The 144,179-nt window shown below is 33.0% G+C and overlaps 1 protein-coding gene across 1 annotated transcript; it reads left to right on the top strand.

Annotated features, from left to right (window-relative positions):
• The first annotated feature begins 34,463 nt into the window (after positions 1 to 34,463).
• Positions 34,464 to 140,535, top strand: LOC142327291 (uncharacterized). Its single transcript, XM_075370192.1, has 14 exons — positions 34,464 to 34,774; positions 42,126 to 42,316; positions 49,554 to 49,867; positions 57,219 to 57,409; positions 64,651 to 64,964; positions 72,874 to 73,064; positions 80,313 to 80,626; positions 87,988 to 88,178; positions 95,435 to 95,748; positions 103,100 to 103,290; positions 118,751 to 118,941; positions 137,751 to 137,895; positions 139,412 to 139,579; positions 140,364 to 140,535. Exons 11-14 carry the CDS (start codon positions 118,751 to 118,753, stop codon positions 140,493 to 140,495), a joined length of 636 nt encoding a protein of 211 aa, XP_075226307.1. The 5' UTR covers positions 34,464 to 34,774; positions 42,126 to 42,316; positions 49,554 to 49,867; positions 57,219 to 57,409; positions 64,651 to 64,964; positions 72,874 to 73,064; positions 80,313 to 80,626; positions 87,988 to 88,178; positions 95,435 to 95,748; positions 103,100 to 103,290; the 3' UTR covers positions 140,496 to 140,535.
• The last annotated feature ends 3,644 nt before the right edge of the window (positions 140,536 to 144,179 follow it).

Here is a 144,179-nt window from a genome sequence, read left to right as displayed (position 1 = left end):
TCTTGGGACACTTCAATGTTGTTTCCGCTGGTCTGACTACAATTTTGGAATGAATTTTGTGAACACTTGACACATATTCAAATCTTAATTTAAAATTCACTGAACCACATAGAAACTTAAATTCAGTTCATCAGCTATCTCCCTAATTGAAAGTCTGTGGTCAGACGTGTGCTACATTGTGAACTTTTACAATGTTTTCATTGTTTTTTGAAGTGGAAGGACAGTTGGACCAGTATCATCTTCGACCATAAAAATGACTACACTATCATCTAACACTATATCTGATTGTTAGTTGTATGACTTTTAAAAAATATCCAAGGTCATATGTGTGACTATATATTCAATGTAGAATTTTCTGCTCTTTTCAGTGATGGGTTCAAAAATAGGTAATTCCATTTGAAAAAATTGTGCTTTCCTTGAAATAAAGTCAAGGTCACCATGAGATGTCGCCCCTCCAATCTGAGTAACTTTTATTTAGGTAATTTTTTTGTATTGTGTGTAGTTTACGAGAAAATTTACTGGGGTAATTAAGATGAAACACCCTGAAAAAAGGTACAAGGTATGAACTTGTACCTTGTGACCAGATATTTCAATATAAAATTTTCTACTCTTTTCATTTCTGGAGTCAAAAATATGTCATTCTATTTGAAAAAATCATGTTAACTTTGAAATAATAGTCAAGGTCACCATGAGATGTCCCCCTTCAATCTGAGGAACTTTTGATGAAGCCATTTTTTGTATTGTGTGTATTTTATGAGAAAATCACCTGGGGCAATGAAAATTAAACACTGTGTATGTGTGTGTGTGTGTGGTCAGTTTTGACTCAATTAACTATTTCTTGGGACACTTCAATGTTGTTTCCGCTGGTCTGACTACAATTTTGGAATGAATTTTGTGAACACTTGACACGTATTCAAATCTTAATTTAAAATTCACTGAACCACATAGAAACTTAAATTCAGTTCATCAGCTATCTCCCTAATTGAAAGTCTGTGGTCAGACGTGCTAAATTGTGAACTTTTACAATGTTTTCATTGTTTTTTGAAGTGGAAGGACAGTTGGACCAGTATCATCTTCGACCATAAAAATGACTACACTATCATCTAACACTATATCTGATTGTTAGTTGTATGACTTTTAAAAAATATCCAAGGTCATATGTGTGACTATATATTCAATGTAGAATTTTCTGCTCTTTTCAGTGATGGGTTCAAAAATAGGTAATTCCATTTGAAAAAATTGTGCTTTCCTTGAAATAAAGTCAAGGTCACCATGAGATGTCGCCCCTCCAATCTGAGTAACTTTTATTTAGGTAATTTTTTTGTATTGTGTGTAGTTTACGAGAAAATTTACTGGGGTAATTAAGATGAAACACCCTGAAAAAAGGTACAAGGTATGACCTTGTACCTTGTGACCAGATATTTCAATATAAAATTTTCTACTCTTTTCATTTCTGGAGTCAAAAATATGTCATTCTATTTGAAAAAATCATGTTAACTTTGAAATAATAGTCAAGGTCACCATGAGATGTCCCCCTTCAATCTGAGGAACTTTTGATGAAGCCATTTTTTGTATTGTGTGTATTTTATGAGAAAATCACCTGGGGCAATGAAAATTAAACACTGTGTATGTGTGTGTGTGTGTGGTCAGTTTTGACTCAATTAACTATTTCTTGGGACACTTCAATGTTGTTTCCGCTGGTCTGACTACAATTTTGGAATGAATTTTGTGAACACTTGACACGTATTCACATCTTAATTTAAAATTCACTGAACCACATAGAAACTTAAATTCAGTTCATCAGCTATCTCCCTAATTGAAAGTCTGTGGTCAGACGTGCTAAATTGTGAACTTTTACAATGTTTTCATTGTTTTTTGAAGTGGAAGGACAGTTGGACCAGTATCATCTTCGACCATAAAAATGACTACACTATCATCTAACACTATATCTGATTGTTAGTTGTATGACTTTTAAAAAATATCCAAGGTCATATGTGTGACTATATATTCAATGTAGAATTTTCTGCTCTTTTCAGTGATGGGTTCAAAAATAGGTAATTCCATTTGAAAAAATTGTGCTTTCCTTGAAATAAAGTCAAGGTCACCATGAGATGTCGCCCCTCCAATCTGAGTAAGTTTTATTTAGGTAATTTTTTTGTATTGTGTGTAGTTTACGAGAAAATTTACTGGGGTAATTAAGATGAAACACACAGAAACCACATTTCACTGAACCACATAGAAACTTAAATTCAGTTCATCAGCTATCTCCCTAATTGAAAGTCTGTGGTCAGACGTGCTACATTGTGAACTTTTACAATGTTTTCATTGTTTTTTGAAGTGGAAGGACAGTTGGACCAGTATCATCTTCGACCATAAAAAGAACATAAAAATGACTACACTATCATCTAACACTATATCTGATTGTTAGTTGTATGACTTTTAAAAAATATCCAAGGTCATATGTGTGACTATATATTCAATGTAGAATTTTCTGCTCTTTTCAGTGATGGGTTCAAAAATAGGTAATTCCATTTGAAAAAATTGTGCTTTCCTTGAAATAAAGTCAAGGTCACCATGAGATGTCGCCCCTCCAATCTGAGTAAGTTTTATTTAGGTAATTTTTTTGTATTGTGTGTAGTTTACGAGAAAATTTACTGGGGTAATTAAGATGAAACACACAGAAACCACATTTCACTGAACCACATAGAAACTTAAATTCAGTTCATCAGCTATCTCCCTAATTGAAAGTCTGTGGTCAGACGTGTGCTACATTGTGAACTTTTACAATGTTTTCATTGTTTTTTGAAGTGGAAGGACAGTTGGACCAGTATCATCTTCGACCATAAAAAGAACATAAAAATGACTACACTATCATCTAACACTATATCTGATTGTTAGTTGTATGACTTTTAAAAAATATCCAAGGTCATATGTGTGACTATATATTCAGTGTAGAATTTTCTGCTCTTTTCAGTGATGGGTTCAAAAATAGGTAATTCCATTTGAAAAAATTGTGCTTTCCTTGAAATAAAGTCAAGGTCACCATGAGATGTCGCCCCTCCAATCTGAGTAAGTTTTATTTAGGTAATTTTTTTGTATTGTGTGTAGTTTACGAGAAAATTTACTGGGGTAATTAAGATGAAACACACAGAAACCACATTTCACTGAACCACATAGAAACTTAAATTCAGTTCATCAGCTATCTCCCTAATTGAAAGTCTGTGGTCAGACGTGCTACATTGTGAACTTTTACAATGTTTTCATTGTTTTTTGAAGTGGAAGGACAGTTGGACCAGTATCATCTTCGACCATAAAAAGAACATAAAAATGACTACACTATCATCTAACACTATATCTGATTGTTAGTTGTATGACTTTTAAAAAATATCCAAGGTCATATGTGTGACTATATATTCAATGTAGAATTTTCTGCTCTTTTCAGTGATGGGTTCAAAAATAGGTAATTCCATTTGAAAAAATTGTGCTTTCCTTGAAATAAAGTCAAGGTCACCATGAGATGTCGCCCCTCCAATCTGAGTAAGTTTTATTTAGGTAATTTTTTTGTATTGTGTGTAGTTTACGAGAAAATTTACTGGGGTAATTAAGATGAAACACCCTGAAAAAAGGTACAAGGTATGACCTTGTACCTTGTGACCAGATATTTCAATATAAAATTTTCTACTCTTTTCATTTCTGGAGTCAAAAATATGTCATTCTATTTGAAAAAATCATGTTAACTTTGAAATAATAGTCAAGGTCACCATGAGATGTCCCCCTTCAATCTGAGGAACTTTTGATGAAGCCATTTTTTGTATTGTGTGTATTTTATGAGAAAATCACCTGGGGCAATGAAAATTAAACACTGTGTATGTGTGTGTGTGTGGTCAGTTTTGGCTCAATTAACTATTTCTTGGGACACTTCAATGTTGTTTCCGCTGGTCTGACTACAATTTTGGAATGAATTTTGTGAACACTTGACACATATTCAAATCTTAATTTAAAATTCACTGAACCACATAGAAACTTAAATTCAGTTCATCAGCTATCTCCCTAATTGAAAGTCTGTGGTCAGACGTGTGCTACATTGTGAACTTTTACAATGTTTTCATTGTTTTTTGAAGTGGAAGGACAGTTGGACCAGTATCATCTTCGACCATAAAAATGACTACACTATCATCTAACACTATATCTGATTGTTAGTTGTATGACTTTTAAAAAATATCCAAGGTCATATGTGTGACTATATATTCAATGTAGAATTTTCTGCTCTTTTCAGTGATGGGTTCAAAAATAGGTAATTCCATTTGAAAAAATTGTGCTTTCCTTGAAATAAAGTCAAGGTCACCATGAGATGTCGCCCCTCCAATCTGAGTAACTTTTATTTAGGTACTTTTTTTGTATTGTGTGTAGTTTACGAGAAAATTTACTGGGGTAATTAAGATGAAACACCCTGAAAAAAGGTACAAGGTATGAACTTGTACCTTGTGACCAGATATTTCAATATAAAATTTTCTACTCTTTTCATTTCTGGAGTCAAAAATATGTCATTCTATTTGAAAAAATCATGTTAACTTTGAAATAATAGTCAAGGTCACCATGAGATGTCCCCCTTCAATCTGAGGAACTTTTGATGAAGCCATTTTTTGTATTGTGTGTATTTTATGAGAAAATCACCTGGGGCAATGAAAATTAAACACTGTGTATGTGTGTGTGTGTGTGGTCAGTTTTGACTCAATTAACTATTTCTTGGGACACTTCAATGTTGTTTCCGCTGGTCTGACTACAATTTTGGAATGAATTTTGTGAACACTTGACACGTATTCAAATCTTAATTTAAAATTCACTGAACCACATAGAAACTTAAATTCAGTTCATCAGCTATCTCCCTAATTGAAAGTCTGTGGTCAGACGTGCTAAATTGTGAACTTTTACAATGTTTTCATTGTTTTTTGAAGTGGAAGGACAGTTGGACCAGTATCATCTTCGACCATAAAAATGACTACACTATCATCTAACACTATATCTGATTGTTAGTTGTATGACTTTTAAAAAATATCCAAGGTCATATGTGTGACTATATATTCAATGTAGAATTTTCTGCTCTTTTCAGTGATGGGTTCAAAAATAGGTAATTCCATTTGAAAAAATTGTGCTTTCCTTGAAATAAAGTCAAGGTCACCATGAGATGTCGCCCCTCCAATCTGAGTAAGTTTTATTTAGGTAATTTTTTTGTATTGTGTGTAGTTTACGAGAAAATTTACTGGGGTAATTAAGATGAAACACCCTGAAAAAAGGTACAAGGTATGACCTTGTACCTTGTGACCAGATATTTCAATATAAAATTTTCTACTCTTTTCATTTCTGGAGTCAAAAATATGTCATTCTATTTGAAAAAATCATGTTAACTTTGAAATAATAGTCAAGGTCACCATGAGATGTCCCCCTTCAATCTGAGGAACTTTTGATGAAGCCATTTTTTGTATTGTGTGTATTTTATGAGAAAATCACCTGGGGCAATGAAAATTAAACACTGTGTATGTGTGTGTGTGTGGTCAGTTTTGGCTCAATTAACTATTTCTTGGGACACTTCAATGTTGTTTCCGCTGGTCTGACTACAATTTTGGAATGAATTTTGTGAACACTTGACACATATTCAAATCTTAATTTAAAATTCACTGAACCACATAGAAACTTAAATTCAGTTCATCAGCTATCTCCCTAATTGAAAGTCTGTGGTCAGACGTGTGCTACATTGTGAACTTTTACAATGTTTTCATTGTTTTTTGAAGTGGAAGGACAGTTGGACCAGTATCATCTTCGACCATAAAAATGACTACACTATCATCTAACACTATATCTGATTGTTAGTTGTATGACTTTTAAAAAATATCCAAGGTCATATGTGTGACTATATATTCAATGTAGAATTTTCTGCTCTTTTCAGTGATGGGTTCAAAAATAGGTAATTCCATTTGAAAAAATTGTGCTTTCCTTGAAATAAAGTCAAGGTCACCATGAGATGTCGCCCCTCCAATCTGAGTAAGTTTTATTTAGGTAATTTTTTTGTATTGTGTGTAGTTTACGAGAAAATTTACTGGGGTAATTAAGATGAAACACACAGAAACCACATTTCACTGAACCACATAGAAACTTAAATTCAGTTCATCAGCTATCTCCCTAATTGAAAGTCTGTGGTCAGACGTGCTACATTGTGAACTTTTACAATGTTTTCATTGTTTTTTGAAGTGGAAGGACAGTTGGACCAGTATCATCTTCGACCATAAAAAGAACATAAAAATGACTACACTATCATCTAACACTATATCTGATTGTTAGTTGTATGACTTTTAAAAAATATCCAAGGTCATATGTGTGTGACTATATATTCAATGTAGAATTTTCTGCTCTTTTCAGTGATGGGTTCAAAAATAGGTAATTCCATTTGAAAAAATTGTGCTTTCCTTGAAATAAAGTCAAGGTCACCATGAGATGTCGCCCCTCCAATCTGAGTAACTTTTATTTAGGTAATTTTTTTGTATTGTGTGTAGTTTACGAGAAAATTTACTGGGGTAATTAAGATGAAACACCCTGAAAAAAGGTACAAGGTATGACCTTGTACCTTGTGACCAGATATTTCAATATAAAATTTTCTACTCTTTTCATTTCTGGAGTCAAAAATATGTCATTCTATTTGAAAAAATCATGTTAACTTTGAAATAATAGTCAAGGTCAGCATGAGATGTCCCCCTTCAATCTGAGGAACTTTTGATGAAGCCATTTTTTGTATTGTGTGTATTTTATGAGAAAATCACCTGGGGCAATGAAAATTAAACACTGTGTATGTGTGTGTGTGTGGTCAGTTTTGGCTCAATTAACTATTTCTTGGGACACTTCAATGTTGTTTCCGCTGGTCTGACTACAATTTTGGAATGAATTTTGTGAACACTTGACACATATTCAAATCTTAATTTAAAATTCACTGAACCACATAGAAACTTAAATTCAGTTCATCAGCTATCTCCCTAATTGAAAGTCTGTGGTCAGACGTGTGCTACATTGTGAACTTTTACAATGTTTTCATTGTTTTTTGAAGTGGAAGGACAGTTGGACCAGTATCATCTTCGACCATAAAAATGACTACACTATCATCTAACACTATATCTGATTGTTAGTTGTATGACTTTTAAAAAATATCCAAGGTCATATGTGTGACTATATATTCAATGTAGAATTTTCTGCTCTTTTCAGTGATGGGTTCAAAAATAGGTAATTCCATTTGAAAAAATTGTGCTTTCCTTGAAATAAAGTCAAGGTCACCATGAGATGTCGCCCCTCCAATCTGAGTAAGTTTTATGTAGGTAATTTTTTTGTATTGTGTGTAGTTTACGAGAAAATTTACTGGGGTAATTAAGATGAAACACACAGAAACCACATTTCACTGAACCACATAGAAACTTAAATTCAGTTCATCAGCTATCTCCCTAATTGAAAGTCTGTGGTCAGACGTGCTACATTGTGAACTTTTACAATGTTTTCATTGTTTTTTGAAGTGGAAGGACAGTTGGACCAGTATCATCTTCGACCATAAAAAGAACATAAAAATGACTACACTATCATCTAACACTATATCTGATTGTTAGTTGTATGACTTTTAAAAAATATCCAAGGTCATATGTGTGACTATATATTCAATGTAGAATTTTCTGCTCTTTTCAGTGATGGGTTCAAAAATAGGTAATTCCATTTGAAAAAATTGTGCTTTCCTTGAAATAAAGTCAAGGTCACCATGAGATGTCGCCCCTCCAATCTGAGTAACTTTTATTTAGGTAATTTTTTTGTATTGTGTGTAGTTTACGAGAAAATTTACTGGGGTAATTAAGATGAAACACCCTGAAAAAAGGTACAAGGTATGACCTTGTACCTTGTGACCAGATATTTCAATATAAAATTTTCTACTCTTTTCATTTCTGGAGTCAAAAATATGTCATTCTATTTGAAAAAATCATGTTAACTTTGAAATAATAGTCAAGGTCACCATGAGATGTCCCCCTTCAATCTGAGGAACTTTTGATGAAGCCATTTTTTGTATTGTGTGTATTTTATGAGAAAATCACCTGGGGCAATGAAAATTAAACACTGTGTATGTGTGTGTGTGTGTGTGGTCAGTTTTGGCTCAATTAACTATTTCTTGGGACACTTCAATGTTGTTTCCGCTGGTCTGACTACAATTTTGGAATGAATTTTGTGAACACTTGACACATATTCAAATCTTAATTTAAAATTCACTGAACCACATAGAAACTTAAATTCAGTTCATCAGCTATCTCCCTAATTGAAAGTCTGTGGTCAGACGTGTGCTACATTGTGAACTTTTACAATGTTTTCATTGTTTTTTGAAGTGGAAGGACAGTTGGACCAGTATCATCTTCGACCATAAAAATGACTACACTATCATCTAACACTATATCTGATTGTTAGTTGTATGACTTTTAAAAAATATCCAAGGTCATATGTGTGACTATATATTCAATGTAGAATTTTCTGCTCTTTTCAGTGATGGGTTCAAAAATAGGTAATTCCATTTGAAAAAATTGTGCTTTCCTTGAAATAAAGTCAAGGTCACCATGAGATGTCGCCCCTCCAATCTGAGTAAGTTTTATTTAGGTAATTTTTTTGTATTGTGTGTAGTTTACGAGAAAATTTACTGGGGTAATTAAGATGAAACACACAGAAACCACATTTCACTGAACCACATAGAAACTTAAATTCAGTTCATCAGCTATCTCCCTAATTGAAAGTCTGTGGTCAGACGTGCTACATTGTGAACTTTTACAATGTTTTCATTGTTTTTTGAAGTGGAAGGACAGTTGGACCAGTATCATCTTCGACCATAAAAAGAACATAAAAATGACTACACTATCATCTAACACTATATCTGATTGTTAGTTGTATGACTTTTAAAAAATATCCAAGGTCATATGTGTGACTATATATTCAATGTAGAATTTTCTGCTCTTTTCAGTGATGGGTTCAAAAATAGGTAATTCCATTTGAAAAAATTGTGCTTTCCTTGAAATAAAGTCAAGGTCACCATGAGATGTCGCCCCTCCAATCTGAGTAAGTTTTATTTAGGTAATTTTTTTGTATTGTGTGTAGTTTACGAGAAAATTTACTGGGGTAATTAAGATGAAACACACAGAAACCACATTTCACTGAACCACATAGAAACTTAAATTCAGTTCATCAGCTATCTCCCTAATTGAAAGTCTGTGGTCAGACGTGTGCTACATTGTGAACTTTTACAATGTTTTCATTGTTTTTTGAAGTGGAAGGACAGTTGGACCAGTATCATCTTCGACCATAAAAAGAACATAAAAATGACTACACTATCATCTAACACTATATCTGATTGTTAGTTGTATGACTTTTAAAAAATATCCAAGGTCATATGTGTGACTATATATTCAGTGTAGAATTTTCTGCTCTTTTCAGTGATGGGTTCAAAAATAGGTAATTCCATTTGAAAAAATTGTGCTTTCCTTGAAATAAAGTCAAGGTCACCATGAGATGTCGCCCCTCCAATCTGAGTAAGTTTTATTTAGGTAATTTTTTTGTATTGTGTGTAGTTTACGAGAAAATTTACTGGGGTAATTAAGATGAAACACACAGAAACCACATTTCACTGAACCACATAGAAACTTAAATTCAGTTCATCAGCTATCTCCCTAATTGAAAGTCTGTGGTCAGACGTGCTACATTGTGAACTTTTACAATGTTTTCATTGTTTTTTGAAGTGGAAGGACAGTTGGACCAGTATCATCTTCGACCATAAAAAGAACATAAAAATGACTACACTATCATCTAACACTATATCTGATTGTTAGTTGTATGACTTTTAAAAAATATCCAAGGTCATATGTGTGACTATATATTCAATGTAGAATTTTCTGCTCTTTTCAGTGATGGGTTCAAAAATAGGTAATTCCATTTGAAAAAATTGTGCTTTCCTTGAAATAAAGTCAAGGTCACCATGAGATGTCGCCCCTCCAATCTGAGTAAGTTTTATTTAGGTAATTTTTTTGTATTGTGTGTAGTTTACGAGAAAATTTACTGGGGTAATTAAGATGAAACACCCTGAAAAAAGGTACAAGGTATGACCTTGTACCTTGTGACCAGATATTTCAATATAAAATTTTCTACTCTTTTCATTTCTGGAGTCAAAAATATGTCATTCTATTTGAAAAAATCATGTTAACTTTGAAATAATAGTCAAGGTCACCATGAGATGTCCCCCTTCAATCTGAGGAACTTTTGATGAAGCCATTTTTTGTATTGTGTGTATTTTATGAGAAAATCACCTGGGGCAATGAAAATTAAACACTGTGTATGTGTGTGTGTGTGGTCAGTTTTGGCTCAATTAACTATTTCTTGGGACACTTCAATGTTGTTTCCGCTGGTCTGACTACAATTTTGGAATGAATTTTGTGAACACTTGACACATATTCAAATCTTAATTTAAAATTCACTGAACCACATAGAAACTTAAATTCAGTTCATCAGCTATCTCCCTAATTGAAAGTCTGTGGTCAGACGTGTGCTACATTGTGAACTTTTACAATGTTTTCATTGTTTTTTGAAGTGGAAGGACAGTTGGACCAGTATCATCTTCGACCATAAAAATGACTACACTATCATCTAACACTATATCTGATTGTTAGTTGTATGACTTTTAAAAAATATCCAAGGTCATATGTGTGACTATATATTCAATGTAGAATTTTCTGCTCTTTTCAGTGATGGGTTCAAAAATAGGTAATTCCATTTGAAAAAATTGTGCTTTCCTTGAAATAAAGTCAAGGTCACCATGAGATGTCGCCCCTCCAATCTGAGTAACTTTTATTTAGGTACTTTTTTTGTATTGTGTGTAGTTTACGAGAAAATTTACTGGGGTAATTAAGATGAAACACCCTGAAAAAAGGTACAAGGTATGAACTTGTACCTTGTGACCAGATATTTCAATATAAAATTTTCTACTCTTTTCATTTCTGGAGTCAAAAATATGTCATTCTATTTGAAAAAATCATGTTAACTTTGAAATAATAGTCAAGGTCACCATGAGATGTCCCCCTTCAATCTGAGGAACTTTTGATGAAGCCATTTTTTGTATTGTGTGTATTTTATGAGAAAATCACCTGGGGCAATGAAAATTAAACACTGTGTATGTGTGTGTGTGTGTGGTCAGTTTTGACTCAATTAACTATTTCTTGGGACACTTCAATGTTGTTTCCGCTGGTCTGACTACAATTTTGGAATGAATTTTGTGAACACTTGACACGTATTCAAATCTTAATTTAAAATTCACTGAACCACATAGAAACTTAAATTCAGTTCATCAGCTATCTCCCTAATTGAAAGTCTGTGGTCAGACGTGCTAAATTGTGAACTTTTACAATGTTTTCATTGTTTTTTGAAGTGGAAGGACAGTTGGACCAGTATCATCTTCGACCATAAAAATGACTACACTATCATCTAACACTATATCTGATTGTTAGTTGTATGACTTTTAAAAAATATCCAAGGTCATATGTGTGACTATATATTCAATGTAGAATTTTCTGCTCTTTTCAGTGATGGGTTCAAAAATAGGTAATTCCATTTGAAAAAATTGTGCTTTCCTTGAAATAAAGTCAAGGTCACCATGAGATGTCGCCCCTCCAATCTGAGTAAGTTTTATTTAGGTAATTTTTTTGTATTGTGTGTAGTTTACGAGAAAATTTACTGGGGTAATTAAGATGAAACACCCTGAAAAAAGGTACAAGGTATGACCTTGTACCTTGTGACCAGATATTTCAATATAAAATTTTCTACTCTTTTCATTTCTGGAGTCAAAAATATGTCATTCTATTTGAAAAAATCATGTTAACTTTGAAATAATAGTCAAGGTCACCATGAGATGTCCCCCTTCAATCTGAGGAACTTTTGATGAAGCCATTTTTTGTATTGTGTGTATTTTATGAGAAAATCACCTGGGGCAATGAAAATTAAACACTGTGTATGTGTGTGTGTGTGGTCAGTTTTGGCTCAATTAACTATTTCTTGGGACACTTCAATGTTGTTTCCGCTGGTCTGACTACAATTTTGGAATGAATTTTGTGAACACTTGACACATATTCAAATCTTAATTTAAAATTCACTGAACCACATAGAAACTTAAATTCAGTTCATCAGCTATCTCCCTAATTGAAAGTCTGTGGTCAGACGTGTGCTACATTGTGAACTTTTACAATGTTTTCATTGTTTTTTGAAGTGGAAGGACAGTTGGACCAGTATCATCTTCGACCATAAAAATGACTACACTATCATCTAACACTATATCTGATTGTTAGTTGTATGACTTTTAAAAAATATCCAAGGTCATATGTGTGACTATATATTCAATGTAGAATTTTCTGCTCTTTTCAGTGATGGGTTCAAAAATAGGTAATTCCATTTGAAAAAATTGTGCTTTCCTTGAAATAAAGTCAAGGTCACCATGAGATGTCGCCCCTCCAATCTGAGTAAGTTTTATTTAGGTAATTTTTTTGTATTGTGTGTAGTTTACGAGAAAATTTACTGGGGTAATTAAGATGAAACACACAGAAACCACATTTCACTGAACCACATAGAAACTTAAATTCAGTTCATCAGCTATCTCCCTAATTGAAAGTCTGTGGTCAGACGTGCTACATTGTGAACTTTTACAATGTTTTCATTGTTTTTTGAAGTGGAAGGACAGTTGGACCAGTATCATCTTCGACCATAAAAAGAACATAAAAATGACTACACTATCATCTAACACTATATCTGATTGTTAGTTGTATGACTTTTAAAAAATATCCAAGGTCATATGTGTGTGACTATATATTCAATGTAGAATTTTCTGCTCTTTTCAGTGATGGGTTCAAAAATAGGTAATTCCATTTGAAAAAATTGTGCTTTCCTTGAAATAAAGTCAAGGTCACCATGAGATGTCGCCCCTCCAATCTGAGTAACTTTTATTTAGGTAATTTTTTTGTATTGTGTGTAGTTTACGAGAAAATTTACTGGGGTAATTAAGATGAAACACCCTGAAAAAAGGTACAAGGTATGACCTTGTACCTTGTGACCAGATATTTCAATATAAAATTTTCTACTCTTTTCATTTCTGGAGTCAAAAATATGTCATTCTATTTGAAAAAATCATGTTAACTTTGAAATAATAGTCAAGGTCAGCATGAGATGTCCCCCTTCAATCTGAGGAACTTTTGATGAAGCCATTTTTTGTATTGTGTGTATTTTATGAGAAAATCACCTGGGGCAATGAAAATTAAACACTGTGTATGTGTGTGTGTGTGGTCAGTTTTGGCTCAATTAACTATTTCTTGGGACACTTCAATGTTGTTTCCGCTGGTCTGACTACAATTTTGGAATGAATTTTGTGAACACTTGACACATATTCAAATCTTAATTTAAAATTCACTGAACCACATAGAAACTTAAATTCAGTTCATCAGCTATCTCCCTAATTGAAAGTCTGTGGTCAGACGTGTGCTACATTGTGAACTTTTACAATGTTTTCATTGTTTTTTGAAGTGGAAGGACAGTTGGACCAGTATCATCTTCGACCATAAAAATGACTACACTATCATCTAACACTATATCTGATTGTTAGTTGTATGACTTTTAAAAAATATCCAAGGTCATATGTGTGACTATATATTCAATGTAGAATTTTCTGCTCTTTTCAGTGATGGGTTCAAAAATAGGTAATTCCATTTGAAAAAATTGTGCTTTCCTTGAAATAAAGTCAAGGTCACCATGAGATGTCGCCCCTCCAATCTGAGTAAGTTTTATGTAGGTAATTTTTTTGTATTGTGTGTAGTTTACGAGAAAATTTACTGGGGTAATTAAGATGAAACACACAGAAACCACATTTCACTGAACCACATAGAAACTTAAATTCAGTTCATCAGCTATCTCCCTAATTGAAAGTCTGTGGTCAGACGTGCTACATTGTGAACTTTTACAATGTTTTCATTGTTTTTTGAAGTGGAAGGACAGTTGGACCAGTATCATCTTCGACCATAAAAAGAACATAAAAATGACTACACTATCATCTAACACTATATCTGATTGTTAGTTGTATGACTTTTAAAAAATATCCAAGGTCATATGTGTGACTATATATTCAATGTAGAATTTTCTGCTCTTTTCAGTGATGGGTTCAAAAATAGGTAATTCCATTTGAAAAAATTGTGCTTTCCTTGAAATAAAGTCAAGGTCACCATGAGATGTCGCCCCTCCAATCTGAGTAACTTTTATTTAGGTAATTTTTTTGTATTGTGTGTAGTTTACGAGAAAATTTACTGGGGTAATTAAGATGAAACACCCTGAAAAAAGGTACAAGGTATGACCTTGTACCTTGTGACCAGATATTTCAATATAAAATTTTCTACTCTTTTCATTTCTGGAGTCAAAAATATGTCATTCTATTTGAAAAAATCATGTTAACTTTGAAATAATAGTCAAGGTCACCATGAGATGTCCCCCTTCAATCTGAGGAACTTTTGATGAAGCCATTTTTTGTATTGTGTGTATTTTATGAGAAAATCACCTGGGGCAATGAAAATTAAACACTGTGTATGTGTGTGTGTGTGTGTGGTCAGTTTTGGCTCAATTAACTATTTCTTGGGACACTTCAATGTTGTTTCCGCTGGTCTGACTACAATTTTGGAATGAATTTTGTGAACACTTGACACATATTCAAATCTTAATTTAAAATTCACTGAACCACATAGAAACTTAAATTCAGTTCATCAGCTATCTCCCTAATTGAAAGTCTGTGGTCAGACGTGTGCTACATTGTGAACTTTTACAATGTTTTCATTGTTTTTTGAAGTGGAAGGACAGTTGGACCAGTATCATCTTCGACCATAAAAATGACTACACTATCATCTAACACTATATCTGATTGTTAGTTGTATGACTTTTAAAAAATATCCAAGGTCATATGTGTGACTATATATTCAATGTAGAATTTTCTGCTCTTTTCAGTGATGGGTTCAAAAATAGGTAATTCCATTTGAAAAAATTGTGCTTTCCTTGAAATAAAGTCAAGGTCACCATGAGATGTCGCCCCTCCAATCTGAGTAACTTTTATTTAGGTAATTTTTTTGTATTGTGTGTAGTTTACGAGAAAATTTACTGGGGTAATTAAGATGAAACACCCTGAAAAAAGGTACAAGGTATGAACTTGTACCTTGTGACCAGATATTTCAATATAAAATTTTCTACTCTTTTCATTTCTGGAGTCAAAAATATGTCATTCTATTTGAAAAAATCATGTTAACTTTGAAATAATAGTCAAGGTCACCATGAGATGTCCCCCTTCAATCTGAGGAACTTTTGATGAAGCCATTTTTTGTATTGTGTGTATTTTATGAGAAAATCACCTGGGGCAATGAAAATTAAACACTGTGTATGTGTGTGTGTGTGTGGTCAGTTTTGACTCAATTAACTATTTCTTGGGACACTTCAATGTTGTTTCCGCTGGTCTGACTACAATTTTGGAATGAATTTTGTGAACACTTGACACGTATTCAAATCTTAATTTAAAATTCACTGAACCACATAGAAACTTAAATTCAGTTCATCAGCTATCTCCCTAATTGAAAGTCTGTGGTCAGACGTGCTAAATTGTGAACTTTTACAATGTTTTCATTGTTTTTTGAAGTGGAAGGACAGTTGGACCAGTATCATCTTCGACCATAAAAATGACTACACTATCATCTAACACTATATCTGATTGTTAGTTGTATGACTTTTAAAAAATATCCAAGGTCATATGTGTGACTATATATTCAATGTAGAATTTTCTGCTCTTTTCAGTGATGGGTTCAAAAATAGGTAATTCCATTTGAAAAAATTGTGCTTTCCTTGAAATAAAGTCAAGGTCACCATGAGATGTCGCCCCTCCAATCTGAGTAACTTTTATTTAGGTAATTTTTTTGTATTGTGTGTAGTTTACGAGAAAATTTACTGGGGTAATTAAGATGAAACACCCTGAAAAAAGGTACAAGGTATGACCTTGTACCTTGTGACCAGATATTTCAATATAAAATTTTCTACTCTTTTCATTTCTGGAGTCAAAAATATGTCATTCTATTTGAAAAAATCATGTTAACTTTGAAATAATAGTCAAGGTCACCATGAGATGTCCCCCTTCAATCTGAGGAACTTTTGATGAAGCCATTTTTTGTATTGTGTGTATTTTATGAGAAAATCACCTGGGGCAATGAAAATTAAACACTGTGTATGTGTGTGTGTGTGGTCAGTTTTGGCTCAATTAACTATTTCTTGGGACACTTCAATGTTGTTTCCGCTGGTCTGACTACAATTTTGGAATGAATTTTGTGAACACTTGACACATATTCAAATCTTAATTTAAAATTCACTGAACCACATAGAAACTTAAATTCAGTTCATCAGCTATCTCCCTAATTGAAAGTCTGTGGTCAGACGTGTGCTACATTGTGAACTTTTACAATGTTTTCATTGTTTTTTGAAGTGGAAGGACAGTTGGACCAGTATCATCTTCGACCATAAAAATGACTACACTATCATCTAACACTATATCTGATTGTTAGTTGTATGACTTTTAAAAAATATCCAAGGTCATATGTGTGACTATATATTCAATGTAGAAGTTTCTGCTCTTTTCAGTGATGGGTTCAAAAATAGGTAATTCCATTTGAAAAAATTGTGCTTTCCTTGAAATAAAGTCAAGGTCACCATGAGATGTCCCCCTTCAATCTGAGGAACTTTTGATGAAGCCATTTTTTGTATTGTGTGTATTTTATGAGAAAATCACCTGGGGCAATGAAAATTAAACACTGTGTATGTGTGTGTGTGTGTGGTCAGTTTTGACTCAATTAACTATTTCTTGGGACACTTCAATGTTGTTTCCGCTGGTCTGACTACAATTTTGGAATGAATTTTGTGAACACTTGACACGTATTCAAATCTTAATTTAAAATTCACTGAACCACATAGAAACTTAAATTCAGTTCATCAGCTATCTCCCTAATTGAAAGTCTGTGGTCAGACGTGCTAAATTGTGAACTTTTACAATGTTTTCATTGTTTTTTGAAGTGGAAGGACAGTTGGACCAGTATCATCTTCGACCATAAAAATGACTACACTATCATCTAACACTATATCTGATTGTTAGTTGTATGACTTTTAAAAAATATCCAAGGTCATATGTGTGACTATATATTCAATGTAGAATTTTCTGCTCTTTTCAGTGATGGGTTCAAAAATAGGTAATTCCATTTGAAAAAATTGTGCTTTCCTTGAAATAAAGTCAAGGTCACCATGAGATGTCGCCCCTCCAATCTGAGTAAGTTTTATTTAGGTAATTTTTTTGTATTGTGTGTAGTTTACGAGAAAATTTACTGGGGTAATTAAGATGAAACACACAGAAACCACATTTCACTGAACCACATAGAAACTTAAATTCAGTTCATCAGCTATCTCCCTAATTGAAAGTCTGTGGTCAGACGTGCTACATTGTGAACTTTTACAATGTTTTCATTGTTTTTTGAAGTGGAAGGACAGTTGGACCAGTATCATCTTCGACCATAAAAAGAACATAAAAATGACTACACTATCATCTAACACTATATCTGATTGTTAGTTGTATGACTTTTAAAAAATATCCAAGGTCATATGTGTGACTATATATTCAATGTAGAATTTTCTGCTCTTTTCAGTGATGGGTTCAAAAATAGGTAATTCCATTTGAAAAAATTGTGCTTTCCTTGAAATAAAGTCAAGGTCACCATGAGATGTCGCCCCTCCAATCTGAGTAACTTTTATTTAGGTAATTTTTTTGTATTGTGTGTAGTTTACGAGAAAATTTACTGGGGTAATTAAGATGAAACACCCTGAAAAAAGGTACAAGGTATGACCTTGTACCTTGTGACCAGATATTTCAATATAAAATTTTCTACTCTTTTCATTTCTGGAGTCAAAAATATGTCATTCTATTTGAAAAAATCATGTTAACTTTGAAATAATAGTCAAGGTCACCATGAGATGTCCCCCTTCAATCTGAGGAACTTTTGATGAAGCCATTTTTTGTATTGTGTGTATTTTATGAGAAAATCACCTGGGGCAATGAAAATTAAACACTGTGTATGTGTGTGTGTGTGGTCAGTTTTGGCTCAATTAACTATTTCTTGGGACACTTCAATGTTGTTTCCGCTGGTCTGACTACAATTTTGGAATGAATTTTGTGAACACTTGACACATATTCAGATCTTAATTTAAAATTCACTGAACCACATAGAAACTTAAATTCAGTTCATCAGCTATCTCCCTAATTGAAAGTCTGTGGTCAGACGTGTGCTACATTGTGAACTTTTACAATGTTTTCATTGTTTTTTGAAGTGGAAGGACAGTTGGACCAGTATCATCTTCGACCATAAAAATGACTACACTATCATCTAACACTATATCTGATTGTTAGTTGTATGACTTTTAAAAAATATCCAAGGTCATATGTGTGACTATATATTCAATGTAGAATTTTCTGCTCTTTTCAGTGATGGGTTCAAAAATAGGTAATTCCATTTGAAAAAATTGTGCTTTCCTTGAAATAAAGTCAAGGTCACCATGAGATGTCGCCCCTCCAATCTGAGTAACTTTTATTTAGGTAATTTTTTTGTATTGTGTGTAGTTTACGAGAAAATTTACTGGGGTAATTAAGATGAAACACCCTGAAAAAAGGTACAAGGTATGAACTTGTACCTTGTGACCAGATATTTCAATATAAAATTTTCTACTCTTTTCATTTCTGGAGTCAAAAATATGTCATTCTATTTGAAAAAATCATGTTAACTTTGAAATAATAGTCAAGGTCACCATGAGATGTCCCCCTTCAATCTGAGGAACTTTTGATGAAGCCATTTTTTGTATTGTGTGTATTTTATGAGAAAATCACCTGGGGCAATGAAAATTAAACACTGTGTATGTGTGTGTGTGTGTGGTCAGTTTTGACTCAATTAACTATTTCTTGGGACACTTCAATGTTGTTTCCGCTGGTCTGACTACAATTTTGGAATGAATTTTGTGAACACTTGACACGTATTCAAATCTTAATTTAAAATTCACTGAACCACATAGAAACTTAAATTCAGTTCATCAGCTATCTCCCTAATTGAAAGTCTGTGGTCAGACATGCTAAATTGTGAACTTTTACAATGTTTTCATTGTTTTTTGAAGTGGAAGGACAGTTGGACCAGTATCATCTTCGACCATAAAAATGACTACACTATCATCTAACACTATATCTGATTGTTAGTTGTATGACTTTTAAAAAATATCCAAGGTCATATGTGTGACTATATATTCAATGTAGAATTTTCTGCTCTTTTCAGTGATGGGTTCAAAAATAGGTAATTCCATTTGAAAAAATTGTGCTTTCCTTGAAATAAAGTCAAGGTCACCATGAGATGTCGCCCCTCCAATCTGAGTAACTTTTATTTAGGTAATTTTTTTGTATTGTGTGTAGTTTACGAGAAAATTTACTGGGGTAATTAAGATGAAACACCCTGAAAAAAGGTACAAGGTATGACCTTGTACCTTGTGACCAGATATTTCAATATAAAATTTTCTACTCTTTTCATTTCTGGAGTCAAAAATATGTCATTCTATTTGAAAAAATCATGTTAACTTTGAAATAATAGTCAAGGTCACCATGAGATGTCCCCCTTCAATCTGAGGAACTTTTGATGAAGCCATTTTTTGTATTGTGTGTATTTTATGAGAAAATCACCTGGGGCAATGAAAATTAAACACTGTGTATGTGTGTGTGTGTGGTCAGTTTTGGCTCAATTAACTATTTCTTGGGACACTTCAATGTTGTTTCCGCTGGTCTGACTACAATTTTGGAATGAATTTTGTGAACACTTGACACATATTCAAATCTTAATTTAAAATTCACTGAACCACATAGAAACTTAAATTCAGTTCATCAGCTATCTCCCTAATTGAAAGTCTGTGGTCAGACGTGTGCTACATTGTGAACTTTTACAATGTTTTCATTGTTTTTTGAAGTGGAAGGACAGTTGGACCAGTATCATCTTCGACCATAAAAATGACTACACTATCATCTAACACTATATCTGATTGTTAGTTGTATGACTTTTAAAAAATATCCAAGGTCATATGTGTGACTATATATTCAATGTAGAAGTTTCTGCTCTTTTCAGTGATGGGTTCAAAAATAGGTAATTCCATTTGAAAAAATTGTGCTTTCCTTGAAATAAAGTCAAGGTCACCATGAGATGTCGCCCCTCCAATCTGAGTAAGTTTTATTTAGGTAATTTTTTTGTATTGTGTGTAGTTTACGAGAAAATTTACTGGGGTAATTAAGATGAAACACACAGAAACCACATTTCACTGAACCACATAGAAACTTAAATTCAGTTCATCAGCTATCTCCCTAATTGAAAGTCTGTGGTCAGACGTGCTACATTGTGAACTTTTACAATGTTTTCATTGTTTTTTGAAGTGGAAGGACAGTTGGACCAGTATCAGCTTCGACCATAAAAAGAACATAAAAATGACTACACTATCATCTAACACTATATCTGATTGTTAGTTGTATGACTTTTCAAAAATATCCAAGGTCATATGTGTGACTATATATTCAATGTAGAATTTTCTGCTCTTTTCAGTGATGGGTTCAAAAATAGGTAATTCCATTTGAAAAAATTGTGCTTTCCTTGAAATAAAGTCAAGGTCACCATGAGATGTCGCCCCTCCAATCTGAGTAAGTTTTATTTAGGTAATTTTTTTGTATTGTGTGTAGTTTACGAGAAAATTTACTGGGGTAATTAAGATGAAACACACAGAAACCACATTTCACTGAACCACATAGAAACTTAAATTCAGTTCATCAGCTATCTCCCTAATTGAAAGTCTGTGGTCAGACGTGCTACATTGTGAACTTTTACAATGTTTTCATTGTTTTTTGAAGTGGAAGGACAGTTGGACCAGTATCATCTTCGACCATAAAAAGAACATAAAAATGACTACACTATCATCTAACACTATATCTGATTGTTAGTTGTATGACTTTTAAAAAATATCCAAGGTCATATGTGTGACTATATATTCAATGTAGAATTTTCTGCTCTTTTCAGTGATGGGTTCAAAAATAGGTAATTCCATTTGAAAAAATTGTGCTTTCCTTGAAATAAAGTCAAGGTCACCATGAGATGTCGCCCCTCCAATCTGAGTAAGTATTATTTAGGTAATTTTTTTGTATTGTGTGTAGTTTACGAGAAAATTTACTGGGGTAATTAAGATGAAACACACAGAAACCACATTTCACTGAACCACATAGAAACTTAAATTCAGTTCATCAGCTATCTCCCTAATTGAAAGTCTGTGGTCAGACGTGCTACATTGTGAACTTTTACAATGTTTTCATTGTTTTTTGAAGTGGAAGGACAGTTGGACCAGTATCATCTTCGACCATAAAAAGAACATAAAAATGACTACACTATCATCTAACACTATATCTGATTGTTAGTTGTATGACTTTTAAAAAATATCCAAGGTCATATGTGTGTGACTATATATTCAATGTAGAATTTTCTGCTCTTTTCAGTGATGGGTTCAAAAATAGGTAATTCCATTTGAAAAAATTGTGCTTTCCTTGAAATAAAGTCAAGGTCACCATGAGATGTCGCCCCTCCAATCTGAGTAACTTTTATTTAGGTAATTTTTTTGTATTGTGTGTAGTTTACGAGAAAATTTACTGGGGTAATTAAGATGAAACACCCTGAAAAAAGGTACAAGGTATGACCTTGTACCTTGTGACCAGATATTTCAATATAAAATTTTCTACTCTTTTCATTTCTGGAGTCAAAAATATGTCATTCTATTTGAAAAAATCATGTTAACTTTGAAATAATAGTCAAGGTCACCATGAGATGTCCCCCTTCAATCTGAGGAACTTTTGATGAAGCCATTTTTTGTATTGTGTGTATTTTATGAGAAAATCACCTGGGGCAATGAAAATTAAACACTGTGTATGTGTGTGTGTGTGGTCAGTTTTGGCTCAATTAACTATTTCTTGGGACACTTCAATGTTGTTTCCGCTGGTCTGTATACAATTTTGGAATGAATTTTGTGAACACTTGACACATATTCAAATCTTAATTTAAAATTCACTGAACCACATAGAAACTTAAATTCAGTTCATCAGCTATCTCCCTAATAGAAAGTCTGTGGTCAGACGTGTGCTACATTGTGAACTTTTACAATGTTTTCATTGTTTTTTGAAGTGGAAGGACAGTTGGACCAGTATCATCTTCGACCATAAAAATGACTACACTATCATCTAACACTATATCTGATTGTTAGTTGTATGACTTTTAAAAAATATCCAAGGTCATATGTGTGACTATATATTCAATGTAGAATTTTCTGCTCTTTTCAGTGATGGGTTCAAAAATAGGTAATTCCATTTGAAAAAATTGTGCTTTCCTTGAAATAAAGTCAAGGTCACCATGAGATGTCGCCCCTCCAATCTGAGTAAGTTTTATTTAGGTAATTTTTTTGTATTGTGTGTAGTTTACGAGAAAATTTACTGGGGTAATTAAGATGAAACACACAGAAACCACATTTCACTGAACCACATAGAAACTTAAATTCAGTTCATCAGCTATCTCCCTAATTGAAAGTCTGTGGTCAGACGTGCTACATTGTGAACTTTTACAATGTTTTCATTGTTTTTTGAAGTGGAAGGACAGTTGGACCAGTATCATCTTCGACCATAAAAAGAACATAAAAATGACTACACTATCATCTAACACTATATCTGATTGTTAGTTGTATGACTTTTAAAAAATATCCAAGGTCATATGTGTGACTATATATTCAATGTAGAATTTTCTGCTCTTTTCAGTGATGGGTTCAAAAATAGGTAATTCCATTTGAAAAAATTGTGCTTTCCTTGAAATAAAGTCAAGGTCACCATGAGATGTCGCCCCTCCAATCTGAGTAACTTTTATTTAGGTAATTTTTTTGTATTGTGTGTAGTTTACGAGAAAATTTACTGGGGTAATTAAGATGAAACACCCTGAAAAAAGGTACAAGGTATGACCTTGTACCTTGTGACCAGATATTTCAATATAAAATTTTCTACTCTTTTCATTTCTGGAGTCAAAAATATGTCATTCTATTTGAAAAAAATCATGTTAACTTTGAAATAATAGTCAAGGTCACCATGAGATGTCCCCCTTCAATCTGAGGAACTTTTGATGAAGCCATTTTTTGTATTGTGTGTATTTTATGAGAAAATCACCTGGGGCAATGAAAATTAAACACTGTGTATGTGTGTGTGTGTGTGGTCAGTTTTGGCTCAATTAACTATTTCTTGGGACACTTCAATGTTGTTTCCGCTGGTCTGACTACAATTTTGGAATGAATTTTGTGAACACTTGACACATATTCAAATCTTAATTTAAAATTCACTGAACCACATAGAAACTTAAATTCAGTTCATCAGCTATCTCCCTAATTGAAAGTCTGTGGTCAGACGTGTGCTACATTGTGAACTTTTACAATGTTTTCATTGTTTTTTGAAGTGGAAGGACAGTTGGACCAGTATCATCTTCGACCATAAAAATGACTACACTATCATCTAACACTATATCTGATTGTTAGTTGTATGACTTTTAAAAAATATCCAAGGTCATATGTGTGACTATATATTCAATGTAGAATTTTCTGCTCTTTTCAGTGATGGGTTCAAAAATAGGTAATTCCATTTGAAAAAATTGTGCTTTCCTTGAAATAAAGTCAAGGTCACCATGAGATGTCGCCCCTCCAATCTGAGTAAGTTTTATTTAGGTAATTTTTTTGTATTGTGTGTAGTTTACGAGAAAATTTACTGGGGTAATTAAGATGAAACACACAGAAACCACATTTCACTGAACCACATAGAAACTTAAATTCAGTTCATCAGCTATCTCCCTAATTGAAAGTCTGTGGTCAGACGTGCTACATTGTGAACTTTTACAATGTTTTCATTGTTTTTTGAAGTGGAAGGACAGTTGGACCAGTATCATCTTCGACCATAAAAAGAACATAAAAATGACTACACTATCATCTAACACTATATCTGATTGTTAGTTGTATGACTTTTAAAAAATATCCAAGGTCATATGTGTGACTATATATTCAATGTAGAATTTTCTGCTCTTTTCAGTGATGGGTTCAAAAATAGGTAATTCCATTTGAAAAAATTGTGCTTTCCTTGAAATAAAGTCAAGGTCACCATGAGATGTCGCCCCTCCAATCTGAGTAACTTTTATTTAGGTAATTTTTTTGTATTGTGTGTAGTTTACGAGAAAATTTACTGGGGTAATTAAGATGAAACACCCTGAAAAAAGGTACAAGGTATGACCTTGTACCTTGTGACCAGATATTTCAATATAAAATTTTCTACTCTTTTCATTTCTGGAGTCAAAAATATGTCATTCTATTTGAAAAAATCATGTTAACTTTGAAATAATAGTCAAGGTCACCATGAGATGTCCCCCTTCAATCTGAGGAACTTTTGATGAAGCCATTTTTTGTATTGTGTGTATTTTATGAGAAAATCACCTGGGGCAATGAAAATTAAACACTGTGTATGTGTGTGTGTGTGTGTGGTCAGTTTTGGCTCAATTAACTATTTCTTGGGACACTTCAATGTTGTTTCCGCTGGTCTGACTACAATTTTGGAATGAATTTTGTGAACACTTGACACATATTCAAATCTTAATTTAAAATTCACTGAACCACATAGAAACTTAAATTCAGTTCATCAGCTATCTCCCTAATTGAAAGTCTGTGGTCAGACGTGCTAAATTGTGAACTTTTACAATGTTTTCATTGTTTTTTGAAGTGGAAGGACAGTTGGACCAGTATCATCTTCGACCGATTTGTGGCCATCTTTTAAGCTGTTTTTAAAAGTTCATAAGTATCAGAAGCTGATTTTCCAGTTTTCAAATAAAATTTGACACAAAGTCGTTCCATTTTTTATCCATTTTGCAAAATCAATAAATCACCAAAAATCGAAACATGTCTGCACTCACTCTCTACTAAACAAAAATACTGTGGTAATCTTTTAAGGGTGTTTCAAGGACAAATAAGCTTCCCTCTCCCACCTGTGGGCAAACCTACCCCCTCCTACTGAGCAGTGTTGGCACCCATACCTCATATCAAAATGTTCAAAATTATTCTTTCACTAATATCATTGGTCGACAATGATTTTGTTACACGGTCAATTTGCTGAAGCTTATTTATTTTTGGGTGCTAATTCTGAATATAAAGTCAGAATTCTCTTATCAGCCTCAGATTTTTTTTGCAATTGCCCTTCCTATTTTCCAGCAATGTACATTATATTATAAGAGGTTACTTCTCTTCTCGGCCTCTGGCCCCGTGCTGTAAAACTTGTGTTTTTTGCAACCGGTGCATAATTTGATTCTGCTAGTACAGCGTTCTACGTTCTCGTCGTCGGGGTTGACAACGATCAGCAGCGGTCAGTCAACCTGCGTTGCTGTGGAGTTTTGACAAAGCGGCGACGTAGTGTGTTGCAGTAGTGCTGCTGTCGGCCAAATAAGGACGTTTCCTTTGTAACATCGTGTCCCCATACGTAGTTGGTGAGGCCTAAATATATTTAGATCCTCTGGCAGGTTCGAGAAGCGGTTTCCGCTCCGACCTAGCCGGTGGAAGGAGCTTTTAGCTTTTTGACTCCTCGGGTGGACTGCGGAACAGACGGTCCGTTCGGGGTGTGAGAGGTTAGACGCTCACTTGGTATTGTGGTAGGTGTTAGATTCGTTCAAGCTGTGAATTGTAGTTCCTGGCAACACAGCTGGTGTATTGCTAAATTGTTCAGCGATGGAGCAACCCGGGGGAGGTTGTTTGGAGGACTTGGTCGGTTTGGCCAAGGACCTGGTTTCCGGTGACCCCTTCATGCCGAGGAGGTCAATCGGTAGGTCGCCGCCGCGGCCCCGGTCTTCCGATAAGGAAGACACGGAAGCCCCTCGGGTAGTGTAGCACCCGAGTGTTGCGGCTTGCACACAAATCCTGCGGGACACCTCTGTCTCGAGCGGTGCGGAAAAGGCGAAAGCTGGATCCGTACAGTGAGGACACGGCATAGGAGGGGGCCCCAAGTCCGAAGGACGCCTCGCTGTGAAGTCGGGAAGGACTGAAAGCAGCAAAGCCGATTCTGTCCCTGAGCGGGATGTTTCTGGGGGGAAACCTGCGTCAAAGAAGGTGACCTCCGGAGCGGATAGCTTGGGGCGGATTGAGGAGATGAGGGCCGAATGGGCCAAAATTTCCTCAAAGAAGGGATCTAGAATCATATTTGAGCCAATGTAGTTTGATGGTTTCTGGGCTGGCTTTAAAATGTAAAGGCCTCCAGGGTGCAAACCTTGCGCTTGACTCGGTCGTAACTCGACTATCAGGCAAGGTAGACCATGTAGTGGAGGGAGTTCGGGGCTTCAAACCCGTAACGGGTGAAGCTTTGGGCGAGCTCCACAAATCAATTAAGAGAGTGGAGGAGAAGGTTAAGAAACCTGTCTCCTTTGCCTCTATAACTGCCGCGCCTGCACCTAAGCGGGTAGGTCCGCCGCCGCCAGCGCAGGCGCCGGCCAAAAGTAAGCGGGCCACTGTAAAAGTGGTCCCTGTTAAGCCTGGTCAGGGGGCTTCGTCTGCTATGACGGAGCTAACCCTAAAGAAGATCCTGGACCCGCGGAAAGAAAGGTTCCAAGTTTCCCGGGTCACTAAAACCAGGGATCATGGCATTGTTCTGGAGGTCGTTAACGAGCAGCAGGCAAGACGACTGCTGGAGGCCGATGTTCTGGCCAAGAACGGGCTGAAGGCTCAGCTGCTAGCCGAGCGTAAGCTTCAGATATTGGTTTATGATATGCCGAGGGCAACGCGGGTAGAGGAGCCCGAAATACTCAAAGCGATCCACGGCCAAAATCCTGTGTTGGATATGGCCGTCAAGGACTTCCTTAGGGAAACTAAGGTGATTCGACAGTTGGGGAGGAAGGAATCCCTAAAGAGTCACTAGGTTCTCGAGACCTCGCCAAAGATCCGGCAGGTCTTAGTGGCCGGGGGAAGATTGTTCTTTGGGTATTATTAGTTATTTTCTCCAAACAGAAATTTTTAATATTTATTTACACTTGTGTGTACATATATATTTAAGTATGTGTATGTAATATATATATATATATATATATATATAGTGTGTGTGTGTGTGTGTGTATGAGGGGGGGGGTGGTGTCTGTGTGTGTTACATATATTTATAAAAACATAAAATGTTATGAAATTATTAAAAAAGAACAAATATGGATAGCATAATTTTTCATGGGCATTATGATAAAAATATGCACTGCCATAAAAAAGGATATACATTTAACTTCCAAATTTAAACTGCACGTAGTGCTATTTAAAATAGCATTTGGAACCTGTTTTCTAAATGTGATAATCGCACATTGTAGCCTTATTTCACACCTTTTTTTTATTTTTAAGATGCATTTCCGTCAGATGTTCATGGTATTATGAAACAAATTTAGAAGGGATGTAATTTAATACCTTGCTTGCTTATTACTAAAAAATTAAAAATGGTTGACTGAAATTATGCTTGAAATCTTAATATTTTTTATCTGTAATCTTTTATTTAATTTGTTTTTTCTGTTTAATGTAATCTTCAGTAATATAAGTGAAACATTTAGTGATAATTAAAAAAACAAAAAACTACTTCTTTTTTTATGCCAATTTATGTTATTTTATGAACCACAGAAAAAAAATAACATAATTCGTTTAATTAAATAAAAACTATTGTATATGAAGTTAAGGGAGAAATATCTCCTTAATTATTAGGCAAGATAGAAAACATACATTTTTTAAAGATATTTCAATTCTTGGTCTTAATTCTTTTACCTATAATATCTAGATAAAAATATTGTACAAAACTTTATACCTTGTTCAAATTCACAAAATGTTTAGAGTAGTTTTTTCTTCATCAGTTTTATTCATCTTTTTGTCTGCGTTCTTTGGCAGTTCATTTCTTGACTCCTGCAGCTGGCTTTATGTGATCTATTCATTTTAATAAATATTTTTATTAATGTAAACTATTTTAAATGTTGTTTTAAATGATGAATGAGAAATTTGCAACATAAATCTATTTAAATTATAATGTGTGCTGATAAGTATATTTGAGTGTACTCAATTTAATGTAATATTGACATTGAATTTACTACTATAAATACTAAACGTTCCTGAGTTTAATCATTATTAGCTCTCTTTCCTTAACTTATAGTTGTGACATTAAAATTTAATTTATTACTTGCTTTTCTTCAACTTGCAATGCTTTTTTTTCATGTTTGTCCTCAAATCTTGTATCCTTAATTTAACATATTTCTTGAACTTGCCAGTTGATGAAATTTTTCACAATTACTAAGGTCGGGTGACAATACAATATTCTACCATTACTTTTACAAACATCCCTTCGTACGGGGGTAAATTAAGGGTGCAGGTGTAATAATTTAACATACTTCACTATAAAACTTCATTATGCAAAAACTTTACTATTTTGTTACTTTGTGTAGTAAATGTTTGATTGAAAATTTATTTGATATTTTTTAAATATATTAGAAATTTCAATAGATTATGTTATCTTTTGAAATCCAAATTAACCTACTAATTAAACTCGTGTAATATATGATAATAATTTGATGTATGTCTAAAAAGTATAAAGTAAATTTTTAAAAATTTTTGTACTATATGAACAGTAACTGCCAATCACATTTAAGAAAAGCAGTATATTAAAATATAGGAAAGAAATTTTTAATAAAAAGTAGGAGCTAGTACATGTTACCCAAATATACTAATAGACATTTGAAGAAACCAAAAATTTATTTATTCATTTAACATCAAATTATATATTTTTTGATATGAGTAGTTTGTATGTTTACTTTAATAATGATGTGTAAAATATGATTATTTATTTTAGTTGAAACTTGTGGATCTTGCAATTTAAGTAACAGTGAAACAAGCAAAGCTGTGTATTATTAGTGAAAAAATATTTATAATCGAAAGAAAACAGAGGATTTTCTTTAAAAAAGTCTTTTTTAAGTTGTGCTGTTGAATTAAACAAAGGGTTTTGACCTGAACTAGATATTAGTGCAGAAAATTGGCGGTTACTTATAAGGAAGGTTTTTATTCTTGGTATTACGGTAGTGTAGATGCAAAGCTTGCATAAAGTTGTATCAGTAAATTTCACAGATATACTGTTTAGTTGTTATTGAGCCTTGTAAAGACAGATGTTCTCTAATTAGCAAAAGGAGTTCTCTATTTAAAAATAAGAAATGCAGTTATAGATCTAAACTTGTTGAACCCGGGATTATCTTCAATATTCAGAATTTATAGTCCTGGAACTAGTGCACTTTTTCATGACTAATTTACATCAGGCTGGTAATGTGTTAAAATTTTAGTTTAGTAAGCAACAGACAGAAAATATGAGTAGATTGTGCAGTTGCTTTTATTCATAAGATGATAGTCTTGTAATGGTTTGTGTGATTTTTTTATTCATTTATAACACCTACTTTTATTTTTATATAAATTGTTGGCCACAACTAACACAGAACCAATGAGCAGACATTTTTGTCAACTCAGGATCATGGTAGATGTCCTGATACTAAAGTTTTTGTGAGCTGTTTCTAATTAAATAACCATCTGCTGATTGTTTTTAATGCTTTATATGATAAAATCATGGGAAGTAACAATACCAAATGAAAATAAAGTTATTGTCTGATTTCTTATGTTTTATTTATTATTTTTGTTAAAAAAATATTTAAATAGTTTTATTAAATATGTTTTTGTTATTTTTTAATCTATTTCAAAAATAACAATGTTTATAAGGTTACTTATTTTTACATTGAAATGAAGATATTGTAGTGGACGCTGAGAGAACCTCCAAATGGACCATTGTGGCGAGATGGAATTGCATTGTAAAGATCACTCGTAAATCACCTGACCTGTGATATTAAACCAATAAAAATGTCTGCTGACTGTTTATGTGGTGTTTATTTTAGGTCAATTATAAATTGATAAAATTAAGCCAAGAAAATTATGCTAAGTCTAAAAATAAGCAAAACTCTACAGGAACATGATGCTACAAAGTAATCATGAACTAACCAAAATATCTGCCGATTGGTTCTTTGTTTTTGTGTTGGACTGATATTTTGAGTAAAAAAAAGAATAGCTTGTTATAAATACATAAAAAATCACACAAAACATTAGAGGTTTATCATTTTATTATCAATAAACGCAGTTGCAAAACAGAATTTTTTACTTATCTTTTCTGTCTCCTATTTACTAAACTAAATATTTAACGCACTTCTGCTATTGTGAATTAGTTATAAAAATGTGTGCTAGCTATAGGACTATTACAGTCGAGAGATGAAATTAATAAATAAATAATGTTTTAGTTGTAAATGGCAATGTTAATAATAGTTGTATGAAAACATACACTTAATTAATTTGCTCTGGTATTGTTTTCTTTTTGCTTTAACAAAATTTTTAATTATAAATATTATTATAATAATTATTTTGATATACTAACCTAGAAAAATTGAAGTATCTTCATTTTTAAGATTTTAAATACTTTTAATTATAAGTTGACCTCTTGATTTTTTTTTATTTTAAGTTCCAAAATGTTACATATGCCACAATTTATGGCATTTTATTTATTTGTTTTTATAAGAACATTTTCCAATCACTAATGTATATTTTTTAATGGAATTTCAGAGAAAAATTAGGTTTGGATGTGGATGAAGTATTCACTTAACTAATTATATGACTTTGTTGTAACTACATCAGTATTATTTAGAATTTAAAAGATTCTCAAATCATGAAAATCTTCCCATAGAATTTGACAGTTATCCATAATCATATTTTTGGAAATCTAATTTTTTAGGCACTACAAAAAAAATCATTTGTGGGTGAAATTTTTGATTAGAAAAACAATAAACCCACTGGGTTAGTCTTAGTGGTTAAAATTGTAATCACAAAATCAGCTGATTTTTGAAATTGAGAGTTGTAAGGTTAGAGTCCTTATAAAGACAGTTGCATTTATATGGATTTGAAAGCTAGGACTGTGATTACTGATGGTTTTTGGTGGTTGGGTTTCAATTAACCGCATGTCTCAGGAGTGGTCAGTCTGATTCTGTTCAAGACTATATATATTTACTCTTACACACCAGACTGTGTACAGATGCCTTGGCATCTCTGCAGAATACTGTTGACATCATGTCACTGTGCTGTTACTTTGTTCTGGTATGCATAAAATAAAATAAATAAAATTGATGTAAGATCATTTTCGTTTCTTGTATTATGTGTGCTTCTGAAAAATGTAAGTTGTGTAAGTGATATTAAAAACTATTTAGTACATTATTAGTATTATTAGAATTTTTTTCATTTTTAATAACTTACTAACTTTAACATTGGCCAGGTTGGTAACTATTTCACACACATTTCAAAAAAAAAACAAACACACTTAAATGTTCCAACACACAACCAAATTATTTTACATATTTAATAACAGATTATACAATTTACTTTTCTAGGAAAAAATCTATACATTAAAAAATGTTTAATTATACTAAACAGCTAACAATACAGCTAACTTAATGATAAACTGTTTTCAGTTCACTCACCCTATTTGATAATATGACAAAATCAGAATTTAAGAGTAAGGCCCTTTAAATTCTATCTATATCATTAAGAATGTTTAATATTAAAGAAAACGTTCATATTTAAGAAATCTTGAAGTAAAAGTTCTTGCAAAATTAACATAAAAGTTTCAATTTTGTTACTTCAAGTTTTGGAATTAACAATACAGAATAAAGGCAATTGATTATATCTTTAAATATAAATACTATATCTCTATAATTTTTCACAGACTGGGAAAACTTGCTTCAGACAATGAAATTTTAGACAGAAAAGTCAAATCAGTATTGGATATGGAAGTGGATCAGAGAAATATTGAATGATGAGAAATAAACCATAAAGCTTGGAAATAAAGAATCAATCTTGGGATAGACAATACCATCCAAAGAATATCTTGAGTCCACCCCAAAATGTAGAGTGAATCTTCTTTTACCTACTGTTCTGCAGAACATTAGCACATTTTTACCCAAAATGGGAGATGGATACTACTAATCAATGATTTTGTGTTAACTAGGTTAAAACAAGTTCAGGTTTCTAAAAGAGACAACATTGTCAATCCTTGGTTTTTTATTTAAAAGAAACCAGGTGAATTATGAACTACTCAGCCAGATCTCTGCTGGAGAGTCTTTGTGAATTTATTTTAGGCTTTAAATGAGATGTTGAGTGCAGAATGCTACCTTTAAAATTAATCTGGATTGTAACTTTTCACTAACTGCAAGCTACAACTCTTGACAGAGGAGTGACAGATTAAAAAAAGAAAACTTTTTTACCAAGGAGCAGATTTATGTCACTCTTAGTCAAGTTAAAACTTTAGAGGACATCGCCTTGTCTAATTTGGACCCAAATATGTTATTAAATAGACCACATAATGAGAAAGCTGTAACAGAAATGGTGAGGTTATGTATCTATCCAATTTATAGGTTTCGTTATTGCAATTAGACATTTGGACAATATTTGTGAGTACCCAGTTAAAAAAAGTGTTTACAATAATTATAGAATATTATTTATTGCAAAATTATAATATTTAACTCGATTCATACACGGTAATGTCAGCTGAGAGCTTGTTGTATGACTACTTAATAATATTACAAAATTAGAATTTATTATTGCATGCATAATATAAATATTTATATTGTAATTTTGCTATTAAGGATATATATATTTTATTAAAATGTACTACTGAAATTTTAATAAAGAAAAACATACTAACAGCAGAATGTATTTTTAGTTTTAGTTTCAACAACTATTCCATGTCGATCCTAAATGTACTAATTAATAATATTAACACTGAACTTATCAAATGGCATGCTGTTTACACATCATCCTGATCCCTTGGGGAAAGATACCCTCATCACCCCCTCTGTTCCAAGACCTTATGGGCTTTACCAGAGGTCATCTTCGAAACCTCGGCTTTTGACATATTCCTGTCTGCTTCAGCCAGGATGTCACCGATGCAAATGCCACAAGTGACATTCCCATCGATGTACTACTATTTAATGAACTCAAAGCAAAACACATCTCACTGAGTTTTAAGCAAGACTGACAATACCTAACTAAACAAAAGAATTGAACTCCTCAAGCTTCTCTAAATTCCACCGATTCATCTGACACCTTTTCTTCAGGTTTTTAAACCCCAATCTACATTTCATTATCACCAAATTATGGTCGCTATCAATGTCTGCTCCAGGGTAAGTTTTGCAGTCAACGAGTTGATTTCTAAATCTTTGCTTAACCATTATATAATCTATCTGATATGTTGCAGTATCGCCTGGCTTTTTCCAAGTGTACATTCTTCTATTATGATTTTTAAATTGGGTGTTGGCAATTACTAAATTATACTTCATGCAAAACTCTATAAGTCGGTCCCCTCTTTCATTCCTTTTGCCCAGCCCGTATTCACCCACTATATTTTTCCTTCCTTGCCTTTTCCAATGCTTGCATTTCAATCTCCAACTATTATTAAATTTTCATCTCCTTTTACATGTTTAATTGCTTCATCAATCTCTTCGTATACACACTCTACCTCATCATCATCATGGGCGCTTGTAGGCATATAGACGTTAACAATCGTTGTCGGTTTTGATTTTATCCTTATTACAATGATTCTATCGCTATGCCTTTTGAAATACTCTACTCCATTCCCTATCTTCTTGTTCATGATGAAACGTACTCCTGCCTGCCCATAATTTGAAGCTGAGTTAATTATTCTAAAATCACCTGACCAAAAGTCGCCTTCCTCTTCAAGAAATATAATAATATCTTTCATACTTATAAAAAATAAAGAAAAATGTGACTTCTGTATCCTAATTTAAATTTGAATAATACGACTAGGTTCTGTGAAGAATTCAAACTTAATTATTCAGTTAACCCTTAATTAATTAAGAACTTTCTAATAGCAAAACTCTTGTCTTTTTGTACCGTAAAGTAATCAAATTAATTGTGTATTTTCATACTTTTGCATGCTAAATTATTGAAAGTGTATATAATTTAATATAAATTTCCCTTTCATCTAATCAAAACAATCTTCAGTTATACAATTGTACTACGAATACCATTCCAGATGTTTGTAGTATTAAGTATAGCTACTTTATTGTATTTGGCGTGAATAAAAATATATTTAATGTTACATGTTGCAGGCACATTTTCATTTTCTGGTGGCCAGTAATTTTTCATTACATCTAATACCGAGTTGGATTAATGGCTTTCATAATCTGCCGTCATGTGAATTCACTTAAATATACTATGATGCAATATGATGCCCATAGTAGTACTAGGATCATTAATGAAATGAAAATTAAAATTTTTATAATTTATAAATGAAACATAATATCTATTATGTTTTTCTATATATGCAAATTTAGTGTGTTTTAATTTTACAATGTTGCATATTTAACTGCTGTATTTACTCACGGATTTTCATCCTCATCATTGAAAAGAACATTTTCAACAGGTAAACTTTAAAAAGAGGTCTGTACAATTAAAAATACCTCAATACTTTTAATAGATGTTTTTAAAGAATATTTAAAATGACTCTTGGTTTAACAAGTAGTAATATTTTTGAATGACCACAAGGTAAAAATTGAGATGGTTTTAATAACAGAAATGTGAATAATTCTTATTACTTTGGATGTCTATTAATTTAAGCGCTGATATTTTGAAGCAGACTATAGTGTGCAGAAATTATCATAAATTAGAATATTTTATTAAAATACTTATTTTAAAAAGAAAATACATTATAAGGAAAATCATACGGTTCTTCAAGGGAAAAGTGTCTGTGTGCATATGTAGAATTGTGTGCTAGTATTATATTCTAATAACCTAATAAACTATTGTATTTTATTGTATTCTCTTAATGAAAATGGTAATGCAAAGACTAAAAAATAATACCGATCATTTCATGTTAAATGTTCTATGTTTAGATATAATGCTTCTACATTTGTCAGTTTAATTTTGTTAATTTTTTCAAATTATAAAAATGCAGGATAAAAATAATAAGAAATTTAAATCAGGATAAAGTAAACATCTTATTAATGTAATTGTAGCTAATATTAAATCTATTAACATCTGGAGAAAATTTGTTATATAGAGTATAAATCCTACCGTAAACTGGCTTCTGTACATTTTTTTACTATAATAAATTATAAACTAGCAATTTTTTAAATTTCTTATTTGTACTGTGAAGTTTAAAATTCTGTGAATTAATTTTTTGTGAAAAATCTTTTATTTCTTTGTCGAATTTCACATTTCTTTTTTTTTAATGCTGTACACATTCATTAATATCCGTGAATCAGATTTCTATGATTAGAGAACCGTATAAATATATTACCCTTTAAATAAATTGTTGTATTTGAATCAAAATGTTCGGTCAATTTTATTTTTTTTTGCATTACATGTATTAAACAGTATATTTTCTAAACCACAGTTACTAATTGTACAGAATAAGCTACTTCACAACTCATGAATTGTATTCATAATCTTGTGTTATAATATTTTTTTGGAAAAGTCAAGGTCTGAGCATTGAAAACATCTGCCAAGTATCATCAGGTATGCTGTCATAACAGCATACCTTTGGTCATTCAGGTTCATCATTATATATTTTTCTATTTATTATATTCAGGAAACCTTTTTTTGGTAATTTCTCGCTTTATAATGGTACAATTGTGGTCAATCTGTATATGATATGTTGTGAAAATATTTCTTTCTATTAAAGTTCATATTATTCTACATTGTTGGTTGCTATAAAATGTGCAGCTGCAAAATATAGTGTATGCATTACTGATTAGTACTAATTACTACTGATTATACAATACCGAGCTACAATCATGTGTTGAATGTCACTATTGTCAAGAATTCCTAAAACTTATACAGTAACCTTTTTTTGTTTTGTTTGAAAGTTTCTCTTTTCAAATTCTAATGAACTATGAAATTTATTAAAAAGTGATTATCTTCATTCTAATTCTAACCAACAGTTTTTTTGTCTTATTTCTAAAATATTTTACTTTCTTCCTTTTTTTTAATCTTAACTACATAGGTGTTTTATCCATTTTTTATTACGTAGCAAAGAAGCAGATGTATAAAACAGAAATGTAGTTACAGTAATATATACATATTTATATGCATTTTTTTTTGTAAACTACGCACAATGCAAAAAAAGTTACTCAAATTGGAGGGGGACACCTCATAGTGACATGGATTTAATCTTTTAATTGACCTTAACTGTTATTTCAAGGTTAACATGATTTTTTCAAATGGAATGACATATTTTTGACCCCCGCTAATAAGAAGAGCAGAAAATTCTACATTGAAATATGTGGTCACAGTATGATCTTTGAAATTATTTCAGGGGGTTTCATTTTAATCGCCCCAGGCGATTTTCTTGTAAACTACATACAATATAAAAAAATTACCTAAACAAAAGCTACTCAGATTGCAAGGGGCATCTCTTGGTGACCTTGGACTTGATGACCTTATTTCAAGGTTAATATGATGCTTTCAAATGGAATGACCTACTTTTGACCACACTCATGAAAAGAGCAGAAAATTTTACATTGAAATATGTAGGTCACACATATGACCATGGGCTTTTTTTTCAAGGTCATACGGTTTTCCATCAGTGATAGTGTTGTAAGAGTTACGTGCTTTTGAAGGTCATATAATGATATTCCTGGAATATTTGTATTTCAGGCCAGTTATCTCGCAAACTGTGGGAAAGAACATAAAAATGACTACACTATCATCTAACACTATATCTGATTGTTAGTTGTATGACTTTTAAAAAATATCCAAGGTCATATGTGTGACTATATATTCAATGTAGAATTTTCTGCTCTTTTCAGTGATGGGTTCAAAAATAGGTAATTCCATTTGAAAAAATTGTGCTTTCCTTGAAATAAAGTCAAGGTCACCATGAGATGTCGCCCCTCCAATCTGAGTAACTTTTATTTAGGTAATTTTTTTGTATTGTGTGTAGTTTACGAGAAAATTTACTGGGGTAATTAAGATGAAACACCCTGAAAAAAGGTACAAGGTATGACCTTGTACCTTGTGACCAGATATTTCAATATAAAATTTTCTACTCTTTTCATTTCTGGAGTCAAAAATATGTCATTCTATTTGAAAAAATCATGTTAACTTTGAAATAATAGTCAAGGTCACCATGAGATGTCCCCCTTCAATCTGAGGAACTTTTGATGAAGCCATTTTTTGTATTGTGTGTATTTTATGAGAAAATCACCTGGGGCAATGAAAATTAAACACTGTGTATGTGTGTGTGTGTGTGGTCAGTTTTGGCTCAATTAACTATTTCTTGGGACACTTCAATGTTGTTTCCGCTGGTCTGACTACAATTTTGGAATGAATTTTGTGAACACTTGACACATATTCAAATCTTAATTTAAAATTCACTGAACCACATAGAAACTTAAATTCAGTTCATCAGCTATCTCCCTAATTGAAAGTCTGTGGTCAGACGTGCTAAATTGTGAACTTTTACAATGTTTTCATTGTTTTTTGAAGTGGAAGGACAGTTGGACCAGTATCATCTTCGACCGATTTGTGGCCATCTTTTAAGCTGTTTTTAAAAGTTCATAAGTATCAGAAGCTGATTTTCCAGTTTTCAAATAAAATTTGACACAAAGTCGTTCCATTTTTTATCCATTTTGCAAAATCAATAAATCACCAAAAATCGAAACATGTCTGCACTCACTCTCTACTAAACAAAAATACTGTGGTAATCTTTTAAGGGTGTTTCAAGGACAAATAAGCTTCCCTCTCCCACCTGTGGGCAAACCTACCCCCTCCTACTGAGCAGTGTTGGCACCCATACCTCATATCAAAATGTTCAAAATTATTCTTTCACTAATATCATTGGTCGACAATGATTTTGTTACACGGTCAATTTGCTGAAGCTTATTTATTTTTGGGTGCTAATTCTGAATATAAAGTCAGAATTCTCCTATCAGCCTCAGATTTTTTTTGCAATTGCCCTTCCTATTTTCCAGCAATGTACATTATATTATAAGAGGTTACTTCTCTTCTCGGCCTCTGGCCCCGTGCTGTAAAACTTGTGTTTTTTGCAACCGGTGCATAATTTGATTCTGCTAGTACAGCGTTCTACGTTCTCGTCGTCGGGGTTGACAACGATCAGCAGCGGTCAGTCAACCTGCGTTGCTGTGGAGTTTTGACAAAGCGGCGACGTAGTGTGTTGCAGTAGTGCTGCTGTCGGCCAAATAAGGACGTTTCCTTTGTAACATCGTGTCCCCATACGTAGTTGGTGAGGCCTAAATATATTTAGATCCTCTGGCAGGTTCGAGAAGCGGTTTCCGCTCCGACCTTGCCGGTGGAAGGAGCTTTTAGCTTTTTGACTCCTCGGGTGGACTGCGGAACAGACGGTCCGTTTGGGGTGTGAGAGGTTAGACGCTCACCTGGTATTGTGGTAGGTGTTAGATTCGTTCAAGCTGTGAATTGTAGTTCCTGGCAACACAGCTGGTGTATTGCTAAATTGTTCAGCGATGGAGCAACCCGGGGGAGGTTGTTTGGAGGACTTGGTCGGTTTGGCCAAGGACCTGGTTTCCGGTGACCCCTTCATGCCGAGGAGGTCAATCGGTAGGTCGCCGCCGCGGCCCCGGTCTTCCGATAAGGAAGACACGGAAGCCCCTCGGGTAGTGGAGCGCCCGAGTGTTGCGGCTTGCACACAAATCCTGCGGGACACCTCTGTCTCGAGCGGTGCGGAAAAGGCGAAAGCTGGATCCGTACAGCGAGGAGACGGCATAGGAGGGGGCCCCAAGTCCGAAGGACGCCTCGCTGTGAAGTCGGGAAGGACTGAAAGCAGCAAAGCCGATTCTGTCCCTGAGCGGGATGTTTCTGGGGGGAAACCTGCGTCAAAGAAGGTGACCTCCGGAGCGGATAGCTTGGGGCGGATTGAGGAGATGAGGGCCGAATGGGCCAAAATTTCCTCAAAGAAGGAATCTAGAGTGGCTCTAGAGTTGCACCAATTGGTGGACTCATATTTGAGCCAATGTAGTTTGATGGTTTCCGGGCTGGCTTTAAAATGTGAAGGCCTCCAGGGTGCAAACCTTGCGCTTGACTCGGTCGTAACTCGACTATCAGGCAAGGTAGACCATGTAGTGGAGGGAGTTCGGGGCTTCAAACCCGTAACGGGTGAAGCTTTGGGCGAGCTCCACAAATCAATTAAGAGAGTGGAGGAGAAGGTTAAGAAACCTGTCTCCTTTGCCTCTATAACTGCCGCGCCTGCACCTAAGCGGGTAGGTCCGCCGCCGCCAGCGCAGGCGCCGGCCAAAAGTAAGCGGGCCACTGTAAAAGTGGTCCCTGTTAAGCCTGGTCAGGGGACTTCGTCTGCTATGACGGAGCTAACCCGAAAGAAGATCCTGGACCCGTGGAAAGAAAGGTTCCAAGTTTCCCGGGTCACTAAAACCAGGGATCATGGCATTGTTCTGGAGGTCGTTAACGAGCAGCAGGCAAGACGACTGCTGGAGGCCGATGTTCTGGCCAAGAACGGGCTGAAGGCTCAGCTGCTAGCCGAGCGTAAGCTTCAGATATTGGTTTATGATATGCCGAGGGCAACGCGGGTAGAGGAGCCCGAAATACTCAAAGCGATCCACGGCCAAAATCCTGTGTTGGATATGGCCGTCGAGGACTTCCTTAGGGAAACTAAGGTGATTCGACAGTTGGGGAGGAAGGAATCCCTAAAGAGTCACTAGGTTCTCGAGACCTCGCCAAAGATCCGGCAGGTCTTAGTGGCCGGGGGAAGATTGTTCTTTGGGTGGGCGGCCTGTAGGGTTGTCGACCATATTCAGGTAGCCCGGTGCTTTAAATGTCAGGGCTTTGGGCACACCGCTCTCCGATGCAGAGCGCAGAAGGAGATGTGTGGCCACTGTGCCGCTCCGGGGCACAGGGCAACCAACTGCCCTGCCAAGTCGTCGCCACCAAAGTGTGCCGCCTGCTGCCAGGTGAAAGGTAGCAATACTGGACACAGGGTAGGGGGTAGGCAATGTAAGGCGTAAGTTCGCAGAAGCCAGGATCTTAGGTTTTAATTTAACAAATATGTGAGTAAAAGACTGACTTTAAAAAAACCTGCTATTGATTGCACAAGAAAATACTAATGAAAATAAAAGAAACAAGTACTGCCTTTATATAGGTTTGAAATTCAACATGAACCGATAGGAATAAACATGCAATTACTCATTTACTGCACGTGACAAAATTCATACTGAGCAAGTTAGAACAAGCACCGATAATCCTGTCAATTCATGCAGGATAGGATAAATCACATTAACAAGTCATATGAAATTGACTTAAACATTGATGACTTAAACATTTTAATACATGTTTGAGAAATTCTACATGATTTATAAACTAAACGGCATTTTAAACAGGATGACATAAGCTGTAAATTGGTATAAAAACATACAATATCCAATAATTGGTTTGTTTATAATTAGTGTTCAAAAATTAAAAATATGTTTTTTTTATTTTTTTCTACTTCACTTTTATTTTATGTTGTATTTGTATTTACTGTCGCCCTTTTCTTCATCCCTTTGTTGATAATTGAATAATAATGCTTTGTATATAATAAATACTCATTTGTTTTGACTTATGTATTATAAGTAGTCATCAAAATGTCACATTTGTTGACTGCTACACAGAAGAAAGAAAGGTTGGAACTTGTGTTAGTAAAGTGGCTGTATAACAAAAAATATAAATCAGTTTTTAATTTTTTTATTTCGTACTATTGCTACATTATACACTGGTGTAAAAAATTAAAGGGACTACTATATATTATGATTAAAAATTATTATATTCAAACTGTTTTAACTTTGCAACCAATGGGCTTAGAGAGATGAATAAAAAAAAATTAAAGCTTGAATACTCAACTTTTTAACAGTTTACTTCAGATTTCAAAAATCATCAAATTAAAAAAAAATCTGTGAAAAGAAAAGTTTTAAAAATTTGTAACTTTTTGTTTGTGTTGATCAAGCACAGGGGGGAAACAAAATTTGTTGCAGTAAACTGCATTAAAATTGTTTGAAAGCTTAAGACTTTAGCTTTAATTTATTTTTTTTATATGTCTACAATTTTTTTAAATGGAAATATTCCACTTTAAAGAGAAAAGGCCACTTTTGTCTTCAATGCTGCATATCTCCTGATCTAAGCTACATATTAATGCAAATAAATATGGAAGTTAAAGGATTTTGATGTACTTTAATGAAAAATTGTGAGGTATTTAATGTAGGGTTGCAGTTTTTGGATTTTGTTCAATTTGTCCCAGATATTGAAATCTTTAATGATTGAGTCTGCAACATGATGTTGGGGTAAGCTGAGAGCAGGTGATATATGTTCTTGTAATTTAATTTTTTTTTAATATAGGAATAAGTTCATGATCAAATAATAAGGTCTGATCAAATACAGAAGTGACCATGTAAATTTTGTTTGGATTGCAGTACAGACTTAAGGATTGAAAGATTTGTCATTTCATTTATGATTATTGTTACTAATTAGTGTGTATGTCTCTCTCTCTCTCTCTCTCTCCTTGCTCTCTGTGTGTGTATGTGTATGTGTGTGTTTGTGTGTGTATGCCCTATATAAATGTATATTAGATAACTCAAATTTTATAATGCAAAGTCTTAAATTTTACCTTTTTGTGCATTGCATAAGAGTGTTATTTCCATTGTTAAAAAATGTTTCTGTTAAATGAAATAAAAAAATGTTGATATTCCTGTATTTAAAATGACTTATAGGAAACCTTATGATTTATACTTCTTAATTTATTGTTTTATTTGTAGATGAGTAACATGATTATACAACTGAGAGAGTATGAAACTGGTGAATTTGGTTTAAGTCAAGCAATGGAACAGATTAAGGAGCTAAGAAAACAGAAAGCTGTATGTGATAAACACATTGAACAACTAGTCCAAGCCGGTAATCAGTTGCAAGAGGAAGCTAACCAGCTGGAAGAAGAAAACTTGATCTTACGGTATTATTAGTTATTTTCTCCAAACAGAAATTTTTAATATTTATTTACACTTGTGTGTACATATATATTTAAGTATGTGTATGTAATATATATATATATATATATATATATATAGTGTGTGTGTGTGTGTGTGTATGAGGGGCGGGGGTGGTGTCTGTGTGTGTTACATATATTTATAAAAACATAAAATGTTATGAAATTATTAAAAAAGAACAAATATGGATAGCATAATTTTTCATGGGCATTATGATAAAAATATGCACTGCCATAAAAAAGGATATACATTTAACTTCCAAATTTAAACTGCACGTAGTGCTATTTAAAATAGCATTTGGAACCTGTTTTCTAAATGTGATAATCGCACATTGTAGCCTTATTTCACACCTTTTTTTTATTTTTAAGATGCATTTCCGTCAGATGTTCATGGTATTATGAAACAAATTTAGAAGGGATGTAATTTAATACCTTGCTTGCTTATTACTAAAAAATTAAAAATGGTTGACTGAAATTATGCTTGAAATCTTAATATTTTTTATCTGTAATCTTTTATTTAATTTGTTTTTTCTGTTTAATGTAATCTTCAGTAATATAAGTGAAACATTTAGTGATAATTAAAAAAACAAAAAACTACTTCTTTTTTTATGCCAATTTATGTTATTTTATGAACCACAGAAAAAAAAAACATAATTCGTTTAATTAAATAAAAACTATTGTATATGAAGTTAAGGGAGAAATATCTCCTTAATTATTAGGCAAGATAGAAAACATACATTTTTTAAAGATATTTCAATTCTTGGTCTTAATTCTTTTACCTATAATATCTAGATAAAAATATTGTACAAAACTTTATACCTTGTTCAAATTCACAAAATGTTTAGAGTAGTTTTTTCTTCATCAGTTTTATTCATCTTTTTGTCTGCGTTCTTTGGCAGTTCATTTCTTGACTCCTGCAGCTGGCTTTATGTGATCTATTCATTTTAATAAATATTTTTATTAATGTAAACTATTTTAAATGTTGTTTTAAATGATGAATGAGAAATTTGCAACATAAATCTATTTAAATTATAATGTGTGCTGATAAGTATATTTGAGTGTACTCAATTTAATGTAATATTGACATTGAATTTACTACTATAAATACTAAACGTTCCTGAGTTTAATCATTATTAGCTCTCTTTCCTTAACTTATAGTTGTGACATTAAAATTTAATTTTTTACTTGCTTTTCTTCAACTTGCAATGCTTTTTTTTCATGTTTGTCCTCAAATCTTGTATCCTTAATTTAACATATTTCTTGAACTTGCCAGTTGATGAAATTTTTCACAATTACTAAGGTCGGGTGACAATACAATATTCTACCATTACTTTTACAAACATCCCTTCGTACGGGGGTAAATTAAGGGTGCAGGTGTAATAATTTAACATACTTCACTATAAAACTTCATTATGCAAAAACTTTACTATTTTGTTACTTTGTGTAGTAAATGTTTGATTGAAAATTTATTTGATATTTTTTAAATATATTAGAAATTTCAATAGATTATGTTATCTTTTGAAATCCAAATTAACCTACTAATTAAACTCGTGTAATATATGATAATAATTTGATGTATGTCTAAAAAGTATAAAGTAAATTTTTAAAAATTTTTGTACTATATGAACAGTAACTGCCAATCACATTTAAGAAAAGCAGTATATTAAAATATAGGAAAGAAATTTTTAATAAAAAGTAGGAGCTAGTACATGTTACCCAAATATACTAATAGACATTTGAAGAAACCAAAAATTTATTTATTCATTTAACATCAAATTATATATTTTTTGATATGAGTAGTTTGTATGTTTACTTTAATAATGATGTGTAAAATATGATTATTTATTTTAGTTGAAACTTGTGGATCTTGCAATTTAAGTAACAGTGAAACAAGCAAAGCTGTGTATTATTAGTGAAAAAATATTTATAATCGAAAGAAAACAGAGGATTTTCTTTAAAAAAGTCTTTTTTAAGTTGTGCTGTTGAATTAAACAAAGGGTTTTGACCTGAACTAGATATTAGTGCAGAAAATTGGCGGTTACTTATAAGGAAGGTTTTTATTCTTGGTATTACGGTAGTGTAGATGCAAAGCTTGCATAAAGTTGTATCAGTAAATTTCACAGATATACTGTTTAGTTGTTATTGAGCCTTGTAAAGACAGATGTTCTCTAATTAGCAAAAGGAGTTCTCTATTTAAAAATAAGAAATGCAGTTATAGATCTAAACTTGTTGAACCCGGGATTATCTTCAATATTCAGAATTTATAGTCCTGGAACTAGTGCACTTTTTCATGACTAATTTACATCAGGCTGGTAATGTGTTAAAATTTTAGTTTAGTAAGCAACAGACAGAAAATATGAGTAGATTGTGCAGTTGCTTTTATTCATAAGATGATAGTCTTGTAATGGTTTGTGTGATTTTTTTATTCATTTATAACACCTACTTTTATTTTTATATAAATTGTTGGCCACAACTAACACAGAACCAATGAGCAGACATTTTTGTCAACTCAGGATCATGGTAGATGTCCTGATACTAAAGTTTTTGTGAGCTGTTTCTAATTAAATAACCATCTGCTGATTGTTTTTAATGCTTTATATGATAAAATCATGGGAAGTAACAATACCAAATGAAAATAAAGTTATTGTCTGATTTCTTATGTTTTATTTATTATTTTTGTTAAAAAAATATTTAAATAGTTTTATTAAATATGTTTTTGTTATTTTTTAATCTATTTCAAAAATAACAATGTTTATAAGGTTACTTATTTTTACATTGAAATGAAGATATTGTAGTGGACGCTGAGAGAACCTCCAAATGGACCATTGTGGCGAGATGGAATTGCATTGTAAAGATCACTCGTAAATCACCTGACCTGTGATATTAAACCAATAAAAATGTCTGCTGACTGTTTATGTGGTGTTTATTTTAGGTCAATTATAAATTGATAAAATTAAGCCAAGAAAATTATGCTAAGTCTAAAAATAAGCAAAACTCTACAGGAACATGATGCTACAAAGTAATCATGAACTAACCAAAATATCTGCCGATTGGTTCTTTGTTTTTGTGTTGGACTGATATTTTGAGTAAAAAAAAGAATAGCTTGTTATAAATACATAAAAAATCACACAAAACATTAGAGGTTTATCATTTTATTATCAATAAACGCAGTTGCAAAACAGAATTTTTTACTTATCTTTTCTGTCTCCTATTTACTAAACTAAATATTTAACGCACTTCTGCTATTGTGAATTAGTTATAAAAATGTGTGCTAGCTATAGGACTATTACAGTCGAGAGATGAAATTAATAAATAAATAATGTTTTAGTTGTAAATGGCAATGTTAATAATAGTTGTATGAAAACATACACTTAATTAATTTGCTCTGGTATTGTTTTCTTTTTGCTTTAACAAAATTTTTAATTATAAATATTATTATAATAATTATTTTGATATACTAACCTAGAAAAATTGAAGTATCTTCATTTTTAAGATTTTAAATACTTTTAATTATAAGTTGACCTCTTGATTTTTTTTTATTTTAAGTTCCAAAATGTTACATATGCCACAATTTATGGCATTTTATTTATTTGTTTTTATAAGAACATTTTCCAATCACTAATGTATATTTTTTAATGGAATTTCAGAGAAAAATTAGGTTTGGATGTGGATGAAGTATTCACTTAACTAATTATATGACTTTGTTGTAACTACATCAGTATTATTTAGAATTTAAAAGATTCTCAAATCATGAAAATCTTCCCATAGAATTTGACAGTTATCCATAATCATATTTTTGGAAATCTAATTTTTTAGGCACTACAAAAAAAATCATTTGTGGGTGAAATTTTTGATTAGAAAAACAATAAACCCACTGGGTTAGTCTTAGTGGTTAAAATTGTAATCACAAAATCAGCTGATTTTTGAAATTGAGAGTTGTAAGGTTAGAGTCCTTATAAAGACAGTTGCATTTATATGGATTTGAAAGCTAGGACTGTGATTACTGATGGTTTTTGGTGGTTGGGTTTCAATTAACCGCATGTCTCAGGAGTGGTCAGTCTGATTCTGTTCAAGACTATATATATTTACTCTTACACACCAGACTGTGTACAGATGCCTTGGCATCTCTGCAGAATACTGTTGACATCATGTCACTGTGCTGTTACTTTGTTCTGGTATGCATAAAATAAAATAAATAAAATTGATGTAAGATCATTTTCGTTTCTTGTATTATGTGTGCTTCTGAAAAATGTAAGTTGTGTAAGTGATATTAAAAACTATTTAGTACATTATTAGTATTATTAGAATTTTTTTCATTTTTAATAACTTACTAACTTTAACATTGGCCAGGTTGGTAACTATTTCACACACATTTCAAAAAAAAAACAAACACACTTAAATGTTCCAACACACAACCAAATTATTTTACATATTTAATAACAGATTATACAATTTACTTTTCTAGGAAAAAATCTATACATTAAAAAATGTTTAATTATACTAAACAGCTAACAATACAGCTAACTTAATGATAAACTGTTTTCAGTTCACTCACCCTATTTGATAATATGACAAAATCAGAATTTAAGAGTAAGGCCCTTTAAATTCTATCTATATCATTAAGAATGTTTAATATTAAAGAAAACGTTCATATTTAAGAAATCTTGAAGTAAAAGTTCTTGCAAAATTAACATAAAAGTTTCAATTTTGTTACTTCAAGTTTTGGAATTAACAATACAGAATAAAGGCAATTGATTATATCTTTAAATATAAATACTATATCTCTATAATTTTTCACAGACTGGGAAAACTTGCTTCAGACAATGAAATTTTAGACAGAAAAGTCAAATCAGTATTGGATATGGAAGTGGATCAGAGAAATATTGAATGATGAGAAATAAACCATAAAGCTTGGAAATAAAGAATCAATCTTGGGATAGACAATACCATCCAAAGAATATCTTGAGTCCACCCCAAAATGTAGAGTGAATCTTCTTTTACCTACTGTTCTGCAGAACATTAGCACATTTTTACCCAAAATGGGAGATGGATACTACTAATCAATGATTTTGTGTTAACTAGGTTAAAACAAGTTCAGGTTTCTAAAAGAGACAACATTGTCAATCCTTGGTTTTTTATTTAAAAGAAACCAGGTGAATTATGAACTACTCAGCCAGATCTCTGCTGGAGAGTCTTTGTGAATTTATTTTAGGCTTTAAATGAGATGTTGAGTGCAGAATGCTACCTTTAAAATTAATCTGGATTGTAACTTTTCACTAACTGCAAGCTACAACTCTTGACAGAGGAGTGACAGATTAAAAAAAGAAAACTTTTTTACCAAGGAGCAGATTTATGTCACTCTTAGTCAAGTTAAAACTTTAGAGGACATCGCCTTGTCTAATTTGGACCCAAATATGTTATTAAATAGACCACATAATGAGAAAGCTGTAACAGAAATGGTGAGGTTATGTATCTATCCAATTTATAGGTTTCGTTATTGCAATTAGACATTTGGACAATATTTGTGAGTACCCAGTTAAAAAAAGTGTTTACAATAATTATAGAATATTATTTATTGCAAAATTATAATATTTAACTCGATTCATACACGGTAATGTCAGCTGAGAGCTTGTTGTATGACTACTTAATAATATTACAAAATTAGAATTTATTATTGCATGCATAATATAAATATTTATATTGTAATTTTGCTATTAAGGATATATATATTTTATTAAAATGTACTACTGAAATTTTAATAAAGAAAAACATACTAACAGCAGAATGTATTTTTAGTTTTAGTTTCAACAACTATTCCATGTCGATCCTAAATGTACTAATTAATAATATTAACACTGAACTTATCAAATGGCATGCTGTTTACACATCATCCTGATCCCTTGGGGAAAGATACCCTCATCACCCCCTCTGTTCCAAGACCTTATGGGCTTTACCAGAGGTCATCTTCGAAACCTCGGCTTTTGACATATTCCTGTCTGCTTCAGCCAGGATGTCACCGATGCAAATGCCACAAGTGACATTCCCATCGATGTACTACTATTTAATGAACTCAAAGCAAAACACATCTCACTGAGTTTTAAGCAAGACTGACAATACCTAACTAAACAAAAGAATTGAACTCCTCAAGCTTCTCTAAATTCCACCGATTCATCTGACACCTTTTCTTCAGGTTTTTAAACCCCAATCTACATTTCATTATCACCAAATTATGGTCGCTATCAATGTCTGCTCCAGGGTAAGTTTTGCAGTCAACGAGTTGATTTCTAAATCTTTGCTTAACCATTATATAATCTATCTGATATGTTGCAGTATCGCCTGGCTTTTTCCAAGTGTACATTCTTCTATTATGATTTTTAAATTGGGTGTTGGCAATTACTAAATTATACTTCATGCAAAACTCTATAAGTCGGTCCCCTCTTTCATTCCTTTTGCCCAGCCCGTATTCACCCACTATATTTTTCCTTCCTTGCCTTTTCCAATGCTTGCATTTCAATCTCCAACTATTATTAAATTTTCATCTCCTTTTACATGTTTAATTGCTTCATCAATCTCTTCGTATACACACTCTACCTCATCATCATCATGGGCGCTTGTAGGCATATAGACGTTAACAATCGTTGTCGGTTTTGATTTTATCCTTATTACAATGATTCTATCGCTATGCCTTTTGAAATACTCTACTCCATTCCCTATCTTCTTGTTCATGATGAAACGTACTCCTGCCTGCCCATAATTTGAAGCTGAGTTAATTATTCTAAAATCACCTGACCAAAAGTCGCCTTCCTCTTCAAGAAATATAATAATATCTTTCATACTTATAAAAAATAAAGAAAAATGTGACTTCTGTATCCTAATTTAAATTTGAATAATACGACTAGGTTCTGTGAAGAATTCAAACTTAATTATTCAGTTAACCCTTAATTAATTAAGAACTTTCTAATAGCAAAACTCTTGTCTTTTTGTACCGTAAAGTAATCAAATTAATTGTGTATTTTCATACTTTTGCATGCTAAATTATTGAAAGTGTATATAATTTAATATAAATTTCCCTTTCATCTAATCAAAACAATCTTCAGTTATACAATTGTACTACGAATACCATTCCAGATGTTTGTAGTATTAAGTATAGCTACTTTATTGTATTTGGCGTGAATAAAAATATATTTAATGTTACATGTTGCAGGCACATTTTCATTTTCTGGTGGCCAGTAATTTTTCATTACATCTAATACCGAGTTGGATTAATGGCTTTCATAATCTGCCGTCATGTGAATTCACTTAAATATACTATGATGCAATATGATGCCCATAGTAGTACTAGGATCATTAATGAAATGAAAATTAAAATTTTTATAATTTATAAATGAAACATAATATCTATTATGTTTTTCTATATATGCAAATTTAGTGTGTTTTAATTTTACAATGTTGCATATTTAACTGCTGTATTTACTCACGGATTTTCATCCTCATCATTGAAAAGAACATTTTCAACAGGTAAACTTTAAAAAGAGGTCTGTACAATTAAAAATACCTCAATACTTTTAATAGATGTTTTTAAAGAATATTTAAAATGACTCTTGGTTTAACAAGTAGTAATATTTTTGAATGACCACAAGGTAAAAATTGAGATGGTTTTAATAACAGAAATGTGAATAATTCTTATTACTTTGGATGTCTATTAATTTAAGCGCTGATATTTTGAAGCAGACTATAGTGTGCAGAAATTATCATAAATTAGAATATTTTATTAAAATACTTATTTTAAAAAGAAAATACATTATAAGGAAAATCATACGGTTCTTCAAGGGAAAAGTGTCTGTGTGCATATGTAGAATTGTGTGCTAGTATTATATTCTAATAACCTAATAAACTATTGTATTTTATTGTATTCTCTTAATGAAAATGGTAATGCAAAGACTAAAAAATAATACCGATCATTTCATGTTAAATGTTCTATGTTTAGATATAATGCTTCTACATTTGTCAGTTTAATTTTGTTAATTTTTTCAAATTATAAAAATGCAGGATAAAAATAATAAGAAATTTAAATCAGGATAAAGTAAACATCTTATTAATGTAATTGTAGCTAATATTAAATCTATTAACATCTGGAGAAAATTTGTTATATAGAGTATAAATCCTACCGTAAACTGGCTTCTGTACATTTTTTTACTATAATAAATTATAAACTAGCAATTTTTTAAATTTCTTATTTGTACTGTGAAGTTTAAAATTCTGTGAATTAATTTTTTGTGAAAAATCTTTTATTTCTTTGTCGAATTTCACATTTCTTTTTTTTTAATGCTGTACACATTCATTAATATCCGTGAATCAGATTTCTATGATTAGAGAACCGTATAAATATATTACCCTTTAAATAAATTGTTGTATTTGAATCAAAATGTTCGGTCAATTTTATTTATTTTTGCATTACATGTATTAAACAGTATATTTTCTAAACCACAGTTACTAATTGTACAGAATAAGCTACTTCACAACTCATGAATTGTATTCATAATCTTGTGTTATAATATTTTTTTGGAAAAGTCAAGGTCTGAGCATTGAAAACATCTGCCAAGTATCATCAGGTATGCTGTCATAACAGCATACCTTTGGTCATTCAGGTTCATCATTATATATTTTTCTATTTATTATATTCAGGAAACCTTTTTTTGGTAATTTCTCGCTTTATAATGGTACAATTGTGGTCAATCTGTATATGATATGTTGTGAAAATATTTCTTTCTATTAAAGTTCATATTATTCTACATTGTTGGTTGCTATAAAATGTGCAGCTGCAAAATATAGTGTATGCATTACTGATTAGTACTAATTACTACTGATTATACAATACCGAGCTACAATCATGTGTTGAATGTCACTATTGTCAAGAATTCCTAAAACTTATACAGTAACCTTTTTTTGTTTTGTTTGAAAGTTTCTCTTTTCAAATTCTAATGAACTATGAAATTTATTAAAAAGTGATTATCTTCATTCTAATTCTAACCAACAGTTTTTTTGTCTTATTTCTAAAATATTTTACTTTCTTCCTTTTTTTTAATCTTAACTACATAGGTGTTTTATCCATTTTTTATTACGTAGCAAAGAAGCAGATGTATAAAACAGAAATGTAGTTACAGTAATATATACATATTTATATGCATTTTTTTTTGTAAACTACGCACAATGCAAAAAAAGTTACTCAAATTGGAGGGGGACACCTCATAGTGACATGGATTTAATCTTTTAATTGACCTTAACTGTTATTTCAAGGTTAACATGATTTTTTCAAATGGAATGACATATTTTTGACCCCCGCTAATAAGAAGAGCAGAAAATTCTACATTGAAATATGTGGTCACAGTATGATCTTTGAAATTATTTCAGGGGGTTTCATTTTAATCGCCCCAGGCGATTTTCTTGTAAACTACATACAATATAAAAAAATTACCTAAACAAAAGCTACTCAGATTGCAAGGGGCATCTCTTGGTGACCTTGGACTTGATGACCTTATTTCAAGGTTAATATGATGCTTTCAAATGGAATGACCTACTTTTGACCACACTCATGAAAAGAGCAGAAAATTTTACATTGAAATATGTAGGTCACACATATGACCATGGGCTTTTTTTTCAAGGTCATACGGTTTTCCATCAGTGATAGTGTTGTAAGAGTTACGTGCTTTTGAAGGTCATATAATGATATTCCTGGAATATTTGTATTTCAGGCCAGTTATCTCGCAAACTGTGGGAAAGAACATAAAAATGACTACACTATCATCTAACACTATATCTGATTGTTAGTTGTATGACTTTTAAAAAATATCCAAGGTCATATGTGTGACTATATATTCAATGTAGAATTTTCTGCTCTTTTCAGTGATGGGTTCAAAAATAGGTAATTCCATTTGAAAAAATTGTGCTTTCCTTGAAATAAAGTCAAGGTCACCATGAGATGTCGCCCCTCCAATCTGAGTAACTTTTATTTAGGTAATTTTTTTGTATTGTGTGTAGTTTACGAGAAAATTTACTGGGGTAATTAAGATGAAACACCCTGAAAAAAGGTACAAGGTATGACCTTGTACCTTGTGACCAGATATTTCAATATAAAATTTTCTACTCTTTTCATTTCTGGAGTCAAAAATATGTCATTCTATTTGAAAAAATCATGTTAACTTTGAAATAATAGTCAAGGTCACCATGAGATGTCCCCCTTCAATCTGAGGAACTTTTGATGAAGCCATTTTTTGTATTGTGTGTATTTTATGAGAAAATCACCTGGGGCAATGAAAATTAAACACTGTGTATGTGTGTGTGTGTGTGGTCAGTTTTGGCTCAATTAACTATTTCTTGGGACACTTCAATGTTGTTTCCGCTGGTCTGACTACAATTTTGGAATGAATTTTGTGAACACTTGACACATATTCAAATCTTAATTTAAAATTCACTGAACCACATAGAAACTTAAATTCAGTTCATCAGCTATCTCCCTAATTGAAAGTCTGTGGTCAGACGTGCTAAATTGTGAACTTTTACAATGTTTTCATTGTTTTTTGAAGTGGAAGGACAGTTGGACCAGTATCATCTTCGACCGATTTGTGGCCATCTTTTAAGCTGTTTTTAAAAGTTCATAAGTATCAGAAGCTGATTTTCCAGTTTTCAAATAAAATTTGACACAAAGTCGTTCCATTTTTTATCCATTTTGCAAAATCAATAAATCACCAAAAATCGAAACATGTCTGCACTCACTCTCTACTAAACAAAAATACTGTGGTAATCTTTTAAGGGTGTTTCAAGGACAAATAAGCTTCCCTCTCCCACCTGTGGGCAAACCTACCCCCTCCTACTGAGCAGTGTTGGCACCCATACCTCATATCAAAATGTTCAAAATTATTCTTTCACTAATATCATTGGTCGACAATGATTTTGTTACACGGTCAATTTGCTGAAGCTTATTTATTTTTGGGTGCTAATTCTGAATATAAAGTCAGAATTCTCCTATCAGCCTCAGATTTTTTTTGCAATTGCCCTTCCTATTTTCCAGCAATGTACATTATATTATAAGAGGTTACTTCTCTTCTCGGCCTCTGGCCCCGTGCTGTAAAACTTGTGTTTTTTGCAACCGGTGCATAATTTGATTCTGCTAGTACAGCGTTCTACGTTCTCGTCGTCGGGGTTGACAACGATCAGCAGCGGTCAGTCAACCTGCGTTGCTGTGGAGTTTTGACAAAGCGGCGACGTAGTGTGTTGCAGTAGTGCTGCTGTCGGCCAAATAAGGACGTTTCCTTTGTAACATCGTGTCCCCATACGTAGTTGGTGAGGCCTAAATATATTTAGATCCTCTGGCAGGTTCGAGAAGCGGTTTCCGCTCCGACCTAGCCGGTGGAAGGAGCTTTTAGCTTTTTGACTCCTCGGGTGGACTGCGGAACAGACGGTCCGTTTGGGGTGTGAGAGGTTAGACGCTCACCTGGTATTGTGGTAGGTGTTAGATTCGTTCAAGCTGTGAATTGTAGTTCCTGGCAACACAGCTGGTGTATTGCTAAATTGTTCAGCGATGGAGCAACCCGGGGGAGGTTGTTTGGAGGACTTGGTCGGTTTGGCCAAGGACCTGGTTTCCGGTGACCCCTTCATGCCGAGGAGGTCAATCGGTAGGTCGCCGCCGCGGCCCCGGTCTTCCGATAAGGAAGACACGGAAGCCCCTCGGGTAGTGGAGCGCCCGAGTGTTGCGGCTTGCACACAAATCCTGCGGGACACCTCTGTCTCGAGCGGTGCGGAAAAGGCGAAAGCTGGATCCGTACAGCGAGGACACGGCATAGGAGGGGGCCCCAAGTCCGAAGGACGCCTCGCTGTGAAGTCGGGAAGGACTGAAAGCAGCAAAGCCGATTCTGTCCCTGAGCGGGATGTTTCTGGGGGGAAACCTGCGTCAAAGAAGGTGACCTCCGGAGCGGATAGCTTGGGGCGGATTGAGGAGATGAGGGCCGAATGGGCCAAAATTTCCTCAAAGAAGGAATCTAGAGTGGCTCTAGAGTTGCACCAATTGGTGGACTCATATTTGAGCCAATGTAGTTTGATGGTTTCCGGGCTGGCTTTAAAATGTGAAGGCCTCCAGGGTGCAAACCTTGCGCTTGACTCGGTCGTAACTCGACTATCAGGCAAGGTAGACCATGTAGTGGAGGGAGTTCGGGGCTTCAAACCCGTAACGGGTGAAGCTTTGGGCGAGCTCCACAAATCAATTAAGAGAGTGGAGGAGAAGGTTAAGAAACCTGTCTCCTTTGCCTCTATAACTGCCGCGCCTGCACCTAAGCGGGTAGGTCCGCCGCCGCCAGCGCAGGCGCCGGCCAAAAGTAAGCGGGCCACTGTAAAAGTGGTCCCTGTTAAGCCTGGTCAGGGGACTTCGTCTGCTATGACGGAGCTAACCCGAAAGAAGATCCTGGACCCGTGGAAAGAAAGGTTCCAAGTTTCCCGGGTCACTAAAACCAGGGATCATGGCATTGTTCTGGAGGTCGTTAACGAGCAGCAGGCAAGACGACTGCTGGAGGCCGATGTTCTGGCCAAGAACGGGCTGAAGGCTCAGCTGCTAGCCGAGCGTAAGCTTCAGATATTGGTTTATGATATGCCGAGGGCAACGCGGGTAGAGGAGCCCGAAATACTCAAAGCGATCCACGGCCAAAATCCTGTGTTGGATATGGCCGTCGAGGACTTCCTTAGGGAAACTAAGGTGATTCGACAGTTGGGGAGGAAGGAATCCCTAAAGAGTCACTAGGTTCTCGAGACCTCGCCAAAGATCCGGCAGGTCTTAGTGGCCGGGGGAAGATTGTTCTTTGGGTGGGCGGCCTGTAGGGTTGTCGACCATATTCAGGTAGCCCGGTGCTTTAAATGTCAGGGCTTTGGGCACACCGCTCTCCGATGCAGAGCGCAGAAGGAGATGTGTGGCCACTGTGCCGCTCCGGGGCACAGGGCAACCAACTGCCCTGCCAAGTCGTCGCCACCAAAGTGTGCCGCCTGCTGCCAGGTGAAAGGTAGCAATACTGGACACAGGGTAGGGGGTAGGCAATGTAAGGCGTAAGTTCGCAGAAGCCAGGATCTTAGGTTTTAATTTAACAAATATGTGAGTAAAAGACTGACTTTAAAAAAACCTGCTATTGATTGCACAAGAAAATACTAATGAAAATAAAAGAAACAAGTACTGCCTTTATATAGGTTTGAAATTCAACATGAACCGATAGGAATAAACATGCAATTACTCATTTACTGCACGTGACAAAATTCATACTGAGCAAGTTAGAACAAGCACCGATAATCCTGTCAATTCATGCAGGATAGGATAAATCACATTAACAAGTCATATGAAATTGACTTAAACATTGATGACTTAAACATTTTAATACATGTTTGAGAAATTCTACATGATTTATAAACTAAACGGCATTTTAAACAGGATGACATAAGCTGTAAATTGGTATAAAAACATACAATATCCAATAATTGGTTTGTTTATAATTAGTGTTCAAAAATTAAAAATATGTTTTTTTTATTTTTTTCTACTTCACTTTTATTTTATGTTGTATTTGTATTTACTGTCGCCCTTTTCTTCATCCCTTTGTTGATAATTGAATAATAATGCTTTGTATATAATAAATACTCATTTGTTTTGACTTATGTATTATAAGTAGTCATCAAAATGTCACATTTGTTGACTGCTACACAGAAGAAAGAAAGGTTGGAACTTGTGTTAGTAAAGTGGCTGTATAACAAAAAATATAAATCAGTTTTTAATTTTTTTATTTCGTACTATTGCTACATTATACACTGGTGTAAAAAATTAAAGGGACTACTATATATTATGATTAAAAATTATTATATTCAAACTGTTTTAACTTTGCAACCAATGGGCTTAGAGAGATGAATAAAAAAAAATTAAAGCTTGAATACTCAACTTTTTAACAGTTTACTTCAGATTTCAAAAATCATCAAATTAAAAAAAAATCTGTGAAAAGAAAAGTTTTAAAAATTTGTAACTTTTTGTTTGTGTTGATCAAGCACAGGGGGGAAACAAAATTTGTTGCAGTAAACTGCATTAAAATTGTTTGAAAGCTTAAGACTTTAGCTTTAATTTATTTTTTTTATATGTCTACAATTTTTTTAAATGGAAATATTCCACTTTAAAGAGAAAAGGCCACTTTTGTCTTCAATGCTGCATATCTCCTGATCTAAGCTACATATTAATGCAAATAAATATGGAAGTTAAAGGATTTTGATGTACTTTAATGAAAAATTGTGAGGTATTTAATGTAGGGTTGCAGTTTTTGGATTTTGTTCAATTTGTCCCAGATATTGAAATCTTTAATGATTGAGTCTGCAACATGATGTTGGGGTAAGCTGAGAGCAGGTGATATATGTTCTTGTAATTTAATTTTTTTTTAATATAGGAATAAGTTCATGATCAAATAATAAGGTCTGATCAAATACAGAAGTGACCATGTAAATTTTGTTTGGATTGCAGTACAGACTTAAGGATTGAAAGATTTGTCATTTCATTTATGATTATTGTTACTAATTAGTGTGTATGTCTCTCTCTCTCTCTCTCTCTCCTTGCTCTCTGTGTGTGTATGTGTATGTGTGTGTTTGTGTGTGTATGCCCTATATAAATGTATATTAGATAACTCAAATTTTATAATGCAAAGTCTTAAATTTTACCTTTTTGTGCATTGCATAAGAGTGTTATTTCCATTGTTAAAAAATGTTTCTGTTAAATGAAATAAAAAAATGTTGATATTCCTGTATTTAAAATGACTTATAGGAAACCTTATGATTTATACTTCTTAATTTATTGTTTTATTTGTAGATGAGTAACATGATTATACAACTGAGAGAGTATGAAACTGGTGAATTTGGTTTAAGTCAAGCAATGGAACAGATTAAGGAGCTAAGAAAACAGAAAGCTGTATGTGATAAACACATTGAACAACTAGTCCAAGCCGGTAATCAGTTGCAAGAGGAAGCTAACCAGCTGGAAGAAGAAAACTTGATCTTACGGTATTATTAGTTATTTTCTCCAAACAGAAATTTTTAATATTTATTTACACTTGTGTGTACATATATATTTAAGTATGTGTATGTAATATATATATATATATATATATATATATATATAGTGTGTGTGTGTGTGTGTGTATGAGGGGCGGGGGTGGTGTCTGTGTGTGTTACATATATTTATAAAAACATAAAATGTTATGAAATTATTAAAAAAGAACAAATATGGATAGCATAATTTTTCATGGGCATTATGATAAAAATATGCACTGCCATAAAAAAGGATATACATTTAACTTCCAAATTTAAACTGCACGTAGTGCTATTTAAAATAGCATTTGGAACCTGTTTTCTAAATGTGATAATCGCACATTGTAGCCTTATTTCACACCTTTTTTTTATTTTTAAGATGCATTTCCGTCAGATGTTCATGGTATTATGAAACAAATTTAGAAGGGATGTAATTTAATACCTTGCTTGCTTATTACTAAAAAATTAAAAATGGTTGACTGAAATTATGCTTGAAATCTTAATATTTTTTATCTGTAATCTTTTATTTAATTTGTTTTTTCTGTTTAATGTAATCTTCAGTAATATAAGTGAAACATTTAGTGATAATTAAAAAAACAAAAAACTACTTCTTTTTTTATGCCAATTTATGTTATTTTATGAACCACAGAAAAAAAAAACATAATTCGTTTAATTAAATAAAAACTATTGTATATGAAGTTAAGGGAGAAATATCTCCTTAATTATTAGGCAAGATAGAAAACATACATTTTTTAAAGATATTTCAATTCTTGGTCTTAATTCTTTTACCTATAATATCTAGATAAAAATATTGTACAAAACTTTATACCTTGTTCAAATTCACAAAATGTTTAGAGTAGTTTTTTCTTCATCAGTTTTATTCATCTTTTTGTCTGCGTTCTTTGGCAGTTCATTTCTTGACTCCTGCAGCTGGCTTTATGTGATCTATTCATTTTAATAAATATTTTTATTAATGTAAACTATTTTAAATGTTGTTTTAAATGATGAATGAGAAATTTGCAACATAAATCTATTTAAATTATAATGTGTGCTGATAAGTATATTTGAGTGTACTCAATTTAATGTAATATTGACATTGAATTTACTACTATAAATACTAAACGTTCCTGAGTTTAATCATTATTAGCTCTCTTTCCTTAACTTATAGTTGTGACATTAAAATTTAATTTTTTACTTGCTTTTCTTCAACTTGCAATGCTTTTTTTTCATGTTTGTCCTCAAATCTTGTATCCTTAATTTAACATATTTCTTGAACTTGCCAGTTGATGAAATTTTTCACAATTACTAAGGTCGGGTGACAATACAATATTCTACCATTACTTTTACAAACATCCCTTCGTACGGGGGTAAATTAAGGGTGCAGGTGTAATAATTTAACATACTTCACTATAAAACTTCATTATGCAAAAACTTTACTATTTTGTTACTTTGTGTAGTAAATGTTTGATTGAAAATTTATTTGATATTTTTTAAATATATTAGAAATTTCAATAGATTATGTTATCTTTTGAAATCCAAATTAACCTACTAATTAAACTCGTGTAATATATGATAATAATTTGATGTATGTCTAAAAAGTATAAAGTAAATTTTTAAAAATTTTTGTACTATATGAACAGTAACTGCCAATCACATTTAAGAAAAGCAGTATATTAAAATATAGGAAAGAAATTTTTAATAAAAAGTAGGAGCTAGTACATGTTACCCAAATATACTAATAGACATTTGAAGAAACCAAAAATTTATTTATTCATTTAACATCAAATTATATATTTTTTGATATGAGTAGTTTGTATGTTTACTTTAATAATGATGTGTAAAATATGATTATTTATTTTAGTTGAAACTTGTGGATCTTGCAATTTAAGTAACAGTGAAACAAGCAAAGCTGTGTATTATTAGTGAAAAAATATTTATAATCGAAAGAAAACAGAGGATTTTCTTTAAAAAAGTCTTTTTTAAGTTGTGCTGTTGAATTAAACAAAGGGTTTTGACCTGAACTAGATATTAGTGCAGAAAATTGGCGGTTACTTATAAGGAAGGTTTTTATTCTTGGTATTACGGTAGTGTAGATGCAAAGCTTGCATAAAGTTGTATCAGTAAATTTCACAGATATACTGTTTAGTTGTTATTGAGCCTTGTAAAGACAGATGTTCTCTAATTAGCAAAAGGAGTTCTCTATTTAAAAATAAGAAATGCAGTTATAGATCTAAACTTGTTGAACCCGGGATTATCTTCAATATTCAGAATTTATAGTCCTGGAACTAGTGCACTTTTTCATGACTAATTTACATCAGGCTGGTAATGTGTTAAAATTTTAGTTTAGTAAGCAACAGACAGAAAATATGAGTAGATTGTGCAGTTGCTTTTATTCATAAGATGATAGTCTTGTAATGGTTTGTGTGATTTTTTTATTCATTTATAACACCTACTTTTATTTTTATATAAATTGTTGGCCACAACTAACACAGAACCAATGAGCAGACATTTTTGTCAACTCAGGATCATGGTAGATGTCCTGATACTAAAGTTTTTGTGAGCTGTTTCTAATTAAATAACCATCTGCTGATTGTTTTTAATGCTTTATATGATAAAATCATGGGAAGTAACAATACCAAATGAAAATAAAGTTATTGTCTGATTTCTTATGTTTTATTTATTATTTTTGTTAAAAAAATATTTAAATAGTTTTATTAAATATGTTTTTGTTATTTTTTAATCTATTTCAAAAATAACAATGTTTATAAGGTTACTTATTTTTACATTGAAATGAAGATATTGTAGTGGACGCTGAGAGAACCTCCAAATGGACCATTGTGGCGAGATGGAATTGCATTGTAAAGATCACTCGTAAATCACCTGACCTGTGATATTAAACCAATAAAAATGTCTGCTGACTGTTTATGTGGTGTTTATTTTAGGTCAATTATAAATTGATAAAATTAAGCCAAGAAAATTATGCTAAGTCTAAAAATAAGCAAAACTCTACAGGAACATGATGCTACAAAGTAATCATGAACTAACCAAAATATCTGCCGATTGGTTCTTTGTTTTTGTGTTGGACTGATATTTTGAGTAAAAAAAAGAATAGCTTGTTATAAATACATAAAAAATCACACAAAACATTAGAGGTTTATCATTTTATTATCAATAAACGCAGTTGCAAAACAGAATTTTTTACTTATCTTTTCTGTCTCCTATTTACTAAACTAAATATTTAACGCACTTCTGCTATTGTGAATTAGTTATAAAAATGTGTGCTAGCTATAGGACTATTACAGTCGAGAGATGAAATTAATAAATAAATAATGTTTTAGTTGTAAATGGCAATGTTAATAATAGTTGTATGAAAACATACACTTAATTAATTTGCTCTGGTATTGTTTTCTTTTTGCTTTAACAAAATTTTTAATTATAAATATTATTATAATAATTATTTTGATATACTAACCTAGAAAAATTGAAGTATCTTCATTTTTAAGATTTTAAATACTTTTAATTATAAGTTGACCTCTTGATTTTTTTTTATTTTAAGTTCCAAAATGTTACATATGCCACAATTTATGGCATTTTATTTATTTGTTTTTATAAGAACATTTTCCAATCACTAATGTATATTTTTTAATGGAATTTCAGAGAAAAATTAGGTTTGGATGTGGATGAAGTATTCACTTAACTAATTATATGACTTTGTTGTAACTACATCAGTATTATTTAGAATTTAAAAGATTCTCAAATCATGAAAATCTTCCCATAGAATTTGACAGTTATCCATAATCATATTTTTGGAAATCTAATTTTTTAGGCACTACAAAAAAAATCATTTGTGGGTGAAATTTTTGATTAGAAAAACAATAAACCCACTGGGTTAGTCTTAGTGGTTAAAATTGTAATCACAAAATCAGCTGATTTTTGAAATTGAGAGTTGTAAGGTTAGAGTCCTTATAAAGACAGTTGCATTTATATGGATTTGAAAGCTAGGACTGTGATTACTGATGGTTTTTGGTGGTTGGGTTTCAATTAACCGCATGTCTCAGGAGTGGTCAGTCTGATTCTGTTCAAGACTATATATATTTACTCTTACACACCAGACTGTGTACAGATGCCTTGGCATCTCTGCAGAATACTGTTGACATCATGTCACTGTGCTGTTACTTTGTTCTGGTATGCATAAAATAAAATAAATAAAATTGATGTAAGATCATTTTCGTTTCTTGTATTATGTGTGCTTCTGAAAAATGTAAGTTGTGTAAGTGATATTAAAAACTATTTAGTACATTATTAGTATTATTAGAATTTTTTTCATTTTTAATAACTTACTAACTTTAACATTGGCCAGGTTGGTAACTATTTCACACACATTTCAAAAAAAAAACAAACACACTTAAATGTTCCAACACACAACCAAATTATTTTACATATTTAATAACAGATTATACAATTTACTTTTCTAGGAAAAAATCTATACATTAAAAAATGTTTAATTATACTAAACAGCTAACAATACAGCTAACTTAATGATAAACTGTTTTCAGTTCACTCACCCTATTTGATAATATGACAAAATCAGAATTTAAGAGTAAGGCCCTTTAAATTCTATCTATATCATTAAGAATGTTTAATATTAAAGAAAACGTTCATATTTAAGAAATCTTGAAGTAAAAGTTCTTGCAAAATTAACATAAAAGTTTCAATTTTGTTACTTCAAGTTTTGGAATTAACAATACAGAATAAAGGCAATTGATTATATCTTTAAATATAAATACTATATCTCTATAATTTTTCACAGACTGGGAAAACTTGCTTCAGACAATGAAATTTTAGACAGAAAAGTCAAATCAGTATTGGATATGGAAGTGGATCAGAGAAATATTGAATGATGAGAAATAAACCATAAAGCTTGGAAATAAAGAATCAATCTTGGGATAGACAATACCATCCAAAGAATATCTTGAGTCCACCCCAAAATGTAGAGTGAATCTTCTTTTACCTACTGTTCTGCAGAACATTAGCACATTTTTACCCAAAATGGGAGATGGATACTACTAATCAATGATTTTGTGTTAACTAGGTTAAAACAAGTTCAGGTTTCTAAAAGAGACAACATTGTCAATCCTTGGTTTTTTATTTAAAAGAAACCAGGTGAATTATGAACTACTCAGCCAGATCTCTGCTGGAGAGTCTTTGTGAATTTATTTTAGGCTTTAAATGAGATGTTGAGTGCAGAATGCTACCTTTAAAATTAATCTGGATTGTAACTTTTCACTAACTGCAAGCTACAACTCTTGACAGAGGAGTGACAGATTAAAAAAAGAAAACTTTTTTACCAAGGAGCAGATTTATGTCACTCTTAGTCAAGTTAAAACTTTAGAGGACATCGCCTTGTCTAATTTGGACCCAAATATGTTATTAAATAGACCACATAATGAGAAAGCTGTAACAGAAATGGTGAGGTTATGTATCTATCCAATTTATAGGTTTCGTTATTGCAATTAGACATTTGGACAATATTTGTGAGTACCCAGTTAAAAAAAGTGTTTACAATAATTATAGAATATTATTTATTGCAAAATTATAATATTTAACTCGATTCATACACGGTAATGTCAGCTGAGAGCTTGTTGTATGACTACTTAATAATATTACAAAATTAGAATTTATTATTGCATGCATAATATAAATATTTATATTGTAATTTTGCTATTAAGGATATATATATTTTATTAAAATGTACTACTGAAATTTTAATAAAGAAAAACATACTAACAGCAGAATGTATTTTTAGTTTTAGTTTCAACAACTATTCCATGTCGATCCTAAATGTACTAATTAATAATATTAACACTGAACTTATCAAATGGCATGCTGTTTACACATCATCCTGATCCCTTGGGGAAAGATACCCTCATCACCCCCTCTGTTCCAAGACCTTATGGGCTTTACCAGAGGTCATCTTCGAAACCTCGGCTTTTGACATATTCCTGTCTGCTTCAGCCAGGATGTCACCGATGCAAATGCCACAAGTGACATTCCCATCGATGTACTACTATTTAATGAACTCAAAGCAAAACACATCTCACTGAGTTTTAAGCAAGACTGACAATACCTAACTAAACAAAAGAATTGAACTCCTCAAGCTTCTCTAAATTCCACCGATTCATCTGACACCTTTTCTTCAGGTTTTTAAACCCCAATCTACATTTCATTATCACCAAATTATGGTCGCTATCAATGTCTGCTCCAGGGTAAGTTTTGCAGTCAACGAGTTGATTTCTAAATCTTTGCTTAACCATTATATAATCTATCTGATATGTTGCAGTATCGCCTGGCTTTTTCCAAGTGTACATTCTTCTATTATGATTTTTAAATTGGGTGTTGGCAATTACTAAATTATACTTCATGCAAAACTCTATAAGTCGGTCCCCTCTTTCATTCCTTTTGCCCAGCCCGTATTCACCCACTATATTTTTCCTTCCTTGCCTTTTCCAATGCTTGCATTTCAATCTCCAACTATTATTAAATTTTCATCTCCTTTTACATGTTTAATTGCTTCATCAATCTCTTCGTATACACACTCTACCTCATCATCATCATGGGCGCTTGTAGGCATATAGACGTTAACAATCGTTGTCGGTTTTGATTTTATCCTTATTACAATGATTCTATCGCTATGCCTTTTGAAATACTCTACTCCATTCCCTATCTTCTTGTTCATGATGAAACGTACTCCTGCCTGCCCATAATTTGAAGCTGAGTTAATTATTCTAAAATCACCTGACCAAAAGTCGCCTTCCTCTTCAAGAAATATAATAATATCTTTCATACTTATAAAAAATAAAGAAAAATGTGACTTCTGTATCCTAATTTAAATTTGAATAATACGACTAGGTTCTGTGAAGAATTCAAACTTAATTATTCAGTTAACCCTTAATTAATTAAGAACTTTCTAATAGCAAAACTCTTGTCTTTTTGTACCGTAAAGTAATCAAATTAATTGTGTATTTTCATACTTTTGCATGCTAAATTATTGAAAGTGTATATAATTTAATATAAATTTCCCTTTCATCTAATCAAAACAATCTTCAGTTATACAATTGTACTACGAATACCATTCCAGATGTTTGTAGTATTAAGTATAGCTACTTTATTGTATTTGGCGTGAATAAAAATATATTTAATGTTACATGTTGCAGGCACATTTTCATTTTCTGGTGGCCAGTAATTTTTCATTACATCTAATACCGAGTTGGATTAATGGCTTTCATAATCTGCCGTCATGTGAATTCACTTAAATATACTATGATGCAATATGATGCCCATAGTAGTACTAGGATCATTAATGAAATGAAAATTAAAATTTTTATAATTTATAAATGAAACATAATATCTATTATGTTTTTCTATATATGCAAATTTAGTGTGTTTTAATTTTACAATGTTGCATATTTAACTGCTGTATTTACTCACGGATTTTCATCCTCATCATTGAAAAGAACATTTTCAACAGGTAAACTTTAAAAAGAGGTCTGTACAATTAAAAATACCTCAATACTTTTAATAGATGTTTTTAAAGAATATTTAAAATGACTCTTGGTTTAACAAGTAGTAATATTTTTGAATGACCACAAGGTAAAAATTGAGATGGTTTTAATAACAGAAATGTGAATAATTCTTATTACTTTGGATGTCTATTAATTTAAGCGCTGATATTTTGAAGCAGACTATAGTGTGCAGAAATTATCATAAATTAGAATATTTTATTAAAATACTTATTTTAAAAAGAAAATACATTATAAGGAAAATCATACGGTTCTTCAAGGGAAAAGTGTCTGTGTGCATATGTAGAATTGTGTGCTAGTATTATATTCTAATAACCTAATAAACTATTGTATTTTATTGTATTCTCTTAATGAAAATGGTAATGCAAAGACTAAAAAATAATACCGATCATTTCATGTTAAATGTTCTATGTTTAGATATAATGCTTCTACATTTGTCAGTTTAATTTTGTTAATTTTTTCAAATTATAAAAATGCAGGATAAAAATAATAAGAAATTTAAATCAGGATAAAGTAAACATCTTATTAATGTAATTGTAGCTAATATTAAATCTATTAACATCTGGAGAAAATTTGTTATATAGAGTATAAATCCTACCGTAAACTGGCTTCTGTACATTTTTTTACTATAATAAATTATAAACTAGCAATTTTTTAAATTTCTTATTTGTACTGTGAAGTTTAAAATTCTGTGAATTAATTTTTTGTGAAAAATCTTTTATTTCTTTGTCGAATTTCACATTTCTTTTTTTTTAATGCTGTACACATTCATTAATATCCGTGAATCAGATTTCTATGATTAGAGAACCGTATAAATATATTACCCTTTAAATAAATTGTTGTATTTGAATCAAAATGTTCGGTCAATTTTATTTTTTTTTGCATTACATGTATTAAACAGTATATTTTCTAAACCACAGTTACTAATTGTACAGAATAAGCTACTTCACAACTCATGAATTGTATTCATAATCTTGTGTTATAATATTTTTTTGGAAAAGTCAAGGTCTGAGCATTGAAAACATCTGCCAAGTATCATCAGGTATGCTGTCATAACAGCATACCTTTGGTCATTCAGGTTCATCATTATATATTTTTCTATTTATTATATTCAGGAAACCTTTTTTTGGTAATTTCTCGCTTTATAATGGTACAATTGTGGTCAATCTGTATATGATATGTTGTGAAAATATTTCTTTCTATTAAAGTTCATATTATTCTACATTGTTGGTTGCTATAAAATGTGCAGCTGCAAAATATAGTGTATGCATTACTGATTAGTACTAATTACTACTGATTATACAATACCGAGCTACAATCATGTGTTGAATGTCACTATTGTCAAGAATTCCTAAAACTTATACAGTAACCTTTTTTTGTTTTGTTTGAAAGTTTCTCTTTTCAAATTCTAATGAACTATGAAATTTATTAAAAAGTGATTATCTTCATTCTAATTCTAACCAACAGTTTTTTTGTCTTATTTCTAAAATATTTTACTTTCTTCCTTTTTTTTAATCTTAACTACATAGGTGTTTTATCCATTTTTTATTACGTAGCAAAGAAGCAGATGTATAAAACAGAAATGTAGTTACAGTAATATATACATATTTATATGCATTTTTTTTTGTAAACTACGCACAATGCAAAAAAAGTTACTCAAATTGGAGGGGGACACCTCATAGTGACATGGATTTAATCTTTTAATTGACCTTAACTGTTATTTCAAGGTTAACATGATTTTTTCAAATGGAATGACATATTTTTGACCCCCGCTAATAAGAAGAGCAGAAAATTCTACATTGAAATATGTGGTCACAGTATGATCTTTGAAATTATTTCAGGGGGTTTCATTTTAATCGCCCCAGGCGATTTTCTTGTAAACTACATACAATATAAAAAAATTACCTAAACAAAAGCTACTCAGATTGCAAGGGGCATCTCTTGGTGACCTTGGACTTGATGACCTTATTTCAAGGTTAATATGATGCTTTCAAATGGAATGACCTACTTTTGACCACACTCATGAAAAGAGCAGAAAATTTTACATTGAAATATGTAGGTCACACATATGACCATGGGCTTTTTTTTCAAGGTCATACGGTTTTCCATCAGTGATAGTGTTGTAAGAGTTACGTGCTTTTGAAGGTCATATAATGATATTCCTGGAATATTTGTATTTCAGGCCAGTTATCTCGCAAACTGTGGGAAAGAACATAAAAATGACTACACTATCATCTAACACTATATCTGATTGTTAGTTGTATGACTTTTAAAAAATATCCAAGGTCATATGTGTGACTATATATTCAATGTAGAATTTTCTGCTCTTTTCAGTGATGGGTTCAAAAATAGGTAATTCCATTTGAAAAAATTGTGCTTTCCTTGAAATAAAGTCAAGGTCACCATGAGATGTCGCCCCTCCAATCTGAGTAACTTTTATTTAGGTAATTTTTTTGTATTGTGTGTAGTTTACGAGAAAATTTACTGGGGTAATTAAGATGAAACACCCTGAAAAAAGGTACAAGGTATGACCTTGTACCTTGTGACCAGATATTTCAATATAAAATTTTCTACTCTTTTCATTTCTGGAGTCAAAAATATGTCATTCTATTTGAAAAAATCATGTTAACTTTGAAATAATAGTCAAGGTCACCATGAGATGTCCCCCTTCAATCTGAGGAACTTTTGATGAAGCCATTTTTTGTATTGTGTGTATTTTATGAGAAAATCACCTGGGGCAATGAAAATTAAACACTGTGTATGTGTGTGTGTGTGTGGTCAGTTTTGGCTCAATTAACTATTTCTTGGGACACTTCAATGTTGTTTCCGCTGGTCTGACTACAATTTTGGAATGAATTTTGTGAACACTTGACACATATTCAAATCTTAATTTAAAATTCACTGAACCACATAGAAACTTAAATTCAGTTCATCAGCTATCTCCCTAATTGAAAGTCTGTGGTCAGACGTGCTAAATTGTGAACTTTTACAATGTTTTCATTGTTTTTTGAAGTGGAAGGACAGTTGGACCAGTATCATCTTCGACCGATTTGTGGCCATCTTTTAAGCTGTTTTTAAAAGTTCATAAGTATCAGAAGCTGATTTTCCAGTTTTCAAATAAAATTTGACACAAAGTCGTTCCATTTTTTATCCATTTTGCAAAATCAATAAATCACCAAAAATCGAAACATGTCTGCACTCACTCTCTACTAAACAAAAATACTGTGGTAATCTTTTAAGGGTGTTTCAAGGACAAATAAGCTTCCCTCTCCCACCTGTGGGCAAACCTACCCCCTCCTACTGAGCAGTGTTGGCACCCATACCTCATATCAAAATGTTCAAAATTATTCTTTCACTAATATCATTGGTCGACAATGATTTTGTTACACGGTCAATTTGCTGAAGCTTATTTATTTTTGGGTGCTAATTCTGAATATAAAGTCAGAATTCTCCTATCAGCCTCAGATTTTTTTTGCAATTGCCCTTCCTATTTTCCAGCAATGTACATTATATTATAAGAGGTTACTTCTCTTCTCGGCCTCTGGCCCCGTGCTGTAAAACTTGTGTTTTTTGCAACCGGTGCATAATTTGATTCTGCTAGTACAGCGTTCTACGTTCTCGTCGTCGGGGTTGACAACGATCAGCAGCGGTCAGTCAACCTGCGTTGCTGTGGAGTTTTGACAAAGCGGCGACGTAGTGTGTTGCAGTAGTGCTGCTGTCGGCCAAATAAGGACGTTTCCTTTGTAACATCGTGTCCCCATACGTAGTTGGTGAGGCCTAAATATATTTAGATCCTCTGGCAGGTTCGAGAAGCGGTTTCCGCTCCGACCTTGCCGGTGGAAGGAGCTTTTAGCTTTTTGACTCCTCGGGTGGACTGCGGAACAGACGGTCCGTTTGGGGTGTGAGAGGTTAGACGCTCACCTGGTATTGTGGTAGGTGTTAGATTCGTTCAAGCTGTGAATTGTAGTTCCTGGCAACACAGCTGGTGTATTGCTAAATTGTTCAGCGATGGAGCAACCCGGGGGAGGTTGTTTGGAGGACTTGGTCGGTTTGGCCAAGGACCTGGTTTCCGGTGACCCCTTCATGCCGAGGAGGTCAATCGGTAGGTCGCCGCCGCGGCCCCGGTCTTCCGATAAGGAAGACACGGAAGCCCCTCGGGTAGTGGAGCGCCCGAGTGTTGCGGCTTGCACACAAATCCTGCGGGACACCTCTGTCTCGAGCGGTGCGGAAAAGGCGAAAGCTGGATCCGTACAGCGAGGACACGGCATAGGAGGGGGCCCCAAGTCCGAAGGACGCCTCGCTGTGAAGTCGGGAAGGACTGAAAGCAGCAAAGCCGATTCTGTCCCTGAGCGGGATGTTTCTGGGGGGAAACCTGCGTCAAAGAAGGTGACCTCCGGAGCGGATAGCTTGGGGCGGATTGAGGAGATGAGGGCCGAATGGGCCAAAATTTCCTCAAAGAAGGAATCTAGAGTGGCTCTAGAGTTGCACCAATTGGTGGACTCATATTTGAGCCAATGTAGTTTGATGGTTTCCGGGCTGGCTTTAAAATGTGAAGGCCTCCAGGGTGCAAACCTTGCGCTTGACTCGGTCGTAACTCGACTATCAGGCAAGGTAGACCATGTAGTGGAGGGAGTTCGGGGCTTCAAACCCGTAACGGGTGAAGCTTTGGGCGAGCTCCACAAATCAATTAAGAGAGTGGAGGAGAAGGTTAAGAAACCTGTCTCCTTTGCCTCTATAACTGCCGCGCCTGCACCTAAGCGGGTAGGTCCGCCGCCGCCAGCGCAGGCGCCGGCCAAAAGTAAGCGGGCCACTGTAAAAGTGGTCCCTGTTAAGCCTGGTCAGGGGACTTCGTCTGCTATGACGGAGCTAACCCTAAAGAAGATCCAGGACCCGTGGAAAGAAAGGTTCCAAGTTTCCCGGGTCACTAAAACCAGGGATCATGGCATTGTTCTGGAGGTCGTTAACGAGCAGCAGGCAAGACGACTGCTGGAGGCCGATGTTCTGGCCAAGAACGGGCTGAAGGCTCAGCTGCTAGCCGAGCGTAAGCTTCAGATATTGGTTTATGATATGCCGAGGGCAACGCGGGTAGAGGAGCCCGAAATACTCAAAGCGATCCACGGCCAAAATCCTGTGTTGGATATGGCCGTCGAGGACTTCCTTAGGGAAACTAAGGTGATTCGACAGTTGGGGAGGAAGGAATCCCTAAAGAGTCACTAGGTTCTCGAGACCTCGCCAAAGATCCGGCAGGTCTTAGTGGCCGGGGGAAGATTGTTCTTTGGGTGGGCGGCCTGTAGGGTTGTCGACCATATTCAGGTAGCCCGGTGCTTTAAATGTCAGGGCTTTTGGGCACACCGCTCTCCGATGCAGAGCGCAGAAGGAGATGTGTGGCCACTGTGCCGCTCCGGGGCACAGGGCAACCAACTGCCCTGCCAAGTCGTCGCCACCAAAGTGTGCCGCCTGCTGCCAGGTGAAAGGTAGCAATACTGGACACAGGGTAGGGGGTAGGCAATGTAAGGCGTACGATATAGCCCGAGCGAGAGCTGTTAACAACACAGCTTATGGCGACGCCTGAACGGTCAGAAGCCGTTGGGGACATCTTTCACCAGTTCGAACGCCTGCGCCTGGGGCAGATTAATCTGCACCATTCCCGGGCCACGAGTGAGGCCATGAGGCTCCTTGAGGAGTACAACCTCGAGGTCCTCTTGGTCCAGGAGCCGTACGCGGTCGCGGATAGGGTGGTCAGCTTTCACGGGGTGAAAGTTATTAATACTCGTGGGGGACGGCCGCTCTCTGCGGTCGTGGTGAGCTCTGACTCTTTGGGTGTCTTCTGGATGCCTCAGTGGTCTGATGAGCAACTCACCGTCATGCGGATCACGAGGGGTACGCTCGATGTCGTACTTGTGTCGGGATACTTCCAGCTTGGATGGAGTATCGATGACTTGCTGGCGAAGTTGGGGAGGATTCTGGACGGTCTCCCGGGCACCAGAGTGTTGGTTGCGCTGGACGCAAACGCCAAGTCTACTGCCTGGGGTTCACCACTCACAAACCCCAGAGGCGCTGGTCTCGAACAGTTCGCAGAAGCCAGGATCTTAGGTTTTAATTTAACAAATATGTGAGTAAAAGACTGACTTTAAAAAAACCTGCTATTGATTGCACAAGAAAATACTAATGAAAATAAAAGAAACAAGTACTGCCTTTATATAGGTTTGAAATTCAACATGAACCGATAGGAATAAACATGCAATTACTCATTTACTGCACGTGACAAAATTCATACTGAGCAAGTTAGAACAAGCACCGATAATCCTGTCAATTCATGCAGGATAGGATAAATCACATTAACAAGTCATATGAAATTGACTTAAACATTGATGACTTAAACATTTTAATACATGTTTGAGAAATTCTACATGATTTATAAACTAAACGGCATTTTAAACAGGATGACATAAGCTGTAAATTGGTATAAAAACATACAATATCCAATAATTGGTTTGTTTATAATTAGTGTTCAAAAATTAAAAATATGTTTTTTTTATTTTTTTCTACTTCACTTTTATTTTATGTTGTATTTGTATTTACTGTCGCCCTTTTCTTCATCCCTTTGTTGATAATTGAATAATAATGCTTTGTATATAATAAATACTCATTTGTTTTGACTTATGTATTATAAGTAGTCATCAAAATGTCACATTTGTTGACTGCTACACAGAAGAAAGAAAGGTTGGAACTTGTGTTAGTAAAGTGGCTGTATAACAAAAAATATAAATCAGTTTTTAATTTTTTTATTTCGTACTATTGCTACATTATACACTGGTGTAAAAAATTAAAGGGACTGCTATATATTATGATTAAAAATTATTATATTCAAACTGTTTTAACTTTGCAACCAATGGGCTTAGAGAGATGAATAAAAAAAAATTAAAGCTTGAATACTCAACTTTTTAACAGTTTACTTCAGATTTCAAAAATCATCAAATTAAAAAAAAATCTGTGAAAAGAAAAGTTTTAAAAATTTGTAACTTTTTGTTTGTGTTGATCAAGCACAGGAGGGAAACAAAATTTGTTGCAGTAAACTGCATTAAAATTGTTTGAAAGCTTAAGACTTTAGCTTTAATTTATTTTTTTTATATGTCTACAATTTTTTTAAATGGAAATATTCCACTTTAAAGAGAAAAGGCCACTTTTGTCTTCAATGCTGCATATCTCCTGATCTAAGCTACATATTAATGCAAATAAATATGGAAGTTAAAGGATTTTGATGTACTTTAATGAAAAATTGTGAGGTATTTAATGTAGGGTTGCAGTTTTTGGATTTTGTTCAATTTGTCCCAGATATTGAAATCTTTAATGATTGAGTCTGCAACATGATGTTGGGGTAAGCTGAGAGCAGGTGATATATGTTCTTGTAATTTAATTTTTTTTTAATATAGGAATAAGTTCATGATCAAATAATAAGGTCTGATCAAATACAGAAGTGACCATGTAAATTTTGTTTGGATTGCAGTACAGACTTAAGGATTGAAAGATTTGTCATTTCATTTATGATTATTGTTACTAATTAGTGTGTATGTCTCTCTCTCTCTCTCTCTCTCTCTCTCTCCTTGCTCTCTGTGTGTGTATGTGTATGTGTGTGTTTGTGTGTGTATGCCCTATATAAATGTATATTAGATAACTCAAATTTTATAATGCAAAGTCTTAAATTTTACCTTTTTGTGCATTGCATAAGAGTGTTATTTCCATTGTTAAAAAATGTTTCTGTTAAATGAAATAAAAAAATGTTGATATTCCTGTATTTAAAATGACTTATAGGAAACCTTATGATTTATACTTCTTAATTTATTGTTTTATTTGTAGATGAGTAACATGATTATACAACTGAGAGAGTATGAAACTGGTGAATTTGGTTTAAGTCAAGCAATGGAACAGATTAAGGAGCTAAGAAAACAGAAAGCTGTATGTGATAAACACATTGAACAACTAGTCCAAGCCGGTAATCAGTTGCAAGAGGAAGCTAACCAGCTGGAAGAAGAAAACTTGATCTTACGGTATTATTAGTTATTTTCTCCAAACAGAAATTTTTAATATTTATTTACACTTGTGTGTACATATATATTTAAGTATGTGTATGTAATATATATATATATATATATATATATATATAGTGTGTGTGTGTGTGTGTGTGTGTGTGTATGAGGGGGGGGGGGTGGTGTCTGTGTGTGTTACATATATTTATAAAAACATAAAATGTTATGAAATTATTAAAAAAGAACAAATATGGATAGCATAATTTTTCATGGGCATTATGATAAAAATATGCACTGCCATAAAAAAGGATATACATTTAACTTCCAAATTTAAACTGCACGTAGTGCTATTTAACATAGCATTTGGAACCTGTTTTCTAAATGTGATAATCGCACATTGTAGCCTTATTTCACACCTTTTTTTTATTTTTAAGATGCATTTCCGTCAGATGTTCATGGTATTATGAAACAAATTTAGAAGGGATGTAATTTAATACCTTGCTTGCTTATTACTAAAAAATTAAAAATGGTTGACTGAAATTATGCTTGAAATCTTAATATTTTTTATCTGTAATCTTTTATTTAATTTGTTTTTTCTGTTTAATGTAATCTTCAGTAATATAAGTGAAACATTTAGTGATAATTAAAAAAACAAAAAACTACTTCTTTTTTTATGCCAATTTATGTTATTTTATGAACCACAGAAAAAAAATAACATAATTCGTTTAATTAAATAAAAACTATTGTATATGAAGTTAAGGGAGAAATATCTCCTTAATTATTAGGCAAGATAGAAAACATACATTTTTTAAAGATATTTCAATTCTTGGTCTTAATTCTTTTACCTATAATATCTAGATAAAAATATTGTACAAAACTTTATACCTTGTTCAAATTCACAAAATGTTTAGAGTAGTTTTTTCTTCATCAGTTTTATTCATCTTTTTGTCTGCGTTCTTTGGCAGTTCATTTCTTGACTCCTGCAGCTGGCTTTATGTGATCTATTCATTTTAATAAATATTTTTATTAATGTAAACTATTTTAAATGTTGTTTTAAATGATGAATGAGAAATTTGCAACATAAATCTATTTAAATTATAATGTGTGCTGATAAGTATATTTGAGTGTACTCAATTTAATGTAATATTGACATTGAATTTACTACTATAAATACTAAACGTTCCTGAGTTTAATCATTATTAGCTCTCTTTCCTTAACTTATAGTTGTGACATTAAAATTTAATTTATTACTTGCTTTTCTTCAACTTGCAATGCTTTTTTTTCATGTTTGTCCTCAAATCTTGTATCCTTAATTTAACATATTTCTTGAACTTGCCAGTTGATGAAATTTTTCACAATTACTAAGGTCGGGTGACAATACAATATTCTACCATTACTTTTACAAACATCCCTTCGTACGGGGGTAAATTAAGGGTGCAGGTGTAATAATTTAACATACTTCACTATAAAACTTCATTATGCAAAAACTTTACTATTTTGTTACTTTGTGTAGTAAATGTTTGATTGAAAATTTATTTGATATTTTTTAAATATATTAGAAATTTCAATAGATTATGTTATCTTTTGAAATCCAAATTACCCTACTAATTAAACTCGTGTAATATATGATAATAATTTGATGTATGTCTAAAAAGTATAAAGTAAATTTTTAAAAATTTTTGTAATATATGAACAGTAACTGCCAATCACATTTAAGAAAAGCAGTATATTAAAATATAGGAAAGAAATTTTTAATAAAAAGTAGGAGCTAGTACATGTTACCCAAATATACTAATAGACATTTGAAGAAACCAAAAATTTATTTATTCATTTAACATCAAATTATATATTTTTTGATATGAGTAGTTTGTATGTTTACTTTAATAATGATGTGTAAAATATGATTATTTATTTTAGTTGAAACTTGTGGATCTTGCAATTTAAGTAACAGTGAAACAAGCAAAGCTGTGTATTATTAGTGAAAAAATATTTATAATCGAAAGAAAACAGAGGATTTTCTTTAAAAAAGTCTTTTTTAAGTTGTGCTGTTGAATTAAACAAAGGGTTTTGACCTGAACTAGATATTAGTGCAGAAAATTGGCGGTTACTTATAAGGAAGGTTTTTATTCTTGGTATTACGGTTGTGTAGATACAAAGCTTGCATAAAGTTGTATCAGTAAATTTCACAGATATACTGTTTAGTTGTTATTGAGCCTTGTAAAGACAGATGTTCTCTAATTAGCAAAAGGAGTTCTCTATTTAAAAATAAGAAATGCAGTTATAGATCTAAACTTGTTGAACCCGGGATTATCTTCAATATTCAGAATTTATAGTCCTGGAACTAGTGCACTTTTTCATGACTAATTTACATCAGGCTGGTAATGTGTTAAAATTTTAGTTTAGTAAGCAACAGACAGAAAATATGAGTAGATTGTGCAGTTGCTTTTATTCATAAGATGATAGTCTTGTAATGGTTTGTGTGATTTTTTTATTCATTTATAACACCTAATTTTATTTTTATATAAATTGTTGGCCACAACTAACACAGAACCAATGAGCAGACATTTTTGTCAACTCAGGATCATGGTAGATGTCCTGATACTAAAGTTTTTGTGAGCTGTTTCTAATTAAATAACCATCTGCTGATTGTTTTTAATGTTTTATATGATAAAATCATGGGAAGTAACAATACCAAATGAAAATAAAGTTATTGTCTGATTTCTTATGTTTTATTTATTATTTTTGTTAAAAAAATATTTAAATAGTTTTATTAAATATGTTTTTGTTATTTTTTAATCTATTTCAAAAATAACAATGTTTATTAGGTTACATATTTTTACATTGAAATGAAGATATTGTAGTGGACGCTGAGAGAACCTCCAAATGGACCATTGTGGCGAGATGGAATTGCATTGTAAAGATCACTCGTAAATCATCTGACCTGTGATATTAAACCAATAAAAATGTCTGCTGACTGTTTATGTGGTGTTTATTTTAGGTCAATTATAAATTGATAAAATTAAGCCAAGAAAATTATGCTAAGTCTAAAAATAAGCAAAACTCTACAGGAACATGATGCTACAAAGTAATCATGAACTAACCAAAATATCTGCCGATTGGTTCTTTGTTTTTGTGTTGGACTGATATTTTGAGTAAAAAAAAGAATAGCTTGTTATAAATACATAAAAAATCACACAAAACATTAGAGGTTTATCATTTTATTATCAATAAACGCAGTTGCAAAACAGAATTTTTTACTTATCTTTTCTGTCTCCTATTTACTAAACTAAATATTTAACGCACTTCTGCTATTGTGAATTAGTTATAAAAATGTGTGCTAGCTATAGGACTATTACAGTCGAGAGATGAAATTAATAAATAAATAATGTTTTAGTTGTAAATGGCAATGTTAATAATAGTTGTATGAAAACATACACTTAATTAATTTGCTCTGGTATTGTTTTCTTTTTGCTTTAACAAAATTTTTAATTATAAATATTATTATAATAATTATTTTGATATACTAACCTAGAAAAATTGAAGTATCTTCATTTTTAAGATTTTAAATACTTTTAATTATAAGTTGACCTCTTGATTTTTTTTTATTTTAAGTTCCAAAATGTTACATATGCCACAATTTATGGCATTTTATTTATTTGTTTTTATAAGAACATTTTCCAATCACTAATGTATATTTTTTAATGGAATTTCAGAGAAAAATTAGGTTTGGATGTGGATGAAGTATTCACTTAACTAATTATATGACTTTGTTGTAACTACATCAGTATTATTTAGAATTTAAAAGATTCTCAAATCATGAAAATCTTCCCATAGAATTTGACAGTTATCCATAATCATATTTTTGGAAATCTAATTTTTTAGGCACTACAAAAACAATCATTTGTGGGTGAAATTTTTGATTAGAAAAACAATAAACCCACTGGGTTAGTCTTAGTGGTTAAAATTGTAATCACAAAATCAGCTGATTTTTGAAATTGAAAGTTGTAAGGTTAGAGTCCTTATAAAGACAGTTGCATTTATATGGATTTGAAAGCTAGGACTGTGATTACTGATGGTTTTTGGTGGTTGGGTTTCAATTAACCGCATGTCTCAGGAGTGGTCAGTCTGATTCTGTTCAAGACTATATATATTTACTCTTACACACCAGACTGTGTACAGATGCCTTGGCATCTCTGCAGAATACTGTTGACATCATGTCACTGTGCTGTTACTTTGTTCTGGTATGCATAAAATAAAATAAATAAAATTGATGTAAGATCATTTTCGTTTCTTGTATTATGTGTGCTTCTGAAAAATGTAAGTTGTGTAAGTGATATTAAAAACTATTTAGTACATTATTAGTATTATTAGAATTTTTTTCATTTTTAATAACTTACTAACTTTAACATTGGCCAGGTTGGTAACTATTTCACACACATTTCAAAAAAAAAACAAACACACTTAAATGTTCCAACACACAACCAAATTATTTTACATATTTAATAACAGATTATACAATTTACTTTTCTAGGAAAAAATCTATACATTAAAAAATGTTTAATTATACTAAACAGCTAACAATACAGCTAACTTAATGATAAACTGTTTTCAGTTCACTCACCCTATTTGATAATATGACAAAATCAGAATTTAAGAGTAAGGCCCTTTAAATTCTATCTATATCATTAAGAATGTTTAATATTAAAGAAAACGTTCATATTTAAGAAATCTTGAAGTAAAAGTTCTTGCAAAATTAACATAAAAGTTTCAATTTTGTTACTTCAAGTTTTGGAATTAACAATACAGAATAAAGGCGATTGATTATATCTTTAAATATAAATACTATATCTCTATAATTTTTCACAGACTGGGAAAACTTGCTTCAGACAATGAAATTTTAGACAGAAAAGTCAAATCAGTATTGGATATGGAAGTGGATCAGAGAAATATTGAATGATGAGAAATAAACCATAAAGCTTGGAAATAAAGAATCAATCTTGGGATAGACAATACCATCCAAAGAATATCTTGAGTCCACCCCAAAATGTAGAGTGAATCTTCTTTTACCTACTGTTCTGCAGAACATTAGCACATTTTTACCCAAAATGGGAGATGGATACTACTAATCAATGATTTTGTGTTAACTAGGTTAAAACAAGTTCAGGTTTCTAAAAGAGACAACATTGTCAATCCTTGGTTTTTTATTTAAAAGAAACCAGGTGAATTATGAACTACTCAGCCAGATCTCTGCTGGAGAGTCTTTGTGAATTTATTTTAGGCTTTAAATGAGATGTTGAGTGCAGAATGCTACCTTTAAAATTAATCTGGATTGTAACTTTTCACTAACTGCAAGCTACAACTCTTGACAGAGGAGTGACAGATTAAAAAAAGAAAACTTTTTTACCAAGGAGCAGATTTATGTCACTCTTAGTCAAGTTAAAACTTTAGAGGACATCGCCTTGTCTAATTTGGACCCAAATATGTTATTAAATAGACCACATAATGAGAAAGCTGTAACAGAAATGGTGAGGTTATGTATCTATCCAATTTATAGGTTTCGTTATTGCAATTAGACATTTGGACAATATTTGTGAGTACCCAGTTAAAAAAAGTGTTTACAATAATTATAGAATATTATTTATTGCAAAATTATAATATTTAACTCGATTCATACACGGTAATGTCAGCTGAGAGCTTGTTGTATGACTACTTAATAATATTACAAAATTAGAATTTATTATTGCATGCATAATATAAATATTTATATTGTAATTTTGCTATTAAGGATATATATATTTTATTAAAATGTACTACTGAAATTTTAATAAAGAAAAACATACTAACAGCAGAATGTATTTTTAGTTTTAGTTTCAACAACTATTCCATGTCGATCCTAAATGTACTAATTAATAATATTAACACTGAACTTATCAAATGGCATGCTGTTTACACATCATCCTGATCCCTTGGGGAAAGATACCCTCATCACCCCCTCTGTTCCAAGACCTTATGGGCTTTACCAGAGGTCATCTTCGAAACCTCGGCTTTTGACATATTCCTGTCTGCTTCAGCCAGGATGTCACCGATGCAAATGCCACAAGTGACATTCCCATCGATGTACTACTATTTAATGAACTCAAAGCAAAACACATCTCACTGAGTTTTAAGCAAGACTGAAAATACCTAACTAAACAAAGGAATTGAACTCCTCCAGCTTCTCTAAATTCCACCGATTCATCTGACACCTTTTCTTCAGGTTTTTAAACCCCAATCTACATTTCATTATCACCAAATTATGGTCGCTATCAATGTCTGCTCCAGGGTAAGTTTTGCAGTCAACGAGTTGATTTCTAAATCTTTGCTTAACCATTATATAATCTATCTGATATGTTGCAGTATCGCCTGGCTTTTTCCAAGTGTACATTCTTCTATTATGATTTTTAAATTGGGTGTTGGCAATTACTAAATTATACTTCATGCAAAACTCTATAAGTCGGTCCCCTCTTTCATTCCTTTTGCCCAGCCCGTATTCACCCACTATATTTTTCCTTCCTTGCCTTTTCCAATGCTTGCATTTCAATCTCCAACTATTATTAAATTTTCATCTCCTTTTACATGTTTAATTGCTTCATCAATCTCTTCGTATACACACTCTACCTCATCATCATCATGGGCGCTTGTAGGCATATAGACGTTAACAATCGTTGTCGGTTTTGATTTTATCCTTATTACAATGATTCTATCGCTATGCCTTTTGAAATACTCTACTCCATTCCCTATCTTCTTGTTCATGATGAAACGTACTCCTGCCTGCCCATAATTTGAAGCTGAGTTAATTATTCTAAAATCACCTGACCAAAAGTCGCCTTCCTCTTCAAGAAATATAATAATATCTTTCATACTTATAAAAAATAAAGAAAAATGTGACTTCTGTATCCTAATTTAAATTTGAATAATACGACTAGGTTCTGTGAAGAATTCAAACTTAATTATTCAGTTAACCCTTAATTAATTAAGAACTTTCTAATAGCAAAACTCTGTCTTTTTGTACCGTAAAGTAATCAAATTAATTGTGTATTTTCATACTTTTGCATGCTAAATTATTGAAAGTGTATATAATTTAATATAAATTTCCCTTTCATCTAATCAAAACAATCTTCAGTTATACAATTGTACTACGAATACCATTCCAGATGTTTGTAGTATTAAGTATAGCTACTTTATTGTATTTGGCGTGAATAAAAATATATTTAATGTTACATGTTGCAGGCACATTTTCATTTTCTGGTGGCCAGTAATTTTTCATTACATCTAATACCGAGTTGGATTAATGGCTTTCATAATCTGCCGTCATGTGAATTCACTTAAATATACTATGATGCAATATGATGCCCATAGTAGTACTAGGATCATTAATGAAATGAAAATTAAAATTTTTATAATTTATAAATGAAACATAATATCTATTATGTTTTTCTATATATGCAAATTTAGTGTGTTTTAATTTTACAATGTTGCATATTTAACTGCTGTATTTACTCACGGATTTTCATCCTCATCATTGAAAAGAACATTTTCAACAGGTAAACTTTAAAAAGAGGTCTGTACAATTAAAAATACCTCAATACTTTTAATAGATGTTTTTAAAGAATATTTAAAATGACTCTTGGTTTAACAAGTAGTAATATTTTTGAATGACCACAAGGTAAAAATTGAGATGGTTTTAATAACAGAAATGTGAATAATTCTTATTACTTTGGATGTCTATTAATTTAAGCGCTGATATTTTGAAGCAGACTATAGTGTGCAGAAATTATCATAAATTAGAATATTTTATTAAAATACTTATTTTAAAAAGAAAATACATTATAAGGAAAATCATACGGTTCTTCAAGGGAAAAGTGTCTGTGTGCATATGTAGAATTGTGTGCTAGTATTATATTCTAATAACCTAATAAACTATTGTATTTTATTGTATTCTCTTAATGAAAATGGTAATGCAAAGACTAAAAAATAATACCGATCATTTCATGTTAAATGTTCTATGTTTAGATATAATGCTTCTACATTTGTCAGTTTAATTTTGTTAATTTTTTCAAATTATAAAAATGCAGGATAAAAATAATAAGAAATTTAAATCAGGATAAAGTAAACATCTTATTAATGTAATTTTAGCTAATATTAAATCTATTAACATCTGGAGAAAATTTGTTATATAGAGTATAAATCCTACCGTAAACTGGCTTCTGTACATTTTTTTACTATAATAAATTATAAACTAGCAATTTTTTAAATTTCTTATTTGTACTGTGAAGTTTAAAATTCTGTGAATTAATTTTTTGTGAAAAATCTTTTATTTCTTTGTCGAATTTCACATTTCTTTTTTTTTAATGCTGTACACATTCATTAATATCCGTGAATCAGATTTCTATGATTAGAGAACCGTATAAATATATTACCCTTTAAATAAATTGTTGTATTTGAATCAAAATGTTAGGTCAATTTTATTTTTTTTTGCACTACATGTATTAAACAGTATATTTTCTAAACCACAGTTACTAATTGTACAGAATAAGCTACTTCACAACTCATGAATTGTATTCATAATCTTGTGTTATAATATTTTTTTGGAAAAGTCAAGGTCTGAGCATTGAAAACATCTGCCAAGTATCATCAGGTATGCTGTCATAACAGCATACCTTTGGTCATTCAGGTTCATCATTATATATTTTTCTATTTATTATATTCAGGAAACCTTTTTTTGGTAATTTCTCGCTTTATAATGGTACAATTGTGGTCAATCTGTATATGATATGTTGTGAAAATATTTCTTTCTATTAAAGTTCATATTATTCTACATTGTTGGTTGCTATAAAATGTGCAGCTGCAAAATATAGTGTATGCATTACTGATTAGTACTAATTACTACTGATTATACAATACCGAGCTACAATCATGTGTTGAATGTCACTATTGTCAAAAATTCCTAAAACTTATACAGTAACCTTTTTTTGTTTTGTTTGAAAGTTTCTCTTTTCAAATTCTAATGAACTATGAAATTTATTAAAAAGTGATTATCTTCATTCTAATTCTAACCAACAGTTTTTTTGTCTTATTTCTAAAATATTTTACTTTCTTCCTTTTTTTTAATCTTAACTACATAGGTGTTTTATCCATTTTTTATTACGTAGCAAAGAAGCAGATGTATAAAACAGAAATGTATTTACAGTAATATATACATATTTATATGCATTTTTTTTTGTAAACTACGCACAATGCAAAAAAAGTTACTCAAATTGGAGGGGGACACCTCATAGTGACATGGATTTAATCTTTTAATTGACCTTAACTGTTATTTCAAGGTTAACATGATTTTTTCAAATGGAATGACATATTTTTGACCCCCGCTAATAAGAAGAGCAGAAAATTCTACATTGAAATATGTGGTCACAGTATGATCTTTGAAATTATTTCAGGGGGTTTCATTTTAATCGCCCCAGGCGATTTTCTTGTAAACTACATACAATATAAAAAAATTACCTAAACAAAAGCTACTCAGATTGCAAGGGGCATCTCTTGGTGACCTTGGACTTGATGACCTTATTTCAAGGTTAATATGATGCTTTCAAATGGAATGACCTACTTTTGACCACACCCATGAAAAGAGCAGAAAATTTTACATTGAAATATGTAGGTCACACATATGACCATGGGCTTTTTTTTCAAGGTCATACGGTTTTCCATCAGTGATAGTGTTGTAAGAGTTACGTGCTTTTGAAGGTCATATAATGATATTCCTGGAATATTTGTATTTCAGGCCAGTTATCTCGCAAACTGTGGGAAAGAACATAAAAATGACTACACTATCATCTAACACTATATCTGATTGTTAGTTGTATGACTTTTAAAAAATATCCAAGGTCATATGTGTGACTATATATTCAATGTAGAATTTTCTGCTCTTTTCAGTGATGGGTTCAAAAATAGGTAATTCCATTTGAAAAAATTGTGCTTTCCTTGAAATAAAGTCAAGGTCACCATGAGATGTCGCCCCTCCAATCTGAGTAACTTTTATTTAGGTAATTTTTTTGTATTGTGTGTAGTTTACGAGAAAATTTACTGGGGTAATTAAGATGAAACACCCTGAAAAAAGGTACAAGGTATGACCTTGTACCTTGTGACCAGATATTTCAATATAAAATTTTCTACTCTTTTCATTTCTGGAGTCAAAAATATGTCATTCTATTTGAAAAAATCATGTTAACTTTGAAATAATAGTCAAGGTCACCATGAGATGTCCCCCTTCAATCTGAGGAACTTTTGATGAAGCCATTTTTTGTATTGTGTGTATTTTATGAGAAAATCACCTGGGGCAATGAAAATTAAACACTGTGTATGTGTGTGTGTGTGTGTGGTCAGTTTTGGCTCAATTAACTATTTCTTGGGACACTTCAATGTTGTTTCCGCTGGTCTGACTACAATTTTGGAATGAATTTTGTGAACACTTGACACATATTCAAATCTTAATTTAAAATTCACTGAACCACATAGAAACTTAAATTCAGTTCATCAGCTATCTCCCTAATTGAAAGTCTGTGGTCAGACGTGCTAAATTGTGAACTTTTACAATGTTTTCATTGTTTTTTGAAGTGGAAGGACAGTTGGACCAGTATCATCTTCGACCGATTTGTGGCCATCTTTTAAGCTGTTTTTAAAAGTTCATAAGTATCAGAAGCTGATTTTCCAGTTTTCAAATAAAATTTGACACAAAGTCGTTCCATTTCTTATCCATATTGCAAAATCAATAAATCACCAAAAATCGAAACATGTCTGCACTCACTCTCTACTAAACAAAAATACTGTGGTAATCTTTTAAGGGTGTTTCAAGGACAAATAAGCTTCCCTCTCCCACCTGTGGGCAAACCTACCCCCTCCTACTGAGCAGTGTTGGCACCCATACCTCATATCAAAATGTTCAAAATTATTCTTTCACTAATATCATTGGTCGACAATGATTTTGTTACACGGTCAATTTGCTGAAGCTTATTTATTTTTGGGTGCTAATTCTGAATATAAAGTCAGAATTCTCCTATCAGCCTCAGATTTTTTTTGCAATTGCCCTTCCTATTTTCCAGCAATGTACATTATATTATAAGAGGTTACTTCTCTTCTCGGCCTCTGGCCCCGTGCTGTAAAACTTGTGTTTTTTGCAACCGGTGCATAATTTGATTCTGCTAGTACAGCGTTCTACGTTCTCGTCGTCGGGGTTGACAACGATCAGCAGCGGTCAGTCAACCTGCGTTGCTGTGGAGTTTTGACAAAGCGGCGACGTAGTGTGTTGCAGTAGTGCTGCTGTCGGCCAAATAAGGACGTTTCCTTTGTAACATCGTGTCCCCATACGTAGTTGGTGAGGCCTAAATATATTTAGATCCTCTGGCAGGTTCGAGAAGCGGTTTCCGCTCCGACCTTGCCGGTGGAAGGAGCTTTTAGCTTTTTGACTCCTCGGGTGGACTGCGGAACAGACGGTCCGTTTGGGGTGTGAGAGGTTAGACGCTCACCTGGTATTGTGGTAGGTGTTAGATTCGTTCAAGCTGTGAATTGTAGTTCCTGGCAACACAGCTGGTGTATTGCTAAATTGTTCAGCGATGGAGCAACCCGTGGGAGGTTGTTTGGAGGACTTGGTCGGTTTGGCCAAGGACCTGGTTTCCGGTGACCCCTTCATGCCGAGGAGGTCAATCGGTAGGTCGCCGCCGCGGCCCCGGTCTTCCGATAAGGAAGACACGGAAGCCCCTCGGGTAGTGGAGCGCCCGAGTGTTGCGGCTTGCACACAAATCCTGCGGGACACCTCTGTCTCGAGCGGTGCGGAAAAGGCGAAAGCTGGATCCGTACAGCGAGGACACGGCATAGGAGGGGGCCCCAAGTCCGAAGGACGCCTCGCTGTGAAGTCGGGAAGGACTGAAAGCAGCAAAGCCGATTCTGTCCCTGAGCGGGATGTTTCTGGGGGGAAACCTGCGTCAAAGAAGGTGACCTCCGGAGCGGATAGCTTGGGGCGGATTGAGGAGATGAGGGCCGAATGGGCCAAAATTTCCTCAAAGAAGGAATCTAGAGTGGCTCTAGAGTTGCACCAATTGGTGGACTCATATTTGAGCCAATGTAGTTTGATGGTTTCCGGGCTGGCTTTAAAATGTGAAGGCCTCCAGGGTGCAAACCTTGTGCTTGACTCGGTCGTAACTCGGCTATCAGGCAAGGTAGACCATGTAGTGGAGGGAGTTCGGGGCTTCAAACCCGTAACGGGTGAAGCTTTGGGCGAGCTCCACAAATCAATTAAGAGAGTGGAGGAGAAGGTTAAGAAACCTGTCTCCTTTGCCTCTATAACTGCCGCGCCTGCACCTAAGCGGGTAGGTCCGCCGCCGCCAGCGCTGGCGCCGGCCAAAAGTAAGCGGGCCACTGTAAAAGTGGTCCCTGTTAAGCCTGGTCAGGGGACTTCGTCTGCTATGACGGAGCTAACCCTAAAGAAGATCCTGGACCCGTGGAAAGAAAGGTTCCAAGTTTCCCGGGTCACTAAAACCAGGGATCATGGCATTGTTCTGGAGGTCGTTAACGAGCAGCAGGCAAGACGACTGCTGGAGGCCGATGTTCTGGCCAAGAACGGGCTGAAGGCTCAGCTGCTAGCCGAGCGTAAGCTTCAGATATTGGTTTATGATATGCCGAGGGCAACGCGGGTAGAGGAGCCCGAAATACTCAAAGCGATCCACGGCCAAAATCCTGTGTTGGATATGGCCGTCGAGGACTTCCTTAGGGAAACTAAGGTGATTCGACAGTTGGGGAGGAAGGAATCCCTAAAGAGTCACTAGGTTCTCGAGACCTCGCCAAAGATCCAGCAGGTCTTAGTGGCCGGGGGAAGATTGTTCTTTGGGTGGGCGGCCTGTAGGGTTGTCGACCATATTCAGGTAGCCCGGTGCTTTAAATGTCAGGGCTTTGGGCACACCGCTCTCCGATGCAGAGCGCAGAAGGAGATGTGTGGCCACTGTGCCGCTCCGGGGCACAGGGCAACCAACTGCCCTGCCAAGTCGTCGCCACCAAAGTGTGCCGCCTGCTGCCAGGTGAAAGGTAGCAATACTGGACACAGGGTAGGGGGTAGGCAATGTAAGGCGTAAGTTCGCAGAAGCCAGGATCTTAGGTTTTAATTTAACAAATATGTGAGTAAAAGACTGACTTTAAAAAAACCTGCTATTGATTGCACAAGAAAATACTAATGAAAATAAAAGAAACAAGTACTGCCTTTATATAGGTTTGAAATTCAACATGAACCGATAGGAATAAACATGCAATTACTCATTTACTGCACGTGACAAAATTCATACTGAGCAAGTTAGAACAAGCACCGATAATCCTGTCAATTCATGCAGGATAGGATAAATCACATTAACAAGTCATATGAAATTGACTTAAACATTGATGACTTAAACATTTTAATACATGTTTGAGAAATTCTACATGATTTATAAACTAAACGGCATTTTAAACAGGATGACATAAGCTGTAAATTGGTATAAAAACATACAATATCCAATAATTGGTTTGTTTATAATTAGTGTTCAAAAATTAAAAATATGTTTTTTTTATTTTTTTCTACTTCACTTTTATTTTATGTTGTATTTGTATTTACTGTCGCCCTTTTCTTCATCCCTTTGTTGATAATTGAATAATAATGCTTTGTATATAATAAATACTCATTTGTTTTGACTTATGTATTATAAGTAGTCATCAAAATGTCACATTTGTTGACTGCTACACAGAAGAAAGAAAGTTTGGAACTTGTGTTAGTAAAGTGGCTGTATAACAAAAAATATAAATCAGTTTTTAATTTTTTTATTTCGTACTATTGCTACATTATACACTGGTGTAAAAAATTAAAGGGACTGCTATATATTATGATTAAAAATTATTATATTCAAACTGTTTTAACTTTGCAACCAATGGGCTTAGAGAGATGAATAAAAAAAAATTAAAGCTTGAATACTCAACTTTTTAACAGTTTACTTCAGATTTCAAAAATCATCAAATTAAAAAAAAATCTGTGAAAAGAAAAGTTTTAAAAATTTGTAACTTTTTGTTTGTGTTGATCAAGCACAGGAGGGAAACAAAATTTGTTGCAGTAAACTGCATTAAAATTGTTTGAAAGCTTAAGACTTTAGCTTTAATTTATTTTTTTTATATGTCTACAATTTTTTTAAATGGAAATATTCCACTTTAAAGAGAAAAGGCCACTTTTGTCTTCAATGCTGCATATCTCCTGATCTAAGCTACATATTAATGCAAATAAATATGGAAGTTAAAGGATTTTGATGTACTTTAATGAAAAATTGTGAGGTATTTAATGTAGGGTTGCAGTTTTTGGATTTTGTTCAATTTGTCCCAGATATTGAAATCTTTAATGATTGAGTCTGCAACATGATGTTGGGGTAAGCTGAGAGCAGGTGATATATGTTCTTGTAATTTAATTTTTTTTTAATATAGGAATAAGTTCATGATCAAATAATAAGGTCTGATCAAATACAGAAGTGACCATGTAAATTTTGTTTGGATTGCAGTACAGACTTAAGGATTGAAAGATTTGTCATTTCATTTATGATTATTGTTACTAATTAGTGTGTATGTCTCTCTCTCTCTCTCTCTCTCTCTCTCTCCTTGCTCTCTGTGTGTGTATGTGTATGTGTGTGTTTGTGTGTGTATGCCCTATATAAATGTATATTAGATAACTCAAATTTTATAATGCAAAGTCTTAAATTTTACCTTTTTGTGCATTGCATAAGAGTGTTATTTCCATTGTTAAAAAATGTTTCTGTTAAATGAAATAAAAAAATGTTGATATTCCTGTATTTAAAATGACTTATAGGAAACCTTATGATTTATACTTCTTAATTTATTGTTTTATTTGTAGATGAGTAACATGATTATACAACTGAGAGAGTATGAAACTGGTGAATTTGGTTTAAGTCAAGCAATGGAACAGATTAAGGAGCTAAGAAAACAGAAAGCTGTATGTGATAAACACATTGAACAACTAGTCCAAGCCGGTAATCAGTTGCAAGAGGAAGCTAACCAGCTGGAAGAAGAAAACTTGATCTTACGGTATTATTAGTTATTTTCTCCAAACAGAAATTTTTAATATTTATTTACACTTGTGTGTACATATATATTTAAGTATGTGTATGTAATATATATATATATATATATATATATATAGTGTGTGTGTGTGTGTGTGTGTGTGTGTGTGTGTGTGTATGAGGGGGGGGGGGTGGTGTCTGTGTGTGTTACATATATTTATAAAAACATAAAATGTTATGAAATTATTAAAAAAGAACAAATATGGATAGCATAATTTTTCATGGGCATTATGATAAAAATATGCACTGCCATAAAAAAGGATATACATTTAACTTCCAAATTTAAACTGCACGTAGTGCTATTTAACATAGCATTTGGAACCTGTTTTCTAAATGTGATAATCGCACATTGTAGCCTTATTTCACACCTTTTTTTTATTTTTAAGATGCATTTCCGTCAGATGTTCATGGTATTATGAAACAAATTTAGAAGGGATGTAATTTAATACCTTGCTTGCTTATTACTAAAAAATTAAAAATGGTTGACTGAAATTATGCTTGAAATCTTAATATTTTTTATCTGTAATCTTTTATTTAATTTGTTTTTTCTGTTTAATGTAATCTTCAGTAATATAAGTGAAACATTTAGTGATAATTAAAAAAACAAAAAACTACTTCTTTTTTTATGCCAATTTATGTTATTTTATGAACCACAGAAAAAAAATAACATAATTCGTTTAATTAAATAAAAACTATTGTATATGAAGTTAAGGGAGAAATATCTCCTTAATTATTAGGCAAGATAGAAAACATACATTTTTTAAAGATATTTCAATTCTTGGTCTTAATTCTTTTACCTATAATATCTAGATAAAAATATTGTACAAAACTTTATACCTTGTTCAAATTCACAAAATGTTTAGAGTAGTTTTTTCTTCATCAGTTTTATTCATCTTTTTGTCTGCGTTCTTTGGCAGTTCATTTCTTGACTCCTGCAGCTGGCTTTATGTGATCTATTCATTTTAATAAATATTTTTATTAATGTAAACTATTTTAAATGTTGTTTTAAATGATGAATGAGAAATTTGCAACATAAATCTATTTAAATTATAATGTGTGCTGATAAGTATATTTGAGTGTACTCAATTTAATGTAATATTGACATTGAATTTACTACTATAAATACTAAACGTTCCTGAGTTTAATCATTATTAGCTCTCTTTCCTTAACTTATAGTTGTGACATTAAAATTTAATTTATTACTTGCTTTTCTTCAACTTGCAATGCTTTTTTTTCATGTTTGTCCTCAAATCTTGTATCCTTAATTTAACATATTTCTTGAACTTGCCAGTTGATGAAATTTTTCACAATTACTAAGGTCGGGTGACAATACAATATTCTACCATTACTTTTACAAACATCCCTTCGTACGGGGGTAAATTAAGGGTGCAGGTGTAATAATTTAACATACTTCACTATAAAACTTCATTATGCAAAAACTTTACTATTTTGTTACTTTGTGTAGTAAATGTTTGATTGAAAATTTATTTGATATTTTTTAAATATATTAGAAATTTCAATAGATTATGTTATCTTTTGAAATCCAAATTACCCTACTAATTAAACTCGTGTAATATATGATAATAATTTGATGTATGTCTAAAAAGTATAAAGTAAATTTTTAAAAATTTTTGTAATATATGAACAGTAACTGCCAATCACATTTAAGAAAAGCAGTATATTAAAATATAGGAAAGAAATTTTTAATAAAAAGTAGGAGCTAGTACATGTTACCCAAATATACTAATAGACATTTGAAGAAACCAAAAATTTATTTATTCATTTAACATCAAATTATATATTTTTTGATATGAGTAGTTTGTATGTTTACTTTAATAATGATGTGTAAAATATGATTATTTATTTTAGTTGAAACTTGTGGATCTTGCAATTTAAGTAACAGTGAAACAAGCAAAGCTGTGTATTATTAGTGAAAAAATATTTATAATCGAAAGAAAACAGAGGATTTTCTTTAAAAAAAGTCTTTTTTAAGTTGTGCTGTTGAATTAAACAAAGGGTTTTGACCTGAACTAGATATTAGTGCAGAAAATTGGCGGTTACTTATAAGGAAGGTTTTTATTCTTGGTATTACGGTTGTGTAGATACAAAGCTTGCATAAAGTTGTATCAGTAAATTTCACAGATATACTGTTTAGTTGTTATTGAGCCTTGTAAAGACAGATGTTCTCTAATTAGCAAAAGGAGTTCTCTATTTAAAAATAAGAAATGCAGTTATAGATCTAAACTTGTTGAACCCGGGATTATCTTCAATATTCAGAATTTATAGTCCTGGAACTAGTGCACTTTTTCATGACTAATTTACATCAGGCTGGTAATGTGTTAAAATTTTAGTTTAGTAAGCAACAGACAGAAAATATGAGTAGATTGTGCAGTTGCTTTTATTCATAAGATGATAGTCTTGTAATGGTTTGTGTGATTTTTTTATTCATTTATAACACCTACTTTTATTTTTATATAAATTGTTGGCCACAACTAACACAGAACCAATGAGCAGACATTTTTGTCAACTCAGGATCATGGTAGATGTCCTGATACTAAAGTTTTTGTGAGCTGTTTCTAATTAAATAACCATCTGCTGATTGTTTTTAATGTTTTATATGATAAAATCATGGGAAGTAACAATACCAAATGAAAATAAAGTTATTGTCTGATTTCTTATGTTTTATTTATTATTTTTGTTAAAAAAATATTTAAATAGTTTTATTAAATATGTTTTTGTTATTTTTTAATCTATTTCAAAAATAACAATGTTTATTAGGTTACTTATTTTTACATTGAAATGAAGATATTGTAGTGGACGCTGAGAGAACCTCCAAATGGACCATTGTGGCGAGATGGAATTGCATTGTAAAGATCACTCGTAAATCATCTGACCTGTGATATTAAACCAATAAAAATGTCTGCTGACTGTTTATGTGGTGTTTATTTTAGGTCAATTATAAATTGATAAAATTAAGCCAAGAAAATTATGCTAAGTCTAAAAATAAGCAAAACTCTACAGGAACATGATGCTACAAAGTAATCATGAACTAACCAAAATATCTGCCGATTGGTTCTTTGTTTTTGTGTTGGACTGATATTTTGAGTAAAAAAAAGAATAGCTTGTTATAAATACATAAAAAATCACACAAAACATTAGAGGTTTATCATTTTATTATCAATAAACGCAGTTGCAAAACAGAATTTTTTACTTATCTTTTCTGTCTCCTATTTACTAAACTAAATATTTAACGCACTTCTGCTATTGTGAATTAGTTATAAAAATGTGTGCTAGCTATAGGACTATTACAGTCGAGAGATGAAATTAATAAATAAATAATGTTTTAGTTGTAAATGGCAATGTTAATAATAGTTGTATGAAAACATACACTTAATTAATTTGCTCTGGTATTGTTTTCTTTTTGCTTTAACAAAATTTTTAATTATAAATATTATTATAATAATTATTTTGATATACTAACCTAGAAAAATTGAAGTATCTTCATTTTTAAGATTTTAAATACTTTTAATTATAAGTTGACCTCTTGATTTTTTTTTATTTTAAGTTCCAAAATGTTACATATGCCACAATTTATGGCATTTTATTTATTTGTTTTTATAAGAACATTTTCCAATCACTAATGTATATTTTTTAATGGAATTTCAGAGAAAAATTAGGTTTGGATGTGGATGAAGTATTCACTTAACTAATTATATGACTTTGTTGTAACTACATCAGTATTATTTAGAATTTAAAAGATTCTCAAATCATGAAAATCTTCCCATAGAATTTGACAGTTATCCATAATCATATTTTTGGAAATCTAATTTTTTAGGCACTACAAAAACAATCATTTGTGGGTGAAATTTTTGATTAGAAAAACAATAAACCCACTGGGTTAGTCTTAGTGGTTAAAATTGTAATCACAAAATCAGCTGATTTTTGAAATTGAAAGTTGTAAGGTTAGAGTCCTTATAAAGACAGTTGCATTTATATGGATTTGAAAGCTAGGACTGTGATTACTGATGGTTTTTGGTGGTTGGGTTTCAATTAACCGCATGTCTCAGGAGTGGTCAGTCTGATTCTGTTCAAGACTATATATATTTACTCTTACACACCAGACTGTGTACAGATGCCTTGGCATCTCTGCAGAATACTGTTGACATCATGTCACTGTGCTGTTACTTTGTTCTGGTATGCATAAAATAAAATAAATAAAATTGATGTAAGATCATTTTCGTTTCTTGTATTATGTGTGCTTCTGAAAAATGTAAGTTGTGTAAGTGATATTAAAAACTATTTAGTACATTATTAGTATTATTAGAATTTTTTTCATTTTTAATAACTTACTAACTTTAACATTGGCCAGGTTGGTAACTATTTCACACACATTTCAAAAAAAAACAAACACACTTAAATGTTCCAACACACAACCAAATTATTTTACATATTTAATAACAGATTATACAATTTACTTTTCTAGGAAAAAATCTATACATTAAAAAATGTTTAATTATACTAAACAGCTAACAATACAGCTAACTTAATGATAAACTGTTTTCAGTTCACTCACCCTATTTGATAATATGACAAAATCAGAATTTAAGAGTAAGGCCCTTTAAATTCTATCTATATCATTAAGAATGTTTAATATTAAAGAAAACGTTCATATTTAAGAAATCTTGAAGTAAAAGTTCTTGCAAAATTAACATAAAAGTTTCAATTTTGTTACTTCAAGTTTTGGAATTAACAATACAGAATAAAGGCGATTGATTATATCTTTAAATATAAATACTATATCTCTATAATTTTTCACAGACTGGGAAAACTTGCTTCAGACAATGAAATTTTAGACAGAAAAGTCAAATCAGTATTGGATATGGAAGTGGATCAGAGAAATATTGAATGATGAGAAATAAACCATAAAGCTTGGAAATAAAGAATCAATCTTGGGATAGACAATACCATCCAAAGAATATCTTGAGTCCACCCCAAAATGTAGAGTGAATCTTCTTTCACCTACTGTTCTGCAGAACATTAGCACATTTTTACCCAAAATGGGAGATGGATACTACTAATCAATGATTTTGTGTTAACTAGGTTAAAACAAGTTCAGGTTTCTAAAAGAGACAACATTGTCAATCCTTGGTTTTTTATTTAAAAGAAACCAGGTGAATTATGAACTACTCAGCCAGATCTCTGCTGGAGAGTCTTTGTGAATTTATTTTAGGCTTTAAATGAGATGTTGAGTGCAGAATGCTACCTTTAAAATTAATCTGGATTGTAACTTTTCACTAACTGCAAGCTACAACTCTTGACAGAGGAGTGACAGATTAAAAAAAGAAAACTTTTTTACCAAGGAGCAGATTTATGTCACTCTTAGTCAAGTTAAAACTTTAGAGGACATCGCCTTGTCTAATTTGGACCCAAATATGTTATTAAATAGACCACATAATGAGAAAGCTGTAACAGAAATGGTGAGGTTATGTATCTATCCAATTTATAGGTTTCGTTATTGCAATTAGACATTTGGACAATATTTGTGAGTACCCAGTTAAAAAAAGTGTTTACAATAATTATAGAATATTATTTATTGCAAAATTATAATATTTAACTCGATTCATACACGGTAATGTCAGCTGAGAGCTTGTTGTATGACTACTTAATAATATTACAAAATTAGAATTTATTATTGCATGCATAATATAAATATTTATATTGTAATTTTGCTATTAAGGATATATATATTTTATTAAAATGTACTACTGAAATTTTAATAAAGAAAAACATACTAACAGCAGAATGTATTTTTAGTTTTAGTTTCAACAACTATTCCATGTCGATCCTAAATGTACTAATTAATAATATTAACACTGAACTTATCAAATGGCATGCTGTTTACACATCATCCTGATCCCTTGGGGAAAGATACCCTCATCACCCCCTCTGTTCCAAGACCTTATGGGCTTTACCAGAGGTCATCTTCGAAACCTCGGCTTTTGACATATTCCTGTCTGCTTCAGCCAGGATGTCACCGATGCAAATGCCACAAGTGACATTCCCATCGATGTACTACTATTTAATGAACTCAAAGCAAAACACATCTCACTGAGTTTTAAGCAAGACTGAAAATACCTAACTAAACAAAGGAATTGAACTCCTCAAGCTTCTCTAAATTCCACCGATTCATCTGACACCTTTTCTTCAGGTTTTTAAACCCCAATCTACATTTCATTATCACCAAATTATGGTCGCTATCAATGTCTGCTCCAGGGTAAGTTTTGCAGTCAACGAGTTGATTTCTAAATCTTTGCTTAACCATTATATAATCTATCTGATATGTTGCAGTATCGCCTGGCTTTTTCCAAGTGTACATTCTTCTATTATGATTTTTAAATTGGGTGTTGGCAATTACTAAATTATACTTCATGCAAAACTCTATAAGTCGGTCCCCTCTTTCATTCCTTTTGCCCAGCCCGTATTCACCCACTATATTTTTCCTTCCTTGCCTTTTCCAATGCTTGCATTTCAATCTCCAACTATTATTAAATTTTCATCTCCTTTTACATGTTTAATTGCTTCATCAATCTCTTCGTATACACACTCTACCTCATCATCATCATGGGCGCTTGTAGGCATATAGACGTTAACAATCGTTGTCGGTTTTGATTTTATCCTTATTACAATGATTCTATCGCTATGCCTTTTGAAATACTCTACTCCATTCCCTATCTTCTTGTTCATGATGAAACGTACTCCTGCCTGCCCATAATTTGAAGCTGAGTTAATTATTCTAAAATCACCTGACCAAAAGTCGCCTTCCTCTTCAAGAAATATAATAATATCTTTCATACTTATAAAAAATAAAGAAAAATGTGACTTCTGTATCCTAATTTAAATTTGAATAATACGACTAGGTTCTGTGAAGAATTCAAACTTAATTATTCAGTTAACCCTTAATTAATTAAGAACTTTCTAATAGCAAAACTCTGTCTTTTTGTACCGTAAAGTAATCAAATTAATTGTGTATTTTCATACTTTTGCATGCTAAATTATTGAAAGTGTATATAATTTAATATAAATTTCCCTTTCATCTAATCAAAACAATCTTCAGTTATACAATTGTACTACGAATACCATTCCAGATGTTTGTAGTATTAAGTATAGCTACTTTATTGTATTTGGCGTGAATAAAAATATATTTAATGTTACATGTTGCAGGCACATTTTCATTTTCTGGTGGCCAGTAATTTTTCATTACATCTAATACCGAGTTGGATTAATGGCTTTCATAATCTGCCGTCATGTGAATTCACTTAAATATACTATGATGCAATATGATGCCCATAGTAGTACTAGGATCATTAATGAAATGAAAATTAAAATTTTTATAATTTATAAATGAAACATAATATCTATTATGTTTTTCTATATATGCAAATTTAGTGTGTTTTAATTTTACAATGTTGCATATTTAACTGCTGTATTTACTCACGGATTTTCATCCTCATCATTGAAAAGAACATTTTCAACAGGTAAACTTTAAAAAGAGGTCTGTACAATTAAAAATACCTCAATACTTTTAATAGATGTTTTTAAAGAATATTTAAAATGACTCTTGGTTTAACAAGTAGTAATATTTTTGAATGACCACAAGGTAAAAATTGAGATGGTTTTAATAACAGAAATGTGAATAATTCTTATTACTTTGGATGTCTATTAATTTAAGCGCTGATATTTTGAAGCAGACTATAGTGTGCAGAAATTATCATAAATTAGAATATTTTATTAAAATACTTATTTTAAAAAGAAAATACATTATAAGGAAAATCATACGGTTCTTCAAGGGAAAAGTGTCTGTGTGCATATGTAGAATTGTGTGCTAGTATTATATTCTAATAACCTAATAAACTATTGTATTTTATTGTATTCTCTTAATGAAAATGGTAATGCAAAGACTAAAAAATAATACCGATCATTTCATGTTAAATGTTCTATGTTTAGATATAATGCTTCTACATTTGTCAGTTTAATTTTGTTAATTTTTTCAAATTATAAAAATGCAGGATAAAAATAATAAGAAATTTAAATCAGGATAAAGTAAACATCTTATTAATGTAATTTTAGCTAATATTAAATCTATTAACATCTGGAGAAAATTTGTTATATAGAGTATAAATCCTACCGTAAACTGGCTTCTGTACATTTTTTTACTATAATAAATTATAAACTAGCAATTTTTTAAATTTCTTATTTGTACTGTGAAGTTTAAAATTCTGTGAATTAATTTTTTGTGAAAAATCTTTTATTTCTTTGTCGAATTTCACATTTCTTTTTTTTTAATGCTGTACACATTCATTAATATCCGTGAATCAGATTTCTATGATTAGAGAACCGTATAAATATATTACCCTTTAAATAAATTGTTGTATTTGAATCAAAATGTTAGGTCAATTTTATTTTTTTTTGCACTACATGTATTAAACAGTATATTTTCTAAACCACAGTTACTAATTGTACAGAATAAGCTACTTCACAACTCATGAATTGTATTCATAATCTTGTGTTATAATATTTTTTTGGAAAAGTCAAGGTCTGAGCATTGAAAACGTCTGCCAAGTATCATCAGGTATGCTGTCATAACAGCATACCTTTGGTCATTCAGGTTCATCATTATATATTTTTCTATTTATTATATTCAGGAAACCTTTTTTTGGTAATTTCTCGCTTTATAATGGTACAATTGTGGTCAATCTGTACATGATATGTTGTGAAAATATTTCTTTCTATTAAAGTTCATATTATTCTACATTGTTGGTTGCTATAAAATGTGCAGCTGCAAAATATAGTGTATGCATTACTGATTAGTACTAATTACTACTGATTATACAATACCGAGCTACAATCATGTGTTGAATGTCACTATTGTCAAAAATTCCTAAAACTTATACAGTAACCTTTTTTTGTTTTGTTTGAAAGTTTCTCTTTTCAAATTCTAATGAACTATGAAATTTATTAAAAAGTGATTATCTTCATTCTAATTTTAACCAACAGTTTTTTTGTCTTATTTCTAAAATATTTTACTTTCTTCCTTTTTTTTAATCTTAACTACATAGGTGTTTTATCCATTTTTTATTACGTAGCAAAGAAGCAGATGTATAAAACAGAAATGTAGTTACAGTAATATATACATATTTATATGCATTTTTTTTTGTAAACTACGCACAATGCAAAAAAAGTTACTCAAATTGGAGGGGGACACCTCATAGTGACATGGATTTAATCTTTTAATTGACCTTAACTGTTATTTCAAGGTTAACATGATTTTTTCAAATGGAATGACATATTTTTGACCCCCGCTAATAAGAAGAGCAGAAAATTCTACATTGAAATATGTGGTCACAGTATGATCTTTGAAATTATTTCAGGGGGTTTCATTTTAATCGCCCCAGGCGATTTTCTTGTAAACTACATACAATATAAAAAAATTACCTAAACAAAAGCTACTCAGATTGCAAGGGGCATCTCTTGGTGACCTTGGACTTGATGACCTTATTTCAAGGTTAATATGATGCTTTCAAATGGAATGACCTACTTTTGACCACACTCATGAAAAGAGCAGAAAATTTTACATTGAAATATGTAGGTCACACATATGACCATGGGCTTTTTTTTCAAGGTCATACGGTTTTCCATCAGTGATAGTGTTGTAAGAGTTACGTGCTTTTGAAGGTCATATAATGATATTCCTGGAATATTTGTATTTCAGGCCAGTTATCTCGCAAACTGTGGGAAAGAACATAAAAATGACTACACTATCATCTAACACTATATCTGATTGTTAGTTGTATGACTTTTAAAAAATATCCAAGGTCATATGTGTGACTATATATTCAATGTAGAATTTTCTGCTCTTTTCAGTGATGGGTTCAAAAATAGGTAATTCCATTTGAAAAAATTGTGCTTTCCTTGAAATAAAGTCAAGGTCACCATGAGATGTCGCCCCTCCAATCTGAGTAACTTTTATTTAGGTAATTTTTTTGTATTGTGTGTAGTTTACGAGAAAATTTACTGGGGTAATTAAGATGAAACACCCTGAAAAAAGGTACAAGGTATGACCTTGTACCTTGTGACCAGATATTTCAATATAAAATTTTCTACTCTTTTCATTTCTGGAGTCAAAAATATGTCATTCTATTTGAAAAAATCATGTTAACTTTGAAATAATAGTCAAGGTCACCATGAGATGTCCCCCTTCAATCTGAGGAACTTTTGATGAAGCCATTTTTTGTATTGTGTGTATTTTATGAGAAAATCACCTGGGGCAATGAAAATTAAACACTGTGTATGTGTGTGTGTGTGTGGTCAGTTTTGGCTCAATTAACTATTTCTTGGGACACTTCAATGTTGTTTCCGCTGGTCTGACTACAATTTTGGAATGAATTTTGTGAACACTTGACACATATTCAAATCTTAATTTAAAATTCACTGAACCACATAGAAACTTAAATTCAGTTCATCAGCTATCTCCCTAATTGAAAGTCTGTGGTCAGACGTGCTAAATTGTGAACTTTTACAATGTTTTCATTGTTTTTTGAAGTGGAAGGACAGTTGGACCAGTATCATCTTCGACCGATTTGTGGCCATCTTTTAAGCTGTTTTTAAAAGTTCATAAGTATCAGAAGCTGATTTTCCAGTTTTCAAATAAAATTTGACACAAAGTCGTTCCATTTTTTATCCATTTTGCAAAATCAATAAATCACCAAAAATCGAAACATGTCTGCACTCACTCTCTACTAAACAAAAATACTGTGGTAATCTTTTAAGGGTGTTTCAAGGACAAATAAGCTTCCCTCTCCCACCTGTGGGCAAACCTACCCCCTCCTACTGAGCAGTGTTGGCACCCATACCTCATATCAAAATGTTCAAAATTATTCTTTCACTAATATCATTGGTCGACAATGATTTTGTTACACGGTCAATTTGCTGAAGCTTATTTATTTTTGGGTGCTAATTCTGAATATAAAGTCAGAATTCTCCTATCAGCCTCAGATTTTTTTTGCAATTGCCCTTCCTATTTTCCAGCAATGTACATTATATTATAAGAGGTTACTTCTCTTCTCGGCCTCTGGCCCCGTGCTGTAAAACTTGTGTTTTTTGCAACCGGTGCATAATTTGATTCTGCTAGTACAGCGTTCTACGTTCTCGTCGTCGGGGTTGACAACGATCAGCAGCGGTCAGTCAACCTGCGTTGCTGTGGAGTTTTGACAAAGCGGCGACGTAGTGTGTTGCAGTAGTGCTGCTGTCGGCCAAATAAGGACGTTTCCTTTGTAACATCGTGTCCCCATACGTAGTTGGTGAGGCCTAAATATATTTAGATCCTCTGGCAGGTTCGAGAAGCGGTTTCCGCTCCGACCTAGCCGGTGGAAGGAGCTTTTAGCTTTTTGACTCCTCGGGTGGACTGCGGAACAGACGGTCCGTTTGGGGTGTGAGAGGTTAGACGCTCACCTGGTATTGTGGTAGGTGTTAGATTCGTTCAAGCTGTGAATTGTAGTTCCTGGCAACACAGCTGGTGTATTGCTAAATTGTTCAGCGATGGAGCAACCCGGGGGAGGTTGTTTGGAGGACTTGGTCGGTTTGGCCAAGGACCTGGTTTCCGGTGACCCCTTCATGCCGAGGAGGTCAATCGGTAGGTCGCCGCCGCGGCCCCGGTCTTCCGATAAGGAAGACACGGAAGCCCCTCGGGTAGTGGAGCGCCCGAGTGTTGCGGCTTGCACACAAATCCTGCGGGACACCTCTGTCTCGAGCGGTGCGGAAAAGGCGAAAGCTGGATCCGTACAGCGAGGACACGGCATAGGAGGGGGCCCCAAGTCCGAAGGACGCCTCGCTGTGAAGTCGGGAAGGACTGAAAGCAGCAAAGCCGATTCTGTCCCTGAGCGGGATGTTTCTGGGGGGAAACCTGCGTCAAAGAAGGTGACCTCCGGAGCGGATAGCTTGGGGCGGATTGAGGAGATGAGGGCCGAATGGGCCAAAATTTCCTCAAAGAAGGAATCTAGAGTGGCTCTAGAGTTGCACCAATTGGTGGACTCATATTTGAGCCAATGTAGTTTGATGGTTTCCGGGCTGGCTTTAAAATGTGAAGGCCTCCAGGGTGCAAACCTTGCGCTTGACTCGGTCGTAACTCGACTATCAGGCAAGGTAGACCATGTAGTGGAGGGAGTTCGGGGCTTCAAACCCGTAACGGGTGAAGCTTTGGGCGAGCTCCACAAATCAATTAAGAGAGTGGAGGAGAAGGTTAAGAAACCTGTCTCCTTTGCCTCTATAACTGCCGCGCCTGCACCTAAGCGGGTAGGTCCGCCGCCGCCAGCGCAGGCGCCGGCCAAAAGTAAGCGGGCCACTGTAAAAGTGGTCCCTGTTAAGCCTGGTCAGGGGACTTCGTCTGCTATGACGGAGCTAACCCGAAAGAAGATCCTGGACCCGTGGAAAGAAAGGTTCCAAGTTTCCCGGGTCACTAAAACCAGGGATCATGGCATTGTTCTGGAGGTCGTTAACGAGCAGCAGGCAAGACGACTGCTGGAGGCCGATGTTCTGGCCAAGAACGGGCTGAAGGCTCAGCTGCTAGCCGAGCGTAAGCTTCAGATATTGGTTTATGATATGCCGAGGGCAACGCGGGTAGAGGAGCCCGAAATACTCAAAGCGATCCACGGCCAAAATCCTGTGTTGGATATGGCCGTCGAGGACTTCCTTAGGGAAACTAAGGTGATTCGACAGTTGGGGAGGAAGGAATCCCTAAAGAGTCACTAGGTTCTCGAGACCTCGCCAAAGATCCGGCAGGTCTTAGTGGCCGGGGGAAGATTGTTCTTTGGGTGGGCGGCCTGTAGGGTTGTCGACCATATTCAGGTAGCCCGGTGCTTTAAATGTCAGGGCTTTGGGCACACCGCTCTCCGATGCAGAGCGCAGAAGGAGATGTGTGGCCACTGTGCCGCTCCGGGGCACAGGGCAACCAACTGCCCTGCCAAGTCGTCGCCACCAAAGTGTGCCGCCTGCTGCCAGGTGAAAGGTAGCAATACTGGACACAGGGTAGGGGGTAGGCAATGTAAGGCGTAAGTTCGCAGAAGCCAGGATCTTAGGTTTTAATTTAACAAATATGTGAGTAAAAGACTGACTTTAAAAAAACCTGCTATTGATTGCACAAGAAAATACTAATGAAAATAAAAGAAACAAGTACTGCCTTTATATAGGTTTGAAATTCAACATGAACCGATAGGAATAAACATGCAATTACTCATTTACTGCACGTGACAAAATTCATACTGAGCAAGTTAGAACAAGCACCGATAATCCTGTCAATTCATGCAGGATAGGATAAATCACATTAACAAGTCATATGAAATTGACTTAAACATTGATGACTTAAACATTTTAATACATGTTTGAGAAATTCTACATGATTTATAAACTAAACGGCATTTTAAACAGGATGACATAAGCTGTAAATTGGTATAAAAACATACAATATCCAATAATTGGTTTGTTTATAATTAGTGTTCAAAAATTAAAAATATGTTTTTTTTATTTTTTTCTACTTCACTTTTATTTTATGTTGTATTTGTATTTACTGTCGCCCTTTTCTTCATCCCTTTGTTGATAATTGAATAATAATGCTTTGTATATAATAAATACTCATTTGTTTTGACTTATGTATTATAAGTAGTCATCAAAATGTCACATTTGTTGACTGCTACACAGAAGAAAGAAAGGTTGGAACTTGTGTTAGTAAAGTGGCTGTATAACAAAAAATATAAATCAGTTTTTAATTTTTTTATTTCGTACTATTGCTACATTATACACTGGTGTAAAAAATTAAAGGGACTACTATATATTATGATTAAAAATTATTATATTCAAACTGTTTTAACTTTGCAACCAATGGGCTTAGAGAGATGAATAAAAAAAAATTAAAGCTTGAATACTCAACTTTTTAACAGTTTACTTCAGATTTCAAAAATCATCAAATTAAAAAAAAATCTGTGAAAAGAAAAGTTTTAAAAATTTGTAACTTTTTGTTTGTGTTGATCAAGCACAGGGGGGAAACAAAATTTGTTGCAGTAAACTGCATTAAAATTGTTTGAAAGCTTAAGACTTTAGCTTTAATTTATTTTTTTTATATGTCTACAATTTTTTTAAATGGAAATATTCCACTTTAAAGAGAAAAGGCCACTTTTGTCTTCAATGCTGCATATCTCCTGATCTAAGCTACATATTAATGCAAATAAATATGGAAGTTAAAGGATTTTGATGTACTTTAATGAAAAATTGTGAGGTATTTAATGTAGGGTTGCAGTTTTTGGATTTTGTTCAATTTGTCCCAGATATTGAAATCTTTAATGATTGAGTCTGCAACATGATGTTGGGGTAAGCTGAGAGCAGGTGATATATGTTCTTGTAATTTAATTTTTTTTTAATATAGGAATAAGTTCATGATCAAATAATAAGGTCTGATCAAATACAGAAGTGACCATGTAAATTTTGTTTGGATTGCAGTACAGACTTAAGGATTGAAAGATTTGTCATTTCATTTATGATTATTGTTACTAATTAGTGTGTATGTCTCTCTCTCTCTCTCTCTCTCCTTGCTCTCTGTGTGTGTATGTGTATGTGTGTGTTTGTGTGTGTATGCCCTATATAAATGTATATTAGATAACTCAAATTTTATAATGCAAAGTCTTAAATTTTACCTTTTTGTGCATTGCATAAGAGTGTTATTTCCATTGTTAAAAAATGTTTCTGTTAAATGAAATAAAAAAATGTTGATATTCCTGTATTTAAAATGACTTATAGGAAACCTTATGATTTATACTTCTTAATTTATTGTTTTATTTGTAGATGAGTAACATGATTATACAACTGAGAGAGTATGAAACTGGTGAATTTGGTTTAAGTCAAGCAATGGAACAGATTAAGGAGCTAAGAAAACAGAAAGCTGTATGTGATAAACACATTGAACAACTAGTCCAAGCCGGTAATCAGTTGCAAGAGGAAGCTAACCAGCTGGAAGAAGAAAACTTGATCTTACGGTATTATTAGTTATTTTCTCCAAACAGAAATTTTTAATATTTATTTACACTTGTGTGTACATATATATTTAAGTATGTGTATGTAATATATATATATATATATATATATATATAGTGTGTGTGTGTGTGTGTGTATGAGGGGGGGGGGTGGTGTCTGTGTGTGTTACATATATTTATAAAAACATAAAATGTTATGAAATTATTAAAAAAGAACAAATATGGATAGCATAATTTTTCATGGGCATTATGATAAAAATATGCACTGCCATAAAAAAGGATATACATTTAACTTCCAAATTTAAACTGCACGTAGTGCTATTTAACATAGCATTTGGAACCTGTTTTCTAAATGTGATAATCGCACTTTGTAGCCTTATTTCACACCTTTTTTTTATTTTTAAGATGCATTTCCGTCAGATGTTCATGGTATTATGAAACAAATTTAGAAGGGATGTAATTTAATACCTTGCTTGCTTATTACTAAAAAATTAAAAATGGTTGACTGAAATTATGCTTGAAATCTTAATATTTTTTATCTGTAATCTTTTATTTAATTTGTTTTTTCTGTTTAATGTAATCTTCAGTAATATAAGTGAAACATTTAGTGATAATTAAAAAAACAAAAAACTACTTCTTTTTTTATGCCAATTTATGTTATTTTATGAACCACAGAAAAAAAAAACATAATTCGTTTAATTAAATAAAAACTATTGTATATGAAGTTAAGGGAGAAATATCTCCTTAATTATTAGGCAAGATAGAAAACATACATTTTTTAAAGATATTTCAATTCTTGGTCTTAATTCTTTTACCTATAATATCTAGATAAAAATATTGTACAAAACTTTATACCTTGTTCAAATTCACAAAATGTTTAGAGTAGTTTTTTCTTCATCAGTTTTATTCATCTTTTTGTCTGCGTTCTTTGGCAGTTCATTTCTTGACTCCTGCAGCTGGCTTTATGTGATCTATTCATTTTAATAAATATTTTTATTAATGTAAACTATTTTAAATGTTGTTTTAAATGATGAATGAGAAATTTGCAACATAAATCTATTTAAATTATAATGTGTGCTGATAAGTATATTTGAGTGTACTCAATTTAATGTAATATTGACATTGAATTTACTACTATAAATACTAAACGTTCCTGAGTTTAATCATTATTAGCTCTCTTTCCTTAACTTATAGTTGTGACATTAAAATTTAATTTTTTACTTGCTTTTCTTCAACTTGCAATGCTTTTTTTTCATGTTTGTCCTCAAATCTTGTATCCTTAATTTAACATATTTCTTGAACTTGCCAGTTGATGAAATTTTTCACAATTACTAAGGTCGGGTGACAATACAATATTCTACCATTACTTTTACAAACATCCCTTCGTACGGGGGTAAATTAAGGGTGCAGGTGTAATAATTTAACATACTTCACTATAAAACTTCATTATGCAAAAACTTTACTATTTTGTTACTTTGTGTAGTAAATGTTTGATTGAAAATTTATTTGATATTTTTTAAATATATTAGAAATTTCAATAGATTATGTTATCTTTTGAAATCCAAATTAACCTACTAATTAAACTCGTGTAATATATGATAATAATTTGATGTATGTCTAAAAAGTATAAAGTAAATTTTTAAAAATTTTTGTACTATATGAACAGTAACTGCCAATCACATTTAAGAAAAGCAGTATATTAAAATATAGGAAAGAAATTTTTAATAAAAAGTAGGAGCTAGTACATGTTACCCAAATATACTAATAGACATTTGAAGAAACCAAAAATTTATTTATTCATTTAACATCAAATTATATATTTTTTGATATGAGTAGTTTGTATGTTTACTTTAATAATGATGTGTAAAATATGATTATTTATTTTAGTTGAAACTTGTGGATCTTGCAATTTAAGTAACAGTGAAACAAGCAAAGCTGTGTATTATTAGTGAAAAAATATTTATAATCGAAAGAAAACAGAGGATTTTCTTTAAAAAAGTCTTTTTTAAGTTGTGCTGTTGAATTAAACAAAGGGTTTTGACCTGAACTAGATATTAGTGCAGAAAATTGGCGGTTACTTATAAGGAAGGTTTTTATTCTTGGTATTACGGTAGTGTAGATGCAAAGCTTGCATAAAGTTGTATCAGTAAATTTCACAGATATACTGTTTAGTTGTTATTGAGCCTTGTAAAGACAGATGTTCTCTAATTAGCAAAAGGAGTTCTCTATTTAAAAATAAGAAATGCAGTTATAGATCTAAACTTGTTGAACCCGGGATTATCTTCAATATTCAGAATTTATAGTCCTGGAACTAGTGCACTTTTTCATGACTAATTTACATCAGGCTGGTAATGTGTTAAAATTTTAGTTTAGTAAGCAACAGACAGAAAATATGAGTAGATTGTGCAGTTGCTTTTATTCATAAGATGATAGTCTTGTAATGGTTTGTGTGATTTTTTTATTCATTTATAACACCTACTTTTATTTTTATATAAATTGTTGGCCACAACTAACACAGAACCAATGAGCAGACATTTTTGTCAACTCAGGATCATGGTAGATGTCCTGATACTAAAGTTTTTGTGAGCTGTTTCTAATTAAATAACCATCTGCTGATTGTTTTTAATGCTTTATATGATAAAATCATGGGAAGTAACAATACCAAATGAAAATAAAGTTATTGTCTGATTTCTTATGTTTTATTTATTATTTTTGTTAAAAAAATATTTAAATAGTTTTATTAAATATGTTTTTGTTATTTTTTAATCTATTTCAAAAATAACAATGTTTATAAGGTTACTTATTTTTACATTGAAATGAAGATATTGTAGTGGACGCTGAGAGAACCTCCAAATGGACCATTGTGGCGAGATGGAATTGCATTGTAAAGATCACTCGTAAATCACCTGACCTGTGATATTAAACCAATAAAAATGTCTGCTGACTGTTTATGTGGTGTTTATTTTAGGTCAATTATAAATTGATAAAATTAAGCCAAGAAAATTATGCTAAGTCTAAAAATAAGCAAAACTCTACAGGAACATGATGCTACAAAGTAATCATGAACTAACCAAAATATCTGCCGATTGGTTCTTTGTTTTTGTGTTGGACTGATATTTTGAGTAAAAAAAAGAATAGCTTGTTATAAATACATAAAAAATCACACAAAACATTAGAGGTTTATCATTTTATTATCAATAAACGCAGTTGCAAAACAGAATTTTTTACTTATCTTTTCTGTCTCCTATTTACTAAACTAAATATTTAACGCACTTCTGCTATTGTGAATTAGTTATAAAAATGTGTGCTAGCTATAGGACTATTACAGTCGAGAGATGAAATTAATAAATAAATAATGTTTTAGTTGTAAATGGCAATGTTAATAATAGTTGTATGAAAACATACACTTAATTAATTTGCTCTGGTATTGTTTTCTTTTTGCTTTAACAAAATTTTTAATTATAAATATTATTATAATAATTATTTTGATATACTAACCTAGAAAAATTGAAGTATCTTCATTTTTAAGATTTTAAATACTTTTAATTATAAGTTGACCTCTTGATTTTTTTTTATTTTAAGTTCCAAAATGTTACATATGCCACAATTTATGGCATTTTATTTATTTGTTTTTATAAGAACATTTTCCAATCACTAATGTATATTTTTTAATGGAATTTCAGAGAAAAATTAGGTTTGGATGTGGATGAAGTATTCACTTAACTAATTATATGACTTTGTTGTAACTACATCAGTATTATTTAGAATTTAAAAGATTCTCAAATCATGAAAATCTTCCCATAGAATTTGACAGTTATCCATAATCATATTTTTGGAAATCTAATTTTTTAGGCACTACAAAAAAAATCATTTGTGGGTGAAATTTTTGATTAGAAAAACAATAAACCCACTGGGTTAGTCTTAGTGGTTAAAATTGTAATCACAAAATCAGCTGATTTTTGAAATTGAGAGTTGTAAGGTTAGAGTCCTTATAAAGACAGTTGCATTTATATGGATTTGAAAGCTAGGACTGTGATTACTGATGGTTTTTGGTGGTTGGGTTTCAATTAACCGCATGTCTCAGGAGTGGTCAGTCTGATTCTGTTCAAGACTATATATATTTACTCTTACACACCAGACTGTGTACAGATGCCTTGGCATCTCTGCAGAATACTGTTGACATCATGTCACTGTGCTGTTACTTTGTTCTGGTATGCATAAAATAAAATAAATAAAATTGATGTAAGATCATTTTCGTTTCTTGTATTATGTGTGCTTCTGAAAAATGTAAGTTGTGTAAGTGATATTAAAAACTATTTAGTACATTATTAGTATTATTAGAATTTTTTTCATTTTTAATAACTTACTAACTTTAACATTGGCCAGGTTGGTAACTATTTCACACACATTTCAAAAAAAAAACAAACACACTTAAATGTTCCAACACACAACCAAATTATTTTACATATTTAATAACAGATTATACAATTTACTTTTCTAGGAAAAAATCTATACATTAAAAAATGTTTAATTATACTAAACAGCTAACAATACAGCTAACTTAATGATAAACTGTTTTCAGTTCACTCACCCTATTTGATAATATGACAAAATCAGAATTTAAGAGTAAGGCCCTTTAAATTCTATCTATATCATTAAGAATGTTTAATATTAAAGAAAACGTTCATATTTAAGAAATCTTGAAGTAAAAGTTCTTGCAAAATTAACATAAAAGTTTCAATTTTGTTACTTCAAGTTTTGGAATTAACAATACAGAATAAAGGCAATTGATTATATCTTTAAATATAAATACTATATCTCTATAATTTTTCACAGACTGGGAAAACTTGCTTCAGACAATGAAATTTTAGACAGAAAAGTCAAATCAGTATTGGATATGGAAGTGGATCAGAGAAATATTGAATGATGAGAAATAAACCATAAAGCTTGGAAATAAAGAATCAATCTTGGGATAGACAATACCATCCAAAGAATATCTTGAGTCCACCCCAAAATGTAGAGTGAATCTTCTTTTACCTACTGTTCTGCAGAACATTAGCACATTTTTACCCAAAATGGGAGATGGATACTACTAATCAATGATTTTGTGTTAACTAGGTTAAAACAAGTTCAGGTTTCTAAAAGAGACAACATTGTCAATCCTTGGTTTTTTATTTAAAAGAAACCAGGTGAATTATGAACTACTCAGCCAGATCTCTGCTGGAGAGTCTTTGTGAATTTATTTTAGGCTTTAAATGAGATGTTGAGTGCAGAATGCTACCTTTAAAATTAATCTGGATTGTAACTTTTCACTAACTGCAAGCTACAACTCTTGACAGAGGAGTGACAGATTAAAAAAAGAAAACTTTTTTACCAAGGAGCAGATTTATGTCACTCTTAGTCAAGTTAAAACTTTAGAGGACATCGCCTTGTCTAATTTGGACCCAAATATGTTATTAAATAGACCACATAATGAGAAAGCTGTAACAGAAATGGTGAGGTTATGTATCTATCCAATTTATAGGTTTCGTTATTGCAATTAGACATTTGGACAATATTTGTGAGTACCCAGTTAAAAAAAGTGTTTACAATAATTATAGAATATTATTTATTGCAAAATTATAATATTTAACTCGATTCATACACGGTAATGTCAGCTGAGAGCTTGTTGTATGACTACTTAATAATATTACAAAATTAGAATTTATTATTGCATGCATAATATAAATATTTATATTGTAATTTTGCTATTAAGGATATATATATTTTATTAAAATGTACTACTGAAATTTTAATAAAGAAAAACATACTAACAGCAGAATGTATTTTTAGTTTTAGTTTCAACAACTATTCCATGTCGATCCTAAATGTACTAATTAATAATATTAACACTGAACTTATCAAATGGCATGCTGTTTACACATCATCCTGATCCCTTGGGGAAAGATACCCTCATCACCCCCTCTGTTCCAAGACCTTATGGGCTTTACCAGAGGTCATCTTCGAAACCTCGGCTTTTGACATATTCCTGTCTGCTTCAGCCAGGATGTCACCGATGCAAATGCCACAAGTGACATTCCCATCGATGTACTACTATTTAATGAACTCAAAGCAAAACACATCTCACTGAGTTTTAAGCAAGACTGACAATACCTAACTAAACAAAAGAATTGAACTCCTCAAGCTTCTCTAAATTCCACCGATTCATCTGACACCTTTTCTTCAGGTTTTTAAACCCCAATCTACATTTCATTATCACCAAATTATGGTCGCTATCAATGTCTGCTCCAGGGTAAGTTTTGCAGTCAACGAGTTGATTTCTAAATCTTTGCTTAACCATTATATAATCTATCTGATATGTTGCAGTATCGCCTGGCTTTTTCCAAGTGTACATTCTTCTATTATGATTTTTAAATTGGGTGTTGGCAATTACTAAATTATACTTCATGCAAAACTCTATAAGTCGGTCCCCTCTTTCATTCCTTTTGCCCAGCCCGTATTCACCCACTATATTTTTCCTTCCTTGCCTTTTCCAATGCTTGCATTTCAATCTCCAACTATTATTAAATTTTCATCTCCTTTTACATGTTTAATTGCTTCATCAATCTCTTCGTATACACACTCTACCTCATCATCATCATGGGCGCTTGTAGGCATATAGACGTTAACAATCGTTGTCGGTTTTGATTTTATCCTTATTACAATGATTCTATCGCTATGCCTTTTGAAATACTCTACTCCATTCCCTATCTTCTTGTTCATGATGAAACGTACTCCTGCCTGCCCATAATTTGAAGCTGAGTTAATTATTCTAAAATCACCTGACCAAAAGTCGCCTTCCTCTTCAAGAAATATAATAATATCTTTCATACTTATAAAAAATAAAGAAAAATGTGACTTCTGTATCCTAATTTAAATTTGAATAATACGACTAGGTTCTGTGAAGAATTCAAACTTAATTATTCAGTTAACCCTTAATTAATTAAGAACTTTCTAATAGCAAAACTCTTGTCTTTTTGTACCGTAAAGTAATCAAATTAATTGTGTATTTTCATACTTTTGCATGCTAAATTATTGAAAGTGTATATAATTTAATATAAATTTCCCTTTCATCTAATCAAAACAATCTTCAGTTATACAATTGTACTACGAATACCATTCCAGATGTTTGTAGTATTAAGTATAGCTACTTTATTGTATTTGGCGTGAATAAAAATATATTTAATGTTACATGTTGCAGGCACATTTTCATTTTCTGGTGGCCAGTAATTTTTCATTACATCTAATACCGAGTTGGATTAATGGCTTTCATAATCTGCCGTCATGTGAATTCACTTAAATATACTATGATGCAATATGATGCCCATAGTAGTACTAGGATCATTAATGAAATGAAAATTAAAATTTTTATAATTTATAAATGAAACATAATATCTATTATGTTTTTCTATATATGCAAATTTAGTGTGTTTTAATTTTACAATGTTGCATATTTAACTGCTGTATTTACTCACGGATTTTCATCCTCATCATTGAAAAGAACATTTTCAACAGGTAAACTTTAAAAAGAGGTCTGTACAATTAAAAATACCTCAATACTTTTAATAGATGTTTTTAAAGAATATTTAAAATGACTCTTGGTTTAACAAGTAGTAATATTTTTGAATGACCACAAGGTAAAAATTGAGATGGTTTTAATAACAGAAATGTGAATAATTCTTATTACTTTGGATGTCTATTAATTTAAGCGCTGATATTTTGAAGCAGACTATAGTGTGCAGAAATTATCATAAATTAGAATATTTTATTAAAATACTTATTTTAAAAAGAAAATACATTATAAGGAAAATCATACGGTTCTTCAAGGGAAAAGTGTCTGTGTGCATATGTAGAATTGTGTGCTAGTATTATATTCTAATAACCTAATAAACTATTGTATTTTATTGTATTCTCTTAATGAAAATGGTAATGCAAAGACTAAAAAATAATACCGATCATTTCATGTTAAATGTTCTATGTTTAGATATAATGCTTCTACATTTGTCAGTTTAATTTTGTTAATTTTTTCAAATTATAAAAATGCAGGATAAAAATAATAAGAAATTTAAATCAGGATAAAGTAAACATCTTATTAATGTAATTGTAGCTAATATTAAATCTATTAACATCTGGAGAAAATTTGTTATATAGAGTATAAATCCTACCGTAAACTGGCTTCTGTACATTTTTTTACTATAATAAATTATAAACTAGCAATTTTTTAAATTTCTTATTTGTACTGTGAAGTTTAAAATTCTGTGAATTAATTTTTTGTGAAAAATCTTTTATTTCTTTGTCGAATTTCACATTTCTTTTTTTTTAATGCTGTACACATTCATTAATATCCGTGAATCAGATTTCTATGATTAGAGAACCGTATAAATATATTACCCTTTAAATAAATTGTTGTATTTGAATCAAAATGTTCGGTCAATTTTATTTTTTTTTGCATTACATGTATTAAACAGTATATTTTCTAAACCACAGTTACTAATTGTACAGAATAAGCTACTTCACAACTCATGAATTGTATTCATAATCTTGTGTTATAATATTTTTTTGGAAAAGTCAAGGTCTGAGCATTGAAAACATCTGCCAAGTATCATCAGGTATGCTGTCATAACAGCATACCTTTGGTCATTCAGGTTCATCATTATATATTTTTCTATTTATTATATTCAGGAAACCTTTTTTTGGTAATTTCTCGCTTTATAATGGTACAATTGTGGTCAATCTGTATATGATATGTTGTGAAAATATTTCTTTCTATTAAAGTTCATATTATTCTACATTGTTGGTTGCTATAAAATGTGCAGCTGCAAAATATAGTGTATGCATTACTGATTAGTACTAATTACTACTGATTATACAATACCGAGCTACAATCATGTGTTGAATGTCACTATTGTCAAGAATTCCTAAAACTTATACAGTAACCTTTTTTTGTTTTGTTTGAAAGTTTCTCTTTTCAAATTCTAATGAACTATGAAATTTATTAAAAAGTGATTATCTTCATTCTAATTCTAACCAACAGTTTTTTTGTCTTATTTCTAAAATATTTTACTTTCTTCCTTTTTTTTAATCTTAACTACATAGGTGTTTTATCCATTTTTTATTACGTAGCAAAGAAGCAGATGTATAAAACAGAAATGTAGTTACAGTAATATATACATATTTATATGCATTTTTTTTTGTAAACTACGCACAATGCAAAAAAAGTTACTCAAATTGGAGGGGGACACCTCATAGTGACATGGATTTAATCTTTTAATTGACCTTAACTGTTATTTCAAGATTAACATGATTTTTTCAAATGGAATGACATATTTTTGACCCCCGCTAATAAGAAGAGCAGAAAATTCTACATTGAAATATGTGGTCACAGTATGATCTTTGAAATTATTTCAGGGGGTTTCATTTTAATCGCCCCAGGCGATTTTCTTGTAAACTACATACAATATAAAAAAATTACCTAAACAAAAGCTACTCAGATTGCAAGGGGCATCTCTTGGTGACCTTGGACTTGATGACCTTATTTCAAGGTTAATATGATGCTTTCAAATGGAATGACCTACTTTTGACCACACTCATGAAAAGAGCAGAAAATTTTACATTGAAATATGTAGGTCACACATATGACCATGGGCTTTTTTTTCAAGGTCATACGGTTTTCCATCAGTGATAGTGTTGTAAGAGTTACGTGCTTTTGAAGGTCATATAATGATATTCCTGGAATATTTGTATTTCAGGCCAGTTATCTCGCAAACTGTGGGAAAGAACATAAAAATGACTACACTATCATCTAACACTATATCTGATTGTTAGTTGTATGACTTTTAAAAAATATCCAAGGTCATATGTGTGACTATATATTCAATGTAGAATTTTCTGCTCTTTTCAGTGATGGGTTCAAAAATAGGTAATTCCATTTGAAAAAATTGTGCTTTCCTTGAAATAAAGTCAAGGTCACCATGAGATGTCGCCCCTCCAATCTGAGTAACTTTTATTTAGGTAATTTTTTTGTATTGTGTGTAGTTTACGAGAAAATTTACTGGGGTAATTAAGATGAAACACCCTGAAAAAAGGTACAAGGTATGACCTTGTACCTTGTGACCAGATATTTCAATATAAAATTTTCTACTCTTTTCATTTCTGGAGTCAAAAATATGTCATTCTATTTGAAAAAATCATGTTAACTTTGAAATAATAGTCAAGGTCACCATGAGATGTCCCCCTTCAATCTGAGGAACTTTTGATGAAGCCATTTTTTGTATTGTGTGTATTTTATGAGAAAATCACCTGGGGCAATGAAAATTAAACACTGTGTATGTGTGTGTGTGTGTGGTCAGTTTTGGCTCAATTAACTATTTCTTGGGACACTTCAATGTTGTTTCCGCTGGTCTGACTACAATTTTGGAATGAATTTTGTGAACACTTGACACATATTCAAATCTTAATTTAAAATTCACTGAACCACATAGAAACTTAAATTCAGTTCATCAGCTATCTCCCTAATTGAAAGTCTGTGGTCAGACGTGCTAAATTGTGAACTTTTACAATGTTTTCATTGTTTTTTGAAGTGGAAGGACAGTTGGACCAGTATCATCTTCGACCGATTTGTGGCCATCTTTTAAGCTGTTTTTAAAAGTTCATAAGTATCAGAAGCTGATTTTCCAGTTTTCAAATAAAATTTGACACAAAGTCGTTCCATTTTTTATCCATTTTGCAAAATCAATAAATCACCAAAAATCGAAACATGTCTGCACTCACTCTCTACTAAACAAAAATACTGTGGTAATCTTTTAAGGGTGTTTCAAGGACAAATAAGCTTCCCTCTCCCACCTGTGGGCAAACCTACCCCCTCCTACTGAGCAGTGTTGGCACCCATACCTCATATCAAAATGTTCAAAATTATTCTTTCACTAATATCATTGGTCGACAATGATTTTGTTACACGGTCAATTTGCTGAAGCTTATTTATTTTTGGGTGCTAATTCTGAATATAAAGTCAGAATTCTCCTATCAGCCTCAGATTTTTTTTGCAATTGCCCTTCCTATTTTCCAGCAATGTACATTATATTATAAGAGGTTACTTCTCTTCTCGGCCTCTGGCCCCGTGCTGTAAAACTTGTGTTTTTTGCAACCGGTGCATAATTTGATTCTGCTAGTACAGCGTTCTACGTTCTCGTCGTCGGGGTTGACAACGATCAGCAGCGGTCAGTCAACCTGCGTTGCTGTGGAGTTTTGACAAAGCGGCGACGTAGTGTGTTGCAGTAGTGCTGCTGTCGGCCAAATAAGGACGTTTCCTTTGTAACATCGTGTCCCCATACGTAGTTGGTGAGGCCTAAATATATTTAGATCCTCTGGCAGGTTCGAGAAGCGGTTTCCGCTCCGACCTTGCCGGTGGAAGGAGCTTTTAGCTTTTTGACTCCTCGGGTGGACTGCGGAACAGACGGTCCGTTTGGGGTGTGAGAGGTTAGACGCTCACCTGGTATTGTGGTAGGTGTTAGATTCGTTCAAGCTGTGAATTGTAGTTCCTGGCAACACAGCTGGTGTATTGCTAAATTGTTCAGCGATGGAGCAACCCGGGGGAGGTTGTTTGGAGGACTTGGTCGGTTTGGCCAAGGACCTGGTTTCCGGTGACCCCTTCATGCCGAGGAGGTCAATCGGTAGGTCGCCGCCGCGGCCCCGGTCTTCCGATAAGGAAGACACGGAAGCCCCTCGGGTAGTGGAGCGCCCGAGTGTTGCGGCTTGCACACAAATCCTGCGGGACACCTCTGTCTCGAGCGGTGCGGAAAAGGCGAAAGCTGGATCCGTACAGCGAGGACACGGCATAGGAGGGGGCCCCAAGTCCGAAGGACGCCTCGCTGTGAAGTCGGGAAGGACTGAAAGCAGCAAAGCCGATTCTGTCCCTGAGCGGGATGTTTCTGGGGGGAAACCTGCGTCAAAGAAGGTGACCTCCGGAGCGGATAGCTTGGGGCGGATTGAGGAGATGAGGGCCGAATGGGCCAAAATTTCCTCAAAGAAGGAATCTAGAGTGGCTCTAGAGTTGCACCAATTGGTGGACTCATATTTGAGCCAATGTAGTTTGATGGTTTCCGGGCTGGCTTTAAAATGTGAAGGCCTCCAGGGTGCAAACCTTGCGCTTGACTCGGTCGTAACTCGACTATCAGGCAAGGTAGACCATGTAGTGGAGGGAGTTCGGGGCTTCAAACCCGTAACGGGTGAAGCTTTGGGCGAGCTCCACAAATCAATTAAGAGAGTGGAGGAGAAGGTTAAGAAACCTGTCTCCTTTGCCTCTATAACTGCCGCGCCTGCACCTAAGCGGGTAGGTCCGCCGCCGCCAGCGCAGGCGCCGGCCAAAAGTAAGCGGGCCACTGTAAAAGTGGTCCCTGTTAAGCCTGGTCAGGGGACTTCGTCTGCTATGACGGAGCTAACCCTAAAGAAGATCCAGGACCCGTGGAAAGAAAGGTTCCAAGTTTCCCGGGTCACTAAAACCAGGGATCATGGCATTGTTCTGGAGGTCGTTAACGAGCAGCAGGCAAGACGACTGCTGGAGGCCGATGTTCTGGCCAAGAACGGGCTGAAGGCTCAGCTGCTAGCCGAGCGTAAGCTTCAGATATTGGTTTATGATATGCCGAGGGCAACGCGGGTAGAGGAGCCCGAAATACTCAAAGCGATCCACGGCCAAAATCCTGTGTTGGATATGGCCGTCGAGGACTTCCTTAGGGAAACTAAGGTGATTCGACAGTTGGGGAGGAAGGAATCCCTAAAGAGTCACTAGGTTCTCGAGACCTCGCCAAAGATCCGGCAGGTCTTAGTGGCCGGGGGAAGATTGTTCTTTGGGTGGGCGGCCTGTAGGGTTGTCGACCATATTCAGGTAGCCCGGTGCTTTAAATGTCAGGGCTTTTGGGCACACCGCTCTCCGATGCAGAGCGCAGAAGGAGATGTGTGGCCACTGTGCCGCTCCGGGGCACAGGGCAACCAACTGCCCTGCCAAGTCGTCGCCACCAAAGTGTGCCGCCTGCTGCCAGGTGAAAGGTAGCAATACTGGACACAGGGTAGGGGGTAGGCAATGTAAGGCGTACGATATAGCCCGAGCGAGAGCTGTTAACAACACAGCTTATGGCGACGCCTGAACGGTCAGAAGCCGTTGGGGACATCTTTCACCAGTTCGAACGCCTGCGCCTGGGGCAGATTAATCTGCACCATTCCCGGGCCACGAGTGAGGCCATGAGGCTCCTTAGGGAGTACAACCTCGAGGTCCTCTTGGTCCAGGAGCCGTACGCGGTCGCGGATAGGGTGGTCAGCTTTCACGGGGTGAAAGTTATTAATACTCGTGGGGGACGGCCGCTCTCTGCGGTCGTGGTGAGCTCTGACTCTTTGGGTGTCTTCTGGATGCCTCAGTGGTCTGATGAGCAACTCACCGTCATGCGGATCACGAGGGGTACGCTCGATGTCGTACTTGTGTCGGGATACTTCCAGCTTGGATGGAGTATCGATGACTTGCTGGCGAAGTTGGGGAGGATTCTGGACGGTCTCCCGGGCACCAGAGTGTTGGTTGCGCTGGACGCAAACGCCAAGTCTACTGCCTGGGGTTCACCACTCACAAACCCCAGAGGCGCTGGTCTCGAACAGTTCGCAGAAGCCAGGATCTTAGGTTTTAATTTAACAAATATGTGAGTAAAAGACTGACTTTAAAAAAACCTGCTATTGATTGCACAAGAAAATACTAATGAAAATAAAAGAAACAAGTACTGCCTTTATATAGGTTTGAAATTCAACATGAACCGATAGGAATAAACATGCAATTACTCATTTACTGCACGTGACAAAATTCATACTGAGCAAGTTAGAACAAGCACCGATAATCCTGTCAATTCATGCAGGATAGGATAAATCACATTAACAAGTCATATGAAATTGACTTAAACATTGATGACTTAAACATTTTAATACATGTTTGAGAAATTCTACATGATTTATAAACTAAACGGCATTTTAAACAGGATGACATAAGCTGTAAATTGGTATAAAAACATACAATATCCAATAATTGGTTTGTTTATAATTAGTGTTCAAAAATTAAAAATATGTTTTTTTTATTTTTTTCTACTTCACTTTTATTTTATGTTGTATTTGTATTTACTGTCGCCCTTTTCTTCATCCCTTTGTTGATAATTGAATAATAATGCTTTGTATATAATAAATACTCATTTGTTTTGACTTATGTATTATAAGTAGTCATCAAAATGTCACATTTGTTGACTGCTACACAGAAGAAAGAAAGGTTGGAACTTGTGTTAGTAAAGTGGCTGTATAACAAAAAATATAAATCAGTTTTTAATTTTTTTATTTCGTACTATTGCTACATTATACACTGGTGTAAAAAATTAAAGGGACTGCTATATATTATGATTAAAAATTATTATATTCAAACTGTTTTAACTTTGCAACCAATGGGCTTAGAGAGATGAATAAAAAAAAATTAAAGCTTGAATACTCAACTTTTTAACAGTTTACTTCAGATTTCAAAAATCATCAAATTAAAAAAAAATCTGTGAAAAGAAAAGTTTTAAAAATTTGTAACTTTTTGTTTGTGTTGATCAAGCACAGGAGGGAAACAAAATTTGTTGCAGTAAACTGCATTAAAATTGTTTGAAAGCTTAAGACTTTAGCTTTAATTTATTTTTTTTATATGTCTACAATTTTTTTAAATGGAAATATTCCACTTTAAAGAGAAAAGGCCACTTTTGTCTTCAATGCTGCATATCTCCTGATCTAAGCTACATATTAATGCAAATAAATATGGAAGTTAAAGGATTTTGATGTACTTTAATGAAAAATTGTGAGGTATTTAATGTAGGGTTGCAGTTTTTGGATTTTGTTCAATTTGTCCCAGATATTGAAATCTTTAATGATTGAGTCTGCAACATGATGTTGGGGTAAGCTGAGAGCAGGTGATATATGTTCTTGTAATTTAATTTTTTTTTAATATAGGAATAAGTTCATGATCAAATAATAAGGTCTGATCAAATACAGAAGTGACCATGTAAATTTTGTTTGGATTGCAGTACAGACTTAAGGATTGAAAGATTTGTCATTTCATTTATGATTATTGTTACTAATTAGTGTGTATGTCTCTCTCTCTCTCTCTCTCTCTCTCTCTCCTTGCTCTCTGTGTGTGTATGTGTATGTGTGTGTTTGTGTGTGTATGCCCTATATAAATGTATATTAGATAACTCAAATTTTATAATGCAAAGTCTTAAATTTTACCTTTTTGTGCATTGCATAAGAGTGTTATTTCCATTGTTAAAAAATGTTTCTGTTAAATGAAATAAAAAAATGTTGATATTCCTGTATTTAAAATGACTTATAGGAAACCTTATGATTTATACTTCTTAATTTATTGTTTTATTTGTAGATGAGTAACATGATTATACAACTGAGAGAGTATGAAACTGGTGAATTTGGTTTAAGTCAAGCAATGGAACAGATTAAGGAGCTAAGAAAACAGAAAGCTGTATGTGATAAACACATTGAACAACTAGTCCAAGCCGGTAATCAGTTGCAAGAGGAAGCTAACCAGCTGGAAGAAGAAAACTTGATCTTACGGTATTATTAGTTATTTTCTCCAAACAGAAATTTTTAATATTTATTTACACTTGTGTGTACATATATATTTAAGTATGTGTATGTAATATATATATATATATATATATATATATATAGTGTGTGTGTGTGTGTGTGTGTGTGTGTATGAGGGGGGGGGGGTGGTGTCTGTGTGTGTTACATATATTTATAAAAACATAAAATGTTATGAAATTATTAAAAAAGAACAAATATGGATAGCATAATTTTTCATGGGCATTATGATAAAAATATGCACTGCCATAAAAAAGGATATACATTTAACTTCCAAATTTAAACTGCACGTAGTGCTATTTAACATAGCATTTGGAACCTGTTTTCTAAATGTGATAATCGCACATTGTAGCCTTATTTCACACCTTTTTTTTATTTTTAAGATGCATTTCCGTCAGATGTTCATGGTATTATGAAACAAATTTAGAAGGGATGTAATTTAATACCTTGCTTGCTTATTACTAAAAAATTAAAAATGGTTGACTGAAATTATGCTTGAAATCTTAATATTTTTTATCTGTAATCTTTTATTTAATTTGTTTTTTCTGTTTAATGTAATCTTCAGTAATATAAGTGAAACATTTAGTGATAATTAAAAAAACAAAAAACTACTTCTTTTTTTATGCCAATTTATGTTATTTTATGAACCACAGAAAAAAAATAACATAATTCGTTTAATTAAATAAAAACTATTGTATATGAAGTTAAGGGAGAAATATCTCCTTAATTATTAGGCAAGATAGAAAACATACATTTTTTAAAGATATTTCAATTCTTGGTCTTAATTCTTTTACCTATAATATCTAGATAAAAATATTGTACAAAACTTTATACCTTGTTCAAATTCACAAAATGTTTAGAGTAGTTTTTTCTTCATCAGTTTTATTCATCTTTTTGTCTGCGTTCTTTGGCAGTTCATTTCTTGACTCCTGCAGCTGGCTTTATGTGATCTATTCATTTTAATAAATATTTTTATTAATGTAAACTATTTTAAATGTTGTTTTAAATGATGAATGAGAAATTTGCAACATAAATCTATTTAAATTATAATGTGTGCTGATAAGTATATTTGAGTGTACTCAATTTAATGTAATATTGACATTGAATTTACTACTATAAATACTAAACGTTCCTGAGTTTAATCATTATTAGCTCTCTTTCCTTAACTTATAGTTGTGACATTAAAATTTAATTTTTTACTTGCTTTTCTTCAACTTGCAATGCTTTTTTTTCATGTTTGTCCTCAAATCTTGTATCCTTAATTTAACATATTTCTTGAACTTGCCAGTTGATGAAATTTTTCACAATTACTAAGGTCGGGTGACAATACAATATTCTACCATTACTTTTACAAACATCCCTTCGTACGGGGGTAAATTAAGGGTGCAGGTGTAATAATTTAACATACTTCACTATAAAACTTCATTATGCAAAAACTTTACTATTTTGTTACTTTGTGTAGTAAATGTTTGATTGAAAATTTATTTGATATTTTTTAAATATATTAGAAATTTCAATAGATTATGTTATCTTTTGAAATCCAAATTACCCTACTAATTAAACTCGTGTAATATATGATAATAATTTGATGTATGTCTAAAAAGTATAAAGTAAATTTTTAAAAATTTTTGTAATATATGAACAGTAACTGCCAATCACATTTAAGAAAAGCAGTATATTAAAATATAGGAAAGAAATTTTTAATAAAAAGTAGGAGCTAGTACATGTTACCCAAATATACTAATAGACATTTGAAGAAACCAAAAATTTATTTATTCATTTAACATCAAATTATATATTTTTTGATATGAGTAGTTTGTATGTTTACTTTAATAATGACGTGTAAAATATGATTATTTATTTTAGTTGAAACTTGTGGATCTTGCAATTTAAGTAACAGTGAAACAAGCAAAGCTGTGTATTATTAGTGAAAAAATATTTATAATCGAAAGAAAACAGAGGATTTTCTTTAAAAAAGTCTTTTTTAAGTTGTGCTGTTGAATTAAACAAAGGGTTTTGACCTGAACTAGATATTAGTGCAGAAAATTGGCGGTTACTTATAAGGAAGGTTTTTATTCTTGGTATTACGGTTGTGTAGATACAAAGCTTGCATAAAGTTGTATCAGTAAATTTCACAGATATACTGTTTAGTTGTTATTGAGCCTTGTAAAGACAGATGTTCTCTAATTAGCAAAAGGAGTTCTCTATTTAAAAATAAGAAATGCAGTTATAGATCTAAACTTGTTGAACCCGGGATTATCTTCAATATTCAGAATTTATAGTCCTGGAACTAGTGCACTTTTTCATGACTAATTTACATCAGGCTGGTAATGTGTTAAAATTTTAGTTTAGTAAGCAACAGACAGAAAATATGAGTAGATTGTGCAGTTGCTTTTATTCATAAGATGATAGTCTTGTAATGGTTTGTGTGATTTTTTTATTCATTTATAACACCTACTTTTATTTTTATATAAATTGTTGGCCACAACTAACACAGAACCAATGAGCAGACATTTTTGTCAACTCAGGATCATGGTAGATGTCCTGATACTAAAGTTTTTGTGAGCTGTTTCTAATTAAATAACCATCTGCTGATTGTTTTTAATGTTTTATATGATAAAATCATGGGAAGTAACAATACCAAATGAAAATAAAGTTATTGTCTGATTTCTTATGTTTTATTTATTATTTTTGTTAAAAAAATATTTAAATAGTTTTATTAAATATGTTTTTGTTATTTTTTAATCTATTTCAAAAATAACAATGTTTATTAGGTTACTTATTTTTACATTGAAATGAAGATATTGTAGTGGACGCTGAGAGAACCTCCAAATGGACCATTGTGGCGAGATGGAATTGCATTGTAAAGATCACTCGTAAATCATCTGACCTGTGATATTAAACCAATAAAAATGTCTGCTGACTGTTTATGTGGTGTTTATTTTAGGTCAATTATAAATTGATAAAATTAAGCCAAGAAAATTATGCTAAGTCTAAAAATAAGCAAAACTCTACAGGAACATGATGCTACAAAGTAATCATGAACTAACCAAAATATCTGCCGATTGGTTCTTTGTTTTTGTGTTGGACTGATATTTTGAGTAAAAAAAAGAATAGCTTGTTATAAATACATAAAAAATCACACAAAACATTAGAGGTTTATCATTTTATTATCAATAAACGCAGTTGCAAAACAGAATTTTTTACTTATCTTTTCTGTCTCCTATTTACTAAACTAAATATTTAACGCACTTCTGCTATTGTGAATTAGTTATAAAAATGTGTGCTAGCTATAGGACTATTACAGTCGAGAGATGAAATTAATAAATAAATAATGTTTTAGTTGTAAATGGCAATGTTAATAATAGTTGTATGAAAACATACACTTAATTAATTTGCTCTGGTATTGTTTTCTTTTTGCTTTAACAAAATTTTTAATTATAAATATTATTATAATAATTATTTTGATATACTAACCTAGAAAAATTGAAGTATCTTCATTTTTAAGATTTTAAATACTTTTAATTATAAGTTGACCTCTTGATTTTTTTTTATTTTAAGTTCCAAAATGTTACATATGCCACAATTTATGGCATTTTATTTATTTGTTTTTATAAGAACATTTTCCAATCACTAATGTATATTTTTTAATGGAATTTCAGAGAAAAATTAGGTTTGGATGTGGATGAAGTATTCACTTAACTAATTATATGACTTTGTTGTAACTACATCAGTATTATTTAGAATTTAAAAGATTCTCAAATCATGAAAATCTTCCCATAGAATTTGACAGTTATCCATAATCATATTTTTGGAAATCTAATTTTTTAGGCACTACAAAAACAATCATTTGTGGGTGAAATTTTTGATTAGAAAAACAATAAACCCACTGGGTTAGTCTTAGTGGTTAAAATTGTAATCACAAAATCAGCTGATTTTTGAAATTGAAAGTTGTAAGGTTAGAGTCCTTATAAAGACAGTTGCATTTATATGGATTTGAAAGCTAGGACTGTGATTACTGATGGTTTTTGGTGGTTGGGTTTCAATTAACCGCATGTCTCAGGAGTGGTCAGTCTGATTCTGTTCAAGACTATATATATTTACTCTTACACACCAGACTGTGTACAGATGCCTTGGCATCTCTGCAGAATACTGTTGACATCATGTCACTGTGCTGTTACTTTGTTCTGGTATGCATAAAATAAAATAAATAAAATTGATGTAAGATCATTTTCGTTTCTTGTATTATGTGTGCTTCTGAAAAATGTAAGTTGTGTAAGTGATATTAAAAACTATTTAGTACATTATTAGTATTATTAGAATTTTTTTCATTTTTAATAACTTACTAACTTTAACATTGGCCAGGTTGGTAACTATTTCACACACATTTCAAAAAAAAACAAACACACTTAAATGTTCCAACACACAACCAAATTATTTTACATATTTAATAACAGATTATACAATTTACTTTTCTAGGAAAAAATCTATACATTAAAAAATGTTTAATTATACTAAACAGCTAACAATACAGCTAACTTAATGATAAACTGTTTTCAGTTCACTCACCCTATTTGATAATATGACAAAATCAGAATTTAAGAGTAAGGCCCTTTAAATTCTATCTATATCATTAAGAATGTTTAATATTAAAGAAAACGTTCATATTTAAGAAATCTTGAAGTAAAAGTTCTTGCAAAATTAACATAAAAGTTTCAATTTTGTTACTTCAAGTTTTGGAATTAACAATACAGAATAAAGGCGATTGATTATATCTTTAAATATAAATACTATATCTCTATAATTTTTCACAGACTGGGAAAACTTGCTTCAGACAATGAAATTTTAGACAGAAAAGTCAAATCAGTATTGGATATGGAAGTGGATCAGAGAAATATTGAATGATGAGAAATAAACCATAAAGCTTGGAAATAAAGAATCAATCTTGGGATAGACAATACCATCCAAAGAATATCTTGAGTCCACCCCAAAATGTAGAGTGAATCTTCTTTCACCTACTGTTCTGCAGAACATTAGCACATTTTTACCCAAAATGGGAGATGGATACTACTAATCAATGATTTTGTGTTAACTAGGTTAAAACAAGTTCAGGTTTCTAAAAGAGACAACATTGTCAATCCTTGGTTTTTTATTTAAAAGAAACCAGGTGAATTATGAACTACTCAGCCAGATCTCTGCTGGAGAGTCTTTGTGAATTTATTTTAGGCTTTAAATGAGATGTTGAGTGCAGAATGCTACCTTTAAAATTAATCTGGATTGTAACTTTTCACTAACTGCAAGCTACAACTCTTGACAGAGGAGTGACAGATTAAAAAAAGAAAACTTTTTTACCAAGGAGCAGATTTATGTCACTCTTAGTCAAGTTAAAACTTTAGAGGACATCGCCTTGTCTAATTTGGACCCAAATATGTTATTAAATAGACCACATAATGAGAAAGCTGTAACAGAAATGGTGAGGTTATGTATCTATCCAATTTATAGGTTTCGTTATTGCAATTAGACATTTGGACAATATTTGTGAGTACCCAGTTAAAAAAAGTGTTTACAATAATTATAGAATATTATTTATTGCAAAATTATAATATTTAACTCGATTCATACACGGTAATGTCAGCTGAGAGCTTGTTGTATGACTACTTAATAATATTACAAAATTAGAATTTATTATTGCATGCATAATATAAATATTTATATTGTAATTTTGCTATTAAGGATATATATATTTTATTAAAATGTACTACTGAAATTTTAATAAAGAAAAACATACTAACAGCAGAATGTATTTTTAGTTTTAGTTTCAACAACTATTCCATGTCGATCCTAAATGTACTAATTAATAATATTAACACTGAACTTATCAAATGGCATGCTGTTTACACATCATCCTGATCCCTTGGGGAAAGATACCCTCATCACCCCCTCTGTTCCAAGACCTTATGGGCTTTACCAGAGGTCATCTTCGAAACCTCGGCTTTTGACATATTCCTGTCTGCTTCAGCCAGGATGTCACCGATGCAAATGCCACAAGTGACATTCCCATCGATGTACTACTATTTAATGAACTCAAAGCAAAACACATCTCACTGAGTTTTAAGCAAGACTGAAAATACCTAACTAAACAAAGGAATTGAACTCCTCAAGCTTCTCTAAATTCCACCGATTCATCTGACACCTTTTCTTCAGGTTTTTAAACCCCAATCTACATTTCATTATCACCAAATTATGGTCGCTATCAATGTCTGCTCCAGGGTAAGTTTTGCAGTCAACGAGTTGATTTCTAAATCTTTGCTTAACCATTATATAATCTATCTGATATGTTGCAGTATCGCCTGGCTTTTTCCAAGTGTACATTCTTCTATTATGATTTTTAAATTGGGTGTTGGCAATTACTAAATTATACTTCATGCAAAACTCTATAAGTCGGTCCCCTCTTTCATTCCTTTTGCCCAGCCCGTATTCACCCACTATATTTTTCCTTCCTTGCCTTTTCCAATGCTTGCATTTCAATCTCCAACTATTATTAAATTTTCATCTCCTTTTACATGTTTAATTGCTTCATCAATCTCTTCGTATACACACTCTACCTCATCATCATCATGGGCGCTTGTAGGCATATAGACGTTAACAATCGTTGTCGGTTTTGATTTTATCCTTATTACAATGATTCTATCGCTATGCCTTTTGAAATACTCTACTCCATTCCCTATCTTCTTGTTCATGATGAAACGTACTCCTGCCTGCCCATAATTTGAAGCTGAGTTAATTATTCTAAAATCACCTGACCAAAAGTCGCCTTCCTCTTCAAGAAATATAATAATATCTTTCATACTTATAAAAAATAAAGAAAAATGTGACTTCTGTATCCTAATTTAAATTTGAATAATACGACTAGGTTCTGTGAAGAATTCAAACTTAATTATTCAGTTAACCCTTAATTAATTAAGAACTTTCTAATAGCAAAACTCTGTCTTTTTGTACCGTAAAGTAATCAAATTAATTGTGTATTTTCATACTTTTGCATGCTAAATTATTGAAAGTGTATATAATTTAATATAAATTTCCCTTTCATCTAATCAAAACAATCTTCAGTTATACAATTGTACTACGAATACCATTCCAGATGTTTGTAGTATTAAGTATAGCTACTTTATTGTATTTGGCGTGAATAAAAATATATTTAATGTTACATGTTGCAGGCACATTTTCATTTTCTGGTGGCCAGTAATTTTTCATTACATCTAATACCGAGTTGGATTAATGGCTTTCATAATCTGCCGTCATGTGAATTCACTTAAATATACTATGATGCAATATGATGCCCATAGTAGTACTAGGATCATTAATGAAATGAAAATTAAAATTTTTATAATTTATAAATGAAACATAATATCTATTATGTTTTTCTATATATGCAAATTTAGTGTGTTTTAATTTTACAATGTTGCATATTTAACTGCTGTATTTACTCACGGATTTTCATCCTCATCATTGAAAAGAACATTTTCAACAGGTAAACTTTAAAAAGAGGTCTGTACAATTAAAAATACCTCAATACTTTTAATAGATGTTTTTAAAGAATATTTAAAATGACTCTTGGTTTAACAAGTAGTAATATTTTTGAATGACCACAAGGTAAAAATTGAGATGGTTTTAATAACAGAAATGTGAATAATTCTTATTACTTTGGATGTCTATTAATTTAAGCGCTGATATTTTGAAGCAGACTATAGTGTGCAGAAATTATCATAAATTAGAATATTTTATTAAAATACTTATTTTAAAAAGAAAATACATTATAAGGAAAATCATACGGTTCTTCAAGGGAAAAGTGTCTGTGTGCATATGTAGAATTGTGTGCTAGTATTATATTCTAATAACCTAATAAACTATTGTATTTTATTGTATTCTCTTAATGAAAATGGTAATGCAAAGACTAAAAAATAATACCGATCATTTCATGTTAAATGTTCTATGTTTAGATATAATGCTTCTACATTTGTCAGTTTAATTTTGTTAATTTTTTCAAATTATAAAAATGCAGGATAAAAATAATAAGAAATTTAAATCAGGATAAAGTAAACATCTTATTAATGTAATTTTAGCTAATATTAAATCTATTAACATCTGGAGAAAATTTGTTATATAGAGTATAAATCCTACCGTAAACTGGCTTCTGTACATTTTTTTACTATAATAAATTATAAACTAGCAATTTTTTAAATTTCTTATTTGTACTGTGAAGTTTAAAATTCTGTGAATTAATTTTTTGTGAAAAATCTTTTATTTCTTTGTCGAATTTCACATTTCTTTTTTTTTAATGCTGTACACATTCATTAATATCCGTGAATCAGATTTCTATGATTAGAGAACCGTATAAATATATTACCCTTTAAATAAATTGTTGTATTTGAATCAAAATGTTAGGTCAATTTTATTTTTTTTTGCACTACATGTATTAAACAGTATATTTTCTAAACCACAGTTACTAATTGTACAGAATAAGCTACTTCACAACTCATGAATTGTATTCATAATCTTGTGTTATAATATTTTTTTGGAAAAGTCAAGGTCTGAGCATTGAAAACGTCTGCCAAGTATCATCAGGTATGCTGTCATAACAGCATACCTTTGGTCATTCAGGTTCATCATTATATATTTTTCTATTTATTATATTCAGGAAACCTTTTTTTGGTAATTTCTCGCTTTATAATGGTACAATTGTGGTCAATCTGTACATGATATGTTGTGAAAATATTTCTTTCTATTAAAGTTCATATTATTCTACATTGTTGGTTGCTATAAAATGTGCAGCTGCAAAATATAGTGTATGCATTACTGATTAGTACTAATTACTACTGATTATACAATACCGAGCTACAATCATGTGTTGAATGTCACTATTGTCAAAAATTCCTAAAACTTATACAGTAACCTTTTTTTGTTTTGTTTGAAAGTTTCTCTTTTCAAATTCTAATGAACTATGAAATTTATTAAAAAGTGATTATCTTCATTCTAATTTTAACCAACAGTTTTTTTGTCTTATTTCTAAAATATTTTACTTTCTTCCTTTTTTTTAATCTTAACTACATAGGTGTTTTATCCATTTTTTATTACGTAGCAAAGAAGCAGATGTATAAAACAGAAATGTAGTTACAGTAATATATACATATTTATATGCATTTTTTTTTGTAAACTACGCACAATGCAAAAAAAGTTACTCAAATTGGAGGGGGACACCTCATAGTGACATGGATTTAATCTTTTAATTGACCTTAACTGTTATTTCAAGGTTAACATGATTTTTTCAAATGGAATGACATATTTTTGACCCCCGCTAATAAGAAGAGCAGAAAATTCTACATTGAAATATGTGGTCACAGTATGATCTTTGAAATTATTTCAGGGGGTTTCATTTTAATCGCCCCAGGCGATTTTCTTGTAAACTACATACAATATAAAAAAATTACCTAAACAAAAGCTACTCAGATTGCAAGGGGCATCTCTTGGTGACCTTGGACTTGATGACCTTATTTCAAGGTTAATATGATGCTTTCAAATGGAATGACCTACTTTTGACCACACCCATGAAAAGAGCAGAAAATTTTACATTGAAATATGTAGGTCACACATATGACCATGGGCTTTTTTTTCAAGGTCATACGGTTTTCCATCAGTGATAGTGTTGTAAGAGTTACGTGCTTTTGAAGGTCATATAATGATATTCCTGGAATATTTGTATTTCAGGCCAGTTATCTCGCAAACTGTGGGAAAGAACATAAAAATGACTACACTATCATCTAACACTATATCTGATTGTTAGTTGTATGACTTTTAAAAAATATCCAAGGTCATATGTGTGACTATATATTCAATGTAGAATTTTCTGCTCTTTTCAGTGATGGGTTCAAAAATAGGTAATTCCATTTGAAAAAATTGTGCTTTCCTTGAAATAAAGTCAAGGTCACCATGAGATGTCGCCCCTCCAATCTGAGTAACTTTTATTTAGGTAATTTTTTTGTATTGTGTGTAGTTTACGAGAAAATTTACTGGGGTAATTAAGATGAAACACCCTGAAAAAAGGTACAAGGTATGACCTTGTACCTTGTGACCAGATATTTCAATATAAAATTTTCTACTCTTTTCATTTCTGGAGTCAAAAATATGTCATTCTATTTGAAAAAATCATGTTAACTTTGAAATAATAGTCAAGGTCACCATGAGATGTCCCCCTTCAATCTGAGGAACTTTTGATGAAGCCATTTTTTGTATTGTGTGTATTTTATGAGAAAATCACCTGGGGCAATGAAAATTAAACACTGTGTATGTGTGTGTGTGTGTGTGGTCAGTTTTGGCTCAATTAACTATTTCTTGGGACACTTCAATGTTGTTTCCGCTGGTCTGACTACAATTTTGGAATGAATTTTGTGAACACTTGACACATATTCAAATCTTAATTTAAAATTCACTGAACCACATAGAAACTTAAATTCAGTTCATCAGCTATCTCCCTAATTGAAAGTCTGTGGTCAGACGTGCTAAATTGTGAACTTTTACAATGTTTTCATTGTTTTTTGAAGTGGAAGGACAGTTGGACCAGTATCATCTTCGACCGATTTGTGGCCATCTTTTAAGCTGTTTTTAAAAGTTCATAAGTATCAGAAGCTGATTTTCCAGTTTTCAAATAAAATTTGACACAAAGTCGTTCCATTTTTTATCCATTTTGCAAAATCAATAAATCACCAAAAATCGAAACATGTCTGCACTCACTCTCTACTAAACAAAAATACTGTGGTAATCTTTTAAGGGTGTTTCAAGGACAAATAAGCTTCCCTCTCCCACCTGTGGGCAAACCTACCCCCTCCTACTGAGCAGTGTTGGCACCCATACCTCATATCAAAATGTTCAAAATTATTCTTTCACTAATATCATTGGTCGACAATGATTTTGTTACACGGTCAATTTGCTGAAGCTTATTTATTTTTGGGTGCTAATTCTGAATATAAAGTCAGAATTCTCCTATCAGCCTCAGATTTTTTTTGCAATTGCCCTTCCTATTTTCCAGCAATGTACATTATATTATAAGAGGTTACTTCTCTTCTCGGCCTCTGGCCCCGTGCTGTAAAACTTGTGTTTTTTGCAACCGGTGCATAATTTGATTCTGCTAGTACAGCGTTCTACGTTCTCGTCGTCGGGGTTGACAACGATCAGCAGCGGTCAGTCAACCTGCGTTGCTGTGGAGTTTTGACAAAGCGGCGACGTAGTGTGTTGCAGTAGTGCTGCTGTCGGCCAAATAAGGACGTTTCCTTTGTAACATCGTGTCCCCATACGTAGTTGGTGAGGCCTAAATATATTTAGATCCTCTGGCAGGTTCGAGAAGCGGTTTCCGCTCCGACCTAGCCGGTGGAAGGAGCTTTTAGCTTTTTGACTCCTCGGGTGGACTGCGGAACAGACGGTCCGTTCGGGGTGTGAGAGGTTAGACGCTCACCTGGTATTGTGGTAGGTGTTAGATTCGTTCAAGCTGTGAATTGTAGTGCCTGGCAACACAGCTGGTGTATTGCTAAATTGTTCAGCGATGGAGCAACCCGGGGGAGGTTGTTTGGAGGACTTGGTCGGTTTGGCCAAGGACCTGGTTTCCGGTGACCCCTTCATGCCGAGGAGGTCAATCGGTAGGTCGCCGCCGCGGCCCCGGTCTTCCGATAAGGAAGACACGGAAGCCCCTCGGGTAGTGGAGCGCCCGAGTGTTGCGGCTTGCACACAAATCCTGCGGGACACCTCTGTCTCGAGCGGTGCGGAAAAGGCGAAAGCTGGATCCGTACAGCGAGGACACGGCATAGGAGGGGGCGCCAAGTCCGAAGGACGCCTCGCTGCGAAGTCGGGAAGGACTGAAAGCAGCAAAGCCGATTCTGTCCCTGAGCGGGATGTTTCTGGGGGGAAACCTGCGTCAAAGAAGGTGACCTCCGGAGCGGATAGCTTGGGGCGGATTGAGGAGATGAGGGCCGAATGGGCCAAAATTTCCTCAAAGAAGGAATCTAGAGTTGCACCAATTGGTGGACTCATATTTGAGCCAATGTAGTTTGATGGTTTCCGGGCTGGCTTTAAAATGTGAAGGCCTCCAGGGTGCAAATCTTGCGCTTGACTCGGTCGTAACTCGACTAGGCAAGGCAAGGTAGACCAGGTAGTGGATGGAGTTCGGGGCTTCAAACCCGTAACGGGTGAAGCTTTGGGCGAGCTCCACAAATCAATTAAGAGAGTGGAGGAGAAGGTTAAGAAACCTGTCTCCTTTGCCTCTATAACTGCCGCGCCTGCACCTAAGCGGGTAGGTCCGCCGCCGCCAGCGCAGGCGCCGGCCAAAAGTAAGTGGGCCACTGTAAAAGTGGTCCCTGTTAAGCCTGGTCAGGGGGCTTCGTCTGCTATGACGGAGCTAACCCTAAAGAAGATCCTGGACCCGCGGAAAGAAAGGTTCCAAGTTTCCCGGGTCACTAAAACCAGGGATCATGGCATTGTACTGGAGGTCGTTAACGAGCAGCAGGCAAGACAACTGCTGGAGGCCGATGTTCTGGCCAAGAACGGGCTGAAGGCTCAGCTGCTAGCCGAGCGTAAGCTTCAGATATTGGTTTATGATATGCCGAGGGCAACGCGGGTAGAGGAGCCCGAAATCCTCAAAGCGATCCACGGCCAAAATCCTGTGTTGGATATGGCCGTCGAGGACTTCCTTAGGGAAACTAAGGTGATTCGACAGTTGGGGAGGAAGGAATCCCTAAAGAGTCACTAGGTTCTCGAGACCTCGCCAAAGATCCGGCAGGTCTTAGTGGCCGGGGGAAGATTGTTCTTTGGGTGGACGGCCTGTAGGGTTGTCGACCATATTCAGGTAGCCCGGTGCTTTAAATGTCAGGGCTTTGGGCACACCGCTCTCCGATGCAGAGCGCAGAAGGAGATGTGTGGTCACTGTGCCGCTCCGGGGCACAGGGCAACCAACTGCCCTGCCAAGTCGTCGCCACCAAAGTGTGCCGCCTGCTGCCAGGTGAAAGGTAGCAATACTGGACACAGGGTAGGGGGTAGGCAATGTAAGGCGTACGATATAGCCCGAGCGAGAGCTGTTAACAACACAGCTGATGGCGAGGCCTGAACGGTCAGAAGCCGTTGGGGACATCTTACACCATTCGAACGCCTGCGCCTGGGGCAGATTAATCTGCACCATTCCCGGGCGGCCACGAGTGAGGCCATGAGGCTCCTTAAGGAGTACAACCTCGAGGTCCTCTTGGTCCAGGAGCCGTACGCGGTCGCGGATAGGGTGGTCGGCTTCCACGGGGTGAAAGTTATTAATACTCGTGGGGGACGGCCGCTCTCTGCGGTCGTGGTGAGCTCTGACTCTTTGGGTGTCTTCTGGATGCCTCAGTGGTCTGATGAGCAACTCACCGTCGTGCGGATCACGAGGGGTACGCTCGATGTCGTACTTGTGTCGGGATACTTCCAGCTTGGATGGAGTATCGATGACTTGCTGGCGAAGTTGGGGAGAATTCTGGATGGTCTCCCGGGCACCAGAGTGTTGGTTGCGCTGGACGCAAACGCCAAGTCTACCGCCTGGGGTTCACCACTCACAAACCCCAGAGGCGCTGGTCTCGAACAGTTCGCAGAAGCCAGGATCCTCTACCTTATTAATGATGCGGAGCAGCCGCCAACTTTCTTCAGCGAACTGGGAGAGAGTTATATAGACGTCACTTTGGTGACGGGTGACTTGCATCGGGATACAGGTAGATGGACTGTCTGGCCCGAGCCCAGTGTGAGCGATCATAGGCTTATAACCTATGATATTCCTTACGGAGGCGGTCCTAGGACACCAAATCCAGGTCGCTACAACCTAAGGGGCCTGGATCAGCGCAGGCTAAGGCGTGTGTGCGATGCTGCCCTGGACAGATTGCAGTGGCGCATGGAGTGTAGGGAGGAGGTGGAATTGATGGCGGAGCTAATCGGCCGGGCCATCAAGACTGGCTGTGACGAGGTCCTACGGCGGCCTAGGCCAATGGACGGACCCGTCATAAGCAGCAAGTCCGCTGATCTGAGCGTGCCTGGAGCCGTCATGATGACCCCATTTTCCGGGGGGTCGTCTGTGGAAGGCAGACGGAGGCCCGGCAAGAAATGGTGGTCCTCTGACCTTAGCGTGCTGCGCGCAAGAGTGAGGTCCGCGCGGATAAGGTACCAGCGCTGCCCCCTAACGGGGAATATCGTTAACCACGTGCGCGCTGAGCGTCTTCGGATCTACCGGCGTGCCCGTAATACATATGTTCACGCCATCAAGGAAGCCAAACTCAAGTTTTGGAAAGACTACATGCGCGAGTTGCAACGCGATCCCTGGCAGCTCGCAAAGACTTGTTACAAGCCAAGGCCATTGCACGTGTTGTCCAGCGTCCGGTGCGGGTTAGGTGGTCGTGACCACACTTTAACATCTGTGGCGACTTACCGGGCGTTCCTGGATACTCTGTTTCCAGATGGAAACAGAGTATCCGGAACAGATTTCCGGAGGGTGAAGCGGAAATCGGCGTTAGGGCGGGTGAAACACCATTCCCTGGCGTTCGGACCGTGGAACCCGATGATATAGACCGAGTGGTTTCTCGAATGGCACTGAAGAAGGCACCGGGGATTGACCAACTTGACCCGGATATTTTTTAACAGTCTGCTTGGCAGACTGTTCACGGGATGCCTAAGCTGGGGCTGCTTTCCGGCTTGCTGGAAGGTGGCCTTGGTAAGGGTACTCCTGAAACCTGGAAAGGATCCTGGTGAGGTCGGCAGTTATCGACCCATCAGCCTCTTGCCGGTTCTCGGCAAGTTGCTTGAAAGGCTGGTTGTGGAACGGCTCGAGGAAAGCATTGATATGAGCTGTATTCTAAATCGAGGCCAATATGGCTTCATGAAAGGGGTTGGCACCGAGGATTGCATCTTAAATGCTCTTACCGAGGTGGAAAGCGCCGACTGCAAATATGTTTTGGCTATTTTTATTGATATAGAGGCAGCATTTCCTTCCTTGTGTTGAGAGTTCTGTCCTCTATGCTTTGGAACGCCGCAATGTTCCCAGAGCCCTGCAGGCCGTGGTAAGAGACTATTTGTCTAACCGTACGGCACTGTTTAAAGATGCGCACCTAGTTGTGGAAAAATCCGTCACCAGGGGAAGCCCGCAGGGTTCCGTTCTCGGTCCCCTGCTGTGGAACCTGGTGTTTGATGGATTACTGGGGTTGACATTCCCAGAAGGGGCACGGCCCAGGCTTTCGCCGATGACTGTCTCCTTTTAGTTCGTGGTAATTCACGACCGCAGCTAGAAAGTAGAGCGCAGGCGGCTTTGTCAACCGCCGAGGGCTGGATGGACATGCAAAATTTAAAGATTTCTGTGGCCAAGACGAAGTTTATGCTTCTGAAAGGTGCAGACCAATTATCAACCAGTCGAAACCCCCACATTAAATATAAAGGCTGTGTAATCAGCCGAGTAAGGGTTCATAAGTACCTAGGTGTTTTGTTTGATGATAAGTTGCTTTTTAGCAACCACATTAAGCAAGTTGCGGCGGACGCTGTCTCTGTGATGCACAAACTTAGAAGGATTGCTCGGAAAGACTACGGGCTGTCGGGTCGCCAAATGTACTTGGTGTACCGAAGGTGTCTTGGAGAGTATGATCGCATACGCGGCGCCAGTCTGGGCGCATAAGTTGGATAGAAATAGAACACTGCTTCAAAATTTAAGGAGTGCCCAGCGCAGAGCCTTAATAGTATGCACTGGTGTTTTTAAAACAACCTCCTACGAGGCTACCACCGTATTGGGAAAGGCTCTCCCAATCGATTTGGTGGTGAAAGTTCGAGCAGCCATGTGGAAGTTGAGAAGATGTCGGGAAACCGAGGTATTTGGGATGCGGTTTCGAGCCGGGCTAGAACCGGAGCGGAACGACTATCACAATGCACCGGGTCCAAATTTCGTTCAGTTGCCCATTTCCCGCCTGCGGAAGAGGCTATGGAGCCTCGCGATGGATGCATGGCAGCATGAATGGCACACCACGAATAAAGGAAGATCCCTGTATAGATTTATACAGGATCTGGGGGGGAGGTATGCCTCGAATTCATTTTTAAGGGCGTCGGGTGCCCAAGTGCTCACCAACCATGCGAATTTGATGCAATATCTGTTTAGGTTTCGCCTAGCGGCTGATGAGTTGTGTGTCTGCGGGGAGGTCCAGTCGAACGAGCATCTTATGTTCGACTGCCCTGCTCTGGTGGGGGGCCAGAGACCGGGCCACCCTGGAACTTAGAGGTCAGGGGGGAAACTGGCCGCTCATAAACGGCGAGTCGATGTGGCGAGAACCGCATTGTCGGACCGTGTGGGGGTTCCTCGATGAGGTTGCGATGTTCAACCGTCATCGTTAGTTTTTAAATTTAAATGGGATTTATCGATTCCTTTAGCGGAGCTGTGGGAAGTGCTTATCCGAAATAATGGCTGGCCACCAGCCAGTAAAAGCTCCAAGAGCTTTAAATGGTGGACAGGCACTAGCTGGCTGACAGCGACCGAGGCGTGGCGGCTTAAATTGCCGTCTTTTTAACTTGTAACATTTTTAGTTTTAATTTGTAACAAGGGGTGCGCCTCCCCGATCTAGTTTTAATTTGACAAGTGAGCGGTAGGGACACGTAAGCGGGTGCTATACGGCATCCAGCTTAACCGCTCACGCAAGATAGGAGCTCACTAGGAGCATTAGGAATAACGAGGTCGCAAATCTGTTTTGAGGCACAATAGCCGTTTTTTGGCACGGAACATTTGGTCTATGCTCTAGGGCGACCGAATGGGGTGGTGGCGGGAGAGATGCCAGCTAACCAAATATTATAAGAGGTTATCTCTCAAGTAAAGACCATTTCATTGTAAAAATATTTATTCTGAAAACTTTATAAATATTTTTTATTTCTCTTAAACTGCATACCTTATACTTACTACTTCTCTATATAAGCACTGCATCAGTTAAGACATTTATCGTACCGATACAACTTCAATACACCCTCGTCGTACTCTTCTGCCGCCAGTCCATTTAGCATTGATTAACAGCATTTTAAGTTCATCGTCACCCGCGAATTGCTTACTGCTCAAAAATTTTTTCAATCTCCCAAACAGATGATAATCAGAAGGAGCTAAGTCACAATAACTAATATAAACTTTGAAAAAATGTATTACATACAAAAACGTTTTTAAGAAAAGTAAAAAACTTTTTGTGCAAATAGATAAAAATTAAAAAGAAATACAGAACAACACTTGTCAATTGAATTATAAAAACATCTGTGATATTTCTTTGTTTCCATTTTGATGTGCTTTGGCCACTATGTCTCCATTTTTCTGTCTACAAAACATTCATTGGTGCTCATTCACGTTCATTCTGCTCCATTACAGATGCGATAATTTGATTGTCATTAAAGTATTAATTGATTCTGCATCATAGTCACCTCCAGCCAGCTTTTCTTCTACATCTTTGATCTCTGTATCATATTCCAGTTTGTTTGGATTGTGTAAAATTGTAGCCAAGTCATTATTATTGTCAGATGGGTTTTCGATAGATTCAGACAATGAATTGTTGTCTTCATTTGTATTTTCAGTCTTCATGCTTGGCCAAACTCTTTTCCATGATTTTTCAAGAGTTTCTCCTTTCGTTACTTTCCATACTTAAGGAATTGTATAAATTGTATCTTTAATACTCAAAAGTTTTCATAGCCTGGAAATTATTGCAACTTTTTTCTGTTTTTCTAAAATTGCTCCAACATATTTACCTCATATATTATTTTCCTTAATCACTCAATGACACCTTGATCCATAGGTTGTATGAGTGATGTTATATGAGGAGGCAAAAACACTGCTTTAATTTTCCTTTTTTCAGTTCCTTTTCTCCTGGATGGATACATGATTGTATTTTCACAAGACGAGATGTATAGGAAGATTTTCTGATTTTAAAGTTTTTCAACTGCAGGGACGAAGCAGTCATGAAACTATGTCTAAAAAGATACTTTCCATCTATGCAAACTTCTGTTTATGGTAATAAACAAGTAAATAACAGGTAATAAAATGTTTAAATTTTTTAATGCTCTTGGCTTCTTATATTTGCCAATTACAAATAGTGTTAATTTACGGGTTCCATTTACATAACTACAAGGTTCATCTTGTCTTTCGTCAACTTTTCTCTGGGTACATTAGCAGTCTTGAAAACTAGAGTCTTTTGCAGAAGCATTTTGAAATTTAAACCAGTCTCATCAATGTTATAGAATTCATCTGGTGTCAATTTATGTTCCTTTAACAAGTTCTCAAATTTCATACGAAACTGTTCATCAGCTTCCTCTACTAGTTTTTTAAACATAACAATTGCTTTTTCTTTAACTATTGGGCCAGATAAAGGAGTCATTTTTTGCCTTAGTAAACAGACCTATACCCACAGAGCACTGTCTTAACAGTTCGGATTTTGGTTGTAATAGCGTTTTTCGGTCTTTTAAAACCTTTCCCCTTCCACTGTCATTGTACTACAATTAATATTCTTCCTATTTCTGCTCCAGTCTTTAATTGTCGTAAAACCTACTCCTAATTCTGAAAGATAATTTTTAAACAGACTCACTTTTATCAAATCTTTGGAGCATTACCGTTTTTGATATAATAAGCACAGAACATGTTTTTGCTTTCCTTTTGAGAATACGCTTTATTTTTTAAAAAAACAAAAATAAACATATTAATTTAATATAATAATATTCTACATGTTTTTTAGAGAACTGAGTGGCCCACGACTGGTACGTTGCTATGGAACTCTGTATTCACAAGCACAAGTTGATGCATTAGATTCTCTGGATACATTGCCTCAACTTCACGATGCTGTAGAACTAAAATCTAAGATACTTTTTTCAGTGGTTGTTGTCAGTATACTTTTTATTTCATAAACTATCAGTTCTAATATTAAATTGTATTTCCAAAATAATCTATTTATTATTTTAAGATAAATTAATTGCTGAATCAGTTGGGTTTAATATGTAATACTTGTATAAACAAATCTCTGAACTTTTCAGTGAGATTGAACTCTTTTTTGAAATTTTTGTAACTTTAAAAGTCAAATGCAGCAAGCGCTGATTCAAAACAGAAGATCATACCAAATAACAAGCGATAATTACAAATTTCTTTTTAAGAATAATTGATAATTTTTATTCAGTTCATACATTAATTTAAGAAGAGAAAGAACCTGACAGAGATGAGCAAAATGAGGTTACATTATCACAAATAAACATACTTTTTTCTTAAATGTATCTTTAAATGCACTTCTCTCATAAAAAAAGCATTGTTGGACATCTTTACTGATTACTAAAAATTTGGAAGTCAATCTGCACAGTTCACAGAATGTATTCTAAAAAATATAACCAAAAATGTATTTGAATTCTAATCTTTTTATTGACATGAGTATTTATTCATTTAAAAGAAAACAAGCTCACATCCCAATTACATCTAATGAAAAACAAATTTTTTGCATTTGAAAAATTCCACGACTAATTAGCAGATCATTAAAAAATCTATCAAAATAAAAAAAAAGATACCACTCCACCACACAGGTTAGCTAATATTAAAACAAATATTTTCATAACAATAATCAAGGTTATATGAAAGATATACCTACATGAAATCAAATATTTACGTTATGGAAAATTAGGATTGTAATTATGAAATTTTACTCTCCTTTTTATTGATGTTTTTGCAGTATTGATGGTTAAATAGGATAGCATCAATTTTTTTAATTGATTTTTTGATAAATTTTTAATTTTTAAGAATAAGTTTGCTCTCAAATTTTATTAGACAACATGGAAGCACAATTTTTTCTGTACAAGTAATATATATTCAGATAACTTATAAAAAGAAGTGTGATAGTATTAATACAAACCTGACTATTCCTCATTTTTTAAATATACAGAACTTTCTTACATATTTATCTATACATTATGTACATGTACTAGATGAATGTAACAATATACTTTTCTACGGAAGATATGTTATCTTTACTTAACAACTAGAGCAAGGATAAGCATACATTACCATAACCAATAACTAGAATTAAAGTTTAAGGTGAAAATGTTCTGATCCTCTGCAAAAAGATTCTAATTCTCAGGGGATAAAAAGATGCCCCTGTTAGATCTTCCATAAACCAGTGATAGATTAATTTTGAAGCTAAAATAAGAATAATATTGTATCGCCATTCTAAAAGAAATTGGTCTAGATATGAGGCTTTACTAAACAAATAAATCATATTTAGTGTATTTTATTCACTAAATTTTACAAACGTCAATTAATTTTTATTTTTGCCAATAGTTTTAAATTACATCATAATGTAGAGTTTTATTTTTTCTGCACATCAATGAAAAGTTACTTAACATATTTATTTTGATTTAGCTGGCTTTCCGATCAGCACAGGCTTTATTAAATAATAAAAGAGAGCAGGTATGTCGTTTACTGCTGTCAGCTACACCTCCTGGTCTAGCGCATGCTGAGTTAGAGTCAGCAATTGCAACATTTTTACACAGGACCGTTGATACATTTGATCTTAGTCATAGCATTGAGGTAACATATACATATTTGTATGTATGATTCTTGACATTTAATTAGCATTAAACTGAATATAATAATTAGTCAATAATTAGAAGAAAAGTGACAAGTTACCATGTAAAGAAGAATTAACACTCCTCTGGTAACAATTTATTTTGTAACTTACATTGTGTGAAAACTTAATTCATAAAAATAACTTGAAAATTAAACAAAGAGGAAGTGACTAGGTACAAAAATTAAAATAACAGGAACAAGTTATTTTTAACTTCTATAAGAAAAATAGCATCTACTCAATTCCAAAATGGTTATCTTATTAAACAACAGTCCAAAGAGAAAAGGGTGTAGGTGTTGCATATTATATTAAATAACTTAAAGAAGAAAAGTCAACAGTACTTGAAAACATTTGTTAAAAACACGATAAAGTATAAAGCCAATTATTTAAATAATAAAATACTAAATATGCAAACTAAGAAGCTCCTATTCAGTATTATATAATAAATTAAACATTTCATAACTCTACCTTTCTGGAAAGAATATTGCTCTATTTATAGTAAGAGATATGTTACTATGAAATAAGAATAAACTACTGATTTTCTTCCATTGGCTAGAACTCAGTCTTTCAATCTAACATGATTATATCTTGATCCAGACAAAGAGTACAAAAATGGTAGCTTCAGTTATTTTATTACTGAAATATTCTCCATAATTTTATTGTGTATTATCTTTTACTAATTATTATTAATCCATGTTTGTTTTAGTTACTTATTTTACATACTGTATTTTTTTGTTTAATCTTTAGGCTTATCGATCGCTTACCACCATCATTTTGTTTAATCATTATGCTTGGTTAATTATGTGGATAAATATCTTGGTAATGGATAATTTTACTTACAGGCCTGTAACAATTTTTAGGATAGATCTTTTCTTATGAAGAAAACAAAAGTGCTCTATTCCCATCAAACAACTTGAAACTACACAATTGATAAATGCATATGCAATTATAAATAAATGTTTTATAAAGAAACAATGAAATATTTTTTATTCTCTTTGCTATTAATGATAAAATATACATTAAAATAATGGATAGTTATTATGAATGTAACATTTCTTTTTATCTTCATTGTAAAAGATAAAGATCTTTTCAAAACTATACTATGGTTCCTTCCTTTGTTATTCAGATTTATTACCCATTTCTGAAATGGATAGCATTTATGTACGTATTTTTAATGTTTTGTAAATTGTATCTAAAATAAAATTTATTATTATTACATTCAACAAAAGATTGGTATATACATTTGACAACAAAAATACAATTTAATTTGTAGTTAAGATTTTAATTTATTTGTAGCAGAAATTTTACAACTCCATAAAACTAGCATATTATTAATTGTGGATAAAATGTTACAGGAAGTAACATCTCATCATATAAGCAATATTATATGATTACCCTTGTTTAAAAACATGCAATGGTTTGATGCAATACATCAGAGACTCAGTGCGATTAGCTTGGGCACTTGTTAACCAGGTAAAGTATTAATGCTTTTTTTTTAACAGTAAAAAGGGAATTATGTTTAATAGAGTCAATGGTAAGTGAGCAGAGTGTTGTAACACTGAATTGTAATAAGAACCTATTATTCATGTCTGCAGATTAACATTACTTTCATGCTTATTCATTCATTTAATTAAAACTCCACAAAGAGCATTTCACCAATCTTTATAATGACATTTAATATATAATGATTAAGTCAGTCTTAAGTCCCATCTCTGTAGATGATTGTCCCATCTCATGACAGGTGATTGTCAATTTGTAACACCAAGTTAATTCATAGTTCTAGATAAAAATAATAGTAATTTCTTTCAAGACAATTTATGCAGTGATCACTGTTCATCACTTAAATTAGATGTTAGTGACAAATATTTACAAAATGAGATGAAAACAAGATGTAAGAGTGCAGTACTAAAAATATTTCTATTAAGGTAGATTTAAACATACAGTACTGTGTGCTTACTGTACTGCTATTGTAGCTATATAAGTGCCTGTGATAATTTCAATTTAAATATCAATATAATCACTAATCACTGTTATAATCACTAATATAATCACTGTTATAGACAGATTTGATTTTCTAATAGGGCACTAGGATCAAATAGCTTTCATTTGCAATTATGGATCAAGCAGAGGAAGACCTAATCATTACTTGCAGCTTATGTATACTTACAAAAGAAAAAGAAATTTGTTGGATCCTTAACTTATGCCGAGCTAATAAAGAAAGCCCAATGGGCTGGTCTAGTGGTAAACTCATCGTAAATCAGCTGATTTTGAAGTCGAGAGTTCTAAGGTTCAAATCCTAGTAAAGGCAGTTACTTTTATGTGGATTTGAATACTAGATCATGGATATCCCATGATCTAATATTATTTGATAGTTGGGTTTCAAGTAACCATACAGCTCAGGAATAGTCGACCTGATACGATACAAGACTACACTTCATTTACATTCATATACATATCATCTCACTCATCCTCTGAAGTAATACCTTACAGTGGTTCTGCAGGCTAAACAGAAAAAGAAAGAAAAGGCTAATAAAGAAGAAGGAGGATTTTGAACTATTTTTAATAAATTTAATGATTTTCCATCATACTTTAGCAAACTTAAATAGTAAAGAAGGAAAACTGAGTAATAGAGATATTTATTGGTATTCTTGAGTAAAGAGTGAATCTGGAAACTAATTGCCATCAGCAGTTAACTTTCATTCTGAACCACCAGAATCTGAGCTAATCATAAGACTAACAAATGGTCTAGATTAGTTTTAAGCTACAGCGGTCTGTAGCAGTTAGATTACACCACTACTATGTGTGTACCATTCATTATGTCAACAAATATTAAAGGGGTAGACAAAGATGGCAGTCTGCATATTCAAAGCACTACAGATTAAACAGAAAACAGTGTATGCAATTCAAGTGAGGTAGACCATGTTGCAATCAAAATAATCATGACATGGTAGCAGTACAGTAGATGCACTAGTACCGTTAATGTAAATGCATTTTTATTAATTTGCTGAAAAAATAAGTAAAAATATATATAACTTCATTAAGCAAATAATACTTGATGTTTTGAATAATGATGATGAATGTTAGTAACCCTTATTTAGTTTAAATTATTAAATAGTAAAAACAAAAGAATGATACTTGAAAACAGTGTCACACTTGTGACTTAAGAATATCTGATCACCTGGCCTTGAGAAGCACAAAACAGATGATGATCTTTAGTAAACTGGCTTATGATGATATTTTTGTGAATATGTTGGTCGTACTACAAAGAATATTTTGAGGGGATGGGGAACCATTACAGGCTGATTTGCCATTATTTCATGAATACATAAAGCTTTTTTGTGGAGGTGTATTATACACACAGATTTTTTTCAAGAGTGTAATAAATCTTTCAAGAAATTTTGTCATGCACCTTGTGCATGACATCATCAAATAGTTTCATAAAGCTGAACTGGAAAAGTTTTCAATAGGAAAATAAATCAATGACCAGATCAGTGTAACCAGTATTTCTGAAAGATATTACTGAACATCTACTAAGATTACTGCAAAATATAGCATTAAAATGAAATCACTTTAATGATTTATTAAAGTGATTTAATAAATCATTGTGTATAATATATTTTTAAGGAATGACCAAAATTTTGCATTTTTAATTTACAAAACAAGAGTTATACAAGAATTAAATTCATTACAAACTGCAAAAAATAAATATGCTATTGCAATTGGTTTATATGATTTATTCTGAATGTTTCCACTTTCATGATCTGTCTTTCATTAAAATTCATAATTTCCTTCCACATAATCTCTTAATAAATGCACCATGGTCTCAAGAAAACCCAGCTGAGCTGCCCCAACTTTAGGGAAAAATTGAAATTTAGTGTTTGATTTTATTATCAAAAACATCAGTCCTCTTTTCTTTGGCATTACTGTAACTTCTGCTAGTTATCATAATAGTTGTCATAATACATTACAACACTTGTTCACTTTTGAATGAATTAAAAAAATGAGGGTGTACTACCTCTCATGAAACAATGACATATTGAGAATTTTTTGATCTCACAACACCTCAAAGAATTTTTCCTCACTTCTCACTTTCTGATATGGCTTCCACTAATTTTTATTTATCGAATTTCCTGAAAGAAAGACTCTTAAAAGCAATTCTTGTATTACTGATTATCTAAAGTATAGCATTGACAAAGCAATGAAGAAAATCATTCATAAAATACTTTCTTAGGCATCTTGAAACGTGAATCAATGATGGAACTAAGATATTCGTGTAAAATGTTGATACCTGCAGTAACTTGATAAGAAAAATTGTTTCAGAGATTAACTAAGTTAGAACTTGAAATAATTTTGATTTCCTAGATGATTAATTTGATATGTAGATTTAACTTCATTTTGAATTTTGATAGTATATAACATTAATCAAATAAATGATTAATCCATAAATAATAGCACTTTACGTTGTTCCTACTATCTTAAAATTTTAAAAATAAATGACCATGTTGCTCAAGAAAAGTAAATAAAAATATTATATTCCTGCAATAAAAAAAACCCTGCGAGTTG

This window comes from Lycorma delicatula, chromosome 7 (assembly GCF_047948215.1).
Source record: "Lycorma delicatula isolate Av1 chromosome 7, ASM4794821v1, whole genome shotgun sequence".
NCBI lineage: Eukaryota > Metazoa > Arthropoda > Insecta > Hemiptera > Fulgoridae > Lycorma > Lycorma delicatula.
This window is presented reverse-complemented; position numbering and strand designations above follow the sequence as displayed.

Bases quoted from the DNA above. Each gene is read 5' to 3' on its own strand.
- LOC142327291 (XM_075370192.1), top strand. From the start codon at position 118,751: ATGAGTAACATGATTATACAACTGAGAGAGTATGAAACTGGTGAATTT. The intron at 137,896-139,411 runs GTCAGTATACTT...ATTTTGATTTAG, and splicing joins TACTTTTTTCAGTGGTTGTT to CTGGCTTTCCGATCAGCACA. The intron at 139,580-140,363 runs GTAACATATACA...TTTAATCTTTAG, and splicing joins ATCTTAGTCATAGCATTGAG to GCTTATCGATCGCTTACCAC.